The sequence below is a fragment of the Atractosteus spatula genome, chromosome 21, assembly GCF_055471065.1.
Source record: "Atractosteus spatula isolate fAtrSpa1 chromosome 21, fAtrSpa1.hap1, whole genome shotgun sequence".
Taxonomy (NCBI): domain Eukaryota; kingdom Metazoa; phylum Chordata; class Actinopteri; order Semionotiformes; family Lepisosteidae; genus Atractosteus; species Atractosteus spatula.
In genome coordinates, this window is record NC_142726.1 from 7,129,611 (window position 1) to 7,243,464 (window position 113,854).

A 113,854-nucleotide genomic window follows, 5' to 3' on the forward strand; every position below is an offset into this window, starting at 1 on the left:
GGGGACCCCAGAGGTCCCCCGAGGAAAACCCAGTAATTGCCTTTTTTCTTTAATTAAGAAATACCATTGGTACTCTATCAGTGAATAACTACCCAGCACATTCAAATAATAGTTTTATTGCAGGCGTCTTGTGAACTATGATCATTACAGTTATCTTATCTTAATTGAAAGGTGCAGTATTTTTTTCTTTTAATTGTTTTTGTGATAAGATGTGTGTCATAATGTCATTACTGTAGATGACTTATCAAAAACATTCTTTTGTGACATTCTCCTTCACAATATAGGCATATGATGGGATTCTGAGTTGTGCTGATGTTTCTTTTTTTCAAAGTCGACCAGAGTGAAGAATTTAAGTTGATATTTAAAAGGCCTCAAATATATTTTTAATTAAAATAGCATATTTTAAATATAATTTATGCCTGCAGAGCCCTGTTTGTTTTTGAATAGCTCCTCTATTGTAAAGCTTATCAGTATATGAAAACTACCTTCACCTACATCCAGAAAATCTAAATCATTCATTGAAAATACTTGAAAGCAGTTGTAAATACATTCGGATACTTTCTAAATATTTTTCGAACATATTCCAATATTCAACAACAAGTATTTTCAAATGACAGTTTTCCCAATGCTTCTTTGGAAAATGTATGTGAAAATATTTGAAATACAACAAATACTGTATGTACTGTACTTTACCCAGATCTTGCAGAGTGGAGTAATATGTTTTCACTGCCTCATGCTGTTATTATAGTACTTTTGACAATATGAAAGAGGATAAGGTATTTTCAGTTCAAAGTCCAAATTAATCTTGCTATTTAAATGCAATACTAATATTACTGAATGAGTTCTTTTCACTCATTTCACTGAAGTCCTCAGTATGAAGATTCTTCTGTCCCTGATGATCACTCTTTATGCGTTAATGGAATTCCAATTTGATAAATGGGGAATTTTTGAGGACACAAAAGTCACATGTTTTATTTTAGCCGGCCTAATAAAAGGCAGAGCTGGATCAGGAAAGACTCCTCTCATGACTGATTTTAGAGCATTAATCCGAGGCTTGGCTGACGTCTTGTTTGCTAGTAAACAGTGATATCTCACATAGCATTTTCTGAGGTTAACAAGTTGTCTGGTGTATCGCAGACTGATATATGAACATCAATTTCAATCAGAAGTAAATTCGGAAGGTTTTTGATATTTTCATATTTCACTTTAATTTTTGTTTCATGGAATGCTGCACAGTGTCAAAGTTGTGACATTACTGTTTTTTACCTTATTTTTACTCTTGGACCTTTATATCTAACACAATATTGGAGAAGAGCATATTAGCTAGGATTAATAGTAGCTTTTAAAATAATTTATTTTCTCCTCCTTTCAAATATAAAATGTCATGATGGTGTTGAATTTTTTTCATGTATCTTAAAAGGAGTTTATTTTATTTGTTTTTAAAGTTAAATCAGAAAATTAATAACTGTTCAAATAATAGTGGATGATTTGTCTTTACATAACATTCTCAATAAGTATAGTAAGTTATCCTCAAAAATCAATAGCTTCGTCAGTATTAAATATGTATCTCAATGAATAGTTGGAGAATGTTGTTTCACTCCTACACTTCACATACTTGCAGAAAACGTGAATGAGTATTGATGTAGTGATAGGTATATACATGTGGCATAACATTGTCCTCACAACTGGGAATTGAATGTCTGCTTCCAAAGCCATGACCATCATCAGAAGAAACACATTGATCAGGAAGCACCAGCGTTTAAATGGGAGACATTATCTCATTAGCACAACACCATGTCTGACAGTCAAACCTCCAATTGTTTGGCTTATCTCTTATTGCAGGTGGCAAAATGATACTTTAATGGCAGCCTGTTGTGGTCAGGAAGAATACAGAATATTTAAACAGAGGCTTAATGTGCTTGCTGAAGTCAGCTAGTAATTACTCAGTACTTGGTTTATTTGTTATAATGGACAATGCATCCATTTGCGAAGCACAAAGCAAGGCCATTGGATCAGTAAGCTATTGTATAAGTTTGTGCAAGTCGTTCCATAAAAAAACCAGGAGATATGTGTTGATGTCATTTGCCCTTGCCAGGTGAAGTGTCATGAAGGAGCTGGTTTCAGTCCTGGTGGCGTCCTTCCATCTGAAGTGAGAATGCATGCAGTTGCTCTGTCCGTGATTCTCTTTGTCCTGAATCTTGACGTCTCCCAAGGTGGGGGACTAGACAGCAGCAACAGGCTGTCCTGCCCAGAGTACCAGGAGGGCTTCGATAGCTCGTGCTACGAGTTTGTAAGTCTACAGCGTTCCTTCCTCAGCGCCCAGGGCTGGTGTGAGAGAGGTGGTGGACACTTGGTCTTCATCCTCAACGATGAGACTCAGCAGTTTCTACAGAAGCACCTTGTGCCAGATCGGGACTGGTGGATAGGACTTGCACGAGCCACTCAGAACCTCACCTTGGAGACCACATTTCCTGAAGGTAGGAGGCTTATCAGAGAAAAAGTACTTTTAATTACAGAGGCTTATGGTGATTTTTCTGGTAGAGTATTTTTACACACCAATACAATGGTAACTATGGCCGTGTAGTTATTTCCTTTCCATAGTGGAGTCTATTATCTTGTGAAATAGTTGCAAATTGTTATGCACGTGTCAGTGACGTACTGTACTACAACAGCCGGGTAGAACAATGTGCAAGAGCTAGAAAAAAAGAATATGTGATGCAGATTTAGTCAGGGGTGTTGGTGGGAGTGAGGTGTGCACCGTTCTGAAAAGGAAAATTATGATGTGAAAATTGTATCAGTGTTGCCAAATTTCTTCTACTTCAGAAAAGATGTATTGTAAGTACGAATTCATTTTAACGCGGCCATCTTTTTCTTACCCCAGTTTGGTCACAAATTAAGCAAATAAGGGGATGAAAATAATTGAGAAGACGTAAGAAAAAGGATTTTCTTTGCATTCTGATAACACAAAGAAGTTCACAGTTTTCAGTGAAATTGGGAGTGATATAATTGTATTATGGATCGGTGCAAAGACAACGAATCTGTCATAGCAGCTAGTAGGCTCATGAGATTTATCATGGAAGTGGCCAGCCAGCAGCAGTCTGGGATCTCAGATAAGTCATGTGATTTGTAATCAAGGGAAAGTAGAAAGCTCTTCCATTCAACAAGCTAAAAGTATCCTGTCCTTTCTAGTGATTGACTGTGGTGTCCTTTGTTATCTATACAAGAGGAAAGGCCAACCTCCTGAATCATTAGTCCTCCTTACAAACAAAGAATAGGCTTAATTTATGCACTTGGTATGTGTTCAGTATGTTATCATCTGATTCTGTTTCTACAAAATACTTCTGTAATCTTACATTGAGCTACCCCTTCTGGCATAGAAATATAATCAAAAAACAGCACCAGGATTAATGCTCAGACATAACCATCCCACATCAGATGTTACTTTGTGCTAAAATACAAAAAATGTTATTAAACCTATTATGAATGCTTTTCTAGGCATGATGTAATGTCTTTTTAAACCACCTTTGAACTGTTATTTTGAATGTTCCCTGAATCAGTGGTGCTGATCTTTTTCTAGCTCTCTTTGTTTCAACCTCTTCTTTTCTTTTCATCTACTGTTAGCTCTCTGCTAGCTATTTCTGTAACCGTCTGTTCAAAACTGATTAATTGGCCACACTTTCAGACTTTTAATTCTCCTGCTGCGCTGCAGTAAAATTATTCATTATAAGTCACATCCAGATTTTGCTCAGTAGAAACAAACATTGATGACAGATTAATTGCCTGATTGGTTAATTGACATTATGTGGACCATGTGCATTTATGGATTTGCAGCATACCTTTGACTCATCAATTAATTCTATAAAACAGATGATGTCATAAAAGAGAAATGCCGTTATCACTGACTGATAAACACATCTGGTTCTCATTTTTGAATGTGTGAGTGAAGCATGAGGTGTTAAATATGCACGCTTGTCTGCAGGCCCACTCTCCTGGCTGGATGGCTCTGATGTAAGCTATGCCAACTGGGAGAAGGAGCCCCAGCCTGGCTCTCACTGTGGGCACATTCTGAAGGATTCTGGGTTCCAGTGGGAGGCTACCAGCAACTGCAGCAGGGAACTCCACTTCGTCTGTGAGTTTGGTGAGTCCCAGTCCTGCTCTATCCTGATCTGTCAGAAACATGATTAAAACTCTATTCCATATGCAGAACTGTGCTCTGTAAGGACTGCTGAAGAAACAGGGAGATTCTGCCTCCAACAATCTTATCGTGAACACACCTGTTCTGCTGCTGTTCTTTACCTTACATCATTGTTGTCCAATGCTGGTCCTACAGGGACAAGGTTCCACAAGTTTGAAGACTTTGAAGATCAACAAAATCAAAACATCGCTGATGCTATAAATGCAAATATTAGAAATCTGACTTTGTGCAACTCTATTTTCTCTATGCCAACCCCACATATTGCTTTTATATGCAGCAGTTGTAGGAAAACCAAACAGTCAATGTGTTTTGTATAAATGTTAAGCAACATCATGAGTTTGGCATTTATTCGCTGTGCCCTGAAGATCTTTGTTTTTTTAACTCGTCTTCTGTTAAGTGTCGTTATTTTTGTTCCAGAGTTGGGCCGCTCCCTGGCTTGTGCAGATCACAATGCTACACTGCAGTGCGGCTCCGGTCGGGTCATCGAGATTGACGATAGCTTCTATGGCAGGAAGACTGTGCATTACTGCAGGCTGCCCACTCCTCTGCCCACCCCCTCGTTGCAAGAGGAGTGCAGCTGGGTGGATGTGCTTGATCTAGTAGCAGGTGAAAAAACAATCAAACACTGACTGCATTATAACCAGCATGTCACACAAACACTGTACCCAAAAGCTCAGCACAGATCCTGATAGAATGAAAAGCTGCTAAAAGCCTTTTGAAATTCAATGCCGTTTTTAGTAATGTCGCTCGGTGGAAATGAAATACCTGAGACAAAGGCACTTCTTGCAAAAGAAACTACAATGGTCCCACCAAGGCTTACCCATCTTATCCTCACAATGACAACACAATGACTGGGCTCATCTTAGAACACAGTTTCTGTTAGAAATCTTGCTTTTACTTGCTTTTTGGTATGCTTTACCCTTTTAGAAAATGCTGTGAATTATTTCTGTTTCTTCGGCTGAGTTGACAAAAAAGGGTCTCATATTTCATGGTTTTTCAAACTGTTTCATCCAATTCAGGGTTGTAAAGGAGCTGGAGCCTATCCCAGCAAGCAATGGACACAAGGCAGGGTACACCCTGGACAGGACACCAGTCCATTGCCGGGCACACACAGACACAGACACATACTCACACCAGGGTTAATTTTCCCAGAAGCCAATTAACCTACCAGTATGTTTCTGGACAGTGGGAGGAAGCCAGTACACACTCTCTAACACAGGGAAACCCACACAAACAATGTAGTTTGTATACAAAGCTTAGTGCTCTTTCGTATTTCTGTGTCAGCTTAACAACAATTATTTTATATATGCCTTTAGTGGCAAATCAAGGCTCTGCACAATACAACAATATATCAATACAATATATCACTGTGGATATAACTTTTCAGTAAAATATACCAACATGGGCTGACTAGAGTGTAATAATAAACCTGACTTGTTAACTTCACATTTTCTGTTGAAGTGTGTTTTATAAAAATAGCTCTGATATTTGCACAGATTGCAAATGCAAAGGTGACTAAATAAGATATATATCTATACTTTAGGACAGAATCTCTGAATTAAAACTACCCCATCTTTTGTGTTACCAGGGCACTGTCATGGGTTACAGGTGTGCCAGGCCACTGCTGATGTGACTACATTTGGAGAGCCATGTCCAGGGCTTGGAAGTTACCTGTCTGTGGAGTACCACTGCAGAGAAGGTGAGCGTCTCCTGAACCTGCCTGGTTCTGGCTCCCACAGCTGAAAGAGAGGAGGGCTGTTATCCATGCTGTGTCTTCCTGGCCGAATGCCAGTAGGTCTGTCTACGTGACATGGCCCTCAATCATCTCCTGAACTTGTATAAACCTGTTGTTTTTTTTTCTCTTATCTCACACATGAGCAGCCTTTACCCTACTTTAACTCATGTGAGGTAGCATAAAACAAAGCATAGCCATTAAATGAGTCTTGGGTTTCGTAACAGTGTGTGATGGTTTTTTTTTTGCTCTTCTTAGAAAACTATATTTTTCTCAAATATGTTAAATATACAGAAAATAAAGCCCCGAAAAGCTTAACATTCAAATAAAATACCACTATAAACAGTAGAAACTGTGATTGATACACTAACATAATAATATTAAATACCTTATTTATTTATCCCTGAATCGATATTGAAATAAGAATTCAATCTATAGCTTGCAAGTGTTGAATAAACACAGGATAAAGAATTACGTACATTCAACAAATGTGTGGTCATCAGCTTTACTTGGTCTCAGGCTGGTCTGTGATTAGTTTGTGACTGTGACTCTAAGGTCTTCAGCTGCTGGTGGGAGATCTGGCTGCTGTCTTCGAGAATGTCACCATCTCCATGAAGTGGCTGCTATTCCCCTTCTCTGGAAATCTGACCTGCAGCCTGAGCACTGGGGATGGACACACTATCGACACCTATAGGCCAGAAAAGTGAGTAACGCCACATGCATTTATTTCCAGTTGAGTTGATCTTAAACTCTCTGTTGTATTTACAACCTGTTCTGCCTTTTGCCTGCCCCTGAATCTCTAAATCAGACTTGCAGATTGCCCCTTCATATACTTACCTAACACAACAAACATTTACCTCTATCCGGTTGTCTTCTTCGAAACCTAATGAACACACTTCATTAAAATTCACGTTACACAACTACAATTGTCTGCCTTCTTTCTGGAGCCCCCTTGCTTTGAGATCTTTCTCACCTATGGTACTGCACAGAGGTTCGTCAAGATCAACACACTTCTTGGCAGTCATACATTTTTTTCCAATTGTTTGAACTTCTGAATAAAGTTAAAGCTGATAGTTCCAAGCATTTAATACAAAAAAAATCATTTTTATTTCAGCACACTGTGTAAATTATATCCAGATTTCTATATGAATTCCTGAGTTATGTCAGATCATGAGAGTAACATTGTATGTTTTGACACTTCTATCCCTGTGCTTAGGTTAGAGAGTAGTGTCATTCACAGCTACACTCACCCAGGCAGCTACCTTATCACCGTGGAGTGCACTACTAGTGAGTGGCACGTCACAGCGCAGAGCTCTGTCACCATCCAGGAGCCAATCGGCAAGATCGGAGACGTCAGGTGCTACAGCATGAACCAGTCAGGAGACGCCACCCACTGCAGAGCCCTTTATGGGAGTGAGTTAAAAATCCAGGCGGAACTAGAAGCAGGTGGGAAGTCTATGTTCTTTTAAGATCTATTTTATTCACTTCATTTACCCCCAACCCCTCCCCTCCAACACACACACACACACACACACACACACACACACGTATATATGGAATGCATGTATTTTGACAGGTCCTATCATCATTGCTTGTTTAACCTACATCTCCCCCAATATTCCCAGGCACTAATGTCACCTACCGAGTCCAGTCTGAGGGGGCTCTGCTAGCAACAGCAACAGTCATGAGAGGCGTCACCCCTCACAACATCAGTATTGGCTCAGAAGCGCCGCAGCAGCTGGGACCAGGCTCCCACTGGCTCACTCTCCTGGCTACCAACGGCGTGACGGCTTCAGAGGTCTCCATGAGCCTTGAAGTCCTATTCATGGAGCCACTTCTGGGGCTGCAGGCTTCCATTGTTTCTGAGAAGCTGTTAGCCCAGGGCTCAGACATTCTGGTCACTGCCTCTGTGTCCCAGGGATTTCCAGTACAGCTGCATTTCAAGATCGCTGGCACAAACGAAAGTTTCTCTGATAGCAGACAAATGGATAATGACAAACGTCAGGTTTTCAACATCCCTACGAGAGGCGAAGGTAACTGTTAGCTACATTTACAGTACCTCCCTGGTACTTATATAACCATTCAGTCAACAACTTGTACTTTAGTTAGGAATTGTAGCACACAAATCGGTTTATCCAATACTGAGGATATACTTATACATTAAGTTCCCTAAAAAGATAACGAAAATGTGCAGGAAATACCGTGTATGATTTTTACATTTTATTCCAAAAATACGTCAATTTTTTGTCTAATCGTGTTGTCCAACAGTCTATTTTAAGTCTATCAAATCGAGGATTTATGTCCATCTGATATAATCAGCTATGAAAATGAAGTCTTGATCATAAGACATGAAACAAGATGAGAATATGTGAGTAACAAAGCGTTTATCTTGTCTTTATGTCAGGTAACTTTCGAGTGGTGGTGATTGCTTCAAATGGCTTCTCAGAAATGGACCTGGATTTGGGAAATATAACTGTTATTTCCAACTCATCTGAACCACATTTAGGTACATCAGCTGCTGTTTTTCGGAAAGGTTAAGAATGTCTAACTGGTTATATAAGAGGTTTCTATAATAGAATAATTATAACTTGGATTACGGGGGAGAGAATGACAGAATATCGTTTTGACCATGAGAATAAGACTTTTAACTACAATGCTGAAAATGCTCCTTGAACATTTTATTTGATGCTGATGTTTGCATTTGGAAAACCGCATTTCTTTTTAAATAATTGTTTATTAAAAATTTGCCTTTCAGACTCCAACATAAAGGAAAAGATGGATCTGAACCATGACATGGTGAGACTGCTTGCAGTTACTGTATATCTGGTCATAGCATTGGAGTCTTTATATTATTGGTTATTGGGCAATAATTATTGTATTATTTGGAAATTGGTTACATTTTCAGTTATGTCTTTTTCTACATACTTGGTTCCAAAAAACATTTTGCTTGCAGAGTTTGTGTAGATACACTTTGCTTTGTCTCAAGGTGCACACCTGCTGGAGATTACTAGAATATTTCTCACTCCACAGTTTACTAGCTGATCTAATGTCATCAATATACAGACAGTCGCTCAAAAATGACCTTACAGCAGTGAACAAACCTTTGCCTGTACCTTTGCAGCCTAGGCACACTGACACAGCTACCTACTTGAATGTATCTTAGAAATGTCCAAAAGTGGTTGTCCATGTGTGATGTCAAGTGGAAAGATTGTTTCTTTGTCCACTTTTATTATGTCACCACTCTCTGTTCGTCTCCGCTACAGCTTGACAAAATACTGGAACACGTCAGAAACCCCTCTACTGTACAGCACCAAAATCAGGCCCAGTTGATGTGTTGTCAATCCAACAGGGGCAGGAATGCTTTCCTTACCCACTATCATTGACAGGGTCGATGGCAGAGGGGTCAAATAACCTCATGTCAATGAGGCATGGAGCATGGTTCTGGGTGAACTAGGGGCCAGCTAAATTAAACAGTGCTGAATAACATCAACAACATGTGCCTTTCTTATATAAGGAACTTCTTTCTTTCCATGAATCAACAGTGTGCAGCTGTCATCTCTAGTAACGGCGGACACGCCTATTGTCCACACTTCGCATTTAGGGTGATGTCAGTTATTAACAACACACTGCAGCAATGGAAACAGAGTATTGTGGTTCTGTGGCCAAGTTAGTTATTACATTAGTTCGCCACAAGAGGCCGTCAAAAACAAAAACTCAAATAATCTTTTAAAGTAGTCTTGTATGAGGTTGTGCTAAAACATTTTCAAAAACAAAGTCAGAAAAAGTACTGGATCTTAAAAACAGCCATATTTGAAGAGGTTTATGTGCTCCTGAAAGATATTTATTTAGGACAATATTTTGGAAATACATTTAATCTGATCCTGTTTCCCTCATAATTTCATAATTAAAATAATTGTAAATCTTAAATGTTGAAAAACAGGTAACTTTTTAACTTTTGCGGAGTTCTGATATTTATCAAAAGAAAAACAGAACAGAAAAACTGTTCTAAGATGCAGGGTTTTGTCTTTTGTCAGTGAATAATTTATTTGTGTTTGAATGGATACTTGATTCCATTGTGTGGTTTTGCTGTCATTTCTTACAGACTGAAGAACATTCTAACACGAGAGTTGTTCGTGACAATGAGAAACTTTATATAAATCTGAATAAAGAAATGCCAGTGAAGATGGGCACGGAGATTACTCTGGAAGCAGACAAATTTAAAGGCAATGACAACGATTACAACTTCATATGGAGCTGTGGTGCGTGGCATAGTGATTTTCAAGTATTGGAAATAGTTGTTTTTTATTCACTCATATGGAAGAATACAGCCTTGAACTGATCAGTTCCACGTCTTCTCATCAATTCTTATTCAATCTTTTGTTTCAATACAGCTGCCAAATGCGTGATTGTCAATAAAATATATGAAAAGAAAGTCATGTTTACAGTTCTGTGTAACGTTTCTTTTGTTATGTCTCAGTGGGAGGATGCAGGGAGGTGTTGAAGCCCTGTGGCGAGATTATGGACACTAACAGTAAGGAAATCCAGCTTCCTGGAGACTGTTATCCAGTTCCATTCACCGTAGTTGTTGTCAGCGTGACACTGAAGAACAAGAAAGATGGAAGTAATCAAACGGCAGAAAACTGTCTCGCTGTCACCGACAATGGAAGGCTTAATGTAAAAATCAGGTCAGTGCAAACTGGGTTTGATATCTAACACTGTTCTTCATCCCTTAACAGAGCTATGATGCACCCATCTCATTTTTTGTCCCTTTCTTTTTGTTGTTCTTATCAATTGTTTGATTTTGTGCCTTGCTTATGTTTATAGCTGTACAGAGTAAGAAGTAAAAACAAACTACACTTTCAAACACAATATGCAGTTCTATACTGTACTTTACCAAGTTTCAACAGTTTTTACAAATGTCAAAAAGATACAGTATATGCCATCTTTTTGTAAACGGGTTTGAGGCACAGCACCACACTGCGGTGTTCATTACCGCTGAGTGCTGAAACCGTAGTTAAAAAGACAGCTTCATATTTGAATGCATTTTCCTCATTATTCACCCGTTTCTTTCCAGTTGCGAGGAGAACTGTGATGGAGTGGACAGCACGAAGGATGTGCGACTGAAGCTGATATGTAGTAGTTGTCAAGAGATTACATGGTATTACGCCAATCCACAGAAGGAATTAGTAAGTAAAATAAGACTTGTGCTTTTTATTCTCTTCCATCAAAATGTAGGTAAATACATTTATATTTGTTACATTATATATACAGCATATGAATTTTGGTGTATTTAAATATTTGTCAATTTGATTGAGTGTTCGACAAAGTACACTTGACATTTATTCTACCAAGGAGTAAGAAAGCTGCTTAATAGATGTGCCTTGCCAATCATGGCTAACAGTAAAAAAAATTAACACATAATTTCCCTAGTCTTGCAAAACGTAACTATTGTGAGAATATTTGGTTCATCGCAAAGTTTTCTGAATTTTTTTCAGCATCTTAGCAAACATTTTCTCAGTATGAAAGGCAGAGGGTTGTATAATGTATGTGCCTTACAATGAGAAGTAAATATTTTCACATGCATATAGGTACTAGTGCTGAGCAATGCATTGTGCCTTGATATGGTATACAGCGTTCAGAGAAAATAGAGACCCAGAGAAAAAAACTGCAAAACAGATCCTAGGTTTAAAGAGTTAATTCATTACAGTCATCACTTGGGAAAATTAACAAAAAAAAATAATATTTTATATTTGTTTGTTTCTTACAGGACATTCCAAAGGACTGTGGTATCAAATCCTCATTTTCCTTTGACCCGATAAATGGAGCAAAGGAAAATTACTTGGTTGTGAACACCACTTCCCTAGAAAAAGCTATAGGGAGTATAACAGTGAGAGCCTTAGGTAGGAAAAAAAGCCATATAATTTGTGAATAATTTAACTATAACGACTATTGCTATTAATAGTGTCATGGTGAGATATAATTATCACATCACCATATTTAGCACTAAACAATACTTTGATTGTAATCATCATTTCAGTTAAGGGGAGGAAAGAACATCATTTATTTTTAGTGAAGAACATCATGTCATATGAGGCATGATTTTTTGTACATGATTGTCATGCCTACCAGTATTTACTGTATACTCCTTAACAATTATTAATTCTGCTTTGGCATAAATGCATTTTTGACCCTGTAGAATGACTTAATTGTAAAAATTCACTTCTTACTGACAGCATAAGAAAGCAGAAGAAAAAATATACTGTACATTTTCTGACATTTGATTACACAGTCAATTGATGCAGACAAAGTTAAACTTAGCTTTAAAGTGGTTTTAAAACTGGCTCCAGTTAGGCATTAAAAGTCCTTTAATACATGTGCTTGTCATTAAGTTAAGTGATTACATTTTCCTGTATGTCTTCTAGCTGTATGTAGCGTACAAATATGCTAAAGTGATCATAAATTACTTTAAAATAAAATTACCATTTCTTTATGTGCAAACTCTTCCCTTTCTTGATTTCCACTCTTGTCCATCGGTCTTTGTATCACAAGTTCTCAGAATAGACTGTCTCAATTTTTTTTTCGGTATTTTCAATTCCTGAAAAAAGTCCTTTCACAGTCTCTGATGTTCAAGAGCAAAGATGATCAGTTCCTATAAGAGGAATGTGTATAGCTCCTTATTAAAGCCTCCTCCCTGTTTTTGAAATAATTATAAAGTAGAAATGCCTTATTTCCATTGTAGTGACAAAAACTGTACACACTATTCTAAATGAGGCCTTCCCAGTGCATCACTCAGGGAGTGTAACTCTCCTTTCTACCTTCCTCAGGCATCTCTGGTACTTATTCTGGTTCTGACGATTATACCATCAGCCTGGATAGGAACACCCCATCATCTTCTACAGGTGCCAGCAACAGTTACAGTACAACATCTGCTACAGGAATTGGTAACAGATACAGTACAACATCTGCTGCAGAAGCTGATAACAGATACAGTGCAACATCTGCAACAGGAGCTGATAACAGATACAGTACAACATCTGCTGCAGAAGCTGATAACAGATACAGTGCAACATCTACAACAGGAGCTGATAACAGATACAGTACAACATCTGCTGCAGAAGCTGATAACAGATACAGTGCAACATCTACAACAGGAGCTGATAACAGATACAGTACAACATCTGCTGCAGAAGCTGATAACAGTTACAGTACAACATCTGCTCCAAATTCCATTACGACCCCAAACGTACTGTCTAACCCTGCTTTGTCTGGAGTTCCCACTCTTCCCCCTGCTCCTAGCCCCCCCTCTTGCACTATCTCCCCCTCTGAGGGCAACATCCTCACCCCCTTCACCATCAACTGCACTTACAGCACCTGCCCAGAGACAGTCTGCAAGTATTGCTTCCGTCCCAGTAAAGGTCAGTGTCTTTGCAGGACAATGTCCATCTGCTATTGTCGACGCAACAGCTCTGCTGAAATGAAATGTTTTGCATTACACACAGGTGATAATGTAGAGCTGCAAAACTTCGTATTATACGTGTTGTTATTCACAAAGCTCAGTCTGGACTTTCATTCATTAAAAAATGAACTCCTTAACAACGTCTGGCAATACAATATATACAGAACTATCGGCCCAATTTGTAAAGCTCAATATCTTAAAGGTGACTGGTTGATACAAACCTAGAAATGTACAGTTAAAAGACCCTATTTCTTCTCCTCTCTGTAGAATGTTCACAAAAGTGGCTTTGATCCTCAGTGTAAATAAAAAGGTTTATTTTTCTGAATGAGAATACTTGATTGTACATAACAGTTATATTTCAAACTCTAATGTCATACCGATGTGTTAATTAAATTAGATATCTGCAGTTCAGTATCATTCAGTCTGTCCTTCAGTCTTCTGAAACACATCACCACCTGAACTGTAAATTCACCTTTGATATCGGACAGAATTGTACAACGGCCTTTTCTTAACATTCTCTTTCCCTGTTGCCTTCTATTTCAGATATCAGCTTACAGTGTGGCAATAAAAAAGTGGTGCAGTCTGTTTTCCTTCCCTTAGGGGACAAACAACGAAATTACTCGCTAAGCATTGTAGTATCTGTATGGGACAGAATGCAGCAGAGCAGCAGCAGCCAAGTGACTGTTGTGGTATGATGTAATGCAGTTTATCTTATCTATCCATTCAAACTCTGTATGAGTATCCGAAGTTCCCACAATTAGCATAGCATTTTGTCCAGTGATCTGCAAATTCACAAGGATAACCAGTCTGTAAGTGGATCTGAAGTCTGAACAATACAAAAATTGCAGGAAGACAAAAGTCATCGTGGTGCAACATTCTTGCAAAAATTGGTTTTACTTCTTTCATTGGTACTACAGTCTGAAGTGCTTGACAAACTAAAAGGTGTCAGCCGAACAAGAAATGAATTGGGAATGCTGTTTCATTTAGCAATGGATTAGCTACAGTTCAAACCTGGGGAGTCTATTGATGGGCCCCCAATTTCACAGCAGGTCTGCTAAGGGGTTTGATATACTGTAGCTAAAAGAACAAGGAAAAAAGACTCCACCCAAAAAGCAATACAAGGAAGAGCATACAGCTTCAGAGATAAGTGGGAATTACAGAAGAGCATTTTAGCAGTGCAAATATAACCAGTTTTAGTTCTTCAATTGAAAAAAGATTTCAATTTGTCAGAAAGGTTTAATTTGAAAGCAACTCACTTTCGTATTTTATCACAGACAAGTAAACCAACTGATAAAGAGATAGCAATTTCAAAAGGAAAAATTAAGTACTTCTTAATGTCTGAGTTGCTGTATTATTTCTTTCCCTTTTTTCCCCTCCAGGTGAAAGATGCTACCACTGACTCTGACGTCAAGAAGATTAAGGACATGCTGACGGAACGGGTGTCCTCCCTGGAGCAGCAGGGCGTGCTGTCTGAGCTCATGCTGGCTCAGATTTACCAGTCTGTGACGTCTGAGCTGAATAAAGAAACTGATGTGCAGGAGAAAAAGTCTAGGATGGAGGTACAGTATTTGGAGTACAGCACACGTGTGCTAGTGTATGAGTGTGACTGCATTTCTGTATGACAGAAATCAAGTCAGGTGTGTTAATACAGTATGTTTTTGTCGGCTTCTAAGACCCAGATAGTACCTGACCTGTTGTACTAACCTTGGCATACTGCAAATTACGTACTGTACCTTGCGCCTGATTTTATATTTAACAGACGCTCCTTTCTCCTTCTTTCTACACAATGAAACTACCGTTGAGTCTGTATGCTTGTAATTTGTTATTGGCACATAGATCAAAGACCAAGACCAGAGAAATCCAGACCAGAGTTAGTTTAGATTGCAGTAAAATAAATATATTGACAATTATGATAAATCAAGGTGAATCTTTTTGTGAATTGTATGCATTGTTTTAGAATATCTACCATAAACTACTTCTTATGCTTATCTTTTGGCACTAAAATGAAAAGGCAATCAAGTAACGAGAAATCAATTAAAAATAGCGTTCAGCTAATTTGCTCCGGCACAATTTGCTTAATAACTTAAATCGGTGATCTTCACTCCTGGTCGTAGACAGCCACAGAGACTTCTGTGTTTGTTCCAACTTGATTTCTTATTGTATTTGTTTCAGTTCCCTATAAAATGTGAAGAGCTGCAGATCAGCAGAACCAGGAGTTAAATCTGAAGCACTGGCCAAACTCTCAAAATAATTCTTTCTCTGTTTCTCATGAATAGAAGTGCAAGGTGAAATGCAAGTTTTCCCTGATCTCTGTCTCATATCTCCCTAAGCTGCGAGAAGAGATGCTAAATAACCTGACCACAAGTTTCTCGGGAATCTCTAACAAAACCGCCCAGGAAGTACAGGTGGTAGCTGAAGCTCTGAATGGGCTCACAGAACACAGTGATGAGCTCACACCCTCTTCCCAGGTACTGAAGAAAGCAGAGCATGAATAGGGGTATTTGGCAGTAACTGGCACATTGAAATAAGGGGATAAGATGCCTTTACTGTTGGAACTATCTGGGATTTGGAGACAAAGTCTAGTGAATAACAGAGGTGTGAAGGAATGTGATGTACATCCTATCCATGCACATGAGGACGTTCCCATACAGAGCTGGATTCCTTTCAGCAGGGTATATAAAGAATGTTATATCTGTTATATTTTGTAATCTCTATTACTTGATGGTGTAAGCCTTTATGTTGTATAAAATGTCCAAAACTGAACTGACACAAATACAGGACAGTATTTGTGTAAGGATCTGTGAAAAACACTAAATTATTGTCTGTCCTCTATACTTCCAGTTTCAGGCTTCCTTACTCCTTGAGAGCCTCAGCTTGTCCTTACTCTCCTTGAACATTACTGACAGCAACGACACAGCACAGGTGGAAACTAATGCACAACTTATCGTCATGGCAGCCAGCAGTGTGCTAGAGGCTTCTGAGAGCTCACACACTCAGGTAAGGCTGCTGTATTAGAAAAGAAAAGCCGGATTTTAGAGTAAACAGGAATGTGAATTCAACACTAACTGAATGGTTTGTTTTGTGATCTGGCTTTGTCTTTCACAGAACCAAATATCCGATAATGTGATCCATTCGCTTGACAATGTGCAGAGCGCCCTGCTATCCGAAAAACAGCTCAATCGTGAGCCAACCATTCTTGTCACTCCCCAAATTGGACTTTATGTCAACAGGTACAGACAGAAAGCAAAATTTGAAAGATGTCATAAAACTGTAGCTGACTTTAAGCTTACCCATTATTGCAGCAATGAAAACAACTTTCACACAGTCTGCACATACTGTGATTGATGTGTCAGTCATTTAATATCCTTCTGTGGGCCTTGATGTTGCTTCTCTGAACCAGGCTGGTACTTAAGCATAAAAAGAAAATGACAAATGACATAAATTAAAGTACTTGAGTTTACCTTAAATTCAACAGGTTTTCTAATCCTCTATCTATATGAGAAAGTTAAAAGGCTAATTGCAGCCCTCACTATGGTAAAAGGCCTTTCTGCCCTATTTACTCACTTTGCAAACTGTAAATCGGTAAATACTGCACAATTTACCCCCTATACTGCTGCAACACTGTACATACAGTGGGTTTTGCTGCCTCCAACTAGCTCAGCCCTTTTCTTCTAATTTCAGGATGTCAGCAGATAAGATTCAAGGCCATTTCATCGGTGTCCAGAACTCCAGCTCCGCCAGTTTCACATTTCCAGCGGCTTCAATCCTCCCTAAAGGGGATACAGTGGATGTGCGGGTGAGCGACTGGCAAAAAGAACTGTTCTTACTGGAGCGTTTGTTGTGTCTGTGTGTGTCAGCAATGGAAATACCCTTTGCTGATCTAGTTAAGATATAGAATTGTCTTTAACAGTAGAGACAGGTTATCTCAGTAGTTTAAGACGTTAAGATTCCACCTTTAAGCACAGCAGATACAAGAGACTGTCTTCACACTGTCTTGCAGTGATTCTCAAAGCTTGGATGGATAGTGTGATTATAAGTGGAGGTCTCTCGCTCATGGTTTATTGTCTGGTCATCAGATGATGTGCTTGGGTGTTAATCCATACTCGGTGGGTGAAGGGGACCTGATTAGTGGAATGGTTGGAGGCCTCTCCCTCACCAGAAAGAATGGCTCTGCAATCCCTGTTGTTAACCTCACACAGGAAATCGAGGTAAGAGCAGATCTCTGAAGGGCAGGGAGAATTTGTCTGCTGAATCCACTACATAGGACAAGATCTGAAAAAAATCCGTTAACTATTCATGGGTGAATTTTCTTCATTCATATGCACAATAAACTAAAAATAAATAACGCAAAAAAGTGAATAAACTTCTGTGGTCTCATGTGACCTGATTGTACCAGTTGCTACTAGGACAGGCTTGCTGTAACCCTCACCTTAGTAAAATACCTTCCTGTTAACGGATGGATATGTTTGTGATTTCAAAGTGCCTGAATAAGATCTAGCTCAGAAGTCGGTGCTTTTTTCTCCTGCTGTGGATTGTGTCCAGATCTTTTTGCCAAGACCTGGTGCTGGTGAGGTGAACAGTACGGTTCTGGACCTGGGGAACTCCAGCACAATCATAGTCAACATGACAATGACAAACATCTCCCTGGTGTTGAAGCTGGAGCCTTCTGAAGATATTCCTATCCAGCTGCTCCTGTATCCGTATCCCAATGACACACATTGCCTAGCAGAAACCTGGCTGCCCCATCCAGGCTCCACGCGAGGTAACATTCCTCATAGCTCTTGATCTTCCTAACTGTACAGTTTTTTATTCTCTGATCCACTCATGTGCTCTATCAGTCGAAAAGTTTAAGGTCTTGGGAATGTAGAATCAAATGGAATTCCATTCCACAGAAAAATTGCTTTTCTAGCCACATGTTGCTTTTATAGCTAACAGAATCCTTGCTACTGTATCTCCTGTTTTAAATAAATATGGAAAATTCATGGTCAGTCAGTTGGAGTGCCTTGCAAATAACAGCTATTATTTTGCTCAGAGGAGAAGTACACCTGGGTGATAAATCCTGATGACACAGTGTTAGAAGAAACAGCATATTCTGTTATGGTGAAGCACGTGCCTCAAGTGGGAGCAAGCATCACAAACGCCACAAACGTAACAGTGTCTGTCACTTCCATCGCTGCCCAGTGTGTATACTGGGATGAGGAGAAAAGAAACTGGAGCACTCATGGATGTCGGGTAAGTACAACCCCACATGCACTGGCTTTTGTGCTTTAAACTGGTTTTGGTGTGGTTAGGAACTTTTTGTAAACTAAGCACATACAGTATTCTTCCAAATCAAAAGAATGGTGTAATGTAGTAAAATAGTCTGAGATGCTATATTTCAAACTGAATAGAACAGTAGTAATAAATCTGAGGCAATTTTCAGTGTTTTTACACGGCCCTGTACTGTATGTTCTATAATTCCATTGAGAAAGGATCTTCATTGTTCAATTCTGTTTTGCATTGAAGACAGACTTCTAGTATCACCACTGTGCATTTGAAAAGTTATAATCCTTTCTCCTTCCTAGGTGGGGCCTCTCACAACCCCACTGGCAACCCAGTGCCTTTGTACCCATCTCACCTTTTTCGGGAGCTCTTTCTTCGTCATGCCCAACCTTGTTGATGTCTCCCGAACGGCTGAATTGTTTGCCACCTTCTCTGATAACCCTGTGGTGGGCTCCTTTGTGGCAGCCATCTTTGGGTTGTATCTCCTCATCGTTGTCTGGGCACGCAGGAAGGACATACAGGATGCTGTGAAGGTATGAGTGATGGCGGAACAGAAGAAAATGAACACAGCATTGGTCATTGTGGTAAACGTGTGTGTAAAAAATAGCTGTGTGTGAGTGTGACAGGCAAGGTGGCTCATGAGATCTGAGCACTCTAAGACTCAGGATTGGACAGAGTATGGTAAAGAGACAAAAATTCTCTCCAATGACATGCAAAAACCTGCTCTTCAAAACCCATTAAAAGCCTGTGGTAGCAGATCAGCTGAAGTTTTAGCCTATCTCTGACCTGGCCTACCACAGTGTCATTTAGAAGGTAAGATATCTGAATGGGAACAGGTAGGGGACCTGCAAAGGGGATAGTTTAGTAACACCTGCCCATGTTTTGAGGGAGCAAACCTTTCGCTGAGGTTCATCAGTATTTCAAATAATCCTAAATGTAAATTGTTATGAAAAACGTTGACCCCTTGTACTGAACCACCGGGAAGAGGAATGGTGTAAAATTACTACTCTCTCACTGATAAACTATACAATGCAGTTCTGAACCCGACTCACTCAATCATTCACTGTTTGTTTGCAGGTCAAAGTCACAGTTCTAGAGGACAATGATCCACTGGCTCAGTACCGGTATATGCTGACTGTCTGTACTGGCCACCGACGTGCAGCATCCACCTCTGCACAGGTCAGCAAAGGCCAGCAGCTGACTGGGGATGTCTCCCAGCTCAAGATCCTCAGACAGAGTGTGCATGTAGCGGTACTCCTTGCAGAAACCTGCAATGTGAATTTCAGCTTACTTATCTAAAAGATAGGTTTGATCTTGAAAGAAGAAACAGGTGGTTTGTTCATACTCAAAATGCTGTTTCAGAATTCTGATAAGAGTTTTGTGTTTTTAATCTAATGTTTTGAAGATGTACAATACTAGTTTCTTAACCGGCCATGTGTTCAGTTTCCATGATGTTTTTAACATTAAAACATTCCTCTTCTGCCTGTGCTGTCCTGCAGGTGACAGTGACTATGCTGGGCTCCGAGGGTGACAGTGAGCCCCATCACCTAAGTGACCCTGACAAGCCGGTGTTTGAGAGAGGCAGTGTGGACACTTTCCTGCTCACCACCCCCTTCTCCCTGGGGGAGCTGCAGGGCATCCGGCTGTGGCACGACAACTCCGGGGGGCACCCTGCCTGGTAATGAGAGGGTGGCTGAAATTCCATAATAATGCAGATCATTTGTAATGTGCTGTCAGCTAGGACTTGCACTAGATAGCCATGCAAGGAAGATGAATAGGTTTCAGAAATGCGTAGAGTATTAAATGATGCATTGGGCAAGACACATGTAAACTTGGTTAAAAGGCACCACTTTTCAGATGTTCCGTGGTCTTGTTTCATAAATTTGCGATACCTTGCTCTTGTACCACAGAAAAATTCTGCATAGGTTTATAAGGGTCCTACTCCCCAGGAAGCAGATGAAAAACACTTTGTGCGGATGCTTCTTCGCGTGCTCCAGCGTACTCATACTGCTCTCAGTCTTCTTTTGTAGTCAAACCATGAATGCCAGTCTGAGTTTCCAATCACTAGGTATGTAAACAAGGTGGTGGTGCATGACCTGGAAACAGATCGGAAATGGCACTTCCTGTGTAACTCCTGGCTAGCAATTGATGTTGGCGAATGCGTGCTGGATAAAGTCTTCCCTGTGGCCACAGAGGCAGACCTAAAAAGGTTCAGGTAAGGCTCTGACATAAGTGAAGGAACTCTATTGGTCAAATATGACTGTGGGCCTTTGGATATTCAGCTTTTAATCATTTTTTTCACTCTTACAAAAATCTTCCAGTAACTTGTTCTTCATGAAGACTGCAAAGGACTTCCGCGATGGGCACATCTGGTATTCAGTGATCAGCAGACCACCACACAGTAACTTCACTCGGGTGCAGCGTGTGTCCTGCTGCTTCTCCCTGCTGCTCTGCACCATGCTGACAAGCCTCATGTTCTGGGGTGTCCCAAAGGATCCCAGTGAGCAGAAGATGGACCTGGGTATGACCTCAGTCTTATTGTGCTGATAAGCACTGCTTGATTCTAAGGATCTGTAAACCTCCAGGGTGTGGTACTTACCCTTGGATATTTTCAGAATCAGGAGGACACAGGTTCACCCTTGCAGTGAAATATGCATGGTTTTTGTATATTCCCTCTATATAAACTCCATAAACCCCATGTGAGTGCCCTATCAAAACATTGTGCATGTCCACGCCAGACCTTTTTGGTCATGTTTTATTTGAATGATGCTGCATAATGGCTTCATTATCCCTCCATAATTGCGACACAAGACGTTATAATCACATACCTGATGCTTTGTTACTGAATTGTCTCCTTCTGTTCTCAGGCCACATTGAGTTCACCTGGCAACAGGTGATGATTGGGGTCCAGAGCTCCATCATCATGTTCCCGATCAACTTGTTCATTGTAAGCATCTTCAGGAACACCCGCCCACGGGAGAAACAGCCAGAGCAGCCTGGGAAAAAGACCAAAGCAGATCCAGCCAAGCAGGGCAAGACGGGGCGGGTATCCCCATCTCAGCCAACCTTGCCACGGAGTGTTCGCCAAGACATCACCCCTGACTCAGTCATCAAGGTACAGCAGGTGCAATTATTTGCACCTCTGATTTGCAAGCGATCATTAAAATGATATCAAAAATGTTTTGAGCGATGCATACGTCAGAAACATAATGGCAAATTGTAAGATAAACAATTTCAGTTGTTTTGATTCGTTTCTAGTCATTCTGAGAAATTCTGCATTTTCCGAGAGTTCCCCTTGAACCAGGCACGTTAAAAAATTAAGGTCCAATCCAGGCTCTATTTATGGCATGTACTGTAATCCCCTTTTCAGAAAAAACCTGTACTGTCACATGACATTTTAAAACAGAAGCTGGGCTAGGTATTTTTTGTATGTTTATATAGCATATAAAATATGTTATGCTTTCAAGAAACATGATTATTAGACTAAGAAAAAAAAACAGATTCAATGAAGCTATCATTTCAGTAACATTTTATGCAACACGGGTGCCACCTGTTGATCTTTTTTTTTTGCTGTGAAGGGCTGAAAGCAGTATGCTGATCAGGATTGTGGAGTTGTGTGAGTTTTGACAAGCATTCTGAATGGCTCTATCTGTAGCCAGTTCATAACTACTTCCTATTATCAACATTTATATTATTACTGGAACACAAAAACACATAAAGTACTTAAATGTAAGCAATCTGTTTTTGGATCACTCAGAGTCAATCTGTGAATTAATAACGTTTTCAACCATTTCTTCCCTAAATCAATAGTTTTAAGGACATTGTTAGTCTGAAAGGCTTTGAGAAGGCTGCCCTTAGCAATCTGACATATTTTCAGGACATTAAGAGGATTGCACAGTCCCTGTCGAAGGTCATGAAGAGCCCTGTCCCCCAGCTGGACAGAGATTTTGGGAGGACAAATGACATCAACAAGTTGCTGTCACTGGTTGAGGAGATCATCCGTCTACACAACACGACAGGGGGAGAGTTTTACACAGAGAACCGCAAGAAAGAGGGCTCTCTTGTCCTCACACTGGGCGCCGTCAATCTACAAGGTATCTTTTCTTACTCTGAGGGGCACAATGTAAAATCTTCTTTTCAACAACTTAAAGCTTGATTTATAAAAACGTATTGAGCAAGCAAGAGTTCTGTATATAGTTGTAATAAGTAGCACTGGAACTGAAATTAAACTGGGAGATAGGGTGGATGACATCATACACTCCCAAGTGTGGGAATGAGATTTCAACAGACAAATTTACGACGGGTTAGAGATTACAAAAAAACAATGGTACTAAACATATTTGACATTATTTGAGTAGTCCTGTAATATTATGAATTCCTGGTAAGGGGATCTGGAATTTAATCCAGCAGCATAGGGTTCACTTCGGGCAGGATGCCAGTTCATCACATGGTACTATATGTGCATACAAAGACACAGGAAGGATTTGAAAACAGGGGTACACCCATTACTTGGTGGAATAGTCTCTGGTGCCCTAGTGACTCTCTACTGGACAAAGCAGTTAGAAAATGGATCACATTATCACATAATTCATACTGTTTTCACAGTAAAGAAGGTTTCTTGCTCACTTTTAAAATATCAGTGAAAGATACCAAGGAGGCATGGAGGCTCAGTGGTCAGCATTGCTTCCTCTCAGGAGCCCTGAGTTCAGTTCCTGAGGTGCTGTCTGCATGGAGCTCGTATGTTCTTCATGTGCTAATGTGGTTTTCCTCTGGGTGCTCCAGTTTCCTCCCACAGTCCTAAGATTTACTGGTAGGTTAAGCGGCTTCGGGGAAAATTGTCTCTAGCGTGAGAGTGTGCGTGACTGTGTGTGCCCTGTGATGGACTGGCGTCCCGTTCAGGGTGTTTCCTGCATTGTGCCCATTGCTTGCCAGGATAGGCTCCAGCTCCCCCCATACCCTGTATAGGACAGACCAAAATAGCTGGATGGAGAGATAATGGAGAGACAGTGAAGCCCTCGGTGATGAAGGCCCTGCTGCCGACACGCTGTGAGTAATGCAGGATGTGTCCCACTGTGCCAGAGAACAGCCCCATGGGGAGCCCTGAGCGGACCATGAGCAGCGGCCAGAAGCCCAGTGACTACAGCCACTATCTGTACAGGCAGCTGCAGCATGTGGAGAAGGAGCTGGAGCTGCTGGGATCTGCGCGCTTCACCCCACCACAGAGCTACGACCAGGCCGTGCGGCAGGTGCAAGGCATGAAGGAGCTTCTGGAGAGACACTTCTCTGCCAGCGCCAAAAGCAGCAGGCAGGATCCGTATTTTTCCCACTTGACTTAACTCAGTAATAACTAATAGGCTGTGCATTACTCAGTTTCTTATTATTTGGGAGTACTGCATAAAGAGCTTGGAAGCATATGTTTTGTCTAAACCGTATTTGTTATTTTCATCCTTCAAGACAATATTCTTGACCTGTAGGTGAATTTGAATTTGAATTGAATTTGACTGTTCTTGACTTCTCTCCAGCTTGTGTCTTACTGTATCTGAGCATTGTCTCATTAATGATAAGGGAACTGCTAAAGCTCCACTGACTGGGACACGTGGTGTTGTTGAGGACGAAGGTGTGAACTGATGTTTGTGTTCTGTCATTCCTGCAGGCTGTCACCCAGCCCTGTTCCCACAGACGGCAGCACCAGGAAGAAGTGCTGTCCGAACACGCTGCCCTGGTGGTTCGTGTTTGTTGGCTGGCTGCTGGTGGTAGCAACAAGCGGCATCTCAGCTTATTTCACCATCATGTACGGGCTGACGTACGGAAAAGGCCGCTCCATCAACTGGCTGATCTCCATGACTGTGTCTTTCTTTGAAAGCCTCTTCATCACCCAGCCCCTAAAGGTGATTCGTTAAAGGGGTGAAAAGTCACTTTTCGTTACAATACAGTACTCTAAAACATCGGTCAGTCCATGTAAGATTTTAAGAACTATTTTAAAGGAGGAAAAAAAAACAATTTATATTTAATGAATGTAATTATAATAATTCCTTGCATTTATATAGCTCATTTAATCTACCTGGCCTACCCTGGCCTAAGATGCAAGCTCATTAAAATACCATTTTAACATGTTTTTCATCTCATTGAAAACTTTCCTAAAGAACATAGATTATTGAAGAAGATACGTTTCCAAGAACTTTTATCAATGCTTCTGTTTGTTTTAGACTCATTTTTTGGTAAAAGGGTTATTTTCAAATCTGAGGACTGGAGGGGTACAGAGACAGATTGCAGAACTGCTTATAAATAATATATGGAATTTCCAGTTATTGGTTTGTATTATTCACTTGTATCATATATAATTTTGGTGGACTTGGGATTTGAAAATGCAGTGATATTTGTACCTGCAAAATTCAGTACCTGCTAGGCCACTGTCAAACAGAAACAGCCCATGTAAATTTTTAACAGATTTTGCTTTGGGTGATTGGTTCACCCAGGTCCTAGGATTTGCTGCCTTCTTTGCTCTGGTACTGAAGAAAGTTGACCACGAAGAGGAAAGCGAAGTGGCCATTGAGGGAGACCTTACAAGCTCAGGTAACTGCCTCTTGCAGTTTTGGATGAATCAGTCAGGTAACCTGCAGATGTTCTTTGTAGGAGCTCTCTGTTACCAAAGGAGCAGTATTTTGAAGGCCCAATCTGTAGTAAAACACGTGATGTCTTGAAGTGATTTTGAATTGGTATTTCCATCCCTTCATTTTCTAACTGCTTCATCTAATTCTGAGTGGGGGGGGGGGGGGAGTTGGAGCCTATCCCAGCAATCACTGGGCTCAAGGCAGGGTACACTCTGGATCAGACGCCAGTCCATCGCAGGGCAGACACAGACAGAGACATGCACAAACTCACACCAGGACCAATTTGTCCAATGATCCCATTGGATCCAATAAATCCAATGATCCTACCAGTATGTCTTTGGACTGTGGGAGAAAATCAGTGCACCCCGAGGACACCCATGTGAACACTGGGAGAACATACAAACTCCACCCAGATAGCACCCCAAGTCCAGAATTGAACCCAAAGCCTTAACACTCTGAGGCAGCAATCCTAAAAACTGTGCCACTGTGCCTCTCTAACCATTATTTAGTAAGTTAAATTCTTTTTTTTTCTGAAATATTTACCAAGCAAAATAAAATAGTTTTTACAGACACACTGGGAAATGCTTGTACAGAGAACTGAGGGATGTATAAGCAAAAAGGTAATTTAACCCCATCGTTCTGATACAATTAGGGGAGCCTGGTGCTGTGTTGAGCTCACGAAGAGACAGCAGCTGCAGTTTCTACCAGCCCCCTCCTCGCACTGACATCGAGAAGATGAGAAACAACATCTTAAAGGAGCAGAAGGTCTTCATCCTTATCAGAGAGATTGTGGGTAAGAGCTTCTGTGCTTCAGATTAGAAAGATTAAGAAAAGGCTACATAAATAATATCATGCTTTCAAGAGTTTTTCAAAATAAATCATAAACTGTTTAAAACCCGTTGTATATAGAATCACTTATTTTAAAGCTGAAATGATAAATACTGAAAAAAACATAGCTATCCTGTTTTGTTTTTACTGAAACCTTCTAACCTCAAAGCTGTTGATTGTAACAATTTGTGTTTTCAGTTTAATTTAAGGACTCTCCAATAGTAATAATTTGGACATGTATTGCTTGTTAATTGCAGCCTATGTGGGATTCTTGTGGGTGTTGCTCTTAGTGGCCTATGGTCAACGAGACCCAAATGCATATTTATTAACACAACACATTGAGGAGAGCTTCACTAATGGGATGTCAGACACCATGGCCCACAAAGATGTGTTCACCTGGATCAACACCACTGTTCTCAGCAACCTCTTTGGCCAGTTCCCAGGTACAGACATATCCCCCTACTGACATTGTTGCTCTGGTGTATGTGAGGTATTATTTTATTATTTCTATCATTTTGTATTTGCTAAAAAGAAAGTCATTTCAGTAGAGTTCTGTCAAATAGAAACCTTTCTGTAATTTTGTTTATTTTTCACTTGTAATTTTATGCAAGTCTCCTTACTTTCATCCAGGAAAAATTGTAACCGAATTGATAGTTAATGGTGAATATAAATGGAAGTATTTTGTACCACCTTTTTTCTCTACTGGGGCAGGAATAAATGCCTAGATGAGTGATAACTTATTCAGCTTCCAGTTAGATCAAGGGATATGGGCAAGTTTCGTTCATGTGCTTCTGAGGTCTCAATCTGCTGTTGTAGGATTCATCACAGATGGAAATTCCAAGCTTGTTGGCAATGCCCGGGTTCGACAGGTGCGAGTCCGGAGAGACTCATGCACTATCGCTCGGTCCATGCGCAACTCCATTCCCGACTGCCATTCCCCCTACTCCTGGGAACTGGAGGACATGGCTTCATATGGACCAGGCTGGAACATGTCTGTGCAAATCAATGCCTCGCAGGTTCCTCACGCGTGGCAGTATCAGAGCCAGGGCAGCCTGAGGGCACACCCTGTCTGGGGCAGCATGGCTCTTTACAGGGGAGGTGGGTACGTGGCAGAACTGGGCCCAGACCTTCAGAATGCAACCAGGTGAGGCTGCAAAACAACAAAGGCCATTTGACCCTTCCAGATCGTATGGATTCTAGTACGTAAGAACATAAGGCAGGTCTGCAACCAAGAGAGGGGAGTGACATATCAGGGCTTTGTTGGGCAAAGGTAATGGCTTTACTGATTTTCATACCACAGATTATTGCTAAAAATCCTTTTTACACAGAAGGTACTCCAATTTAAAATGCTAATCACACAATAAATGCTTAAAACTTTGCTAAACACTGAAGGTGAATGTTTGGTGGGATGCAATGGGAAACTGATGGGAGGAGCTACATCGGCCAGGGGGCTTTGATGAGCCTGAACAAATGGTCCTGGCCGTACAGTAAGCATACGTCTCATTGCCTGGGACGTCGCGCACAGTTATTCATGTTGCCTTTAGCACAACTAGTTGTGAGATGCACATCTATAGTCTGCATTGAGTTTGCTCGAGGTGTATTGGAGTAACTAAAATAATGGTCATTGAAAAGATCACTGAGATGAATCAACTCTAAAAGAAGCAGTGCCAAGCAAGGTATTGCTGTGTTCATGCACTTACAGTTCCTAGCAGTTGTCACAGACGTAACCTGACTGTTTGGAGTTTCCAGCATAGCTGCGATTAATAGGCTTAGTGTCCCACAAGATCCAAGTTACCTACTTATTAGCTTCACTAATTATTTCGACTTCCATATTTAAACCATGCTGGGTATCCTATTGATTACATCTTCAGGCTCTTCCATCGTTTAACTCTGGCTTCATTCTCTTGTTTTAAATGTTTGTTATTGTTATATAAATGTGGTTAAAAATTGGTCCTTCCAGAATGATCCCCAGGAACTCCATGGAAAATCATGTAACTCTTGGGGAATATGATGTTCTATATTTCTATATGTAAAACAAATCCTAAAATATCACCTAAGAAATTATTCAGAAATCCACCTTTTATTCATGCAGCGTTCTTCAGTACCTGTTTGACAACACCTGGCTGGATGTGTACACACGGGCCATGTTTGTAGAGTTTACGGTGTACAATGCCAATGTCAACCTTTTCTGCATTGTTACTCTGATTTTGGAGACCACTGCTGTTGGTAAGTGTGGTTCTGTTTTGCTGCATCCTTAGTAACCCTTAACACATACTGTCCTTTTCACCCTTTTGCTTTAGATATAAGTATCCAATATATCTCCCTCCCCATTGAACATCTTAAACTATGAATGAAAACTACACAACAGTTCCTACTCTGTTTGTAAATCCCAATGGGTTCAGCACCAGTGCTACACTCCCTGTTGCCATCTTTCCCAACCCGCAGGAGCTTTCCAGCACCGCACGGAGCTGAAGAACGTTCGTCTGTATCAGTCCACCGGAGGCCTGCATGTCTTCGTCATGGCTTCGGAGGTCATCTACTTTCTCTTCATTCTCCACTATATGTTTATCCAGGTAAGGGGTTCAGAGCTCTTCTTATAATATATCTCTTTCTTGGGTTAACCCAAGAAAATCCCCATTAAAAGTGAAAGATCTTGGATAAAGGGAAGAACAGAAAAAGAAAGAACTATTGAACCTTAGAATCTTGAAGAGCTTTAATGAAAGCCCTCTACTAGAATCCATGCACAAAAGCTCTATGTGCTGACAAGGAGGTTACCAATTTTGTTCCAGAGAAGAAGTTGCTCTTAATGGTTTCTGGGAAAATACCATTCAGGCTGGTGACAAAATAGGTGTGGTGAGAAAATGATTGGTTTTTCCATTTTTAAATGTAATTTGGGGATTTAAAATGGAACAAATTGTGTAGTAGAGCACAATACCTTGAAAGTGGTCCCTAGAATTCCAGCCTTCTTGATCCTGCAGGGCAAGCGCATGAAGGAGCAGAAATGGGCCTACTTCCAGAGCAAGTGGAACCTGCTGGAGCTGGCCATCATCCTCCTGAGCTGGAGCGCCCTGTCCGTGTTCATCAAGAGGACCCTGCTGGGTAACCGGGACATGCAGTACTACCAGGACCACCGGGATGAGTGAGCAGGCAGCCAAGCCACACCTGAAGCACATTAGCAAGTTGCATCCAAGTGTTTAAAACCATCTCAGTTAATATACACGTACATACGTGCATAACATTTAGAGAACAGAGATATTTAAGACGCGTAACCACAGGTTTGTTTACTGGTAAAATCATAAGATTTAATTACTTAATTTCTTATTACAATAATTCTATCAGTTTTGAAAAGACGGGATAGGAAGGGAATTAGACAATAATCTCCAATCGATTTCATCATCCTGAAAAGAGATGCAATACTGCACACTTTAATGCTGATATGGACTGAGGTATGGGGTTAGCGGAGCGGAAGATTGCCTAATGAAATGGTAAACTGCAAAAGCGATTAAAAGCAGCCCTGACACACTCCTGAAATTAGAGAGATTAGAGTGGAGAGCTCATGGTGCCTGAAAGCTTCACTGCATAGGAACATTATCATTACAGTGAACTCTGTCCCACTTTCTACATTAGAAGGAATCTCTTCAGCACGTCATGTAAAGCCTGTCCATTAGGTAAAAGTGTATTTTGTTTGCTCCGATTTGAATGGGAGCTTTTGTCCCCACACCACTAGCTGGGTAGGTTTCAGAAGACATCCAATGTTTCTTTTCAAAATGTCTTTCTAGGTTTCTTATTGGTTGATTCTTGTTGCAAAAGACTCACAACAGGAGTCTAACTAATCTGGCTAAAAGCATAAGACATAAAAGCGTAAGGTGATTTGTCTATTTATTAAAGGCATTTATTTTGTCCTCTTTTATTTCTGACTTCAAATATTTTCAAACTGTTGGAACATGTGTATCAATGCAGCGCACATCCATTTCCTTTTCACAAGAATTTTGAAGTATTTTAATTGGCAGACAACAGTTTCTTGGTAAACTAGTGTAAACCAGAAGTGAGCCTGCAACTGTGCATAAACAGACACTCTTCTGTTAGTTGGGATTTCCTAGTTTGCCTGTTCATCTGATTAATAAGAGATTATGAAGATCAGCATATGGGGTTAGCAGAGACCTGCAGGAGAACCACCATCAGTGTGGTGAGATCCACCAACCCCAATCCTAGCAGATGAGGATGAAGACAAACTGGAAATCCAGTGAGGCAGCACCCTCTGACAGGGAAAGATTAGCAACTTCCAAGCCTACTTATCTGGTGGATGCCACATTGTAACTTCATCTGCTGTATAATGAAGATCTTTCAGCTTCTCCTGACGTTTGCTGTCCATCGGGAGACCGTGGCTAACGTTTTTTTTAGCCTGTCACAGTTCTCCTTTCGTGAATCATCTTAGTAAACATGCTGTACATCTTGCTCTGAGATCTCACTTGATCACCAGTGTCATATCCTCCCGAGCTGAAGCTTTGTTGAAATGCTTCCCATCAGATGTAGCATGAGGGGAAGATGTCTCTTTCTTTGGGGATGCCAGATTGATTTGATGGTTAACAAAGAACAGCAAAACACAGGTGATACACAGTAGATTTCAATAAGGTAGAGGTGCAGAAAAGGCACCTTTTGAGAGAACCACCTCACAGTATTCACATGATCTCCAATTTAGTGTTATTCATCCCACTATTTTTATAAGTATGAGAGTACAGTTTATTTCACATGGTAAATAGCTGGGATCACTACGACTACCTAGGTTATACCAACACTTCAATAAGGTAATCCAATTCAATGTCATTACATTTTAAGGGTCCTGTTACAAGTTATATTTCCAAATCATAACTCCTCTATCCTTCCAGTTCTCTAACCACTTTGTCCAATACAGGGTGGAGCCTGTCCTGGCATGGCAAGGAACACCCTGGATGGGACCCCAGTCTGCTGTAGGGCGCATAACCCCTCCTCAATCCATTTCAGCTCTTTTCCTGCAAAAGAAATCTTAGTGAAGTAATTTCAGCAGTAAACAATTTCTCAGGAGTAAATATCTCAGAATTCAAAATAAACCATATGAAATTGTATAAGACTCTTTGGATGATTTTGGAGTGGTGCTCCGAGCCCTTGTGGTCAATGACATACATGTGGTTTTGGCAGGTTTGCCAGTTTCTATGAGACAGCTGCTGCGGATGCTGTTCTAGGATACCTGATTGCCTTCCTGGTGCTGTTGGCCACAGTCAAACTGTGGCACCTCCTGAGACTGAACCCAAAGCTACACATGATCACCTCCACCCTGCAGAGAGCCTGGACTGACATCTCTGGGTTCATCATCGTCATTGTCATCATGCTGTTGTCCTACACCATCGCTGTGAGCCTTAACTGTCCCGCCGTCGTTATTGTAGACAGTCTGCTTTTTTTAGATAATTAAACAGTAACAACACCATGACATAACATCATAGACTATATAAAACAAATTACTACACTAGATGAAAGTTTTGTCTCAAGAATTGTGGAAATAAAAAAAATCATGACTCGGGTACTGCCATTTGTTGAATGGAGATCTGCTCCACATACTGTACAATAAAATGAACCAGTGTGTTTTCTGAAAAATGATGAGACTTCAGACATTTATCATGCAACACAATTGCATCCTATTAGGTTTTATGCAGTTGTTTGCTCAGAACGTTCTTGGGCTGTTCATGGTTTTCCTTTTGGGTCCTAGACAAACCTGATGTTTGGATGGAAGCTTTACTCTTACAGAACACTGCTGGAAGCAGCCCAGACAATGGTCAGCCTGCAGCTGGGAATTTTTAACTATGAGGAGGTCAGTCTGCTTCTACCGGGCTTAAACAACAGGGTTTATACTGTATATGCTATTCTCAGCAGATTGTGAGAATATGGAAAAATGCATCTTCATAATCTGTCTCTAAAGTCCTTACTTGTTTATAACTGAATAGGTTTAAAACATGTGAAGAGATTAGTCACATGTTTATTGTGTAATGGAAGTTTAATCCACACATTCATTACCTATTGCTTTATTCAATGCATGATTGCAGGGGGAGCAAGAGCATACTCTACTGCTGCAAGGCAGGATACACCCAATCCATTGCAGGGCACACACAGACAAACACACACAGACACACACACACACACCAAGGCCAGTTCCCCAAGGAGCAAATTAAGCTCCCATATTTATTAAAACTTTACTCTGAGCAGCAACTTTGTAGGGAGGGAAATACCTTTAAATTATATATATATATAATCCAATTTAATCTTTTGCAGGTTCTCGATTATAACCCTGTGCTTGCCGCATTCCTCATTGGTTCCTGTATTGTCTTCATGACCTTTGTGGTTCTCAACCTTTTTATCTCCGTTATTCTGGTGGCATTCAGTGAGGAACAGAAAAACCACAAGGTATGACCACCACCACTCCATTTCTACATACCTTTCTTGGATCTCTTGTTACAACAGTTCTCTTCCAAGCTTTTGGGTCTACAACAGTTGTCCCAGACAGCCGACGTCCTGCAGCTTAAATAAATGACTGTGAAACAGTGAGAGACAGCTTCCAGAGGCCTTCCATCAAGGAGATAAGCTAGTGTCAAATGAAGCACACCTGAGCTAAATGAATAATTGGCATCCAGAGGCAAAGAGATTCAATGAGGGAGAGGAGCAGGTAGGATAGGCTCTGAGTGGAACTGACCACTCCCCTGGACTAATGGAAGGTGTATAAGAACCACCAGGAGGATAAGGGTCCAGCATGGCAGAGTAGTTTCTGTATCAAAGGGTTGGGCTGGCTTATAGGCTTATATGACTCAGTAAACAAGGGACACTGGAGAAAATATACAGTGGTTTAAGCTATACTGAAGGGCATCATGAGTGCTGGCCAGACAAGCAGTTCTGGATGTTCTGGTTGCTAGACTCAATGGGATAGAAGTATACTACCGTGGGACAGGGTTGGCCAGCTGAAGCAGGCCTGACTGGGGAATGTAAGGATGTGGGGAAGTATGGTATTGCCTGGAAAGGTAGTAGTATACCTTCTCCCTGCAGCTGAAAGAAAAAGGAGCTCAGACAGGCCAGTTGTACTTATGACACCAGCTAGGCTATAACAGAAACAGGCAGAAGTGTGAGGTCGCAGAGAGTGTGAGAAATCATCAAACTGGCTGCTGATATGTCAGGGGCAAATGGGATCAGCTGGTACATCTTGGGGAAATGAATAGTGATTTGTAACTTGCACAAGTCTACTTAAAGTCAAGATGACCCTGGAATTGCAAATTCAATAGAGAAGAAAATGTATGCTTACACACACATCTATAGACATGCACGGTGTCAGAAACAAAAATAATGCTAGTGAACTGTGCTCTGATTTTTTTGCAGCCTTCAGAGGAGGAAGAGATTGTGGACCTCATGTTGACAAAGATCTGCAGTTTTTTCGGGATCAAGTGCAAGATAGAGAAGGAAGAAAACTGCCCCAAAAAACTAGCTTGAACTGTAACAGGCAGCACAGATCCACTCATCCTCTCACTTACTGCAATGTGAATTTGTAGTGCGTCTTTCCTATACTGTTACTTGTTTTAACTGTTCTAATATAAAGTAACAGATTCTGTATTCACTCTTGAGAATTTTAGTTTAAACTACTGTTTTTCACCAAGACTTAAAACCAATTGTCACATCAGTATGCCTCTCGCAGTGTTGCAAGAATCCCAACATAAGAAATTCAATGCAGCCTACTTCTAGCAATCTAAAGTAAGAATTTAAATTCTCCTTTCCAGAATTATTAATGGCACTGGCTACAAAATTCTAATTTTCAAGCTATTAAAGGGGTCTGAAGAACCTGCCTGTTTTTATGTTATTTTAAATAACCCAAACATTCTTATGCACATAAATGCATAAAAATGTAATTGTTACAAAAACACTACTCTAAAATTCTTGAATTAATAGCCTAAGAAGATACAGCATTTCAGCATGCAATGTTAAGTTTACAATCCTCTAACTGTATACAGTTTAGTATTTACATGTGTACTTTCAGCTTTATTTTTTGTGGTGCAGCACAGTGCTATGCTATAGAAAGGATAGTCTCGAAGCATGCACTACTGTGATCTAGCCATTTCCCAGCTGTACTTACACTGTCCTATGACAGTACAACTATAGCATATTAAAGTAGTGAGAGCTGATTAAAGAAACAAAGGTGATGCTTAGTATTCACTTTAGATTGCATGTAAAGGTACCAACCCTAACAAAATTGTACGTCGTTTATCTTCTCTTAATGTAAAAATACAATTAAAGAGCATATACCACAAAAAGCTTTATTCCCTTCCCCCTTTTTTGAACAAATACAAAGGGAATCTTTTATCAGAAAAAAAAGATAAATACAGTGACCTGACAACAATTTATGTCATAGGAGTTAGGTGGAAGATTTTTAAACTCTCCTAGAATAAAAACACTTCTGCAAAAGTTCTCTTAGTCCTCGGCAGTTTTACTAGTTCATTTCTTCTCCTTCTTGTCTTCTTTCTTGGTGGAAGCATCACTCTTCTCTTTTTCTTTGTCCTTGTCTTTCTCCTCCTTCTTGTCTTTCTTACTCTCATCCTTCTCCTGTCCCTCCTTCTTCTCTGCGTCTCGGTTGGCTATCTTGTTGTTGATGAGGTTATGCAGCGCCACTACAGAGCGAATGAGTGAAGCCAAGTAGACCACCAGCATCTGGTCATTGGTCTTGAGGTAGAAGGCCTTAATGAACTCCTGCAAGTTGACATCGGGCAGCAGATTGAAGACGTCCTGAAGCTGGTAGATGATCTGGTGGTTGATGGGCAGCTTACCTGTTGCAACTTTCTCCAGGTAGCTCTTGATATCCAGGAGCTTCGAGTTCAGCCCTTTCAGGCCATGCACCTGATTGGTGATGCGCTGTGACAGGGTGCCCACGGTCGTGTCTTTAATGTCTCTGCCAAAGAACCAATAAAACAAAAAGTTATACAGAGGTGTTGTGGAAGTTGAGATCAATATTTAGGTCAGAAATGGGCACCCTTAGGATCTGTCCTCCTCCCAAACATTTAAATCCTTGTTTATAGCATAGTGGGCATTCCTGAAGACATCCATTCCTTTAAACTAGGGGTGCAAAGCTCTGACATTTCAGGGGTTCATGTCTTTCGTTCTTAAGCAGTTAACCCTACCACATTTTTTATTTGACCTTTGTATTATAACTCCAGATCTCACTTATTAGACAGCATAAGAGCTCTCTGAAACAGTTACATGATTTAAAGTTACAAATCCCACTGCAAATTGTAAACAGGCTGTATCACACAACAACTGCTCATAAATACCCCACAGCCCCAAATACACACATATGTTAATATATCACCCGATGCTAAACCAGCACTATAACCTTTCCATGCACCTGGGTAATGTATTGGTTATTTTCAAGGCAAAAAAACTGTAGAACTTCCTTTACCTTAGTAAATGCTCTACACCAACCTCTTCTGCTTCCTCAGCCCCTATCTCACTGGTAACATGTTCAAATGTCTTGGATGTGGGAGTCCCATCCTAAAAGAAGGACATATCATTTAGAAATACAAACAGTATCTGACCTCTTAGTTTCTAATAAATAGCTCACAGTACAGTAAGTCTATACTAATGGATGAAAGGCTTTAGGCACTAAAATGTATGATCTACAATCCAAACTACATCTCATATTCATTCTACCATTGCTGGTGGAGAGCATGTCAGATCCTGTATAATACCCTTAAACATTTTTTTAAGTTGGGATTGCTGGTATAATACCTTCATTCCACCTTTCTTAAATACACAATGTATATCATTTTTTGTACTTCAATGGGCCCCAAAACTACTCACATCATGCACTTCCTCTACAGAGATGTAGGCTTCTGTGGGGAGACCTAGATCCTTCGGCTTTACATCAATGATAACTAAAACCTGCAAAAGACAGCATTAATTACAATCCATGAAAGAGTAGAAATATTCCCAACTTCTGGGACAGCTTTCCCATTTTTCAAGAATTTGATATATTACAAATTTAAAAATACTAGATTTTCCAGAATATTTACAAAATTTGTTAAAGACAGTTCTCTCATTCTAGCCTTTGGAAGTCATTTCTTCCAACGGACTTCCTAATACAGCTCACAAAAAATTAACTGCAATGCAACAACACTGGAATAAGAGAAAAACATTCTTCTGAATGCATCTCAAAGCCTTAAAATCTAGATTGCTTAAAAAAAGAAAAGAAATGTGATGCTTTAATAATTAATTCATAAAATATGTAACAATACAATTTATTAATGTTTTGTTCAACACTTACTGAGTTGGAACAGTACCGCTTCATGAGCTCATTGATGGCAATGTCATTCTTGTGGAGTTTTGGTCCTGTGTGATACCAGCCCACTATTCTTTCTCTGGCTAAAGACATTTCAGACACAAAAAAGAATTTCAACACACTATCCAATATTACAGACAATAATGCACTTCCAGTCTTTCGGTTCTTTACCTGTTGAGATAACTCACGTTAACATGTGAGCCTTCTACTGTATAACTTTATAGAAACTCCAAGACTTCTTAAAAATATAAGAGTATTTAACAATTAACCATTTTGATTCAAGTCACAGACGTTGTAGTCAAAGCACACTAGAGATCATGTGGGCAATATTTCTGTTTCATATACTGAAGTACAACATTGTAACAACAAAGAATTTTAAACTGAACTAACTGATTCAAAGTGAGAAGAAATGCTTGGTTACAATGGATATACAGTATAAAAAATCAAAGTATTCTATCAACAATGTCCTCTTTTACAGCACACGGAAAAGGATAAACAAGCTGACACTTGAGTGTGCTCTTACCATTGACTTTTTTGAACATGCCATACATATTCTCAAGGTAGTCATGGTCCAGGAACCACACGGAGTCGTCTTTGTCATCCTCATCGAACGGCACTGTGTGGACAACCAGTTTTTAACTCATTAAGCAGGCAGCACCTTAGACAACTACCAGGCTCCCACCACATAATTGCGCTGCCCATCTCAGGCTTCAGCGGGACACAGTACAAAGGTAAACTCAAGGACTTCAACCCTGCTTGCAGGTGATTTATTCTCAACTGGCCGGGTCACTGGAAGTGAAGTCCGGTCTTAACACTGTCACAACCGACCATCTTGGTCCCCCTTCTTACAAACTCAAAGCTCTGCCTGCTCACCTGCAAAACTGTTGGAAACATCCAGAACCTTCTTGTGCCAGGATCCCAGAAGCACCCCTACCACTCGCTTCTGGTTCCCCACTTTTCCTATTCTGGAAGAAACGTTGAGAATTAACCACAGATGCCAGGAGTAAAAAAAGTAGCAGCGATAAAATTCCTTCTAACCTTCGCATGTACCCAATGTGAAACTACACCGCCTCCCCGCACGACCATAAACAAGGGAATGTGCTTCGCAGGACCCGACATTAGTATCCACCGTTTGACAATTTTAAGTGAGAATAATATCTCACGACAAAAAAAAACACGACACAAAGAGGCCAGAGTGCTGTCCTAAAAACTCGACAGCAATAAATTAACATCTAACAATAAAAAGAAAAGGCTAAACAATCCTAAAACTGCAGCTGACAAGCCGCCAGCCCTCGGATAGGCAGCAGGAACGCCGTGAGAAGAGAAGAGAAGGATTGAGACTTTATTTTCTTGAACCTCTGCTGGGTAATAGTTTTGTCTCACGGCAATTCCCCATAGACTGTTAATGTCATTAACTTCATTAACGGGAATAGTTAATGACTGGAATTTTCTTTCTCCTAGGAAAGTTCTAAAAGCTCGGTAAGATTTCCATCATGACATGTACACGCCAAGTACCGTGTGACTCAGCAGGTCAGCACTGTTCCTTGGCGGGGCCCTACTTTTAAAATATTGAAGGAATTCTCGTCTTCAGCTGCAAGATTATTTTTCAATAAGCGTAAATATTAAACTGCCCTCTTAAATTCCCTTGTTAGCTACGCGCAAACAAGCAGACGCGATTTGGCTACAAATGGCACAATTTAAAATTGTAAGATAAAACCTGCACATTCACAGTCATTCAAGAAAAGAGTAATCGACATCTTGTGTTTTGAATCTGTTAAATGATAATAATCTAAAAAAATACGTAACGCACTTGCTATAGTTAACCGAGATTCATTTTCACTGCCATTCTGGGCCTGTTACAGAAACAATGAGTCCACAAATTCTCCTTAATCATTACAATGGAAAATAAATGTTAAAAATCACCTGTTAAAATGGTCCACAACACTAAGCAACACCAATGGATGGACTACCACTTTTTCCACAGCAGATTCCGGCATTTTAACGACTCTTATATTAAAATCGGCAAAATGAAACTTGGGAGTAATCTTTACAACCGTATGGCACTCCTCCACAATCCCATAATCCACCGAGAACAGTACAGTAAACGGAAGGAATCCCACAATTCCACGGTGCAGGCGGAAGAAATGACGATGCGGTTTACGGCAGTTGTTATGTTCTTATGACATTGAAAAACTTCCCTAATATAGTTTTTCGCTTAAAACAAAAGCACACAATAGAAAATATTTTAATTTGTTTATTGAAATGTTCTTGAAAAAAAGATTGGAGGACGCATTTTCCTTTAGAACTTCTATTTTCTTACCGTGATGATTGTTTAAGGAAGAATATAAATTATACTAGAGCCAAGGACTACAATCTTACTGATAAAATACGTTGCCACTAAATGTGCAGTCATATACATATCGTTATCTAAAGATACATTTAATCTTACAGTGTTTGTAACAAATATAGTACTTTTGGTACTGGCTATATATGGTGTATACAAATATTGTACTATATTAAGAATTTTACATTCTGGCTTACGTACTTTTATAAAACAGCATTGTATGGCTTGAAATACTATAGTATTGTTTTCAGAAGGTGTTGATAACTTTTTATAATCCACTTTTTTAAGCACTACAATATGCAGTGTGTGTATATATATTCACCAATAGGTGGCACTTTAATAACAAAGCATTTTGTTGGTAATTTTATTGGCGACATCCAGTTCAGAGCCATGCCACAGAAAATGCTAAACTTGGCAAGTTTACACAAAGCATGTATTATCCTGTGCACATTATTTATGGTGTACAAAACACAGCCAAACTGTTCATAGACAGTTTTAAAACCCTTATTTTACAGGAACATCACCAGATGTTATAGTTCACAAAATGTGATATTACCTAAATACAAAAACTCTTGATAGTGAATACCGCTCTAGTTCCTTCAGTTAATATTGGCATCTTGTGTATTTAACTTGTGCTTCTTTCAAAAATATGTTTCTCAATCTTTAGGTTTAAATGGGATGTTTATATATTATATACTACTTACAGTGCCTTGCGAAAGTATTCGGCCCCCTTGAACTTTTCAACCTTTTGCCACATTTCAGGCTTCAAACATAAAGATATAAATTTTTTATTTTATGTGAAGAATCACCAACAAGTGGGACACAATTGTGAAGTGGAACGAAATCTATTGGATTTTTGAAACTTTTTTAACTAATAAAAAAATGAAAAGTGGGGCGTGCAAAATTATTCGGCCCCTTTACTTTCAGTGCAGCAAACTCACTCCAGAAGTTCAGCGAGGATCTCTGAATGATCCAATGTTGTCCTAAATGACTGATGGTGATAAATAGAATCCACCTGTGTGTAATCAAGTCTCTGTATAAATGCACCTGCTCTGTGATAGTCTCAAGGTTCTGTTGAAAGCGCAGAGAGCATCATGAAGACCAAGGAACACACCAGGCAGGTCCGTAATACTGTTGTGGAGAAGTTTAAAGCCGGATTTGGATACAAAAAGATTTCCCAAGCTTCAAACATCCCAAGGAGCACTGTGCAAGCGATCATCTTGAAATGAAAGGAGTATCAGACCACTGCAAATCTACCAAGACCTGGCCGTCCCTCTAAACTTTCAGCTCAGACAAGGAGAAGACTGATCAGAGATGCAGCCAAGAGGCCCATGATCACTCTGGATGAACTGCAGAGAACTACAGCTGAGGTGGGAGAGTCTGTCCATAGGACAACAATCAGTCTTACACTGCACAAATCTGGCCTTTATGGAAGAGTGGCAAGAAGAAAGCCATTTCTCAAAGATATCCATAAAAAGTCTCGTCTAAAGTTTGCCACAAGCCACCTGGGAGACACCCCAAACATGTGGAAGAAGGTGCTCTGGTCAGATGAAACCAAAATCGAACTTTTTGGCCACAATGCAAAACGATATGTTTGGCGTAAAAGCAACACAGCTCATCACCCTCAACACACCATCCCCACTGTCAAACATGGTGGTGGCAGCATCATGGTTTGGGCCTGCTTTTCTTCAGCAGGGACAGGGAAGATGGTTAAAATTGAGGGGAAGATGGATGCAGCCAAATACAGGACCATTCTGGATGAAAACCTGTTGGAGTCTGCAAAAGACCTGAAACTGGGACGGAGATTTATCTTCCAACAAGACAATGATCCCAAACATACAGCAAAATCTACAAAGGAATGGTTCACAAATAAACGTATCCAGGTGTTTGAATGGCCAAGTCAAAGTCCAGACCTGAATCCAATCGAGAATCTGTGGAAAGAGCTGAAAACTGCTGTTCACAAACGCTCTCCATCCAACCTCACTGAGCTCGAGCTGTTTTGCAAGGAAGAATGGGCAAGAATTTCAGTCTCTCGATGTGCAAAACTGATAGAGACATACCCCAAGCGACTTGCAGCTGTAATCGCAGCAAAAGGTGGCTCTACAAAGTATTAACGCAAGGGGGCCGAATAATTTTGCACGCCCCACTTTTCATTTTTTTATTAGTTAAAAAAGTTTCAAAAATCCAATAGATTTCGTTCCACTTCACAATTGTGTCCCACTTGTTGGTGATTCTTCACATAAAATAAAAAATTTATATCTTTATGTTTGAAGCCTGAAATGTGGCAAAAGGTTGAAAAGTTCAAGGGGGCCGAATACTTTCGCAAGGCACTGTATGAAGGAGCAGGTAAACTTTCATTCCTTATTGAAAGAAACACTACATGTGGTGTATAAACGACAACACTTCTATTATCACTTTAGTTAATTGCATTAATGAAGTAAAGACTTGGATGTGTGAAAACTTTTCGTTACATAACTCTGATAAAACTGAGGTTGTTGTTTGGAGGAAACAAAACTGATAGGACTACTATAACTCTGCCAGCAGCCATATCACCATGCAACTCACAACTGGCAACCCACTGAAGCTCAGCAGGGGTGAGCCTGGTCAGTACCTGGATGGGAGACCTCCTGGGAAAAACTAAGATTGCTGCTGGAAGAGGTGTTAGTGGGGCCAGCAGGGGACGCTCACCCTGCGGTCTATGTGGGTCCTAATGCCCTACTATAGCGACGGGGACACTATACTGTAAACAGGAGCTGTCCTTCGGATGAGACGTAAAACCGAGGTCCTGACTCTCTGTGGTCATTACAAACCCCAGGTTGTTTCTCGAAAAGAGTAGGCTGGTGTCCTGGCCAAGTTTCCCATTGGCCCTTACCAATCATGGCCTCCTAATAATCCCCATCTATGAATTGGCTTCATTACTCTGCTCTCCTCTCCACTGAGAGCTGCTGTGTGGTGAGTGTTCTGGCGCACTATGGCTGCTGTCGCATCAGTGTGGATGCTGCACACTGGAGGAGTCCACATTACCTGTAAATCGCTTTGAGTGGTGTGTCCAGAAAAGCGCTATATAAGTGTAAGCAATTCTTCTTTTTATTATTATTATAATTATTATTAACTTCAGCACTTAACTCAGACGATTTAAAAATTTGCTTCAAAGACTCAGCTTGTAACCTAGGCGTCATATAAGACACAAGGCTCTCATTTAACTCTCACGTTAAAACAGTATCTAAAACATGCTTCCTGCAGTTTATTGCAATATTGCAAAACTACGGCAGTTTCTCCCCACTCAAGACACACAGAAATTAATACATGCTCTTGTATACAGCAGGTTAGACTACTGCAATGCCCTACTATCAGGGAGCACCCACCACTCTTTCAACACCTTACAGCGAATTTGGGATGCAGCAGCTAGAATTGTTACTAGGAGCAGAAAGTATGACCATATAACCCCCATACTTTGCTCTCTTCATTGGCTTCTTGTCAGGTACAGGGCAGACTTCAAAATCCTTCTACTTACTTACAAGGCTCTCAGAGGTCAGGCACCTGTCTATCTAACGGAACTTATTAATGTTTACCACACAAGTCGCCTGCTTAGATCACAGAATGCAGGTCTTCTTCAAATTCCACGAATTAATAAAATAACAGCTGGCGGTAAAGCCTTAGAATTTTTTTTGGGTGGGCCTGTGCAAAAGTGGGTGGCCCGGGCTCTAACTGACCGTCCTGCCAGCATAGGGGCACCCCTCCAATATACAATGCAATCTTCGAGCGGTATAATCAAACAGCAGAATTAGCGGAACCTTATAATTATACTGTCTCTCTCTCTCTCACACACACACAGGTTAAGCATTAATTACCTAGGCTGCCGAACGCTACTGTGCCACGACGAACCCACACTAAAAAACAATCAGTGCCTACCTCTGTTGTGAGGTTTTGGCCTTCTAGACCAGACGCAGGTGTCGGGGTTTGGAATTGAATTTGGCGATAATCTCGTCACTGTCTAGAGAGTCGGCAAATTCCCGTTCAAATGACAGCTAGTTTGCAAAGGTCTCTCATATGAGGACTTTGTCTTTAGCTAAAGAAAAGCTGCAAGAGATCATTTTCACTTGTTGCTTGTTACAGTTCTAAGTATTTCATATACCTGTTTTTAGATTGTTCAGTAGTTGTACGAGTTATTTTGAAGTTAATATTTTATTGCAAAACACAATGAACACAACGCAAAACGCAAGATTCAAAATCCGTCCGAAATATTGTATTTAAAACACCATGCAGGGTATACCTTGAGCTCTGAAGTTGCCCCCGTACAGACAGCACAAACGATGAAACCCACCTCATTCATTAGTGCTGCGTTTGTGTCGCTGTAAGTAGAGTTTGTGCTGCTTTCGTTTCCGAGATATAGCGCCTAGGTTTTTCGGTTAATCACGCAACTATCTACAAGGAAGTTTTACAGGTTCCAACAAACTCGGTACTTGAACTCCTGATTGTGATGAAAACAATGGGGGCAATTTGTTTTCCGAGTCTGTCTGGTCGGGTGGGGGTGGATGTTTCAATATAGCGCCTTCTTTTCCAGGCTGTGACGTCACTCTGTGACGTACAAAACAGCAAAGTCACGACCACCGGATCTTTCAGTTGTGATCTTTTGACCCCAGACTTTGCAACCCCTACACGAATAAACAGTCTTACATAATGAGTTACTATGTTAGTTCATTAGGTTAGGTGTTTTCTTTTAATTGTTAACCATGTTCTCGAAACTGTATTGTTTGTGTGCTCCTTTCATTGGTGAAGAGACACCAGTTTCCAAATTACCGCTGGTACAACACAGAGCCCACATTCACATTTTTAGGTATTCGTTTCAAGATCGATATAATTTAATAATTAAAAAACAAAACTGAAAGCCGAACATAATAATATAATGATAATATTATTGGCACAGCGGTGCCAGGCTGGCATGGAAGCAAGGCGCCAGTCGTGATATACACTGCGCGATATACATGCGATACATATGGGGTCCCTATCGTGACATGCTGCGGAGGTCTTGTCGCGATGGTATCCCACATTTACATTTCTATTCATGTTTTAAGTACAAAGCAGAAGGTGTTTCCCCTACCTTAAATATACTGTAACGCAACGGGGTTCAGGTGGGCGGCAAGTTACAATACGATTCAAGTTGTTTAAATACCATGTATTCGTTACAGAAAGCGGAGACAGTTACATTGCAAATAAAAAAAATATTTCGAAGAGTACCGGACATTGTGAATCAATAAAGACGTTAAAAAATAAACCGATGTAGTTATTTTGCAAATAAGAAAATCATTTTAAAAATAGCTTCTCATTGACCGTAAACAAGCCGATCCACCTGGCGCTGCTGGCTTGAACAGCTGTCAGAGCCGTGATTGGCTAAACCCCCGAACAGCTCGGGCCGCGATTGGGTGAAGAGTGAGAATCGACACTCTGATTGGTTAAAGCGCCACAGCGGAAGTTCCGAGAACATGTAGATATCCCACAGTTAAGCGTTTGGCAACTGTGTGTCACGGTAGGGAAGGAAAAGGAAAACGTGCCTTAGAAAATAAAAACTATAGACCTTACAACCACAGGTTTATGTCAAAGATGGTTAACTTGTTGACCTGCGTCATGTCTTAGTATTATTCACATCTAAGGAGGCTCATATGTTTATGGATATTGATTGTCTTTAAAGTGTTAAGGGTACGAGCTAAACTGTAATAGAGCGCTTGAACTTGGCAGACAGGGTCACCGGAAAACCAAGGCTCGATATTTCGGGAACGAAAGCAGCACAAACTCTACTTTCAACTGTACAAACTGGCACAGACGTAGCACTAACGAACGAGGTGGGTTTAATCGTTTGTGCTGTCTGTAGGGGTTGCAACTTCACGGAGCTTTTGCCTTGCCTTTAAATATTCAGCGGACTTGAGCATAACATCCCAGAAGTACGTGCGTGTGCACGTATGAGTTTCAGAGGTTGGAGTAAATGCATTGTCCCGGGGTAATATCGAGTGAGGCGCCATGAGAATAAAAACTGCAAAGGTATTAAAATATTAAGTTCTGATGATCTTGTTTGATCCTTCATGATGCTTTTAAACTCGTATGAAACCCACGAAATTAATATTCTATTCTCGATGCCAAAAGACACCTAATTTGGAAATTCGTGGGAATTGAAATATTCTACAAGGTATCTGGTCATGTTCTCATCTAAAGCAATTCTAAGAGAGAATATATGAGGATGTTTGCGGTATACAATAGGATTCAGTAGTGTTCCAGTACAGCCTTATTGAATATACATCACAGTGGACAAAATCACAAGTGTCACAGTAAGGTGAACCCTATAGGCGAGGAGCGTTCCTGCCTCGTGTACGACTACGCCACCTAGCAATACAAACGGGGTGCTAGGGCCCCTAAACATTACCACAGGTTCTGTTTATCTCCCAGAATCACCAATGCACACACAGACCAGCGACAAGCATTTGTATTGGATAAGTGCCTTTTTTATTTTCTACATACATCAACACAATCTACTATTCTAAGAAGCATAAAAAAAGGAACATCCACAACAACAAGAAAATAGTTCAAAGGGGCACAATGAAATCCAGAGGGACAGCAGTCTTTTCTTCTGTAAAGTACTGAAGGGAGGCCACTACCACATTTCTTCTAATCGGTGAACCTGGCCCAGGTGAAGGTTGTCGATGGCCTGGAGACAAACAACCACTTTAAGGAGAGGGATATCACCCAGTTCAATTTCCCGATCTCCATTCAGGTTACACTAGAAATCCCCCCACAAGATGTACTCTATTTCCCCTCAGTTCGTATCCATTAGCTGGGCCAGGTTCTTTGTCCTTTGCCTTCAGGTATTAAAAAGTCTCTGTACAGTACTTCTGTTACAATGCCAATGTCTCCCGTAATGGTCAATTCCTGGATTAATAGGTCCTTGCCTTCATGGTCTCACACTCTGCAGCTCCCCCAGCGCTGCCTGTGTCCTCTCCAGGGTCCAGTGGGAAATCTGAGACCCCTCTGTTCTGTCTTTTATCCGTCCGCTTAGCCAATCCCTTTCAGGGGATTTTCCACAGTCCCTGGCAGAATCGGGTTTGCCCAGTATTTTTCCAGGAAGCTTGTATAGTTTGAGGACCATGGGGGTGCCAAGCTAGGTGTCATGGGACCTTATCAGTTCATTGTTCACTCTCCGGCTCTCTCTCCTCCTCTCTTTGTCTGGTTAAACTGGTTCTGCAACTCCTCACACCTCCAAGTCTCGATACCTAATTGTTCCTGCTAGGCATTATTCATTGGGACATTGACATCACCCTAGAAATCAACATAACCTAATCACGCAGCCTTTCACTGCCTCAATGACCCACATCCTGCAACACTAATCAACATAGCCCAATCAATTCCCGCCCTTTGACTGCTTCAATGGCCCACGTCCTGTGACACTCCCCACCACCAGAAGTGTGGTCGTCCCGACCACAGGTTATTCTCTGTACCTTGCAGGCTGAACCCCCCTTGTGGATCTAGTTGATCTTCGCAGCATACCCTCATGCTCTGTCGCCTCGAGTTCTCCTATCCTACTCTCTCCTTCAGAGTAGTCCCACTACCACATGGAATTCTGGCCACCCACCTCTGCTCAGTTGCACCAAGGTGGACAGTATCCAAATGCACTAGTGGGTCCGTAAACACCGTAAACTCTGCTCCCCACAGGTAGTCCTTGAATTTCTCTGTAACTGCCCACTTCAAAGCCAGCAGCTCAAGCTTGAACGAACTATAGTTCTGATTGTTTCGTTCTGCAGGATGAAGGCTACGCCTGGCATATGCAATAACCCGCTCAACACCTTCTTGCTCTTGGGCCAACACTGCCCCCCGTCCCTCGAGGCTGGCATCAGTGTAAAGCTTGAACAGCCATCTGAAATCTGCATAGGCTAGGATTGGGGCACTGAGCAGCTTCTCCTTCAGTGTCTCAAAAGCGTCCTGGCAGGCCGGTGTCCAATCCACCTCCTTTCCTTTTCTCCCAAGGGCAGCTGTGCCACACAATAAGGCATTCAATGGGGCTGCAATCTTTGAAAACCTTGGGATAAATCTTTGGTAATATCCCACGAAACCCAGAAACGAGCGTACCTGGCATACTGTCAAAGGACGCGGCCAATCTTCTACAGCAGATAATTTCTCAGGGTCAGTCTCAACTCCGTCTTTACTGACCACATGCCCCAGGTACTTTACCTTTTTGCGAAACAGAACACATTTCTGAGGTTGTAGTTTTAAACCATGCTCTTTGAGCTTCGCAAACACCTGTTCCAGATGCTGTAGGTGAGTCTCAAAGGTGGGGGAGTATACAATCACATCATCTAGTTATATCAGTAGTGACTCATTTATCATTGGCCCGAGGCAGCGTTGCATCAGGTGTTGAAACATCGCAGGGGCATTACACAATCCAAAAGGCATCTGCTCAAACTTGTACAGCCCCAGTGGGGTGGTGAAGGCAGTCTTTTCCCTGTCATGTTCACTAACCTCCACCTGCCAGTATCCGCTGGCCAAGTCCAAAGTAGAGTACCACTCTGCCTGTGACAGAGTTGTCAGTGACTCCTCATTGTGGGGGAGAGGGAAAGCATCTTCATGGGTCACCACATTCAACTTTCTGTAATCCACACAAAACCTCCATGACCCATTCTTCTTCTTTACCAAGACGACTGGGGCTGCCCATGGACTACTGCTCTAGCGAATAACCCCCTTTTCTCAACTCCTGGTGTAGAGATGGGGGAATAGGACGATACCTTTCTCGGGTAGGAGGTTTCTGAACCAGTTGGAATATGGTGAAGGACGGCATTTGTCCTCCCAAAGTCCTCATCATGGGCTGGGAATACTTCTTGCCACTTATCCAAAAGCTCATCCAGTTGTCTCTGTTGCGCTGTCGTCAATCCTTCACCTTGGACCGAAAGGGCAGGCAGTGTTTCACCCCTTCCGCACTGGTCAGTCCGCACACCCACTTCCACTACCCCTGGAGACACCCTTTGTTCAGGTTACACTAGAAATCCCCCCACAAGATGTACTCTATTTCCCCTCAGTTTGTATCCATTAGCTGGGCCAGGTTCTTTGTCCTTTGCCTTCAAGTATTAAAAAGTCTCTGTACAGTACCTCTGTTACAATACCAATGTCTCCCGTAATTGTCAATCCCTGGATTAATAGGTCCTTGCCTCCATGGTCTCACACTCTGCAGCGCCCCAGGGTCGTCTCCAGGGTCCAGTGGGAAATCTGAGACCCCTCTGTTCTGTCTTTTATCCCTCCGCTTAGCCAATCCCTTTCAGGGGATTTTCCACAATCCCTGGCAGAATTGGGTTTGCCCAGTATTTTTCCAGGAAGCTTGTTTTGTTTGAGGACCGTGGGGGTGCCAAGTTAGGTGTCACTCTCCGGCTCTCTCTCCTCCTCTCGTTGTCTGCTTAAACTGGTTCTGCAACTCCTCACATCTCCAAGTCTCGATACCTAATTGTTCCTGCTAGGCATTATTCATTGGGACATTGACATCACCCTAGAAATCAACATAACCTAATCACGCAGCCTTTCACTGCCTCAATGACCCACATCCTGCAACACTAATCAACATAGCCCAATCAATTCCCGCCCTTTGACTGCTTCAATGGCCCACGTCCTGTGACACAAGTTGTGTTCTTGTAATAGTAAAAAAATGCAGGTTAAATTAGATCAGTGAAATAAAATCTGGGAATCCTTTTAACATATATACTTTAATCAATATTTTTTTTTCTTTTAGTTGACCCTTTTGTCGATATCAATATGACCTCAGGAGGTTTGCATTCTTTTCCTTCATGGTAACAAAAACAAATTACAAGATGCAAATAACAAAACAAAACCATCTTTTATTCAACCACCAAAACAGTCAAGTTGCATGACCTTTGACTTCCAAGCCAACACCCATTTAAATCTTTCACTCAATATCCAATTAGCACTTTCTAACCTTGAGTTTCCACACACTGCTTAAGATACTGTACTATTAAATATCCAACACAACCCATGCCTCTCATTGCTGTAGATCTGAATGTGTAATATTCTGGGTCTTCTTTAATGCCAAATCTAGCAGCTCAATAAAAGATCTTTATTAGTAACCAGGCTATGTTTATAGGTTATTTCAGTCTGTCAGCCACATAGTCCTGTGTTTATGTAGAGCATTGAAAAAGGGAAGCCCTACAGTGCTGATAAAAGTCCGACATTCTTTGTCAACATAAATATGCAATGATGTAATGCAACACATGATACAATCTCCTAATGCAGGAAGCATGTTTCAGCAATGGTCTCATTGTTGCTTTAATTTTAGGATGTCAGAAAATAGTTTACTGCTTATATACAATGCAGTGGTATTAAGACAAGAATTTTTGAGGTTTGCAGCCAGAAACCAAGTGACAAATGTCCAGTTCACAAAGCATACATGTATGACTGTCTTGGTTAGAACCAAAAATGAGAACATGTCCTCACATTCCTTCTCCTCTGATAATTACTCCTGAAAAATGGGAGTTGTGTGGATCAGCAAACTGATCCTCGCAAGCCAGGTTTCTTTTTTGTAATCCAAAATGGCCAACGATCCAAAATGACCAATTACCAAAATTAAAATTGTGTTTTGTGTCCTCTTTCACTTTATGCTAAGTTTCATTTCAGTAAAGCACAGGATATAAAAAAAATTATGAGAAGCAGTATAGACAAATAAATGTGTTAACTAGGCATTGTCAGCTTGTTATTATTGAAGCGAACTCAGTTTTGTGATAAAAGTCATCTTGTAACTCTCCCTTCAGAATGGGTTGTCTCACGGATGCAAAGCAAAATTACAGTGGGCAAGTTAAATCCTTTTCCAGAGTTTATATTTTGATTCTCTTGAAACAGATTCACTTGGCTCTGCTACACCTGACTGTGGTTTTACCAGGTGTGGCATTGCAGCAGGAGCCTATGGGAATCGAAGGTCCGGCAAACTAGCGATGGGTCAAATGACCAATGTATGGACAAGCAATGGTTCTGAGAATCTGAGAGGAAGGGGTATGTTATCCAGGAGTGTGAAGCATGAGGTAGGTCTCTAGTCAGAGCTCCAAACAAGGTAAATGCTAATTGATGGTATTGTTTGCATTATATTTCTGTAATTATGCTGCTGTGTTCTGAGATCCTGCTGGCTCTTCACCTAGCTAAAAAGAGAGTATGTTAGCCTTTATTGATTTCAAGTGTTCCCTAAAGTGCTAAACCAGGCTTATAAATTATTGATCTCAATGATATGATCTGAGCATTTTTAAGTTCATGACTTTCACTGTTGTGGCAGATACGAACCAACCTGCCAGTGAGATTGATATATACCTTTAAAGAGAAAAGATTTTAAAGGGCAGATCACATGTATAAATTAGACCGTTCAGCTACACAATAGTCTCCACGTGGCTTTAGCATTAATTCTGGTAAGTTAATTAGAAGACCATGGGGGAGAAACGTAAGCACCTCTGTACTGTGAAGCTGATCACATGGAACTGTATCATTAACAGGACTCAGTGACTGCTCTGCTCTGTTCAGTTAATGATATAGTTCATATGATCAGTTTGCAATGCAAAACAAAAACACATTTAATCTGAACAAAGTACTTAAGCACTCCATTTAACAATATTTTCTATTTATTTATGCAAGTACAGACAAATGGCCATGTTCTTTTGAATACAGTAGCAGATCAAAGCTATAAAACTTTACACCATCTCTACTTCATGCATACATATCCTTTAAATAGTAGCTGGTTTGTATCTTGGCATGTTTTGTGGCCCTCAATCACATGGTGAATGAAACACACAAAGAGAATAAAGTGAAAACTTTAAATGCAGCAAAAGCAGCTCAACATGACTCTTAAGGACACATGCTCTTTGGCAGAGTCCTTATTACATAAGGACTCTGCCAAAGTCCTTATCCTTGTTTTGTGTGTTAGAAACTCACTTTTAAACCCCTAAACTGTTACTCAAGACTGGATTATTTAAAAAATACAACAATAAACAAACTGTTGCACTAATTCATATTACTAAGAAGTGGTTTTAAAAGAATTCACACGCGCGTGACACGCTACAGATATGCAGTATTAAAATAGAGAGCGAGCTATGAGAAGAACAGTTACATAGTGTTTCTTGATGTAATCACTTAGCTGCATCTGTTATTTGTACTGCATTTTTTTCTTTCTGAGCTCAGAGCAATTTAAATAACCAGCCCTATTTAGTCTAAAAAAACCAAGGGCAGTGCTGTTTCAGTGAAACAGTGTGGTCTTTTAAAAGGGTTTTGAAGTTATGCATCACATGGGAATTCCCCAGAGACAACTAGGAAGTGTGGTCCCAGACATAACTCCTCCCTGTGTGTTGAATGTTTCCTCCTTTCTGGTTTTTATTTTTTTCTGAAACCTTTCAAATCTATTTTCTGCTGTGGTCTAAGAAAATGAACAAATTCTGAGATGGAGCCAAACCCAATTGAAATAATGCATGGAGCAAGTTGTTGATATAATTCTAATCGTTAGTTTAATAACTCTTTGGGATTGCATCTTCAGACTTTTCACAATGACAGCCATTCAGTAATTGAGGACATTTTGCAAAAAGACAGGTCAAACATTGAAGTTAAAAACAAAAATAAATTTGAGAAAACATGACCACATTCTGACGCTCTTGACAGGTAAAATAACATCATAAAGCCTGCTAACTCCAGGAAGGGAATACATTATTTGCCTGATATCACTTTTTAGTTATGCTACTAATTCTGCTTAAGCACCCTCCAGGGAGAGATTTATTTTCACTCTTCCTTTGTGCTTTGTTGGTGGCCAGTGGGTTTCTATGGAGGCCAAATAGCTTCATATAAAAGAGGCAGACAAACAGAAAATAACCTCCACACAAACTCTGCTCTGAAATAGGATAATAAACATATGCTCTGTAAAATATTAGCACCCAAAATAAAAATAAATCTTCGATTTATTCTTTGCAGTTTATGCCCAAAAGACCATTCTTAAATAAACAGAAAGGTATTTTTTTCTGTAACAAACCTCTTTGCTTTTTATAACCACTTTATTTTCCCTTGCAGTATTTATTTCCCCTTGTGATTCATTAAAAAATCAGTCCAATGCAGATGATGTCAAATATGAACTTCTTGCAAGACTTTGGTGGGACTTTGCTAGGGCTAAACGAGAAATCATCTGGGTGACAGAAAGTAGTGTAACATCACATCCTGGGGTGTAGATATAAGGGACATTTTTTAAACAAGGGACACTTGCAGTGGCCATTAATTGTCCTGTTTGTGTAATCCAGGCCTGACTAGATCTTGATTATTTCCAACATTTCTTGCCAAAGATTACACCATGTTGTGTAATAACCCTGATGGACATTCTCTTCACTAAACGCTTTTTCTCAAGTGAGACAGTTCTACAATCCAGGGTTGCCTTGAGTCTTCTGAAAGCTGGAATAAAGCATATACAGTTACCAAGCACAACAAAAGCTTGACAATGTAAGAAACATGTATGTATTGCATACATTAGAGTGATTCTATTATCTCAAATTCCAACAGTATAATTCTTTGCCTGCAGGACCTTCTACAGTATACACTCACGTTTACTTGGGCTGTTCTATGGACTATAAAACCAGTAAAGCTGAAATAATGGAGGCTGATTTTACAGTTTTAAGTTGATGTTTGTATAATAAGTATTTTGATACCAGAACAGTAATCACTTGCTATATTGTTCCTTTGATTCACCTAATTGATATTGGTAGAATAATATCCTAGATTGTATGAATATTAATCATTAATGTTAATGTATTTTTCACAACAAAAGATACACAAACTTTCTTCTGTTAAGAATGGAAAAAAAAACTTTATTTGGTTGAAGACATGCTTGCCACACATCTATAGATAGAAGTGATCTGTTTCCTGTTGGTTAGGTTTTTGAAAGAGCCTCCACTGCTCCCTTTACTCAATGTCAGTATTGCTTTCATGCCAAGAATTGCAGAACCAGATAATTTTTCCACAATTATGCATAGTCCAGGCCAATTATGCATAGTTCAGTCCAGGTGGGGCTGCACATGGGTGGTGGTGGAGGGGAGCCCCCATTACCTGTAAAGCGCTTTGAGTGGAGTGTCCAGAAAAAGCACTATATAAGTGTAAGCTAATATTATTATTATTATAGTTCGGGCATCGTTAACCGTACACTTCTAACGCAACAAATCATGGTGGAGGCCACCTGCAAACTGAATGAATTGTAAATGATAAGTTAAAACAGTTCTGATCTGCTGTCTTATCACTCCTGTAAGAGAAGCCTGCTCTGTCTTTTATACTAGAGTGTTATGTAAAAGCCACAGTGAACCTGGCCTTCAGATCGTCCTAGGTGGAAATCAAAACTGATACAGTGGCTCAAGTGTAATGGAAGCTCCTTATCTCCCACTGTCCCTTAATCTTATGATGAAGACTGCAATTCTACATTGATGCGTTTTTAGTTGCTGGAAACCCGATCACCAGATGGATGGCTTTTCTTTCGTCTGCCTTAATTTCTTTTCTTGCATGTTTGTGGATTTAATTTTTCACTCTTACCAATGACTGATAAAAGAGCTTATAAGAAAACAGGAGGAGTGGCAAGGGAGCAAAAAAGTTATGCTGTTCCCTAAAGCCTTTTTGGCAAAACACAGGGCCAAAGCCCGCACAACACTTGCATAATTCCCTGGCTACAGAAAGTCTGAGAAGACAGTGTAGCACTTTCATATAAGGAAAGATCTTACCAGAATACTGATACATTTTCACAAGACTCTAAACTCTTTATTTAGATATATTTGAGAATTATATTCACAAATGTATCTAAGTAAATGTATATTCAAGATATATTCTAAATCTAATGATTTTTGAGGCTCATCATGCCACTAATCAACTATATAAACAGCTTCAAAATATACGACTGTGTCGCTTACATCCTGTTTTATCACCATATAATTCTTTAAGATTATAAAGCTGCAGCAATGCAGCAGGATTTTCCAACACTGAAAACTTAATTCCAGACTAGTCTTTAGAAGTCATTGTTGTGAATCTGTATGAAATTCTTTTGTTTAGTTTATTAGAAGTTAAGCCAAGAGATTTAACTGAAAAACATAAGCTGATGGTCATTTAATTATTTTTTATTAAAAGCACCACATTCTTGATATTAGGCTTTCATCTTAAAAAAAATTCAAAACAATGATTAGTTCTTGTGTGGGAAAGTTTGAGAAAGATTAGAGAGAGAGAGAGACTCAGGAAGAAGCTATGCTGTGCTATGTTGTATTTTGTTGCTTTATTGTTTTTTTAGATTAACTGTATTGTTCCTGTTGAGAAGAAATAGACATTACACAGGATTCTGTCCTCATGAAAATATTGGACATTATCGATCAAATTCAATCGACGAATTGTATTTATTTTAAAGGAAGAATGGGTAAACAGTTATGGATTTTCTTTCCTTAACTCTCAGCTATAATATTCAGAGTTCAAATATGGTGTATTGCAGAAGGTGAGATAATTCCCAATTTACTGTAAATTTCACATCACACTGATTTTGCACTATTTAGAACACAGAATATCGAAAAATCATTGGAGAATAATATCAAATAAGAAAGCTGTTTCTCCTCCTTGCACTAAATCTACACAATCAGGTTTAGATTCGTAATGTCTGCTACCATCATGGTAATTTCAGAACAATGATTAATGGATATGAGGGATTGAGTAGCCGCCCTGTCTCCTGTGCTGGAGTTTCTGTGAGAGAAGTCTATAGCTCATTGTGAGACTGGTGCACAGAACTTTGCACTGTGAGTATTCTAGTTTACCTGCTCCATATGAATCAGTTTTTGTAGCTGCTAGACGTATATGGATATGCAAGTGTATGAATATAAAGATGGAAGTGCAGTAAAGGAACAGTGAAAGTGGCAGTCAATACTTTATTATTTTGTGTACACGTTGAACTTCCGTGTTGTCGAGTACATCTGACATCTTTTTCAAAATTCAGAAGGCTCTTCAGGTTTGTACCAAATTGGGATTCACTTCAGATAAGGAATTCCATTCACATGACCAGAGGCCTAGCCAAATCCTTCCCTTTGTTTTATTTCAAAGCAAAACTGCAAGTCATGGTCTACATTCTGGGTGAACAGTGATTTCACAAGAGGATCACATAGATTTTTAAATATATTTTGAATCACAGCCAAATTAGACTGCGAATCATACTGTTGACTTTTATTATGGATAGGGGGTGCTGAGGTTTTGGAGGTGGGGTGTGGGTAGGATGCTATTTTTATATGAAATGACTTATTGAGTTAAAAGCTCCAAAGCTTGAGGCAATAAAGGCATTAGGAAGGATTGCCATCTTTTGGGAGATAAAACAGAGTTACCATGAAAAGCATCTTGTTGATCAGTGTAGAATTATGCATTTCTCACAAGCTACAATGTGAATGCTAAACTAATAAAGTATATCACTAAGCATTAAAAATGCAACAAATGAGACATACAACCAATAGCATGTGTTGCATTTTTAATGCCCCTCTACATCTTTGGTTCTGATACATTAGAAGTATATTTTCAATGTTGTAAGTATCACATATCAAATATCACTTGTTTCTAATTGTAATGATTCATACATTAAATGTCTGACTGCTTTCCAACAGACTAAATGGCCATAAAGCCAATGCAGGCCCTGAGAGGCAAGTCTTTCTTCCATAGCTACATGGAAAGATTAAACTGGTCATGCTAAAAATGATTTCAAAAAGACCAATATTCAGATTTCATGACAATAACAAAATGTGTGAAAGTTATCTCTTCACAGTAAAAAATGGTATGAAGTGTGGGCAAAACAGCTTATACACATTATTGCATTTTTTTTTATTTTAATAAATGATATCGGCTGTATTTTCCATTAGAACTCCTTCTCTGTGATGGAGAGTGAGTGGAGAACTGAGGGAATGTTTGTGTGGGGCTAGATGGCTAGGGGTATTAACTTATAGGCATTTCTGAAGTATAGATTCCTAGAAGCCATTGACCATAGACCACAGCACTTGCACCTTACTGGCACAAGGTAAGAATGTAAGATAAGTTGCAAACAAAGAGGCTGCTCTGCCCATCTGGCTTGTTTGCTTGCTAGTAGCTAAATTTTCCAGGGATCCCATTCAGTCATTTCTTAACAGAATCCAGGGTATCCACTTCAGCAACATGGCTGGGAAGCTTATTCCCAACTTCAACATCCCGAAGTGCCTCCTGATATCAGTGACAGCTGAGGACTAAAAGCATGTTCTCTTTACCTTCCATTTGCATCCTCTGATCCATGTCTCACTGTTGATTGGTCAGACTCTGTGTCACAGACTTTGGGGATTTTATATGTTTGAATCAGATCCCTGTAGGAGGAGGGGAGATGGAGGATCGTATATGAACAGTATTCTCCAGAGGGCTGTAGGAAACGGCCTTTCTCTCATTCTCCCCTGACCAGTGACAGTGACCAGAGGAAGGTGTCTGTAAAAGAAATGATTAAAGACCAGGAGGCAGAGACTTCTTGAGCTCCTAATCTGTGATCCTGTTAAAACAGCATCCATCCATTTTCTAACACTTTATCGAGCACAGGGTCACTGAGGAGCTAAGGCCTAACCCAGGAAGCAACAGGTGTAAGGACAGGATGTCTTTTAATAATAATAATTGCTTACACTTATATAGCGCTTTTCTGGACACTCCACTCATAGCACATTACAGGTAATGGGGTCTCCCCTTCACCACCACCAATGTGACAGCCCCACCTGGATGATGCGACGGCAGCCATAGTGCGCCAGAACGCTCACCACACATCAGCTATTAGTGGGGAGGAAAGCAGAGTAATAAAGCCAATTCATAGATGGGGATTATTAGGAGGCCATGATTGGTAAGGGCCAATGGGAAATTTGGCCAGGACGCTGGGGTTACACCCCTACTCTTTTCAAGAAACACCCTGGGATTTTTAATGACCACAGAGAGTCAGGACCTCAGTTTTACATCTCATCCGAAGGATGGCGCCTGTTTACAGTATAGTGTCCCCGTCACTATACTGGGGCATTAGGACCCACACAGACCGCAGAGTGAGCGCCCCCTGCTGGCCCCACTAACACCTCTTCCAGCAGCAACCTTAGTTTTTCCTAGGTGGTCTCCCATCCAGGTACTGGCCAGGTTCACACCTGCTGAGCTTCAGTGGGTTGCCAGTTGTGAGTTGCAGGGTGATATGGCTGCTGGCTGCTTTTGTATGCTTACTCAATGATTCAATTTTATAACCCTTTAAACTATATTTGAGCTACATTCCACAACTGAGGCCAATAAATAACTCAGGGCCCAAAGCAGAAATAATACCCTGGCATTATGAACATGCTAGGAAGTGGCTGAAAAAGCACCCAGAAGGAAAAAACGAGGTGGTATGTGTTGAGCAAAAAGCCCTTTATAACCTGGTTAATACAAGATCTGATAATGCCGTAATTGGGAAGAAGAAAGAGCACTGGCTCAGGGTTCAGCCAAAAGATATGGACGGCTGTTATAAAGATCTGAACTGGCTAGTAGTGTGGAATCGCCTCCCAGTCAGGGAGGTGATGTACAAGCATAAACTCACTAGAACCAAACACTGTCCATACGAGGATTGTCATACTATTGAAACATTAAGGCATGTTTTCTGGGACTGTAAAATAGCGAAAGGTGTTTGGGGTCGATGTCAACAACTTTTATTGTGTGTGCAACCTAAGTTTGTGTTAACCTCTGAGAAAGTTTTGTTGGCTTGGAAGGGGACGGAGCAAAGAGCAACGGTGGATTGGGTGCTATGGTTGCTAATTAGTATTGTAAAATACTTTTTATGGTCTGCCCGATGCGCCCAAACCAAGAAATATACTGGAGAGTTTGTAATGAATTGAAACTGCGAATTAAAAGAGACATTCTACGATGGACATTCCACGCAGCAAAGGACAAGTGGAAGGGTTTAATTTCTTTACTTTCTGTCTCAGATGTACATTGATTGGTTTCGCTTGTTTTCTGTATAATGATTTTGGTTTATGACTGGTTTTGTATTTTCATAATAAAACACAAAAAATATTTGAGCTACATTACACAAACATGAAATTCACTGGCCAAGACTCCAGTGACTCAAAAAGAACATGTTCAGTAAATGGAAAGCAAGGTAGAGGCAAACAGGGTGAATCGAAAGCAAAGAGTTTAAGTACACCCGCTACAATTAATATCACAACGTTTTTTATTGTGTCACGTTTTATTGTGACCTATTTATTTTCAGCCACTTCAAAGATAGATAGGCCGGGCACAATCATTTCATAAAGTTTTTTTTTTTCTCTCGTCTTGCAGATTGGGGCAAGTATAAATCTGGACCGCGGATAAGAATCCTAATTCTGGCAAGCACAACGAGCACACAACTCCTCCTCATATTTTTAACCAGAACCGAAAACGGGGTATCTTGGTAGACACGGTGCAGATTCACCTCACCCCCCCCCCCCCGAGCTTGAATCATGTGACAAGCGTCCGCCTACTCGGTTTTCGCGGCTGGTGCGCCTGCGCGGAGTGGGAGGCGGGGCGCCAGAGAAGCAGAGGGGCTCGGAGTGTGGTGTCTTCGCACTGGTCGTGTGGCGTAGTCCGAAAAAAAAAAAAGGGGGAAGAGAAGTCCGTCATACACCGAAAACCACTAGGCTGATTCGAAACAACTTCGTTTTTTTCTCATTTAGATTTTTTTTTTCATTTCCTCCACTTTTTTTTTTTATCCTCAGCGGTTCTGCTCGACAGCGTTTTTGTTATCCCAGAGGGTGTCCGATTTCCCCTCCTCTCCAGAGGCATTGCGATGCCCTCTGATTTCATAGCCCTGCTCAGCGCCGATCTCGACCTTAATTCCCCCAAATCCCTCTATTCGAAAGGTAACGGTTCTTTTCCGATTTACGCGGTGAATGCTTTTGAAGTGCTCTGATCTCGGTGCCTGTGGATCGCTTGCTCACCCTGCATGTGTGTGTGTGCGCAGTCGTGTTTTGTTTTCTTATCCGAGGGGTGGTGTCACAGTTTCTCCGTGCTGCTCATCTCGGTAAAGGCCGCACGGTTAAGTTGCTCCCCCTGACGTGACATCCAAATGTTCAGTTAATTGCATCGCTTCTTGGGCTTAAACTGCAGGCCGGCATTTCTAACGCGCTGGGAAAGACGGAGCCGTGTCAGTCTTTTGGTCCTATTCCTTACCGAGGGTTCAATGTCGCTTTGCTTTTTTCAAGTATTGTGTTTTTCTCAGCCGCTCTTCTTGTGGGAGTTGTGGGTTCAGGAGTCTTTAGCATTTTGTTTGCCCATTTTCCCCTCAAAAATGTGTATATATATTTATCGCCGTGCACTGTAAATCCCCGTCCTTTTTGAGCAAACAGGCCTGGGAAATGAGGCTGTGAAATCTCGACTTGGGTGTCTTCTATCAGTCTGCAGGTGGTATATAACGGGACGAGAGCGGAGGTTGTAAATGCAGCGTGTGTAGTTCGGTTGTTAGCCGGAGGCAGTGTTGGTATCGGCGAATCGTGCTACTCTAAGAAAGCTGTGTGTGTCTGTGCGGATTAAACGTTTGTATCTCGTCTGGGTGGTCGTGGCGATGTACGCGGCGCAGAAGCTGTAACGTCGGGAGGTACGAGAACAGTTTGAAACCCCGGCGTGTCTGACGGCACACCTGTGACACTCGGCTCGCCCTGCCGTAAGGCGAAGAGCGCAATTGGATCCTCTAGTGAACTAGAAAGCGCCTCTTACCGATCTTCACTTCTCATGAGCAGTACCGGTTGACAGTTGTGGTCCTTGCATTGAATCTGGACAATTCAGTGCGGTCCGGCGGCGTTTGTGTGATACTAGACGCTGAGACCACCGAACAGCCTTCATAAAGGCCTTTAAAGGTATTGAGCACTCTGCTTTCCTTTAAAAATGTTTAACATCGATAATTTACCGCAAAAGGGAGTATTCTTAGACACTGAAAAGGTTTGCAAATTGTATTATTTACGAATAAACCGCTAGATATTAAGGTATATAATGGGACGTGCTTGTGATATCTTGCTGGAGGTTTGCCCTCTCGTGTTCGTGGATGAACTAGGATGGGGTTAGACTTTGCCTGTATCGTGTTCTTGTTATTCCTTCTCTCGTCGTTGCTCGTACGTTTAAGTCACCATTGTTTATGTAGTAAACAGTCTGGGACTGTTTGTCTTAGTTTCGGTTAGAGCGAACCTTCCTCAGGTTTCCGGAGGACAAATGCAAGCCTGCAAGCGCTGGACGGCCATCTGCTGGTGTGAAGTTCACTCTGTACCTTAGTTAAACCACACCGAATGTGTTCGGTGACGTTCCCAAATTTTTTGACTATTGTAAGACTTTTGCAAATAGAGTAGTTTTAAAATAGTTAATTTGCTGGTGATTTGAAGTTGTGGATGGAAAAAGTTTAAACATGCTCTTTAGGGAGCCGTTCTAGATGGAACATAACTCCCCCTTATGAAAGGTAAAAGATTTCAGTGTTCCCTATGCCCCCTTTTTCGTGTGTGAGAGATTATGCCAGAGGTGTGTCTGGTTTCACCATGTGATCTGGGCTCAGCGTGGGCACAGCAAGAATGTGGATTCCAGCCAGTGCTGGTGTGTGCCATACCATTTCACCCACCCACTACAGAGCTAACTTCGCAGCTCTTGTAGCTACAGAAACCGTTTAGGGGGGTTTCCTTTGAAGATCCTTAAAAACTTTATTTGTGAAAGTCATTTTGTACCTTAATGTTGCAAACCTACAAGTCACGTAGTTATCCATCAAACCCTGAGCTCAGTGGTTTCTTGCAACTTAAGTAAAGCTCTTCTGTGAACTAATGGTGGCTACTTACTGTGCCATTCCCTTGTCTGTTTGCTCGTGGAGATCATAGGTATTGACAGGTGGCACAACATGAGCATTTAGAATGATTATTTTTTTGGTATTGGGACAATGGGTGGGGTGACTAGAAAAATCACTGGAAAAAAAATCCCGTGCTCCACATAAAGTCCGCACTGTTGTAATTCCTCTCCAGCATATCCAAGATTTAGATTTGTTATACAGAGGTGGAAATACAAATACGGCCTCTTCCAGTCTAACAGTAGCACAGGAATGAAAGGGTGCTTTCTTGCAGCACAGTTTCCCACAGTTTGCAGCAATCCACACAGGAGAACTGGAAAGTCTTCACTTTCCAAAGCCAGACATGTTCACTGGTGCAGTGGCTAATCAGAGTGGTGTCTGTGTTTCCTCCAGGAGCTCCGGTTTCCTCCCACAGTCCTAAGACATTCTGGTAGGTTAATTGGCTTCTGGGAGAAACTAGCCCTGGAGTGAGTGTTTCTGTGTCTGTGTCTGAATGGGCCCTGCGATGGGCTGGCGTCCTGTCCAGCGAGCACCCTGTCTTGCTCCTGTTGTTTGCAGGGATAGGCCCCCGCTTCCCCGTGACCCTGAATTCGCAGAAGCATTTAGAAAATGGATGTTTAAAAATAAACTCCAAAAGTGGGGTGATATAGACTGCCCGAAACACACCTGGAGTATTTATTACAAACTGACAGTGTCATAGACTGCTACCTGCAGCAACATTATTGATATAGTTCTACAAGGTGTTAAAATTGTAATCAGCAAAAATCACAATGTAACTGGGTCTAGCAAACAGATTGTTGGCCTGCTGTCAGTTCTTATGCAGGGGGTGACAAAGGGACTTAGACTTGGGTTATTGTGGCGTGACCGGTTTTGCTGTACAAAATGTGCTAGTCATTTGCAAGAGACATGTGGGTTGGTCTTTCTTTTTGCAGCAAAACATCTGGCTGTGCCATTGAAATACTGAGTCAACAGAATTTGAATGTTAAAACACATGAATTTGTGCAGTGAAAATACAAAATAAAGTGCTGCTGGTGAGCTAAAATACAGTTGCAAGAAAATGTTTGTGAACCCTTTGGAATTACTTGGATTTCTGCATTAACTACTCATAAAAATGTGGTCTGATCTTCAACTGAGTCACAATAAAAGACAAACACTAATAACACAATTAATGCAGAAATCCAGCTGTATAAATGGCTGACCCTGCGCTCTGACCCCAAGCTTCTCTTCCTGTCTGTGTCTCATGGAGAGCAAGTTGGGGTATGTGAAAAGACAAATTCCTAATACAAGAAATTGTATATGGCCAATAAAGTGATCTTGTTTTATTTAGTTTATTTATTACTAACTAAATTGCGTAGGCAAGGCGTGATTGTGTTGCTGATTTAGTGTGTGCATTCTGTTACCATAGATCTAATAAGGTTTTATATACCAGCAGTTTAGCTGGTATATACAAAATTACAGATGTAAACAGTGTTTGTGAGAATGAGAAGAATCTTCATGTTTAAGTAATGGTTAGAGTACATAAGTGCCATGTAAAAATATTCTGCAAATTCTCAGTTTTTCATTCTCTGAGGATTGTACTTCGACACTTTTGACAATAGGACTTTCTGTTTAGAGTTTAACACTATTGATGCTAAATTGAACCAATAAATCTAAAATAATGTCGATTGTTTATAAATAAGCTGTTTTCAAAGAAATCTAGTGAATTTTCAGTTACTTAGGGGTTGAATAGTATTGCTACTTTAACCCTGTATCAGTTCCCAGTGCAAAAGATACATTTGACATGTTACAGCTCCTGTAATGGTCTCTGTGTGTTATCAGTTTCTTCAGCCAGGTTCTCAGAATTTCAAGCTACAAATCACGCAGTTATACAACAGACCCTATCAAATAGTGATACCCTGATGATTGAGCTTTCAAACAAGTCTGGGGAAGTAAGCACAGATCAGCAGAGGATTGTAAGAAAGTTTGGAAGTTACTGGAAGTTGATCCCTTTGAGAACAGTGAAATCCATCAATAAGAAATGGAATGTGTATTGTACCACCCTGACACTTCCCAGAGCAGGCTGCCTTTCCAAACCAAGCAGTCTGGCGGGTAGGAATTCGGTTACGGATGCCACTGTGAATCCAGAAGTGATTGCTAGAAACTTTTCAGAGCTTCGGAGCCAGTGTTCATACATTAATAATATCCTAGTCCCTATACAAAGCTGAGAGGCAAGAATAAGCCTTTACTTAAAGAAGTCCAAACAAATCTTGCATGTAGTACGACACAAAATAATATAAATGCTACAGTAGGGGTGGCTTAAGGTTTTGTGGTCAGTTCAGATAAAAATTGGACCTTTTTGTCTAAGTGCAAATATCAGATGTGTGCTGAGCAGCACATTGCCCATTCAGAACTGTCCCAGCTGTCAAGCATGGTGTGTTATGTTATGGGGATGTTTCTCATCAGCAGGGAGTGTGAAGCTTGTCTGGTTTCTGCAAAGTACAGGCAGACTCTAGAAGCAGACCTGTTTGAGTTTACTAAGAAGCTTTGTTGAAAACCTACATTTCAGCAGGATAGTGAGTTGGAAGTCCAGGTTGATGAGAAGAGCGGTGGTGTCTTTTACTTGAATCCGGTAAGAAAGTATGGCTACATTGAAGAATACAGTCCATTGACAATCCCTAATGGGGAAAAAACTAGCAGGAAGAGTGTCCTAATATGACACTATCCCACTGTGCAAAGCTGGTAGAGACCCATTCAAAAAGGCTCATAGCAGTATTCTCTGCATAAGGTGCTTTCAACACGTACATGAATACTTAATCAGGAAATTGTAGTTTATGTATTTTCTTTGCAGGTTTTGATGCCATTGATGACACTGTTCATATGACTGTCTTTCACTGTGTAATGCATGTGCATATGTTAAACTATGTTTAATACAGTAAACATATTAAAGTGTAATATGGAATAGATATTATGGCAGAAGATAGAAAACAAACCTTTAATTCCTACAACTCTCTCATCAGACTCTAATTTACTGCTTTAGTTGGAAGTAATCTTGAAATTAGCGCTGCTTGCATAATTCTGGGAGTGATCGCTACTGACAGAATAATAATCTAGAGCACAAAATCCCACTGCCTTTTATTCCTAAAAGGTTAGCAGGTATGAGGAAAGCTGTAATTTTAAAGATGTACTATGACCTAAAGTACAGATACAGCTTGTGTTTCAAAACATAGAGTAGGCTTTGTGCTTGACAATCAAAGCACAGGGCAGGAGAAAATTTAAACAATCTGTGTTAATGATTATGTATTTGCCACTGGCAGTGATGGCTCCCGAGAACAGGTATCAGCAGATCTTATGGCCTCCCAAACGAGTTAGATTGCCCAGTTCATATCCAGCATTATAAACAGCAGGCACTTCTCACATTCTTTAAGGTGATCTAATCTTTCTGTTTATCAAGAACATGTTTGGAAAGAAAGGTGTCTCTGTTTCTTGAACTGTGTGATGAGCTGCTATAGTTTTTTTCATGGATTCCAATATCATTTTAAGATCACTGCATTTTCTTTGTTATACTGGCGTACCTTACTAACAATGCAGACACTAAGAAGGCTTCTAAATGTTTTTTTTTGTAGGGTTTGTTATTCAGTCTTCACAAGCCATCTCAGCCATTTAAATTGCTTTTATGAAGAGCAGTAAAAAAGCTTGAGCTAGTGTAGCTATTTTTGTTAAAGCTCTGACAGTTATCGGGTTAAGTTGCAGGCCATTCATGCGATAGTTTGCTGGGTTTTATTCTCTGTAATTATTCTTCATATTAAATTGTTGCTCTGTCTTCTGACTAGGTTTGCTTATATTGCTTCTATATACTGAACATGAAAAGAAGCATCACGTTTTCTAACTTTTCCTGTGGAAAATGGCAGTTTGTAGTAGGTGCACTGGTGGAATGGCATTAAAATATTTACTTAACATTGTTTATTTGACTAAAGACATGTATAGTATTTGCATAAATAGTAATAAATGTTGAATAAATAATATGCTGTACAGTAAATAGTGTGTACAAGCTTTACGATCACGGGTACCTTGTCTTAAAATGTAGTAGAACTAAAGTTAGTGATTTTCTGGGAACCTAGATCAAGTTTTCATTTAGAATGTTTCCTCGTGAACACCACTCCTGTGTTTCTAGGGAATTTCTTGTTCAATGGTGGGGAAGACGCCTGAAGGAAAGTAATGCAGAAAAAGGCCTGCATGCGGACATTTGACAACATTTGTAAGCTGTAGACGTTAGGCTTAATTGAAACTATTCGTTGTTTCTGGTAATGTGTGGAAGAAACAGTTTGTAAGCAGTACAAGTGGAAGTAAGGAAGAAAGGAGGCTGCAGTGTGAAGTTCTGTGTTCATGGAATTGTGATGATTGGTACAGTATAGCATAAATATGTTGTGCTTAGTCTTTATGTAAATGAATTTTACAGTGCTGTCTTTTTTAAATGTAGCTGAGGATGTATTTCGTATGTTATTACTCTCGTCAGGTTGTTGCAGAATCCACACTAATACTATAGGAGTAAAAGCTAATAGCACCTCTGTTAGATGGACATCAGTAACACCACTTGTTTTGAAAATCTGACGTTTCTTATCAGACTACAAAGTGGCACCTAAGGGAACAGAAATCTGATGAGTAATAAGGGGTTTCTTATAAACTCTATAAATTACCCAGCAGAGGAAACCTATCGGACCTTTTCTCCTGAAGTTATCCTGAAATCATGTAGATCATGTGCATCACTGCAGTCAAACAGAGGTGGAGGCCAGTTAAGTTTGTGTGTGATTCATCTTTTAATTTTCTATAAAAATGTAGAACGCTGTTGTCACTTGTAAGTTGTGGGGTGGAATGTTTAGAGAAATTAAAAAAAATAGTGCATTTTAATTCTGGACTATAAGGCAACAATAAAGTGAACAACAACAGGGTGAATGGGGCTGTAGGGTTTCTATGGGCACTGTATGTGGTGTGGGTTTACAGAGCCTCCTCTAGTAGGTTATCACTGCTGTGGATTTAACTTAGAAGGAAGGAGCTTTACAGTTTAGCTATCATGAGTGCCTCTTATGCTCAGTTTTATGTGTACTTCCCTGTAGTGTTCTTTGATTTGTATAGACTGATGATTTTGTATCAAATTCCCTTGTTTTGTTCTTTGTTCAAGTTTCTCTTTTTATCCTCTTACAGCAGGGTATTGCTTTGAGCCCAGGAATGCGACCGGTTACTCTTTTGGCATGATTCCGAAGCAGCAATATTTGTTTAGTCTCTTGGTGACAGAAATTGTACACAGTCGTCTAAATAAAGTCTCATTAGTGTATTGCATACTTTCAGCATTGCATCCCTTTATTTAAATTGTAATTCTAAGTACCTGTATATATGCTAGCATCCCAATTGCCCTTTTCAGCTCTTCCCCATGTCTAGAAAATGAAAAGCTTACAAAGGAATTAAGTCTTTTTCATAGGTAGCATTTCAGGGTCAGTGTTTTCCCTTTAATGTTTGCAGTAACAGTGTTTGCTGTTACTTGAAAAATTGTCAGCTCAACTCTATTAACGTGTTCCGAGTCAAAAGACCTTGAAGGCCCACTGCCTGCTGTTTGAGAGTGTTTGTGTGAGGAACTTTTATAGAAGTCTTCTCTTTTATGTGTAGTCTCTGGCAATCTAAATATACAGTACCAGATGCTGTAGATGTATCAGTAACTACTCTTGCGTGTTCAAAAAACTGACAAGTTGGCAAAGCCACCAACTCCATGTGTAGTATCTCTTAGGAGCCTGTTGCTGTACAGATTTTCTAGTTTAGTTTTTATTTACATAAAGCTTATTGATTTACAATTAAATTGTTTAGTGTTGTCTTCCTTTTTATGAAGGTGCACCTTTTTAGTCCATGGGTATACCTCTGTCTGAAGACATTGTTTCTTTACAATGAACAGGAGACCACCAAGCCCTGGAGATTTATTGTAAGTTATTCTTGTAGTGGTGACACTTTCCACTTTCTATGCTAATACTCTTTCTTTTACAACTTTATTTCTTCGTCTCTGAACTCTGTTGATTCTCTTCCTTGCTGAACACCTGAGTGAAAAGTTCATTGGCTATATACACAAATTCCCTTTCAGTCTCTCTCTGTTTTCCATTTTTATCTCCGAGACGCTTCATCTTTTGCTGTTGTAATAATGCAAACCTCATTAAGTTTCCATTGCAATACATTTCTCAATCAATTTTCCAAACCCTTTTTTTCTGAATCCAATTCAGAGTCGCAAGGAAACAGGAGCCTATAATGGCAAGCAACGAGTGCAAGGCAGGGTACACCCTGGATGGCATACCAGTCCGTCACAGGGCAGGCTCATACTGTACACACACACACTTGCACCAGGGCCAGTTTTGCCAGAAGGTATGTCTTTTGGCCTGTGGGAGGAAACCGGAGCACCCAGAGGAAACCCTTGTGAAAATGGGAAGAACACACAAACTCTACCCAGATATTAACCCCGGCCCCCGGCACTGTGAGGCATCCATGCTCTGTGCTGCTCCCATTGTAATAGTCAAGTCTTTTAGATGGTGGCAACATTGTTGGAAAACTTTCTAAATAGAAATTGAGGAAGAGTGAGAAATTTGTAGCATTGCTAGGAAGTTTTAAATTGAAGAATTGCGACTTTGCATATCAACATTTTGCCTATAGATAATGAACAGAATTATCTCTTAATAGTTGGTTTAATGTCATATGAAATCAAAATAGAGATTAATCTACAGGAATTGATTTAAGTGTCCTTGCTAAAGTCTGAAAATTTCAGTCTTTATAAATAGTGATATAAAATACTATACTAGAAGTCAAATTAGTAAATAAGGTTTAAGAGACCTTTGTCTCATTTTCTTTAAATACTGTTTCTTCCTTCAACAGCAGAAAGGCTCAAAACATTAACATGCTTTTGGGCCCTAATATATAGAGTTTTTAATTTGTAAGTAAAATTGCTGTGTTTGCTTTATACATTTGTTTAATTTCTGAAGACGGTCTCAGAAAAGCTCTGCCTGGGTGAAAGTGACAGTTTTTAAACAGCTGTTAGATGTTGGAAGAGATCTGAGGCAAGGGCAGGGATAGTGAAGGTTTTTTGTTGAAGCCTACAGAGGGTTGCCTGTAGAACCTGTGCAATTGTGTACCTGTCTTCCTGAAGTAAAGCAGTTTGTGACATTGTTGGTTACAATTTTTTGGTTCTAGTTGTAGGCTGAAGGCAAGCCAGTGATTTGCATGGTCTTGTTTTGTCTTTTCTGACACCATTTTACTGGCTGTAAGGGTTGAGTATGTTCCCAGAATAAGCTCTTAGATTTCTGTTGAAATTGAGAGTGATGGAAACAGTGACTAAACTGGCGAAATACAGGAATGAATTAGTAAGTATTGCAACTCGCATTGTGATGGGAACCATTTTGCAAGACCAGAAATGTAGCCTAGTTTGCATTGCACTAATCTGCCATTAAGTTAATAGCTTGCTTAGAATTTTCATATGCTAAACAAAACACAAAATTATTTGTTTACTGAATGTGGAATGCACACAGGTGTACTTTACAAATTACAGTGTACTTTGTTGATGCGGGGTTACTTGTTATGCCTTAGGTAAAAGTGAAAGTGTTTGAAAAAATATTTCCTTCCTCCATTCTGTGCCTCCTTAGTTATAAATGGCCTGAGTCCTGAAACAACATGCAGATCCATGGTGTGTGGCCTGACAGTGGCTCTTGTGTTGCCACTACTTGTTGCAGTCGTTCTCCTAAATCAACATTTATTTGTTTCATGTTGACAAGGTAAGGTTAATTATTATATTTCAGTTCTACTCTATGCCAGTGCAAATGTTTTCAGGCTGGCTAGTAACTAGTCCAACTGAAAAAGTGTGGCACACAGCATGTGGGTGTTAGGCTGTGATCTCACAGTAGACCTAAGGGAGTCTGAGCAACTGTTTGTCCATTCCAGTGAGCGGACGAAAAAGAACAGCAGAGATTTTAGTTTTCTTCTTCTTCAATTTTTTCTTCACCTATTGTTTATGCATCTCATTTATTTCATCTTCATCTGCTGAAGTTGCAATGCATTTACTGATGCCATTCACAGAAATATATCTTTCTAGGAATATATGCTTTATGCTTGTTTTGATAGTGCTTTTCATGTCTACAGAGGCTGTGCAATTTTTCCAAATTATGTTAAATGGAGCACAATATAATATTTATATAATGTGTTTCTGTATTTACAGTTACATTTTACAGTGGCTGTGGGGCACTGTTACCCAGAGACTAGCCTTTTCTTTAAAGTGTGTGAGGCAGTAGGTTTTTGCATAGTGAGCAGCTTTGCTGTTAAAAAGAGGGATATGTGTGATAAAGGGGGCTGGGTAGAGAGGAGTATTTGGATTGTAACTTTTACTACAAAGCTGTGAGAACTGTCAAGGGGTATGATGGAAATAACTCCTCTTCAACAAATACTTGCTACATTGCCAAGTTATAATCAGCTGAATACACTGGGATTGGTTTCCAAGACTGGTCATGTGATCCTCTCGTTTATTTTTGGTACACACTTAACATTATTTTTAAAACTGCTCTAGCTCTTCATGAACGTGGCACAAATACATTTTCTTGTTGTTGGCCAGCTCATTGGTCTTTCCTCCTAGTGTTTTCCAATTATTCTGTCAGTTTTTAAGGTTTTTGTAAAACATTTTAAGCACATTTTAAAACACATTATACTGCATATTTTTTGAAGCCTGTGTTTGTCAGTTTAAATAGCGTTCATTACCATTTAACTTTTTTAAGCCATGCAAGAAAGTATACTTGTTTTGTTCAGATTGTTTAAACAAGAATCAATAAAGTACTAAAGTGAGAATTTTATCATAGCAGTGCCATTTCTTTTATTTGCGGATTGTGACATTTTGCTTAAAAAGAAATTGTTCAATTGCATCATTAACCTGTGCACTGCTTTAAAATGTCATATTCTGAGGCTTGGTTTCTGAGGTAGCTGCTGTAAACTCATGCCTTGATAAGTCTGATTATGGTAAAGGACTATTATCTGATGGGTAGCACAGTGGCGCACTCATTCCTTCATGCCTTGCAGAGTTGGGGCCCCGGGTTCAGTTCCGGATTTGGGGTGCTATCCGTGTGGAGTTTGTTTATTCTCCCCGTGTTCACGTGGGCTTCCTCCAGCGCCCAAAGACATGCTGGTAGGTTAATTGGCTTCTGGGAAAATCGGCCCTGAGGGGAGTGTGTGTGCATTTGTGTCTGTGTGTTTTGTCACGGACTGGCGTCCTGTCCAGGGTGTGTCCTGCCTTGCACCTGTTGCTGGATGGATGAAATTGAATTTCTGTGAGCAACTGCCGATTGTACCCACTTCCCAGCAGCACCGTTGTGATCATGTGGTATATATGGTGTGTGACAGATATCAAACATCAAAGAAATCTATTACTTTATGGTGGGGTAACATTTGTCAGTTCTTAATGTGCCTGAAAAAAGCAGAGATTCACCTGTAGGTACTGAAAGGGCTGGACAGTATTCAATGTTATGTGGAAAGCAGGTGCAAGCTCTGGACTGACAAAAACTTTTAGTGTAATGGAGATGGATGATTTTTATTGAGGTCCAGTCACGGCCTAGTAAAATATACCCTTTATATTGATATTTTTTTCTTTTTTTTTACAATATTTACCTTACTGAAGAGGAAAAAAATAAAGACTTTTTTCTATTTCTTTTGTGATAGTTCATTTCTGATAATTACAAAGTAGTACCTCATGACCCACATAGTCACTGGAACTAGGACTACAACATTTTTCTGATCAATCAACAGGAAAGGTCTTTGTGTGCATCCCCTGACCTAACAGAGTGAAATCTTTAAATCTGGTCTGAACTGACTCCTTTCTCATTTGAAACTCACTGAGTTAATGGTTAACACTAACCAAACTGTAGTAAAATGAAGCATTAGAGTCTAGTTGAAAAATTGCCTCTTGCAAAATTTAGAGTATGCGCCTGACCTTTTCTGTATAAATGCATCAAAGAAAATGCAAAAAAAATATTTCGCAACATGTGCTATTATGCGGTCTTTATTTCAATTCCTGGTGAAGGGTTATTGGTATTTCACCTTGCTGAGTCACTAACCCACATTAAGACACATTGTGATGGCTCATTGTGCGTTGTGAAATGCTTTTCAATCTCCTATCACTCATGTCAGCCAGGCTTTTACACATGACGTAGACTCTAGATAGAATTTTGAAGCGTGCAGTGTTTGCCTATTTTAAGCGTACACTGCTTTATTACTTAAACATGATGTTGAGCATATGCTGTCTTTTAAAACTTTTAAAAGAATAGCTTTTTTGGATCTGGTACTTCACAGTGTGAAGCGCTGAGGGCTTTTCCACAGAAGTGTTGAGGGGCTGTTATACAGATGAAGGAAATCTGTGTGCTGTGGCCCAGTGCCAGAGTAGGTCCCAAGAGAAATGCCATCTGAAATTGCTCACACTTTTAAATATTTAAAGGATAAATCTGAGCTGTCAGTGGGTTATGTTTCTATGCTAGATGTGGTACTGGGCACTGTTACGGGCTCATTTTACACAAGTGCAGCTTTCTGATTAAAAAGCAACCTTAGTAGCAGTCCATCTGGTGAAACCTCTCCTAATTCCTTTACCAGAACAAGAGCTCATTTCCATTTTAAATGTCCCACTTAGAGGAAAAGGGTGAATCTTGATTCAGTGGGCATTGGAGGATCTTTGTTAAAGGGTGAAATTCTGTTTTTTGTGAATAACTATGCTCTCTACCCTGTTTTATACTCTTTTATACTGCATTTAAAATGTCACGTTTCAATTTGATTAAACTAAGTATTTTGGGGATGGGAAGAAATATGAGATGACTTCCGACAAAATAGGTCTGGGTTTTGAAGAAACGTGTTATACATGCAGAGAAAGGTGCCTTGACGTGCAGCACTCTGGAAAAGATGTGCAGCTTTTTGGATTATAATTGCTCCTTTGTTTAATACTGAACAGGGTTCTGTTCTCAAGGCAACATTGCCAGCTCAGAAACTCAGAAATGTGTTGCTGAAATCAAATCATTAATTGCTTAAACACTTCCTTTAAGATGTGAGTGATGGATTGCATTAAGTAGTGTTCAAAACAGCAGTGGTGGGCTTTGTGCCTTCGTTTCTTCTGCATGGAACAAATTACACATAATGGGAAGCACATGGTAGCAACACTGGTATGAAGTAAACATCCCCTTTAAATAAACACCACCGCCCCCCTCATAAATAGGGCTCAAAGTGGGCTTTCCTGCACCCTCTGTTTCAGGTTTAGGTGAATGTTTGCCTACTGTGGTTCACTGTTAAAGTGCACCCTCTGTGATCTGTGAGGTAAAGAGGCTTATACTTACTCTGTAGAGCTGTCCACAGAAAACAGTAAGTAAGGATCAAAAGAAACAAATTTGAATCCATTAAGAACTCTCATCTTGAACTACATTTGAATAGCCCCTAGTGAACACTGTAAAAAAATTATGCAAAACCTGCATAACAGCTTCCAAGATGACTTTAGAGGCATTTTAACTTGAGTACATTGAAAATATATTTATATATATAAATGTTGGTTGATGTCGCTATCACTCTGATCCAGAATACCTTGCATTATTTACCACTTATACAACAGGTCATTCATGAGATGCAGTGTGAGACCCTGAAGAAGACAATAGCAGTGACCATCCTGTAATTTAAAACGTGACTGAGGGTTTATGGAAATGGGTTACTGAAGTGCCTTTTCACTCTTTAAAATGATCTGAATTAATTTCACTTAATTAATCTAATCAAGAAGTCACCAAGTGAAAAATTAAGTTTACTTTATTGGCTGTTATACCAGCGGTAGAACCCTAATATCTTTTATATTAGGTGCTACTTAATGAAATAATGAGATTTTTTTCAGTACTATTCTACTGATAACTCTAAAGGTTAAGTTTGTTTGAATATCATTCGAACATGGTGATATGTTGGTCATTTATCTAATGCTTGGAATCTGCAGATTACTTTTGTATATCACAGCCCTGAAGCTGCAGAGGGTGAATTTTGTTATTGGTGCTGACATGAACAGTGCAGCAGAAGCATATCCTGAGCTTCAAATACTAACCTAACGTGGCTTTTTATTTTTAAGAGTACATCTTTAATGCAAGAATAAAAACAATAAAGATAAAAAACTTTGCCTTTGCATTGAACACCTCTAGTATTTTGTCTCGAAACCATAAAAGAATATTTTTCACATTTCTTTTTTTAATGGGGGAGTAAGATCAATACTGGCCTCTTACTGTATTCCTACATAAACGTCCAGATCAGATCCTTAACAGTTCAGTGCTTTGATTAATCGTTGATCTGTGTGGTGAAATGAGTGAAATTTAACATGAAAAGGCAGAAAAAGAACTCAACACGATACCATGATTCCAGACATTGTGGGTCCTAATAATATGAAAAACTGACTTAGACAAAGACTTCCTCTTTGTTTCAAAAGGTGAAATGACCTGACATCTGATGTACCAGATAATCAATAGTTATTTTATGCTCATCAGTTATTTTAGAGATCCTCCTAATAGAACAAATCCCACTGGCTTTCAGACTGCTTTGTTGATCCTGCTATGGATCTTCGTGGACCTGTATTAAATTCCCTTGGGTGATGTTATTAAACATTTATTGTTCATTAAATTGCAGCGGTGGAAAAGCTCCGATGACCTGCCTGTAGCACTCTGTAGTGTATAAATAGGCTTATTTGTTTTCAACAGAAAATGAGATAAAATGAACAAGCATTTTTTAAAAATTCTTAGATACTGTACCTTAATTTCATCAAAAAAACCTCCCCAAGAAGGCATATGTTATAGTTCAGCAGGGGACCTGTAAAGACATGTTTAGGTACCTTTATGTAGCTGAAAGAGGTCATAGCTGTGTGCCTCTTGAGCTAAATGGCCACAATTATCACAGCAAACATGTAATGTTGTGCTTCGAGGTGTGAGGGGTCAGAGTACCAACTAAACGAAACGTGGGAAACGGCTCCGAAGTTTGAGGGGCTCAGTGTTTAAACTCGATGACAGAGCGCCGAGCTCTGTTGGGTCCTGGTTTCCATTTTGAGGAACACCTGAAACGGACTCCAGGTGCTCTGAGCCTCCAGGTGCCGAGATTCTGCAGCGTAGAGAGACAGGTGGGCAATGACTGCCACAACACAGCTAGCAGCTGGGACGATCTAGACAGAATGGCAGTACTTTCATCTTGTAACATCTATGATGCTATGATCAAGGCTTGTATAAGTGTAATTTTAATAATCCTAACCATTACATCTATGCGAGATTAAATGTAAGTCTGAGATATAGTGCCTTTCAAAAGTACTTGGACCCTTCCTATAGTATCCTGTATTGTGAAATCACAAAATGATGCATGCACATTTTTTAAAAAAACTGAAGGTTTCTAAGGGTACAATAGATTACAGTAGATGTCAGCAAAAACTAAAGAGAAGAAATTGAAAGTGCATATTATGAAATTATTAGATCTTGTGCCAGTAATAAGAAAACTTTTGTTTTGTTTTTGTTGAGAGTCTTATTCACATGACAGCCAGGTTTTTGGGCTGTTTTGTGCATATAGGACTTCTGGTAGAGAGCATTAAGTGAAACTAAAAGGGAGCCCTCAGTTAAAATGTCTATAGTTAATTCAATTAGAATTGTAGTTTAATTATATAGCTGAGGAATGCAAACTTATCACTGTCTCTGGTGTTGCACAAATGCAGAAAATTTCAGTGTTCTTTTGAAAGCTGTATATGTTCATGTTTGTGTTCTTGGGGCTGAATTAGAAAGGAAATTAAAATTAAAAAAAATAATTGTGATTTGGATACAGAGCCTGAAATGCTCTGCTATTAATCTGCAAGAAATTTTAGTGTATTTTTATTTTAATACTGTTGTCCTAGACCTTAAGAAAATAGTTTGTCTTGTTCAGAAAAGTAAGCACTGTGTGTGTGGGAAGGAGCAGTCCAGCAGAATAGAAATATTCAGGCTTTAAAAGCCAGTGATGGGGGAATCATTTGAACAGGCCATTCACTTGTTCAACAAGACCACTGAATATGAATCACGTAGACAGTTTCTGAGACTGGAAGTCTGTTTATTTTAAAGACCTTGCCTTTGGTTATGTGTTACATAAGTGTTTTTAATCCCTTCCTTCAGCTAATGGGAAAGGTTTCCTTTAAAAGGATTAACATTTTCTCTGTAAACAAAACAGGCTATGTATATAAGACCATACACATCATTTCAGTACCACCTTGTCTGCCATGTTTATACAGAAATTCTGTTTGAGATTTGTACAATGAATCTTATAGTGTGTACAGCACTATTTGACTTTACATAGCTGTGCAACATTCAAATGTTCGAGATGCAGAAATACATATTTGTGTGGAGACCAGAGTGCGTTTTTTTAGCATTTCAAATGCTCTTATTCAGGCAGTCTACTAAGCTGTTCTTCTGAAATTGAAGCTGTCTGCCTAGTGGCAGCATTAGTGTGGTTTATGTAACCCAGAAATTTGGAAACAAATTCAAATAATTCTGGCATTTAGAAATCAGGCTATTCTAATAACCTACATTAATTTCATATCCATAATTCTTGGTTAATGAATGCAGATTATGAATAAACTCCTTTTTAAATCCCTCTCCCTGTGACCCATTAGCCCGAGGGGAAGTAGCTGACTATTGTGCAAGTGTTCTGGAATGTTACTCTGTAGCTCCTGCTCTCTCCCCTGTAGCTAATCCAAGGATCATTAATAGAGGAGATCAAGGGAGCTCGTTTCATGTTTCATTCTAAAGCACATGTTCCATAACTCACAAAATGAGAAGCTCTAGTGATTGTCTGGAAACATCTTCCCACATTTGTTGTTGGTAATAGTTTTGCAATCTTTTGGTTTGGAAGTGACCCAAATCCAGTTCATGTAATGTGAAAGCTTCCGGTTATTTCAGACGTGTGAGTGAGTTTTAAGGTATGAAGGGGCTGGTCTGTTTCTGCATCCAAACTGCTGAATTGAATGGATAGTAACACTGATGCCTGGTGGTGCTTATTCATATGTGAACATATGTGTACAGTAATGCAGTTGAGTTTCTCAGTAAAATGAAACTCAACTGCTTTGCAGACACACAAACTGATAAAGCTGAAATGAGTGATTCAGAAATGGAATTTATTTTTACAGTGGGATACTGTGTTCCTGAACAATGATTGTTTGGTTCAAACCTTACATTCGAAGCCTGTTTTTGTTTTTAGTTTTTGCTGTAGTTTTTCATTGAATTTTTTAACCACAGATATCCAGTACATTTTCACAGCCTTCAGCTATGCTTTTTTATTTTCGTCAAGGAATATTTCACACACAAATGGATGCATGCAACGTAACTGTGCAACTCATTCAGCTTTTCTTCTCTTATGTGGTAGTGTAATATTGTGTATAATTCAAATATATAATTTTGTTTTTTTGTGGTTTACGGACATGTATTTACTTCTTGTATGTTTTGAACCCATGCCTTTGTGTTCCTCCTAATCTACATAATAATTTTTGAAACAGTGGTAACCTGATTTTTCATGTAAGGCATTTCTACAATCATGTCCGCATTAGCCACATAGTCCTTAAATGTAATTTTTAAATGCAGGCTACTGAATAAGAAAAATAAACTAGCACGAAGTTGTGCATTACAGTCTAGTCTCATTAAAACATTTTTACTGTTTCAGTGGGGTGAGTCGCCTGGCGGTAGTGTTGAATATGGTAGATCATGACTTGTTTTCAGAGTAGTGCTCAGCATACCAAACATGGCTGGAGGGCATTGTGCTCTTGTTTCCCAAAAATAACACACAGCCATCTGGGGAGGAGTATAGCTAACAGTGGAGAAACCTTGGCAAAGCGTGGTGCTCAGATCGTTGAGACTTGCAGGAATCTAGGTTAGGTTCTCATTTATCCCTGGTTCTTTTAATCCATATTTAAACTGTCAGGATATTTTCCAGACTAGGGGCCATATAGGACATTGGTCAGTGTAAGTGATGCAACATGAACTGAAGGACAAAACTGGAGATCTAGTAGATGACATGTAATGATAACCATATTGTAAGAAAAACTAAAGTTCAGGCCTGGAAAGCCGCATTTACAGAAGAACTTCTGAGTTGCTAAATATGGGTTGATTTCCAGTGTTTCAGTTGATTCAGATAAGATACCAGTGGTGCCGAAACATTAGGCCTGCCAAGCTCTTTTCAGTTCAGTTGGTCGAATGCGCTAGTGCAATGACATGTTTATAGTGCAGTAGCCCATGTGGCAGGTGTTAGTCAGGGACTCGGTGAGGATGCAGTCCATGCCTTGTATGAGCCAGCATCGATGTCACCGGAACAGTTTGCAAGCCGAACCCTCCTTGTGGTTCTCTGCTGCTATCTGATCACAGTGTTCCTATTTGTTGTTGCAAATATAATATGACAGGGGTGAGAGGGCACTCTAAAGATGGAGAACAAAATTAACAGATTGATATCTTGAGACACGTATATACTCTTCCTCCCCCTCTTCCAAATTTTGGACCAACCTCAGCAAAAGATGCACCATTTCTGGAAAGAAAATGTTGTACAGCTCAAGAGAAGTGAAGAAATTTAGATTTCTTTGTTGAAGTGAATGGAAAGCCAATGTTTTTTGTATGATAGTAGCAATCCAGCCAACAGTGTTTTGCTTTTTGTCACAGTGTCCTGTTCACCTTTTCCCTTTTGCCATGCCGAGTGTTCAGCCTGTCAGTCCCTCAAGCAGTTTACAGGTGATACTGTTGCTTTTCACTAATCCCACAGCCCAAGTGCAAATATATTGCAGTCCTGCAGTTTGTCAGTTGATCTACATAAATATGCTTGCACATTTTGTCATTTGCAGAACTGTGATTCAAACATAACAGATTTGCATAATGTACAGTGATCACAGCCGATACTACAAATTAATCCATTTATGGATAATGGTAAAAGATTTTCCATACTCAGAAGTTAATGAGTAATGTTTGCTAAATAAGGATCTGGTAAATGTGCAATAAATATTCTTTAAACCCATATAGTGCTTTTCTGGACACTGCACTCAAAGGGCTTTACAGGTAATGGGGACTCCCTTCCACCACCACCAAAGTGTATCCCCCACCTGGATGATGCGACGGCAGCCATAGTGCACATAGTACGCTCACCGTACACCAGCTCTCAGTGGGGAGGAGAACAGAGTAATGAAGCCAGTTCATAGAGGGGGTTATTAGGAGCCCATGATTGGTAAAGCCAGTGGGAAGTTAGGCCAGGCAGTAACTGTTAATTTCATCTTAAAGAGTATTTTGTTGTAAAATAAACACTAAAAATGCAGAATACAAATAATATTATTTGTGCCCAGTACATTGGTAATTTGTGCTCTGTAAGATCCATTTAAAGTACGTTTAAATCTAATCTGGCCCACACTAGCTAATAAGTTTGAAACACCAAAAACACTTGTCACTTATAACTCCAGAAAAAAAATATCATCATGTAATTACGGTTTTTGTAGGAGGTGCACTAGCATTTCATGAACAGGTGTGACAGTACAATTCCTTCTGCTGATCAATATTTGTGATCAACAGGGTTAATCAGCAGGGGTGTGAAGTGAAAGTCCCAGGTTAGTATCATGAGAGCTGCTTTATTTGAGGATACAATGTGCAGGAAAGCAAGAATGATGTCCCAGGGCTTGATCACTGTAGTTACAAGTGATCAGGCTGCCACCAATCACTGTAAATGCCGGTCTGTTGCAACGTGACATGCCCTGCCCATCACACTCCTGTGATGCGTTGATCTTGGCGAGCTGTCACGACTCGTGGTGTCCCAGATCGTGGCCTGTCATGACGGAGTGTGTTTGGTTTTAACAGCTTATGAGGTTATAAATTACTGGCTGTGGAACATTCCCGCATTCCCGATTGCATCCTAGGGATGGTTAGCAATAGTGTGCTTAGTCCAGCTTCCAAGATAGGATATGCAACCAGAATGGTAAAAGCTTATTTATTAGTTTTCGGTGCTTTTATCTCTTGGTATTCAGCAGACATTCTTCAGGTTATTGAAGAACATTTCATGTGTAGTCTCTCATAAATGTGGTGTGTTAGTGTGTATCCAACAGTGAATTACTCAAGTATAACACAGACAGTTGTGAATTGTCATTTATCAGTCACTGACACCAAACAAATAAAATCCATATCCAAAATCCATTTCATTTCTGTACTAAACATGCGTAAATAATTCATGTAAAGAATAAAGTTCAATTTATTTTGATGCTCAGTATACTTTAACACAATGTCTTTTCTTCTAAAAAGTCAGAAATAGCCTTACGCTTGATTTTTTTTAGGCTTTTGAGGGTAAATATAAATTTGATTTCTTGTCATTGTTATTTGCAGTGACGTCAGTTTGTGACATATAATTGACGTTCCTGATTACACTATTTTTCCAGATTGTTTTCCCGTCTCTGGCCCGTGGGGTTTCGGTCCAGCTTGAATTGCTCGTGACGCTAAGCCCAGTGCCTTCTCTTCCTCCAGAATCGGTCTATGACCTTCTCCCTAAAGAGCTTCAGCTGCCGTCCTCCACCGAGTGCAACACAGCAGCTATGAGCCAGAAGAGTGGTGGAGAGGCAGGGCCCCCTCCCCCGGCTGCGCTTGCTTCAGGTATGCCCCTCTTTCTCTCTCTGTGTCCCTGCCCTAGGACTCCGGTAGCAGTGAGCAGTGCTGGCAATGGTCCCAGGCCTGTTTACAGGAAGCCCACCTTCTTTAGGCTACCTGCAAGACCTTTCCCCTAGGACATGCATCCTGCAAGCAGAAGGCCTAGCAAAGTATTGAAACAAATGGGGGGGAAAAAATAAAAGTGGACAGAAAGGGAAATTATTTTACTTGCCGTCGTATCCCAGCAAAGTTCTACATACTTTGGTAGACCAGACAGAGCCAGGGCTGACATCCGTGGAATTAGAAATGGGTTTTACTCATCAGGTTTTAAATGGTTTACTTTTGCTTTTCTGCTAGTTCTGTCAAACAGCTGTTTTCTACGTTGTCTGTGTTTTTATTCCTTATTTCCTCATAGTGAATCCTTCTGGTACAAAAAACTCTGATCATATGAGCACCCTGTTTGTGTTCAGCTACAGTATCTGTGCTTTTGTCTAGCTTGTATTGATGAATTGGCGGGAGGATCTACCCTCAGCAAACCAGTATTGCATTTCTGGTGCACCTTTGAAGTTTCTCTTAGAGGCTTGGCTGAATATGAACAGTGTGGTCTGGTTTTGTGTTCAATTTTTTGTTTTTGACAAAGGTTCAGTGTCTTTAATTTTTTTTTTAAATAAAAATCTTAACATGCAGAGTATGAGACCCATATTTTTTCTCTCTTGTGATGTAATCATTTGACTTCAGCCTAAAGATTTGCATTTTTAGATAAGTTCTGCAGACTTTCAGACAATTTGTCATTTGAAAACGAATTAGAGCAGTCAGCTGTTAGTAGACGAGATTAGTAGTTTTAACACAGCAGTTCTCATCATCTTCTGGAGGCATTAGGAATAACTTTAGTGAAATACCATTTCCCTAGCATGAATTCAGGGAATGTAGTATTTTCTTCCATAATCCCGGAAGTGCTGAAAGATTCTTAGGGTCTTAAGATACTTTCCACTCGACCTTGGTTCCTGTTGGTAATGCAGTGCCTTGCAGTTGGAGTCTAAGGAAAGCCTTTTTTTATTTTTACACTTGGAATGTTTTTTTTTCCTTGGAAGTGTACCCCTGTCTCTGGGGATCAGAATTGACTCCCATTTTAACTGTCTCACAACATGAATAAACCTTATAACTACAAATGTCAACAACCTTTTTTTTCCATTTTGGACAAAAATAAGAATAAAATAGTCTATTTGACACTTAATTTTAACTTTTTAACTGTCTTGAAACCAAAATACTATTCATTGAATGGCATTATTGCAATTTCTGCACATCTAATGAAATCTTACCAGACTCGTAACATACTGTATAAATATTTAGAAGTTATACTGGCTATGTATAACCTCAGCCAGAGGTGAGACCGTTATAAGATGGGTACAAAACCATTTCGGTACTGCTCACAAAAAGTTTGAGATCAAAGCTGAAAAGTCTCTTAAGTGTTTCATTTACATATATTTTGATTAAGCTGACAATTGAAACCCATTTGTTTAAAATTTCATGTTTGTATTACTTTTTCACACAGACATATCATTGACATGCTATTTATGTCTTTTAAAAGATGTGAAAAGGTTGGCATTTTTGGAAGTAACTTAGTTTGAAAAGGTAAAAACCTAAATAAAGTATTGGATTTTTATCAGATGTTTAAAATTACTGTTAATTGTTTTGTTTTGTTTTTTCAAAAAGAGGAAGAGAAAAATTCTTCTCTCACTATTTTTACATTCACAAATGTCCAGCTCTGAAAGTAAATCTGCAATTGAAATTTGCACTTTTCACTCTGCCCCTTATTGAAGTGCGCAGGTTTAGAGTGATTTTGAGTAGAACCAGAAGTCTGTTGCCTTTGGACATCAGTACCTAACTGCAGCCATGTGCATCCCTCTGCCGAAACGGGACATACTGGCTGTAGCAGATGGAAGGTGAAGTATTTTCAAGCTTACATGAATTTACTCCGGGACTGCAGGTTTAACTGCAAATTGGCCTTATCTCTTCTGGCTGTTTCGTCTTGTTTTTACTCCCAAATTCTGGAACTGGAACTAGTTTCCCTTCTGTTTAATTTCTTCTTCTCCTTAGTTTGCTGGCCTAGCTTTTGTTTAAAAGCTTTTGGTGGGACGGTTGGATGTTGGATGAAGTATACATTTTTCTGTAAAGAAAGGGGGGGGGAACCTTTTCTTAAATTTCACCGCATTAGGTCTCATAGGCAGGCTGGTGGGTGGGGGAAACAGGGGAAAAAGACCTTGCTTTTAGCATCTAGTCCTTCCAAGTCTGACACTGCTTTCCGTAATGATTATGGTGAACCTGCCATTCAGCTCCTGTACACTGGCACTATCTGCTGCTCATTCACTCTGTCCTCTGTTTCAGACTCCCGGTTTCTTTCAGTTAATTGCATAACTTTCTTCTGAAATGTTGCCTTTGATTTTGAACCTGCTACTCCCTGTTCATATGTTTGTGCTTGGTTGTGATATAGCTAGCCAGTTATTGAAGGCTGCCATTCATTGCTTCATTGTGTCTTTGAACAGCATGTAGGCTGCCGCTCACTGTCTGTAATGTGTGGTCTGTAGTATTATAAACTGTCTGGTCTGTTGAGTTACCCACTGCTTTTCTTTCATTTCCCCAGGGCACTGTCTGCACTTTCTCTGCTTTAACACTGTTCTTATATCTCACACTTTTCTATTCTGCATCTTTGACAGTTCCTCTCTAAGCAATGACCAAAGAATTCTGTACTTTCTGGTTATTCTCTCATGCTGTTCAGAAATCTGTACTTTTACATTTCAGCTAGATATTTTTATATGTAAATTATTTAGCTTTCTCATTGCCCAATTTTAATCTTGGAGCATTATTGAGTTCCTTTCAAAGTCTTTAATGAGCGTGAATTGTTTATGGAGTTGACTTATGTGAACTCTCTCCTTTGTTTTTAAGATAATTTGTGAGGTGGTGCTGTTTTGTTCATTCACATAAAACAAGCAATTGGGCTGAGAGCAGGATGAATAATGAGGCTGTACGTTGCTCTTGTAGAGTCTCCCATGTAGCTGGTAACAGAGGAGGCACTTAAGTCAGGCTGGTCTGTTTTAGCGGCCACATTCTCAGGATTTCACTGCCTGAACTGAACCTGCTGCAACACAGGTGTAAATCTTCTTGGCCAGGTCCGGTTAATGACAGAAGCAGGGGCAGAGTTCCCAGAGCAGGCTCTCATGGCCTAGTGCAGCAGAGGTTTGTCCTGGCCACTTTGCTGGCCTCTGCAGCTAAAACCAGGGCCCCATCACATCCTGTCCTTCCCCTGTGCAGCCATCTCTCCCACCCTTTTTTCAGGACCGGGGTTGGCTGGTGTCAGGTAGGGGTGCCAGGAGGGATCAGACTTTTAGTTCTGCCAAGAAAGGTTTGTTGCATGAGTTACCAATAGAAACATTTCTTTGCAAGGTCCAAATTTAAGCAGTAATCTAACCATATTCAAATTCAAGAATGAGCAATAATATAAAACATGCCACGGTAAAAGAGAGTATATATTTTTAATATGAAGTCTTTTTTGATTGAAAATGTTTGTAAATGCCAAGGTTTAATTGATTTTTTTTCTTCTTGACAAAGATTAACTTTGAGCTTTTTTACAATGCACAAAGTGACTTGACTTGCTTTCTTTTGCTGGAATGCCAGTTGTTTTTGCTATTAATATACTTGACTTGCATTCTAGCTCCACCTTTCAGAAACAGGCATCGTGGTGGGTTGAGTGACAGTGTCTGTCTATCAGTAGTGAAGACATTTAGTGCCAGAGACACTTAACCCATCAAATCTCACCCAGGGTACTGTGTAGGTCGGTCTAACTTTTAGACTTTCTCGTTTTTGATTTGTTTTAATTTTATTTTCATTTTTATTTTTTATTAGTACTTTTATTTCCCAAAGCTTATTGGAACGTCTCGCAGAGCAATATGGAACACAGTGTTTGATGCTTGGGCTGTGACACAAGCAGCTTAACAGCTGACAGGAACAGAGTAGCTGAGTTCGGGAAGGATCACTGTCTCACAGATGAAAGCAAAGGCTGCTGGAGCTGAAGATCTGGAGACTCCCAGCAGTGCAGATAGAGGCTAGCGCAGCAAATCAGGCAGTCAGGCAGTCAGGCAGTCAGGCAGTCAGGCAGTCAGGCAGTCAGGCAGTCAGGCAGTCAGGCAGTCAGGCAGTCAGGCAGTCAGGCAGTCAGGCAGTCAGGCAGTCAGGCAGTCAGGCAGTCAGGCAGTCAGGCAGTCAGGCACTCACTCACTCACTCACTCACTCACTCACTCACTCACGCACTCACGCACTCACGCACGCACGCACGCACGCACGCCAACACCTTTGTACTGCACACTGTCGGAAGCCATGATCATGAGCCCTTCCAGCCTGTTGCTTCCATCTCCTGGGACACTGGAAATGTCTAATAAGTCAACAGCCCATTAAAACGTACGGAAGTGGTTTGCAGCCTCTTTGAGCTTCGCCTTTTTTCCTCCTTTGAATGTATTCACAAACTAAAACTGTAGTGAAGCAATTTAAGTTGCCATGATTGACAGCTTTTATGTCAACAAACATGCAGATTGTACAAAGATGCACTTGAACATTTTTTGATTCTCTTTCCACAGTGAATTTCATATCCAAATTCCTTACTGATTTTTAACAAATTGATTAATTCAATCCTTTTAATCCCCACTTCCATACAGTTATCACATAATGTTGCTACATTTTGTTTAAATGTCTTTATTTCATTCTACAACAAGAATCAACTGAAAATAAGTTGATTTATAACATTCTTAGACGAACTTTTTTCTTGTATGTTTAGAATCACCAATTTATTTTACATAAATCCACCTAATATGTAAAACAATTATCTGATTGGGTGTTTTGAAATGTATTATAAGCTATGTAGTCACAAACGGGGGTTTTGAGTCGGTTGGTGAAGTGGTGCATTTGTTGCCAACAGTATTGCCAGTTTAGAGCCCTGGCTGACTAATCCCATGCTTTCGTTTGTAGTGCACAGCCAGTTGCTCTGGCCCACAAACCCTAGTCAGTCATGTGGTGATGTGTCCGAACCTGCAAAATCTGGATCACAGAGTAAGTCTGCCATCTTTGCTGGTTGAGCATCTCGGCAGCCAGTGCAGAAGAATTTCACAGGCAGTTGCAGGCTTCTGCAGGATGTCCTACTTTTTAAGCACATCTTATACCTTTGTTATATTAATCTGACATGCCAACATGTTGTATTAGATGGACTGATGTCAGCCTGAAAGCAAATTATTCTTCACAGTTTGGGTTTCAGATGTTGCACAGTCCACATTATATTGGTATTGTAAGCTGTTGTTTACACTGTCACCCATCTGCATTTGGAACTATGATATCCTGAAAGCCGATGTCATTACATTGATGAGATAATGTAGCACCAGTGTCCTAAAGTATGTGATGAGCAAAGTGTAAAACCCAAGAGCTCTACCACAATAGGTACTCACTAATTAGAGTGGGAGTGGAAGGCACTGCCTGTTGATAAATATTTTAGATTTTATTTTATTGATACTATTTAATGCATATGTAGGAAGTAATGTAATTCTTTACAGTTTTTTCCATCTTCGGTGTAGTTGCACATCAAGTGCAGCCAGTGGATCCGAGACATTGCCCAGCTAGAGGACCCTTTTAGAATCACTAGTTTGTGTGCCCAGCATATTGCCCATGTGTTGGGCACAGCCATAGAGGTGATTCATATGGCCCAAGGCCTGCTTGCTGATACACCTACTTCCAACCAAAAGAGAACGGCAAGTTGTGCTTTCCTGGAGAAATGGACTGAACGGATCTATTTCTGTTCTGTAAACAAGTGTTAGAATGTAAAACGTTTTTATTTGCAAAGAAATACAGGTAGTTGCATTTTAGAAAGGACGTAATACCAAGCAGGAGTAGGAAATGATCACATGAAAGCACACTAAAAATGCATGGCTGTGCAATAATTTCCAAGATCACGGGTTTGAAAAAGGAGTTCAGATGTTTACATTAGGTGTTGAAAGAAAGATGGGAAGAAAAGGCAAATCAATTGAAGTTATTGTGTTGCTCATTTACTGGGGACTGGGTGTGAGGTGTTTTCTGTTGTTGAATGTGTGAATGGGTGATGAGGTAAAAAGTCCCAAAAAGAAAAATGGATAAGCCCATTTCAACAGGCAGGCATTGTGAGAATTGAAGATATCAATAGCAATTGAATTTTACAGCTTTGCAAGAAAGCTTTTCTGAATATTTTTCTGCAACCAGTAAAATAATTGTCCCTGCTCAGCTGCTGATTTTTGCTCATGGAATACACATGGCATTTGAAATACTTAAGCAGCTGTCAGTGATACAGACACTTCACGAGTACAGCAGGGTTTAGAGATTTTTCTAGACCATTAAAGATTTCGGCTTGTCTTGGAACCATCTTTCTGCACAGATGACAGATGGTGCTCTGAGCATAATTGGGAGTAAGTCTGGGCTGATTGGTCTGGTGTGTAAGGAGGTTTATAATGTAGTGCTGAAAATCTGTCAGCAGCAGTGCATTATCTAACAGCTTACACTGCAAATTCTGAATTGGGAGAGTGTCATACATGTCGGGGTTAGCACAGGGAACACACTTGGAGCACAGGGGCTCAATCACAGCCCTTTTCAAACTGTGTGATGAGAGCAATATGATGAGCTTTTACACAGTGAGGTGCATCGATTGGTTAATCCACGGAAATGTGTTTAACCCCGTTTCTCTAGGGTTTTTGAATCTCGCTTATTATAGTATTAACATTTTGCTGGGTTCATTGATGAACAGTAGCTTCGGTATGTAAAGCAACACCAGTAAATGATGGTTTGAGATAACGCATGCAGGCAGGATAAAGTGAAACAGATGACATTATACTTGTAAACACAGAATTTACAAATGCAGGTAGACTGTACAATGGTTAAATGATCTTGGCTTGGGTCTGTGCCAGAAATCAGTTTCACCTCCTTCAACTGAAAAACAGCCAGAAACTTCAAGACTGGAGCGGAAAGAGGTGTGACACCATTCCTTCCCATTCCAATCACAAGATGCTGTAGTGACCATAGTTAGAATCTGGGATGACAAGGAATGGAGCTGGGAGCGTATTAGAGGCAGGTTCTGAGAGTGGAGCTTGTTGCTACTGTTGTGCTCCTCTTCCTGACTTTAGACACCATTCTTCTGTTAGAATTATGCTTCCTGATTAAATAGTTTCTGCCTTACTTTGAACAGCCAAGTAGCTAGAACTGGTGTTGTTGTCCAAGGCTCTGTGCTAAACCTCGGGGAAGTGTAGGGCTATAAGGAAGTTCCTTTCCATACTGAAATGGCTGCCACAAGGCTCTTTTTTTGCCAGTATCAAATGTTTGTGTGCATCTATTCTTTCAAAAAGTAATCTCTTAACTTTTTATTCTATACTTCTAATGATCACACGCCTGCTCTCTCTGTAACGTGGTACTGGGACTAATCATCCTGTTAGTAATAGGATGGTACTACTTCAGCACATTTTGCCTAAATTCCAGTGGGCACCATAAATGAGTGATGGCTTTAGGAGTAAAATTTAAGATAAGGGACATTTCTTTTACTAATTCCCAGGGAAGTGAACAAAACGGATTTTAAAGTGGACTTGGTTTAAGAAATATGCAGGCTGCTTTCAGGCACATGATTCATTTAATTCAGATGTTATCAGGAAAGTACACAGCATAACAGGGTGCTCATAGTGGCTGCAAATCATACACTGTGATTCCATACAAAGTATGCTGCTATTTTCAAATTCGTTCTTTTGCATGTTGAGATTTTGAACGTATGTCTGAAACCTTAACTGAAATTAATTTCATCTTTTTGTTAATTCCTCAGTTTTTCAGAACCACTGCATTGTTTTGATTTTGTTGTCTTTGATGGGATATGAAATGTGTGAAAATGGAACTATTTCTCATGCTGTGTTGTATTCTGCACGTCGCCTGCTAGCTCTTTGGGAATTAGGTGTGGTCTTGGGAGGGCGGTGGGCGTGGTTTCACTGCTCTGGCAAATAGAAAGGAATACTTGTGAGATCACGACCTTGACGTCAGTTCATATACATTTTAAATACACAAGGTTTCCTACACATGGACACAGATTTCATGTCAAGTAAGCAAGATGTTTGCTTTGTCTTTGGAGTGGAACCTGTGAACTTCCTGTACTATTCCCTAAACTGGAAGCAAAAAAACAGATTGAAGGAAGTCGCACAAATATTTACAGATCTGACATGCATAGTCACTCATGAGCTCCCTGTGCCTTTAAGAAGCAAGTGTCTGGCACTGTGTAGGAATGTGCATATGTAATTTTGTATATGTAGGCAGACTTTCAAGTGTCTGTGTGAAGCTGTCTGCACCAGTGTTGCCTCCTCACAGGCAGGCCATCTGAGATTCAATGTTGCAGTGAATGACTGTATAAGGTCTTGAGGTAACGTCAGCAGGCATAGGATTGCCGCAAACTGTACTTTGCCTGTTCCTGTCGCTGAGCAACATTTTAGATGCCTGAGGTATCAGACTACCCAAGTCCTTGGCCCTAAGAAGATGCTAGCAATGTTTTCTGAACAGCGTCTTAAAGGTACAGATCTCAAGGTACATTTTTAAGTGCAATCTGGTAAATAGCATCTAGAAAGCAAAGCACTGCACAGTTTGAAAGCATTCTTGCATGTCACTGTAAGGTCAGTTTCCTGTTGCTTCTGCTGCTATTTAAAACATTTTTTAGCTTCTCCTAATGGCTCCTCCATGCTATTTTTGAAATTTAGTAATACTTCGCCTTTCATTCAGCTAGTTCTGATGTCATGTGCATTTTCAGGCAAAGCCAAAGGACCTTATAAAGCAATAAATGACCGTTTTGTCTTGAACCATAATGCTCAATAATGAATACCCAAGAAGTGGTTTGTCTTCATTGCAGCATCTGTTTATATATATGCATGTATATTCAGAGAATTTTTGAAATAACTTTTTTGGGAAAAAAAACAGTTTTAGACAGGGTATTCTTACTGTACTTGCTATTACGAGCTATTTTAAGGAGATCTGTGCTGATCAAGAAGATACTTACATTACCCCCAAGCAATTGCAGCTCAAACATTGAAGCTCCTTTAAAGGAATCTCTTCTCTCTGAAGTCATTTCTTAAATTGTCACGACCAGCTTGGTTCACTTCATGTGACCATGGTTGCCTTAGATTGCCTGATTTCTGTCATAAAATATTAATTTGAATTAACCTTTATTGCCCTCTAAGGGAACTTGTTGCACTTCAAGAGCTCATGACATGTGACATGACAATAATACAATAGAGTTTTCAGATATTTATATATGATAATATATGGTTATCTATATATATTAATTTGCTTCAGTGCTTGAAGATGATGCCACTCAGTTGCATTGCTTTTAGAATATTGAAGTTCTTGTCATCTTCCCTGTTGACCTTCCCAGTTCATGCAGTTTAAAACACAAGATTTCCACAACATTAGGTTATTTTTAATTGGCAATTTCCATACTAAGGTGTTAACTATATTTAAGAATCAGCCAATGCAAAGCAGACAACATTCCACAAACAATTATTTGTTTTGATTTTTAAAATATAGTATCCTGAAAAGAGTGATGTAGTTCACAAAAGATTCGAGATTATGGACATTTCATATCAGTGTGTGGAACTTGCCATCATCCCACAGATGCATTTGAAAGGGAGGAAATTGATTTATAGTGTTAGGTGATTTTATCAGTTTTGAAAACTTTGATTGAATGTTTCTCATTGCCTTTTTGAATCCATGTGTTTACCCAGCCTTTAAACAAAATCTTTAAAATGGATGGTGTCTTTGCACTAGTTTGGACGAGACTTATAACATTTATAAACACTAATGTTAGTTTAGGCTGCTTTTTAGACATTGCACCCAATGCCTTCTTTGCTAGTCCTGCATGTTTAAGAGATACAGAGTTGTCTGTATACCCACTACCTTCACATACTAAAGGTCCTGAAGTGTATAGAAACAAACCGCTTAATGTACAGCGTGGGGAAAAAAAGTACATCACTTAACAAAAAATAGCTTAGGATTTTATGATTTAACATATTTAGACATATTGATCTTGACCTTGTCCTCACCAAGCCCTTACAGTAGAAAAAAATAACCTCAAATAAACAATAAGCCAACATCCAATGTCTGTGTGTGCAACAGTAAGTGAACCCTTAGCTCTGCCTTCTCATTTTGGAGGGTTTGTAGGTTCATGTGCACCAAAACATGTGTAATGATTATCTGCTCATCTGATCAGGAAGTGATACCACCTGCATAGTAAATCAGAAACTGTCAGTTTGGTCTTAAGCACTCAGGTTTGTAGCAATACATCATGCCCAGATCGAAAGAAATCTGTAACAGTCTTAGAGACTTACTTTTCAGTCTGGCAAGTCCATCGTTCCACAGTAAGAATGATAATCTACAATTGGAGAAAATACAAGATTGTTGCCTGTTTACCCAGAAGTGGCCATTCTATCAGATTCTTTGCAAGATTTGACTGTGTGGTGTCCAGGGTTACATCGAAGGACCCACAGACCTCTGTGGTAGATATTGGAGTTCATGAGTCCACTATCAGGAAAGGATTGAATTAAGAATGGCTATCATGGAAGGATAGCCAGGAGGAAACCTGCTCTCTAAAAATAACATAGCTGCACAATGAAAAACAAGACTTCTTGAACAATGGGCTGTGCATAGATGAGTCAAAATAGGAGTTGTTGACCTTAATGCTAAATGTCATGTTTAGCTAAAACCATATACTGCCTTTGTCCAGAAGGACTTCATACAAGCCATCAAGCATGTGGAGGTGGAGGGGTGATGGATTGGGCCTCCTTTCCTGCCTCAAGACCTTGCTATTATTGAGTCTACCATGAATACCACACAATATTAGAGTGTTCTAGAGGAAAATGTGAGACCATCTGTCTGACAGCTAAAGCTTAACTGAAAGTGAATCGTGACAGTGATCCAAACCACACAAGGAAATCTATGACAGAATGGCTAAAAAGAAGAAATTCAGGATTTTGGAATGGCCAAGTCAAAGTCCAGACCTAAACCCCATAGAGATGTGGGACCTTTTACAGGAAACGTTTAGTTCGGGGGTGCCACAAGTTACTGAATCAAGGAGTGCTTTTATTTTAGTACACAATGATTTTTTTACACAATGACATTTTTACTTGTAAAAGGAGGATAGTTTTATCTAGTGTTAGGATTTGGTGAGGACTAGGTGTACTGTAGGTCAAATATGTCAAAATATGTTGAACCATAAACTTTTAAGGGGTGAACTGTTTCACCATATTTTGTCTATCCTGTTGAGTATTAATTGACACAAAGTCCTGTTAGGTAATAGGGAAAGTATCACAGAGCTTCTGTTACAGTAAAACTTGATTTATGATGATTTATATGAATATTACCTTCAAGACTGCTGTTAACCAGGTTTATTCTGGTAGATCTATGGGTTAGGCTGCTTTAGTCCCTAAGATACAGCAGTGTTCTGACACATGTGCTGTCAAAGCTTGGATGTTCCTGTAAATGGACCCAGTGCATCTGCAGTGTAGACAGATGTGTAGAATTGTTCTATCACTGAGGATGGGACTTCCCGTTTATCACCAGTGTCAGAAAAGCTTTACCACGGCCCTTATTTTTATTAATACACACACTCGCTTTGAAGTGCAACACTGCTATATGGTGGCTCAGAAGAGCCACTTGTACAGTGAAGTCTTTTCTTTTCCGAAAGCTGTTCATCGCACCTCTGACGTTTAAGGAAAAACAATTTGCGTAATACTGGCCTCTTCAGAAGTCATGAAAGTGTATATCAAATATGACAAAATGCCATAAACAGTGGAAAGTAGTGCATATTCTTTGATCCTCACTGGAGCAATTCAAGTAGGTAGCTGCATCAGTATGCGTAGGCTGTAGAGGAACAAATAAAGTATTATTCCATGTTCCTTCACCGGAGTAATGTCTCTAATGAGCACTGCCTCCCCTACTCCCTCCTTCATTCATTTATCTGACATCGGACACTGCTAAAACCTCTGAGAGAGCAGCATGACACCTATAACACATAGTGATCATGAAAATTAAGGAATGCTTTCGAAATGTAGTGACTTTGGCTCTCATACCAGATGAATTTTAGAAACCCGAAGTTGTCAATTCATTGAAGGTGTTGGGCATTGGAATACTGCAATTTGGATATTGGTTCCATTTTCACAAATTTGCATTTTTCTTTTTTTTAAAAAAACAATTTATTAAAATAAATCTTGAATGACCAGCTTTTGTTGCTCATTCGTTGTCTCATTTTTATTCCAGGAAGTTCCCTCTGAAGCAGGGAGTGTCTGCATATAAAATGGTCTGCAGTTCTCTGCTTCATAGGTCAGAAGCTTGTTTATTTTGTTTATGTGGCTACGCTCAGTCCCAGCTAAATTATTTTAACCTGTCTGTATGGAAATAAAATCCAATTGGCATGCATCATCTGACTTATATGCACCAACTTTTCATTTGGTCTCAACAGTTAAACTGGTGTTTAAAGGGTTTCAAACATATGTATATTTTTCAATATCTGAATATAAAGTAATAAACTCAAATCTGAAACGTTTTTTAAAGCAGCCTCACCCATCAATTTTATTTTTTTAATTTTAAAGGTTTTTTTTAAATTGGACAGAATTAGGAAACCGTTGAAAAACAAACCATCTGCATTTGAGAACAATTAAAAAAAAAAAGAACCCGTCCGCCCACAGAATCATGATGCAATGACTAAATTTTCTTGGTTTTCTTGGCAAACAAAACCAAACCAAAACACCCCCCCCCCCCCCCCCCAAAAAAAAAAACTGAATTGAAATTGGAGACGAACAAAACGAGGACAAAAGAAATCCTGCGCAAAATTTTGCTGCTTGAATGGGACTGCTAGCCAGTGCAGGTGGAAATGCCCTTATTTACTGTGCGATTGTACACACTGCAGATGCGACCCCCACCTCCTCTCCTCTGTCCATGGGAGGTCCTCGCAGTTCTTTCACTGCATCTTCCAGCCCCACCATGCACTCCTCTACCTCGGTCACTGAGCAGGCCTCCCTGCGAGACGGCTGCGCTCCGAGCGAGGGGGTAAGTAGCCGTGAGGTCCCCGAGATGCTCGGTGAGGAGAGCAAGTTGGCTGGTGGGGGCGGCGGCGGCGGCGGCAGTAATGGCGGCGTTGGAGGCAGCGGGGCCCAGCAGCAGCAGCAGCAGCAGCAGCAGCAGCAGACGACTCCTTCCAAGCGGCGGACGGTCCTGAATATCTCCCCTCCCCCAGAGGACCTGTTTGACGACAGCCACATGTCCTGTCAAGATGAGGGGGCCCCGGACTCGGAGCAGAGCAGCAGCATCTGGATGGAGGACTCGGCCTCCAACTTCAGCATTGTGAGCTCCAGCTCGTACAACGACAACACGGAGGTGCCGCGCAAGTCCCGCAAGCGTACCCCGCGCCAGCGCCCGGGCCCCAAGCCTGTGCCGGCGGACGAGGCCAGCATGGATGTGTTTGACGCCGATAGCGCCAAGGGGCCCCACTTTGTCCTCTCCCAGCTGGGCTCAGACAGCAAAGCCTGTCCTAAAGGAAAGTGAGTGCTTCCGTTTTCTTTGCAATTATCCCCGCCAAAGTGCCTCTCGCTGTGCTTCTCCGGGACGACAGCTGGGCGCAAGGGCAGATTAGCTCTTGAGCACGCTACAGGGCAGAGCTGGGCAGCTCGGGCCTCTCAGAGGTCCTGGAGTTTCTGTCATTCATTGGTCACCATAAACCTTCAGGAAAATATCCCTTCTTCCGTGCATCCATCCTTTCCTTACCGCTTCTTCAACTTCAGGGTCATGGGCGAGCAGGAGCCTATCCTGGCAAGCAGTGGGAGCGAGGCAGGGCACACCCTGAACAGAGAGCCAGTCCATCGCAGGGCACACAGACACAAGCTCCGACACAGAAGCCCTCGCACCAGGGCTAGGTTTCCCTGTTTAACTGACCAGTATGTCTTTTTAACTGTGAGGAAGAAAGCCGGAGCACGTGGGTGAAATCCAGGCGACTATGGGGAGAATATACAGACTCCACAGAGTGCAGCCCAGATCTGGAATTGAACCCAGGGCCCCAGCTCTGCAGGCAGCAATGCTAATAACTGCGCCACCATGCCACCCGAGGAAATGATCCTTGGGTTTAAATAGGTCACCCTTTCCATTAAATTTTATAGCTTTAATTAGGATCTGTGACAAAATGTTTTCTGACCAGCCATTTTCTGACATTAAGGTCCATTGCTATTCCGCTGTCATTGTCAGCTATGAGGGGTACACAACACCAGGCTCATCTTAATTTCAGTCCTTTCCTTTGCTCTGGTCTTGTAAAGAGCACATGAAGGTGCAGTGATGGACAATTAAAGAGGGTGAGAGAAGATTTAAATTCTAGTGACTTTCTGACTTGCATCTAAGGTTCCTGTGGCCATTATCTTTGTGAGCAAGCTTATCGGAAAATGCCTGTTAAATTACAAGCAAATTAAATGGGGGTAGAAAGTCAATAAAACTACATCTGAAAATCAAGTCCAGTAATCAGACTTATTTGGGGATGGTGATTTGGGGTTAGCTTCTTTATTCTCAACATTAATCAGTGTTAGCTAAAAAGCTTTGATTATTACCTGTAGAATTCATGCAAGATACCCTGAGCAAAACGGCTATACAGAAAAGTTTGCCAGTTGGTGCCATTTTGATATGTTTTGACACGTTTGCAACTTTGCAGAGGGGGGCAGAATCGCCTACTCTACCTCCTCAGCTGTCCCACAGTATTTGAACTTGTGTGTTCATGCAGCAAAGATCTACGGGCGCTCGTGCTTTGGGAGATTTTGAAAACAAACATGAATGACAAATGACCCGCAGACACTTTGGGAAGTAAGCTGGCAAAGAGAAAAGCTATAAACCTGAACTTTAAACCTTAAAATGAAGTTTAAAGATGGTATTGTTCTTGTTTTGTGCAGTTTGTACCGTTTAAATATGCAAGTCATTTTTAATCTAGTTTGGGTGATGAAAACCGTTTGATCTTTTGTGGGTGACAGACCTCCATTATAATGTAGCTCACGGCGATATTAAACTTGAATAATGTTGTGTGTGCTTAACCTCAATGTATATTGGAGACTTACAGTATTTAAAGCTAGCGTGGGGTGAGAAGACGGGTGTTCTCTAGGTCAGCAGTTGTTTGAAGGGCTGTGCTACAGTGTATCGCTATAGAGCTGATCAGAAAGCAGCCAAAGATGGGACCAAAGTAGATAACTGAACGATTGACTTGACACTGCATTTCCGCTTGTTGTGTTCCCAGTACTGAGAGAAGGGATGAAGGCCTCCAAGCAGCTTTATGTGATTGGGGGACATGGTTAAGATCCTGTAGGGCTCTTTTCCGGGAGATGAGGAGGGCTGGGTGCATGAACCCTCTTTTTGTTCGACTACCACTTTGCATCAAGAAGCTGTTCGGGCACAGGGGTTTGGTTTCCGTAGTTGGGGCTGGTGCTCCAGCTCTTAGGATTCACTGTTACACAAGGGCTCAGCAGAGTTTAGAGAGGTAATACTGGAATGACATTTCCTGGTATCTGTGTAAGGCCACATCTTAGTGCAAAGAGCTCCAATATAAATGTGGTTTCCAGCATAGCCCATGAACACAGGAGGCCTGAAACTAAGGACAAGCAGCATTTTATTTTATGAGAATGTAAGTTTATTTTGTTTTCACAAAGTTATCAAAGTGCCAGCTTAAGACCCAAGTGCACATTCTGAAGGAGAGAATGTCTAAACATTTTGGGTGTGATATTTAAGTGAGCCATGTTGTAATGACATCCCCATATGTGCCTCGAGCAAGATATTCAGAATTTAGTCAAAAAGGAAAGCAAAGATCCAATAAAAACAAAACACTAAAACTAAACCCTAGAACGGCTGTATTTTGAGACTTTGGCCTTTGGTGTCTTGAGTGTTAAGAATGACTTTGTTTTGTAGCACTGCGGAACACTCACAGAGCCCTACGTTAAAGGGAGTCCCGCTATCTGGACAGTACCCCAGTAAGAGCGAAGGAAAGGAGCTGAAAATCGTGGTCCAGCCAGAGACCCAGCACAGAGCCCGGTACCTGACTGAGGGCAGCAGAGGCTCCGTCAAGGACCGCACCCAGCAGGGCTTTCCCACTGTCAAGGTACGGCCCAAACCACAGGCATCTTGCCGGTACGCTGGCCTAGCAGGGGATGTTTCATTTATTTGTAGTGCGAAAACAAAAGTAATTCATTTATACTTGCATCTCATGCAGATCTTTTTATATTAGACCTGATGTTGAGGTAGTATTGTGCAATGTGTCTAGAGTTAGTAAACATTCCTAGGTAATTGACAGTCCCAGAGCACATCTCAGTCTGGCTCCAGCAGTGCACACGGAGAAAATGCTACAACTTTGCCAATATTAAAAAATATTTTGGAGATGACACAAAATCCGAGGAGAGTGCAGGCAATGTTTGTTTTTTTTTTCTGTATTTGGCAATTCTGCTGTAGTTAAAATTTACACACAACATCGACAACAGTCTCCTCTGAATTGTCAGTCTTTTCTGTGGGGATAGTGTCCTGACAATTAACTTTAAGCTGTACAGTAAAAGTTGCTTACTGGGCACAAAAATTTAAGTTGTCCTTTTAAAGTGAAGTGTACATGGGAGCTGAATTCCTATTGGTTGAAGTAAGAACTGTGACTGTGGTTTATACCTTTTTGTGTTTTCTATGTGTTTGTCTTATTTTCCCAGTTGGAAGGTGTGAACGAGCCGGTGATCCTGCAGGTCTTTGTAGGTAATGACACAGGGCGCGTGAAGCCACATGGATTTTACCAGGCATGCCGAGTTACTGGACGCAACACTACAGCTTGTAAGGAGGTGGACATTGAGGGCACAACTGTCATTGAAGTGTGTCTGGATCCCAGCAACAGCATGACCTTAGCGTAAGGAAAATATTTTATTTTCTTCCACAGCAATGCAAGAAATAAAGTTCAGCGGTACCATATTATCTTACAGTGGTCTATTATAATAACCATCATTCCCCCAATTATGTGACTTTCATTAGGTCCCGTTACATTTTAACCACCTGCTTGCAGGTTGAGGCTGTCAGGCAACCAGAAGGTTTTTCATTTAAGATGCTACCTTCTGAGTAAAAACAGATGCAGATTCAGTGTGACATATTGTTTATATTGTGGTCGCTTGTGTCGCTAAAATGAATCACCTGAGCGCACAGAACATTTCCGTCATTCAGCAGAGATCAATCAGTAGTGCTGTTAATGAGGAATGGCGGGTTAATGCTGTGTGAGCTTGGTGTGACCCTGCAGGGAGGTGACAGGTGCATTCGTCTGCAGGGTGGACTGTGTTGGGATCCTGAAGTTGAGAAATGCTGATGTCGAAGCTCGGATTGGAGTCGCTGGTTCCAAGAAGAAGAGCACACGTTCCAGGCTGGTGTTCAGAGTCAATATCCCTCGCCCTGACGGCTCCATTCTCACTTTACAGACCCCGTCATCTCCCATTCTCTGCAGTGAGTACCTTGGGTTATTCCTAGTCTCTTGCAGGGACCTCATAGGAAATAAGGGGTAGCTACACACCATAGTGTAACCTAGGAAACTGTAATGGGTGCGAGCTATTTTAATCAGATCCTTATACTGCTGGACCCAGGAGTGAACGATCACAAGTGTTTATTGCAACCCGTTTGCTTTCAGAAAAGACTTGCGTGCTAACAAACACTGGTCTTCTTCTTGGCACGGAATGCCCCATTATAGTTACAAGAAGGTTTTGTTAAAACCTTGGATCATTGGTAAAAAATACAGCAGACATTTTCTTAAAGATAAATGAGTCATCCACTGTCTTCCAGCACAGGTTGCCAGTAACCCTCTTTGTCCTGTTTGTTTTTATAATTTATATATATGATTTGAAATACTCAGGGCCTAGAAAGAGACTACACTGCTACATTACAAAAATATCATACATTTTACCCAGGTAGGAGACCTTACCATTAACACTGAAAATGTACCAACAAATAAATAAAGCACCATTTATTGCAGGTTTTCTCATGATCCTTGGTTATGTTCAGAAAACCGATATTGGTGAAAAACACCATGAAGCCTGCCAAGAGCATAATTCCTATCCTTCTGGATCATGAAAGGAAGTTGGGTGGCAGTTCAGCTTTTGATGCAAAGCACTAGCTGCACTAGATTAACAAGTTTACATGATGGACAAGCTCGACTGTGGAAAATGGAAAATGTTTTGTACAAAATGTAAGATGATGGGACTGTGAGCTTGAATAGAGATGCTGCAGTGAGTGTGTATGTTGTGAATTAACTCTGTCACAAACAGAAGGTTTGTAGTGTGCTCTTGCTGTTCTCAAAAGTATTTTCCACATTGTATTTTCTATCTAAGGATTATGCATTGCTCTTTGCTGTGTACACTACATAACTAGAAAAGGAGTAGGGGTGATAACCCTGGAGTCCTGGACAGATTTCATCCTGGCCTTTACCAATCATGGCCTCCTAATCCCATCTATGAATTGGCTTCAGTACTCTGCTCTCCTTCCCACTGATAGCTGGTGTGTACAGGCACACTCTGGCTGCCGTCGCATCATCCAGGTGGGGGCTGCACATAGGTGGTGGTGGTGGAAGGAAGAACCCAATACCTGTAAAGTGCTTTGAGTGGAGTGTCCAGAAAAGTGCTGTATAAGTGTAAAGATTATTAATTTAAATGTCTTTTCTGGTTTTCTGCCAAGGCACTTTAATCTGATTTGGTGAAATCTTATTAAAAAGCAAAATAATTCTCTCCACAGTGGTCCAGAGTAATCCACCTCTTACGTCTCCAAAGTTGTTAAAAGTTTGTAGCCAGCAGGACATTTGTGGAAGATATGTCAGAGATGGATTTCCTGTGTTGTGTGTCATGGAAGTTGATCTGGTACCTTTGCTTAAAAACTGAGTTTACTTTAACCTGATAGCCACTTAAAAATACCATGCTTTTCTAACTAGTATTCAACTGTTCAACCGTTCATCTGAATTTTTTTTTTAATATGAGAATGTTTGAGTTTTCCGACATTTAATTTAGGGATGAAAACTTGTTACATTTATTAGTTGACCATTATATACACATTTATTGAGTTGTCATCTAGTACTCGTGTGTAGTTCTAAAATGAAGGAGGAACTAAATACTTCTCTTCCCTTGCAGAGCACTAGAGTACAGTTGCTGTCTGGGTGCTCAGAAAAGCTGCTTTTAGAAATAACCCAGATATAGGATTGTTCTGTTTTTTCTGGGTTGTGTGGGGTAGGGTCTAATTAACTTTCTCAGCTCCTTTGTGCCAGTATTTTTCAGTTATCACTTATAAAAGGTTGTATTGGTGTTTCTTTTTCACCATCCAAGTTTGTCACAAGTCTGTAATAAGGTACTAGTGCAAGAAAAGCTTCTGTTGTACTTAACAAGAATTCAGTTTACTTGATTAAAAGTGGTAACCATGGTGATAAGCACTGAAAAGCACAGCTTTTAGTATAAGACTAGCTACAAGGTTTGGACTTCAGTTCTGCCAATTGTGTATTTTTTCACTGGTTGGTTTTCATTGCTTTCCCTGACCCAAATCTTTATAGAATAAGCAAACTCACAATGTATCATAATCTTTGCCAAATAATGGTCATTGTTTTCTGTATAAATAATATTGAATATTGTGGCCCTGTGTGGGTGGAGGCCAGAGTCATAAAATAAATGTTACAGATGTTTTTTTAAAATACTTTTCATGCATTTATAAAACAGTTTTGTATACAAGCAGAAAGTGAAACCAAAGCAAAGAAATTTTCTGCATTTTTTTTCAGGACATAAGAAAGAAATGTTCTCAGGATCACTTAGACTTAGGTTCCACAGGAATCTGAATACAGGACTTTTTATTTTCTGTGCTGCTAAATGGCAAGTGTGTTCAGAGGCTTGTTTTGGGAGAGGAGGTTTTTGGTATTTCTGACCTAATGAGTGAGATTTCTTAGAGGAAGGTCTGTTTTGATCCATTTAGTGATGTTGGTTATGAATTTGTTCTGAACTGTTGTTCTCCTGTGCAAGCACTCTATATACTAATATTTAACATTTAAAATAGGATGCAAAACACAGTTATGAATTTTGCAAAAGTTATTCATTCATACTATAAGAGATATTCCCAACATATCTAACACATTTAAGGATTAGTAATGTTTCTGTTACTGACTAATATGTATTAGTTACTGTTGCAAAAAGTGAAAAACATTTGATTTAAAATAGTTTCCTAAACAGCAGTATGTTGTCTCTAGCCGTGTTGTTCTTCAACTAGGAATACTAGTCTGAATCCTCTTAAGGGGCATTAATGGTGAAGGGACTGTTCAATGTACCCATCTAAGAGTCACAAATCTGTAACCCTGCTCAACTGCAGTGTCTCTGAATCTAATCAGCATTGTTTCTAGTGTCTCAGTACTCCATAATGTGTAATGTTCATCTGTCTGTGATCTGTGTGCAGCTCAACCCGCTGGAGTGCCTGAAATTCTCAAGAAGAGCCTCCACAGCTGCTCAGTGAAGGGAGGAGAGGAGGTGTTCCTCATTGGAAAGAACTTCCTGAAGGGAACAAAAGTCATCTTTCAGGAAAACGCATCAGGTACTTCAAAAGGTTTCTAGTACTGTGTGTGAATAATCAAGGCTTTATGAGTATTGAAGAATGTTTAGCAGTTATACATTTTGTACTAAATTGAATTTTTGAATGTAAAGCATACTTTTCTAGTTTTGTTTTTTAACATTATTAAAATTGGGACGCAATACAAGATATAGCAGAAAATTATATCTTAATTCTACCAGAATGGAGTGTTAACCAGCTTTTATAAAACCAAAATCATAAATATTTTAAAGGATTTCTTAGGTAATGGTTGCCACTTGACCCAGTATTTTCATAATGAGTCTGCTTATTTTGTCATTTCAAGATGAGAATTCTTGGAAGGCTGAAGCAGAGATTGATATGGAACTGTTCCATCAGGTATGTACAAACCAGCACATTTCAAAGGCTTGTGCTCATTGTGTGTAAATTAAGTGGGCGCTTGTTAGTAGGGTTTAAATGTGAAAACTTATTAATTCACATCGGCAGCACATAACGTCCTCAGTCTGATTGATTTGTAGGATTCTCACTGATAAACTTTTTTAGTTTAAAATATATGGCCCAACACCCCACTTTAATTCTCTACTTCGTCTGTTATGGAGAACTGAGATATTGTAATTGATTGCCAGCTTCTGTGGTAACTTGGAGATGGGAAGTGTAAAAGGATCTTTTTCATATTTGGCTCCAGGATAAACCTGTGCAGCCTTAAGGTACATAAATAGTGCTCTTCATTATACAGTGTGAGAAAACTCAAAATACAAAGTGAAAGACTATGACTATGCCAGCAGCCATATCACCCTGCAACTCACAACTGGCAACTGAGGGTGAGCCTGGCCAGTACCTGAATGGGGGACCTCCTGGGGAAAACTAAGATTGCTGCTGGAAGAGGTGTTAGTGGGACCAGCAGGGGGCGCTCACCCTGCGGTCTATGTGGGTCCTAATGCCCCACTATAGTGACAGGGACACCACTATACTGTAAAAAGGCGCTGTCCTTCGGATGAGACGTAAAACCGAGGTCCTGACTGTCTGTGGTCTTTAAAAATCCCAGGGTGTTGCTCGAAAAGAGTAGGGGTGTAACCCCGGTGTCCTGGCCAAATTTCCCATTGGCCCTTACCAATCATGGCCTCCTAATAATCCCCATCTATGAATTGGCTTCATCGCTCTGTTCTCCTCCCCACTGATAGCCGGTGTGTTGGGAGGGTTCTGGTGCACTATGGCTGCCGTCGCATCATCCAGGTGGGGCTGCACATGGGTGGTGGTGGAGGGGAGTCCCCATTACCTGTAAAGCGCTTTGAGTGGAGTGTCCAGAAAAGCGCTATATAAGTGTAAGCAATGATTATTATTATTGTTCTTCTTAAAGCTTCTGGCTAGACTATTCAGTGTTCTTCACTGTATACACATCTGAGCCGCTAAACTGCTTACTGGCTAAACAAATAAGTCTTTCTCCAAGACTTTCTCACAAACACGCCCACAGGTCGTTCTCTCGACAGCTCTTCCCACGGCTGCCCCAGGCTGCAACAGAAGACTAACTGTAAGAAATGTCCATCATAATAACGTTTACAAGAATGCCATCTTAAAGTTCACTATTAGACCTTTTTTAGCTGGTAGCTTCTATCTGATGGATTTCGTAAAATGTCAGATTGCTGTTTGTTCTTTGTCTGCATCTTGTTTTTTGTGCTGATTTGGTATTGAGCTTTGGTAACTGTCTCGGCATGCATATTCTGTTTTATCCATTGTTTGATTTCGTAACTTTGATATTCATGAATAATCGGGAAATCCAGTAGGCGTTTCACAAAGGCTTCAGTTGGTGCATAATGAATGGTACACATGGCAGGAGTCCCAGTCTTTGTGACATGTTCTGCCTTTGTGATAGAATTTGAGGGTGGAGGTTTAGATGTAAGATGGGTTTTTAAAATGAATTACAGGTTCATGCACAACTGTAAGTGGTACAATTAAGAATTGGATAATATGCAGAGTAATGTAATTATTCCTGTTAATTTGTTTGCCTTTTTCTTTCTTAGAATCATTTAATTGTCAAGGTCCCTCCTTATCAAAATCAATTGATCACGTCTCCCGTGTCTGCTGGGATCTATGTGGTGACCAACGCTGGGAGGTCCCATGATGTGCAGCCCTTCACATACACTCCAGAGCCAGGTTTGTCTGCTGTCTCCTTCTCACCCTGATCATCAGTCCTGCTGCTGTTCCATTGTAATCAGACCGGCACACTGAACTACTGAGTCAGCAGAAAGGAGAGCTAGTTCTCATTTACCCCCACAACCTGGCTGAGAGGCTTACATTGCAGCAAATCCACCTGGTACCCCTACCCTGTTCTCATCAACTGTGAAGAGACTTGATTTCCATCCGGTGGAGCAGCTGAAGCCTGTTGGCATTGGAGGTGTGAACAGAACCAGAAGGGTTGGAAAAGGATTTAAAAACAATGGAGCAGCAACAAAGACATGGAAGGAGAATGCTTGTCTTCCTCCACCTAGTGTTTACCTGGAAATTTTACTCGCACTCCTTTAGTACTGGTGCTTTGAGCACACCAGTCAGTAACTAAGTGTCCTATTGATATGCCCCCTTTCTAGGCATATGATGTCTTTAACGCAGACGAACATTCTATTTATAACAATTCCAGTTGTTTGTGCATAAGAGTTAGCACGTGATCTTTGTGATTTATTGTGTAATTTTTTATCAGTTTGTGATCTACAGAAATAGATCTACTAAAGCCCAGCTGCTCCCATTATAAGCATTCTTACTGAAGAACAGACTCATTGGTTAAACTCCACTTGGTTATTTAAGCAAGTCCTAAATTTGTGGAATTCTGAAACATTGCATCTGACATAGTGCTTGTGCTCATTTCTAACCCTGTCCTACTCTGTAAGACCTGTTTTAAAATGTTTAAAATGTTTTAAACACATATTAAAAAAGTTTAAACAGTGAAAAAGCTGAAAAAAGAGCTCAGCTGGAATGGGAGAGATGGGATACTCCACTGCCAGGACTGGGAACAGGAGAGATAGGAGAGAAACAAGAAAAATGTTATAATACCAGATGCCTGTCTTGGCATTAAAAGGTGGTTTATTGGAATTAAAATTTAAATAATGACTTGCAGTATGTATAAGGTTCCCTTGCTGAACTGAGAAAGTATATGCAGTCTAAATATATAAAAGCCATTTAGTTTTTTTATGTTTGTGCCGAATAGGAAGATTTTCTTATTTCTTACTTGCTGCCCAAAAACAGGTTCACTTAAGTGATCTGTAATGCGGTCATTCACTATGCCTCGTTTTTTTTTGTGCTCTGCATGATTGCTTATAGTTTCTTCTACTTATTAACTTATAAGCTTTGCCTGGAAAGCATGTGCAAGAAGATATTTACAATTTTTCGCCCTTAGATAAAGTACGGCTACACAGACAAAGGTGTAATTTGCTGGAATAATGTGGAAAATGAGAATCAAAGGGGAGATGGCACTAGAACAGCATGATGTTGAATTTCTTCATTCCTGTGACTGTGCTGTATCTGTGTGTTATGGTACAGCTAAAGCAGTGGAAGTGGCAGTGAAGAAAGAGGTCCCAACTTCAGCCAAGCCGTGTTGCTTTGATGAGCAGATGAAAGGTATGTCTGTCTGTATCTCTGGCACTTAACAGCTGTTTCTACTCCAGGGTTTCAGTGGTGCCTAAAACTCATGTTACAGGGCTCTCTTGAAGGAGCAGAAAACTGATAGACCTGATATATTCAACATGCTCTTGTTCATTACAGGGTTTCCCAAGAGTTCTGTAAAACCATTAAAACACTGGCCCACAGTCGCACTATTACAGTTAGTGTGGTTGACATTTATAGTTATTAGTAATTTGCTCTTATGGAAACAGCATTAACAGACTTTGGATTAACAGCACTGCTAACAAACTGTTCATTTTGGAAAGCTTTGAGACATCACTGTGAAAGGCCTTATCAACAGTCAGTTCTTTCAATTGCTGTGCCACTTTGGGAGAGCTTATTGCTTAATCACAAGACCCATAATACCATTTTAGGTTTTAAGAGAAAGCCTGCTGATCCAGTTGTGAGTTGCATGAATTAAGATAGGTATTTGATGAGAAAAATGAATAAAATATAGACACCGATTTCAGTTCTGCAAAGAAATTAAAATGTGTAAAAAAGATATTGTTGGTTACATGAAATGTAAAAATTGTACTTTGAGGTGAGTTGGACAGTTTGTGCCTGTTTTGTTTTGGTGTTGTGTGGGTGTGAATCGCATGAGTTTTACATGGTGCTCTGGTCTGTTTTCAGTAATTCAGGCCAGCAGCTGTACCCTGGACAAGGCCAACCTACTCCCTAGTGCCCTGATGACTCCACTGCTGCCCCTTGTGAAGACTGAAGAGGTGACCCCCATGGAGGTATCCACCACTCAGACCCCAGCCGTTGTCTTCAAGGTATTTTTATTACAATATGTATTTGAGTTTAATTTTCTTGTCTTAGAACACTTGTGTACTGCATGTACTGGTTTATATTTTTGGTTAAGCTGAAAGGTTAGGGTTGGTTAATTGTATAGCATTTCTGTATCTTGTATTTTATCAGATTTGAGAAAACTGCAGTGGACCAAATATTTCTAAGAAGTGAAATTCTGTCTAGTACTGGATTTCACCACACATTCTTTGGAGTATATAGATGTTATAGTTCTTGATTACCAGCCTGCAACCATCAAAAATCATTTATGTCATCAATCAAGATTCTCTGGATTGTTAGAATGCTAATATGTCACATTGCTTTACATGGCTTTGTCTGACACACCTTTTGTTTTTATGTTTTCAGCAGACGTCGGATGTCATCGGCTCGGCACAGCAGGCCCTGGACAGCATGTCATCTGGCAACAACCCTTTCTCAACCTCCCTGTCCCACCAACAAGGGGAGCCAGAGCAGTCTCAGCCTGCTGTCTTTGCCAGCCATGAGCCACTGAGCACAATTCAGAAGCAGGACATCACACCCACCAGCTCCTTCACAGTCCCCAGCGAGCCCCTGTTCCTCCTGGAGCCCAGAGAGAGCCTCCCACGGGAGAGGGCCAACAGCAACGCTGGTAGTGTGCTGGGGCTTACCCAGCTGAGCGAGGGCTCAGCGCAGCAGCAAGGCCAGCTCCCCTCCTCCCTCTTCACGCAGGACGCTGGAGTGGCCCAGCTGGAAAGAGCCGTGCGTCAGCTCCAAGCCGGGGGGTTTTCTGCTGCAGGGTCTGGAGGCAGCAGCCTTGTGCAGCAAGTACTGGAGGCCGCGGTGCAGCAGCAGCAGCTCAACTCGGTGCTGTACAGCCCCACCCCAACAGCCGATGGAATACAGCCACAAGTACAGGAGAACATCAACAGTCTTCAGCTTCAGCCAGCGGATACCTCCCTTGTCAAGCAGCAGCAGCAGCAGCAGCAGCAGCAGCAACAGCAGCAGCAGCAACAGGTTCTGGAAAATCTGAGCCTCCAGCAGCAACTGCAGCCAGACCTCTTCCACTCACAGGTCCAAGGAACTGTGCACGGCTCTCCGCAAACCATGGTGCAGAACCCTGGCTCTCTCTTCCAGCCGTCCGAGTCCTTGCTCCATAGTACCTCCCAGCAGCAACAACGGCAGCAGCAGCAAGAGGCCCTGTTTCAACAAGCAGGGGAGCTCCTATCCATCCAGACTCCCGACTTTCTCCAGCAGCCCCCCTCACACCCCTCTCCTCCCCAGCAGCTGTTCCACAGCCCGAGCCCTATGGCAGAAACCCAAGACGTGGCGGGGGGGTTGTTCCAGAAGGCCTCCCCCAGTCAGGAGCAAGTTCAAGCAGCCATTTTCCAGAACACACTGACGGTGTTGACCAGCTCTGCGCTTTCCCCAGAACAGCAACCATCTGCAACTAGCCTCTTCATCTCCCAGACTGCTCTTCAAGGCCAGCTCACCACAGACCCCAAGCAGCAGCAGCAGCAGCAGCAGCAGCATCAAGAGCAGCAGCAGCAGCAACAGCAGCAGATGGCTTTCCTCTCTTCTCTGCAGCCTCCCGCCTCTGTAGAGCAGCAGGCAGTTTTCCAGTCCCAGGCTCAGCTGCCGCAGATGCAGCAAAGCAGTCTCATGGAACAGCAGCCAACACCACAACAGCAGCAGCAGCAAGGGTCGCTCTTCCAGAACATGTCCTCTCCTCCATCAAGTGCACTCTCACAAAACCAGCAACAGCAACAACAGGCTGGCCTTCTGTTCCGAAACAGCAACATAATTCCCCAGGAGCAGAAGCCTAGCATGCTCTTTAGTGGGCAAAACCAAATGCCACCACTGAGCAGCAGCTTGCCTTCTCAGGAGCCACAGAGTGCAACCCTCTTCATTGCTCAGTCCAACATTGTTGCGGTTAGCCAGCAGGAGCCATCAGAGCCCATGTCCTTCCAGAACCAGAATCCAGTGACAGGAAACCCCTCCCAAAGTGAGTCATCCCAGCAGAGCCTCTTCCAGGGTCAGCAACCCATGCAGATAGTACAAGGTTCCAGCAGCACTTCAGAACAGCCTGTGGCCATATTCATGCCTCAGGCCTCCATATCGGCCCTGCAGGGCAGCATTGGGTCCCAGGAGATTCCCCAGACATCGATCTTCACATCTCAGAACACCTTACAGACCACCACGTCCTCCCCTGTTCAGCAGCCGGGATCACTCTTCCAAACTTCTGTGAGTGGGACCATCAGCCAGCCTGGCCAGACACAGCAGCCTGCAGACCTTTTCCTATTTGGGATTCAGAACGGTAAGAACTAGGCCTTTTATTAATGGCTTTTTGAACTGGTTCATCATTATGTTGATTCTGAAGGTTAAATACATTCTGCCACAGTATGGGGGTGGATTGGGCTAATTTATAAATCTGTTACTTGGATATGTCAGATACCATGAAATACTGTTTTTACAATGTAAGAGAAGAGCTTGCTGTAGTGTCTGTTTTAGCCGTCAATCTGATGGCTGTTCTCCAGTTCACATGACTTCATCTTCCTTGCAGACTGCGGTCAGCTCATAGGTTCTGCTGGATCGACACTGTCCGATCAGCTCATTGCCATCAGCCAGTCAGGACAGAACTCGAGAGACAGCGAAGCCGAGATCCAGTCGCTGTTAAACCAGTCCATATCCGAGTCGGGTAGCATCCAGAACACCATGACGGCATCGCAGAACATGGAGAAAATTGATGACCTCCTAGTGAGTCTCCAGGACCAGAGCAACAACATCTCCCGCTCCTTTTAGAGTCCCTGTCATCACAGGTGAGTGACCAACCTCACTTTTTGATCAAGTTGGATATTACTAAATGCTAAACTTTAGGGTATTTTACATCTTTTAAGTGCCTAGTTCATATGACTATCACAAGGTTATCATTGGAACTTTGTCAGAACATCCAATATGGATGAATGTGCTCTGTGACATTTGAAAAGTGCCCATAGGTGTCTTTTCTGATAAAAACAGTTGCTTGGCAATCACATGCATCTCCCACTATTATCATATTACTTATGGTGGCTAGGGTACATCTGTCCTCAGTGACTGACTTAAAACGCACAATTTCAGAGCTTTCATAAAATGGTAAATGAGAAAAAATATTTCTTTGTAGATTACGTACTTAATAAAAAAAAACATTATGTATAGAAAGCTGTGTCTCCTCTTGCATCTTAGTTATTTTGTTGACATACTAAAGTCATATTGTTCTGGATTATAAGGGGAAGCTACTTTATTACTTTCTTAAATTTCTTAGAGAAACTATTATCTGCATTACATCTGTTTTTTTTTTCCTTTTCCTTTTCGCACCCTCTGTTGGCCCTCAGGACCCACAAGAGCCAAACGAGAAGAAATTGTGAAGTGTGGAAAAACTGGGAAGTTCTAATCAACAAGCTCCTGTTCAAGAAACAAGTCCCTTTTATAGCTTCAGCAGTATGTCACTCTGTACGTCACTCTTTAAATCTATTCTTCTTTCAGATGGTGGTTTTCTGTCCTGGTAGGCACTGGACTGGCACAGAGTGAAGAAATGAGTGAAGCCAGTAGCGAACTGGATTTGGAGTGGGAGTATAGGGGGGGACGAGGTTGGGAGAAGTTAGAAAATTTGTGAGATGCCCAAAAATAGAAGGTTGAAAACAGTCATCCAAAGCTGTCAGGGTTATTCTGGCATAGATTTCTTTCTTGCGGCTGTAGGAGAAAACATATCTTGTGGCAGAATTTTAACTTCTCAATGCAGAAGGTTACCTTGAAATTTAAAGGCGTGCACCTTTAAAACCAGCATACAGAAGTTCTGAATTGTTAAGGACTTCAACGTGTGCCGTAAAACTTTGTAAAGCTTTGCTCTTTTTTAAAAAAAATAAAATGCTGTTTTGAGGTAAACTAAAATCTAAAAAAACCCTTTGTAAAATATTTTTGACATTGTACCTTCAAGCACTTTATAATGCTTTACTTCGTGACCAGTTGTCAAATATCTTCCCATTGCCCTCTCCATCAATTTATCATCTATTTATGACATCTATTCTTAAATATGTCCATATTTTTAGAAATTTCTAAGTCTTTTAATTGTTATATGGATAGCTCTCCACTTGTTTACTGTATGTATTTATACTATTTTCTTACTCATGCATGTTTTGAGAACAGTGGCAAGACTTTTATAAACAGCTGGTTTTTACTTTAGGCCCCCAGTGCTCCCAGTCCACCTGCTTTGGCTCTTCCCCTCAAATTGTAGCTTTTCTAGCTTTCCCCTGCCAATATAAAGGCAAATGCAGACGATGGAGGGATGAAGAATGAGAGCAAGCAAGACCAGCATTTAGGTTATTCATTTACAGTTACAGTGACTTATTTTTAATGTGAATGTGTTTGTTCTTATGTGTGAAGATACATACATGCATACATATTTATATATGTGTGTGTGTTACCATTCAACAATATGATGTATATTGTTGTTTGTACTAGATAAGTACAGCTGTAAATATATACTTTTAGTTGCATCTTTCTGTGGTAGATTGTGATGTTTTCTCACCTTTCTGGCACCTTGTATGTTGGGGGGTTGAGGTTTTTTTTTCAGATCACAGCAAGTAGGGAAAAAAAGCCAGCCTCTGATTTTAAGTGGAACATGCAATTTGCAGCCATGTTACAGAAAAAAGATTTTTTGTAGCAGTATTTGGTATAAGGTTTGCATATGGGTATAATACATTTATTTATATTAAGCCCTTATACTTAATTTAATCCCTCCATAGTAACATAGAGAGGATAAGAAGAGCTCTTTTGCATCCATACAGAGCTCCAGTTCTGTCCTGAGTTATTCTGGCTTATGGATGTTTTTTTTACCACAATGGCACTTCAGGTCTGCCCTGAGATTCTGCCAGTTTTATGGCTGTATGGGTGGCAGTTCTGCTTCTGTGTTCTAAATACTTGTTTGTTGTGAAAGGGAGAGAGGTGGAGTTACAGCGCCTACAGATTTTTGTTTTAAAAACATTGACTTGTACAGCTGTGAATCTCACGTCAGATGTCCAGCGCTGCCAATCTTTTTTTTTTGCTTTACACACCTTAAATTGATTATGTCACTGGCGTGTAGCCTGGTCTGTCCTTGTTTGTTTCTAGTAAAGGCTGCATAGGTCTACTGTGAACCAGAGGCTGAAACTGAGACAAGGTAGCTAAGCAAGGTGTTTTTTATTGTTGCTTTTTTATCATTCTGATTATTATAATTTAAAAAAACACCTGTTGTAGACATTATGATGTTTTGTTAAAGGTGATGGGTGAGGGCCACCATGTCTGTGAGCACTGCACTTCACTGTACTCCCCTCCTTAGTTTTACAGACTTTGCGATTGGGTTTTGTAAAGGGACCTGCTGCAGATGTCAAACTGCAATGTGCATTGGAGAAAGGAGCTGTCTGTGATTAGCTTTCTTCTACTCCTCTCAATAACTGATGCTTTCATTTCCATTTCTCATGGATATTTGTGAATTTGTATTTCCATTTTAAGCTTTTGTCTTCTTTTTTTTTTTACTGATGGTGTTCTCGGCTAATACCTCTTTTCCAAAACCATATCTAATTTATTCATTTTCAAAGTGGTGTCACAATTCTGCCCCGACTTACTATACACTTGTTTATTAGCTGTGTGTGTTACCTCCTTATCTTTATTTTTTGTTTTTTCCCTTTCGTGTTATTCCCTTTTTTGTTATGGTGAAGGCCTGTGGTGTTCCAGTAGAGATAATCTATAATGAGTGACTCAGAATGAAATACTCAGTACAGGTTCTGCTCTACGGACCTAAGTTAAACTATCCCACTGCAGTTCAACAGGCTGTTTTGACAGAGAAAACTGGAAAATATCTAATGCAACACATACCCTTTCATATGAAATGAGACATTTTTTATTGCTTCTTAAAACATTGTATACCAGGCTGGACACATTTCACCAGGCAAGATTTGAAACATCTTTTAGAAAAGTTTAAATAAAACTTTTTGCTTTTGTACCTAAGATGAATGTTACCACATGAAAATAAATTGTGAAATGTAGACTCTGTAATGTCACGGTTAGCTTCTAGACAACAGAAATGGAGCTTTTTGAACCACAATATTGAACGTTATAAGTCAAGAGAAACTGCCAAAAGCGAGGTGAAACCAACACTAAGTAGTCCATCTAAATGCCAAACTACAAAATTTGTTTTAAAACACTATACCTCATGAATGGTGTGGATGTCATTTGCTTAAGACAATGCTGCTACATTAAGCACAGGACCAATTAAGATAAAAAAAAACATTCTATTTTCTTCCTAGGCAGCAGTTTATGATAAGACCATGAGAGATGCTCCTTGTTGGCATCTAATATCAGAACTCCTGATGTTAGTCTCCAATAAGCAGTGTAATGCCCTTTTCAAATTTTAGTTTTAAATAATAGTTAACTGTTTCAGGGGCCAATGTTTTCCAAAGGGCACATTCTGCCTTAGTGTTGATTGAAATAACAATAAATGCAATAGACATTTATATATATGTACCCATTATAAGTACATGTGAATTAACTTGTGAATTTACTTATTTCACAATATTGTTTTGTGTAATGCAGTGGGGACAAATAGCAGGTAGCAGAAATAGTGAGGGGGGAATGAGTTAATGCCTCATTCGTGATTTTTTAGACTGTCCTATTGATGAGGGCATCCATATTTCCCTTGAGGTACTGTTGATGCCGATAAAGAATGTCCCGGAGGCAAAGTAATGAACTGCGTCATGAGATTCTTTTTTGAACGGTTATCACATTTGTTAACTCTTCAAAATGTCCGTTGTTCTAAGTTTGTTTCAAATTAATTGGGGGGAGGGGAAGCACTCCTCATCCAAATACAGTTCTGAAGTGTTTGAGGTTTGGATTTCTCATGGAAAATCTGGATTTCTTTTAATAAACCCTTCATTTTACTAATTTGTAAGTGTAATTGAAGCCTTTTCAGTCAAACTGCTATGCAGCTTGACTAAAATTAACTGTAAATGTTATTTTTTAAAAGAAAGTATTTTTCTATTTCGCCGCTTGTGAATCATATTACTGAGAAAGGGGGATGCAGTAATTTCAAGGACTGCAATTATTGCAACTAAGTTATTCAAGATTTCTTAGTTTTTGTGTGTAGGGAGTAATATCAGAAAGGTAGTGTTCTTTTGTAAGAACTCTCTCCAGATCAAGCTGATAAAACTGATTATAGTGAATTTCACACACATCACCAGCGTTTTTTGTATGATTAATTTATTTTTAAGACATATTAGAAATCAATTTGCACACCATTCTCAGTGAGTGTCCCTTTTACTTGTCTGGTTATTTGATGTGAAAGCTGACATTTATTACCTATAGAAGTGTCGTTCCTGTATATGGTTTAAGTAGTGAGAATATAGCACAGACTTGGGGGGTTCTGGGGAGTACAGTTTGTGTTGTATGTTTTTAGCTACCATGTGAACAACTTGTTAAATATGAAATTTATAAATGTATTTTGCTTTTGTTGGGGCATTTGTATACTCTTGCAATTATATTTCTGTAAACTTGCTGCTATCTATATCAATAAAATAGATTTAACGTTTTAATTGTGTGGAGTTTGCATTTTATTGTGGTTCCCTGACTCCTAAAGAAGACTTCTTTCCTGACTGGTTATTAAGATTGGTGGAATGATGGCTTGGCAGTTGGTGTTGGCGCCACACAACTCTTGAATCCTGAGGCCCCTCCATGTTGAGTTTGCATGAAGCTCCCACGTTTCCAAAGACATGCTAGCTGGGTTGTGAACATGTATGTGTCCCGCCTTGTGATGCACTGGCTTTCCACTAAGGCTGTTGTCACACCTTTTGCTATGCTTCAAGGTTAGGATCCGGGTGATCCTGAGCATGATCAGAAAACAGCTTATTCCTGCTTCCGGATAGGTGTTGGATTATGAATCTGTTTTTAAAAAAGTCTATATCTTTGGTTCTTATGTATTCTACACATGTATTAAAAAAATTAAATTACTCATAAAATATTAAAATACAATTACAAAGATTTCACATATAACAGGGCAACACATTATCTTTAGTTTCTGGAGTTTAAATAATAATGTATTATGTTTAACTTTGAGGACTATAAAGCGTAAACGGTTCAGCTTTCGCATACATAAGATCTATAAAGACTTTTAACATATGAAAATATACAGCAAGACGTTAACAAAAGTTGTAATCCATTAGTTGGAATTTTAACTTGCTTTTCATTCTTGAATAAAAGAACACGTAAGCGTACGAATGGGTTTGGACACGAGGTAGAAGACAATTGAGTAGGTGAATTGTAAAAGAACTTATGATAATATTAATTCATAGCTTTTTGTACCATGTGTTTAAGTGACCTAAGTAATTGCATTTGCTTTGAAATTACTACTAAAATAATTTGTAAATTCTTCTTGGGTTTTTAAAACAATCTGTTGAGGTTTACCTGTTTACAATTACAAAGTACGGAGTAGCCTTCCGCCTTCTATATGTCTATATCCTGAACAGCAGTATACGTACCTTCTCACGAAGCGGGGCATGAAGACAGGACATTTTAAATCAAGCCATAATACGCTGCAGTATACGCCATCTGTTGGTCTGTTTTAGTAGTAACAATCGTGTTTATTTTGGTTATACCGTTGATTACTTTTGGCTATTAAAATGAATTACGTAAAATCTTCAAGAATTTTAGAACAGGAATATATCAGAAATTATTGTCCGAATAAATATTTAAATATTACTCTGATCTTTAGTTTAAGAAGGCGTGTTAATGTCAGGGTCAAGTAACCGGCAACTTCTACTTCCGGTTCACTAAAAATCTGTATTTTTCCAAATGTGTGATTTACAGGTTTTGAAAATGTAACTGTTTCCGAATTAATATTATAGCTATATCTGATAGTAAAAACGCACTACAAAATTATATGCATTTCTGTTATACAGTTAAGTGAACTGAAGTGGATTTCTAAAAATCCAGTGTATTCTCATACATATAAAAAAATATCAACACACATTGCGAGCAGAAAATAATTTCACTGTAAACTGAAAGCAGTCACCTCTGCAGTGGTCTGGAAGCAGTTTCTGAAAAAGCAATTTAATTGTGATTTGTAACAGAAAAGTCAGATCTTTCAGTCAACGTATTTGAACCAGACATGCTTTATCTTCAGAAAAGATTTTCTAAGAACTCAGGGGCTGCCAACATTTACTGGGTGGGACAAATTAATTTCTGGAAGTCCTCGCTTCAGGTACTCGCTACGCAAGGGTTGTCTATTCAATAAATAAAAGAAAAATCAAGGGACAGGTGACTTACAGCAAAAGAAAGGTTGTTGAGATGGAAGAAGTTCGATGAGATTCCAGTCTTTAAAAATAAAACACAGGTAAATTAAAAAACAATAACCCTTATTTCTTTACAGCTCTTTCAATGGTACATCATTTTGAGGACTTCTGTAAAAAGACCTTGCAGTTCAGAACCGTGGGAAATGTATTATCTTAGCAAGACCAGCAAAGGACCCATGAACCAGGT

General features: G+C 40.3%; 3 protein-coding genes and 1 long non-coding RNA gene across 11 annotated transcripts; 3 read left to right on the forward strand and 1 right to left on the reverse strand.

The window, feature by feature from the left end:
* The first annotated feature begins 2,155 nt into the window (after positions 1-2,155).
* pkd1l2b (polycystic kidney disease 1 like 2b) lies at positions 2,156-34,403 on the forward strand. The gene is made up of 40 exons (XM_088939158.1): positions 2,156-2,477; positions 3,980-4,138; positions 4,613-4,801; positions 5,784-5,894; positions 6,483-6,630; positions 7,144-7,373; positions 7,553-7,960; positions 8,332-8,433; positions 8,683-8,723; positions 12,804-12,868; positions 13,224-13,342; positions 13,927-14,072; positions 14,763-14,942; positions 15,714-15,851; positions 16,225-16,380; positions 16,489-16,613; positions 17,065-17,179; positions 17,460-17,591; positions 17,926-18,145; positions 18,416-18,615; positions 18,948-19,178; positions 19,723-19,824; positions 20,145-20,323; positions 20,714-20,860; positions 20,967-21,166; positions 21,513-21,760; positions 22,523-22,739; positions 23,725-23,959; positions 24,311-24,533; positions 25,122-25,218; positions 25,909-26,049; positions 26,342-26,527; positions 26,901-27,228; positions 28,177-28,310; positions 28,530-28,657; positions 29,063-29,223; positions 31,260-31,470; positions 31,825-31,926; positions 32,385-32,516; positions 33,477-34,403. Exons 1-40 carry the CDS (start codon positions 2,156-2,158, stop codon positions 33,585-33,587), a joined length of 6,819 nt encoding a protein of 2,272 aa, XP_088795284.1. The 3' UTR covers positions 33,588-34,403.
* On the forward strand, positions 10,124-11,080 carry LOC148817117 (uncharacterized). The gene is made up of 3 exons (XR_016094616.1): positions 10,124-10,186; positions 10,405-10,612; positions 11,002-11,080. It is a non-coding gene; the product is annotated as an uncharacterized LOC148817117 (long non-coding RNA).
* Positions 34,392-38,525, reverse strand: psmd7 (proteasome 26S subunit, non-ATPase 7). Its single transcript, XM_088938892.1, has 7 exons — positions 38,344-38,525; positions 37,294-37,385; positions 36,944-37,036; positions 36,406-36,503; positions 35,943-36,023; positions 35,542-35,633; positions 34,392-35,034 (listed from the first exon to the last, which is right to left on the reverse strand). Exons 1-7 carry the CDS (start codon positions 38,415-38,417, stop codon positions 34,584-34,586), a joined length of 981 nt encoding a protein of 326 aa, XP_088795018.1. The 5' UTR covers positions 38,418-38,525; the 3' UTR covers positions 34,392-34,583.
* A 19,829-nt stretch (positions 38,526-58,354) lies between these two features.
* On the forward strand, positions 58,355-111,912 carry nfat5b (nuclear factor of activated T cells 5b). 8 transcript variants are annotated; one of them, XM_088939076.1, is made up of 14 exons: positions 58,355-58,662; positions 79,133-79,258; positions 92,235-92,865; positions 95,255-95,444; positions 96,034-96,224; positions 96,606-96,805; positions 99,773-99,907; positions 100,227-100,279; positions 101,920-102,052; positions 103,430-103,507; positions 104,180-104,322; positions 104,702-106,628; positions 106,875-107,130; positions 107,683-111,912. In XM_088939076.1, exons 1-13 carry the CDS (start codon positions 58,590-58,592, stop codon positions 107,111-107,113), a joined length of 4,119 nt encoding a protein of 1,372 aa, XP_088795202.1. In that variant the 5' UTR covers positions 58,355-58,589; the 3' UTR covers positions 107,114-107,130; positions 107,683-111,912. The 8 variants fall into 8 exon arrangements, with proteins under 8 accessions (XP_088795202.1, XP_088795203.1, XP_088795204.1 ...); XM_088939077.1 differs by having other exon boundaries at positions 104,705-106,628; XM_088939078.1 differs by having other exon boundaries at positions 96,633-96,805.
* Positions 111,913-113,854: the final 1,942 nt, after the last annotated feature.

What these genes read in the sequence shown, in the direction of transcription:
- nfat5b (XM_088939076.1), top strand. Translation starts at nt 58,590, where the DNA reads ATGCCCTCTGATTTCATAGCCCTGCTCAGCGCCGATCTCGACCTTAAT. An exon ending in CTTTCAGGAAAACGCATCAG is followed by an intron (nt 99,908 to 100,226) that starts GTACTTCAAAAG and finishes TGTCATTTCAAG; the next exon opens with ATGAGAATTCTTGGAAGGCT. An exon ending in ATATGGAACTGTTCCATCAG is followed by an intron (nt 100,280 to 101,919) that starts GTATGTACAAAC and finishes TTTCTTTCTTAG; the next exon opens with AATCATTTAATTGTCAAGGT.
- pkd1l2b (XM_088939158.1), top strand. Translation starts at nt 2,156, where the DNA reads ATGCATGCAGTTGCTCTGTCCGTGATTCTCTTTGTCCTGAATCTTGAC. An exon ending in TGTGCTTGATCTAGTAGCAG is followed by an intron (nt 4,802 to 5,783) that starts GTGAAAAAACAA and finishes TTGTGTTACCAG; the next exon opens with GGCACTGTCATGGGTTACAG. An exon ending in TCATCACCCAGCCCCTAAAG is followed by an intron (nt 24,534 to 25,121) that starts GTGATTCGTTAA and finishes TGGTTCACCCAG; the next exon opens with GTCCTAGGATTTGCTGCCTT.
- psmd7 (XM_088938892.1), bottom strand. Translation starts at nt 38,417, where the DNA reads ATGCCGGAATCTGCTGTGGAAAAAGTGGTAGTCCATCCATTGGTGTTG. An exon ending in TGTTTCCAACAGTTTTGCAG is followed by an intron (nt 37,037 to 37,293) that starts GTGAGCAGGCAG and finishes TTGTCCACACAG; the next exon opens with TGCCGTTCGATGAGGATGAC. An exon ending in AGCGGTACTGTTCCAACTCA is followed by an intron (nt 36,024 to 36,405) that starts GTAAGTGTTGAA and finishes TGTCTTTTGCAG; the next exon opens with GTTTTAGTTATCATTGATGT.